This window comes from Dermacentor variabilis, chromosome 11, assembly GCF_050947875.1.
Source record: "Dermacentor variabilis isolate Ectoservices chromosome 11, ASM5094787v1, whole genome shotgun sequence".
NCBI lineage: Eukaryota > Metazoa > Arthropoda > Arachnida > Ixodida > Ixodidae > Dermacentor > Dermacentor variabilis.
In genome coordinates this window covers 69,875,031-70,009,448 of record NC_134578.1, presented here as the reverse complement: position 1 = coordinate 70,009,448, position 134,418 = coordinate 69,875,031, and the positions used below count along the sequence as shown (strand labels likewise).

The 134,418-nt window shown below is 45.7% G+C and overlaps 1 protein-coding gene across 7 annotated transcripts; it reads left to right on the top strand.

The window, feature by feature from the left end:
* Window positions 1-15,558: 15,558 nt before the first annotated feature.
* LOC142563119 (venom metalloproteinase BumaMPs1-like) lies at window positions 15,559-132,045 on the top strand. 7 transcript variants are annotated; one of them, XM_075673656.1, is made up of 16 exons: window positions 15,561-16,006; window positions 19,598-19,690; window positions 22,107-22,252; window positions 27,716-27,876; window positions 32,812-32,904; window positions 34,790-34,913; window positions 38,294-38,350; window positions 40,736-40,869; window positions 44,079-44,150; window positions 64,450-64,610; window positions 66,041-66,090; window positions 70,225-70,333; window positions 89,647-89,790; window positions 108,089-108,224; window positions 112,737-112,937; window positions 131,489-132,045. In XM_075673656.1, exons 3-16 carry the CDS (start codon window positions 22,198-22,200, stop codon window positions 131,576-131,578), a joined length of 1,587 nt encoding a protein of 528 aa, XP_075529771.1. In that variant the 5' UTR covers window positions 15,561-16,006; window positions 19,598-19,690; window positions 22,107-22,197; the 3' UTR covers window positions 131,579-132,045. The 7 variants fall into 7 exon arrangements, with proteins under 7 accessions (XP_075529775.1, XP_075529771.1, XP_075529772.1 ...); XM_075673657.1 differs by lacking the exon at window positions 19,598-19,690 and having other exon boundaries at window positions 22,110-22,252; XM_075673654.1 differs by lacking the exon at window positions 19,598-19,690.
* Window positions 132,046-134,418: the final 2,373 nt, after the last annotated feature.

Below are 134,418 nucleotides of genomic sequence, written 5' to 3'. Positions count from 1 at the left end.
AGTTCCGTTTAGTCCCCTATCAATTACTTTTGCAGAGGTTAATTTCATTTCGCCGATGTTCTTGTTTAATAAATGCACTCCAATGGGAAAGCTCAACTACCTTATCGAATATATATATTTCAGTCATTATCTTAATGTCCTAATACCATTATATTCCCTAAGCTGATTTAAATAAAGTCTTGCTCTAGTAGAACAGTAATTAACTTACTGAAGGGGTTGTTCAACATCAAAAAGAAGCAACATACTTAAGTAACACAATGGGCGCAAACGCAAGCAAGACGCACTTCCAGACAGCAGATGCTTAGGGTTTAGGTGGTGGGAAGTGCTTACCGAATATACAGGAATACCATAGACGTACCACAGGTGTATTTGACTATACCTGGAGAGCCATAATCTTCTAGAGAACAATACACGATATCATTCAAAAAGCTTTGCGAAATTTTCACAGAAATACCGCGATATAATGACAATTACACGTCCATATTGTCAAAAGCGCTTGCCCCATTGAGATTATGTCTGACGGTTGTTGCATCGTTGAGACAACATACCAGATATTAACAAATGAACCATGTGAATGAGTACTAGCGATAGGAATCCAAATGTTGCGGCAGTTGCTTTGAAGCTTGTGGCCTCTGTCTGCAGCAGTATAACTATACTAGTTATAGTTCAAAGAAAATACAAATTCTATGTCATAACTAAATACTACGATGTCACCAAAGTACCCCGCGCTTGATAAACACCGTTTCAGCGCCAAGTAGATGTTCCGCATTATTTAGTAGGTCGACCATATTAGTTGAGGTACGAGTTCTTCGTTAAAATTTGTAAGGCGTCTGTTGTCATATAGCGCCATTTTGACTTTCTAGCTCATAAACAATTCCTCTTGCTCCTACAGTGCGCTGGATGTGCTTTATTTTCCTTTACAGTGCAGGTCAAATTTATTATTAACAGAGATCATTGACGCTGCCAAATTAACAACAGGTGATGACAGCGTACCAGTTTCTCGGCAATTTGGAGGCTTGCTGTTTATAGTATGAATACGAAACGCCTTTACGGCTGCCAATTTTATGGTAGCTGCAGGCTTCAGATGAATCACGCAAACAAATTCCAGCAGAAGCGTTAGGCCCAACCCTAAGCTTTTTCAATCGGAATTGTTCGGTGAGATGTTGGAATGTTTGCGCAAAAAAAAAAGAAGATACGAATGTCAACAGTCATTGCGATGGCGAGGCAGCAACGTTCGAATTGAAGGGTAACTGATTCCTGTCAAGGTAACTCATTCGAAATCACTGCAGGAGACTGCGCATTACCAGTAGCGAGGGGAAAGCTGACTGTTAAAAGCCAGGGATAAGTATCCTTGTAGGAAAGAGATACTTTCACCATTCCAAAATATTGATGTTCATATTGAAACGGATGAAGTGAATAAGTGAATAGGAAAATTGGGGAATAATTCAGTGTGTAGTTTAAGAAGATAGCGCAAACTGAATGGTGTTGAGCTTCTGCTGCTGGTTGTAAAAAAAAGAGAGATAACTGAATTTCCCAGGACTCGCCTGTTCAAAAGCCATGTTAAAAGTGATGAAATTAAATTTCTTGCGTGCGCCCGCAGATTTTCAAAAGCAGCGTAGCGTCCGCCGCGGGCTCTGCTGGCATGAAGAGACGTTCTCGCTTGTTCTCGTGGGTCCCCGAGAGCAAATTTTTGGAAAAACTTTTGCGAAAGACATGACTCCGTCTTCCAGTTTGACTTCGTGGCGGCTGATATCGGCAAGACAGTTTCAGAAGCCGGCATATGGCCGCGCTGAGTAGCGCGCTACCGGCTCCTGCGCGTGCAAGTCGGCAATCCCCTTTTCCGCTTTTGCAACCGGCGCACTATTGCCGTGTCATGAGCACGCGTTTCGAGTCCTTTGACCTTGCGCTCTGCGTATCTAGGTGGTTGCGGACACCCGCGTAGGTGAAGGACCTGTTCTAGTGTCCCGAGGCCAGCGGTGGTATAAGCAGTAGGAGAAGTCATAGACATGTTCAGCTACGCCAAATTTCAGGACGTGTGCACGTTCAGTACTTCGAGTTTTGTAAACCTGCCAAAACTGTACGTACATGGTCCGGCAATCGAATACCGTGAGAGCGTGTATGAGCCGAAGGATGTGATCGATGTTGGTTCCCGTATAGTTCCCGTGCTTTCCGACCTACCTTTGAATGTGGGAGACAGAAAACTTGCCGTCTTGTTTAACATAACTACCTGTTTTAGATATGTTGACAATTATTTGTTGTGCATTGAAGATAACCAAAACGAATCAGTTAGCGTAGGCGCTGTTCACAGCGCGTTCAAGAAAGCGTCCGAAGGTCTATAGTTCACATACCAGGCTCGTACCGAAGGTCAATTGCGATAACTTTACATAAACTTATCATTCAATGTGCCCACATGTGCTGTTGCTATAAAAGTAGAGGCAAGAAAGAAATCCGGAGAAATGACTCTTGCCATTCTAGAATAAAAAAATAGATTCAATGCCCTTCCGTTAGAGGCCCAACGCCTTACTGCAGTAGCTCGGCGCCATGTACACCCCTTAGAACGTAGCCGCTGGATGGGCTGGTGCTCTTCTCTCGAACCTTCGTCGTCCAATGCCTCTATTTTCCGCCCCTTCCGCGTAATGGAACGTGGCCGTCACCCTCGAGAACTCGAAGCCTGTGCCCTGTTAGCATCGGGCCAGACACCAGCAGTATTTCCAGGAACTGTCGCCCAGACCTTTCTTCCGGCCTTGCACACAGCACCGCTTCCTTTCGTTGTTTAAAACTGCCTTCGTGCGGACGCAGGCACGCCGCCTACGCTCTTCGACATCGAGGGTATACAAGGTGTCTTCGCTATGGTGGCATGTTTAGCGGCAGTAGACCTGTTGAAGCTATGCAAGGCACCAGGACCAGATGTCATACCGTATGAACTTTATAAAAACACGCAACGCAAGGTTGTCGAAGTGCTGTTGGGGGCCATAAACGAAGCTTGGGCTACAGGAGTAGACCCCGATTTTTGTCGGCATGCAGAAGTGGCCCTATTCCTGAACTCGGAAAGCCCCAAGATAATGTCGCCAATATGTGCCAATCGCACGAACCTCGACGTTAGGCAAGCTGATGGAGCGTATGTTTGCGACACATGGTGGCCCGAGCGGTAGTCATGGTATCATCCTCGCCAAATCGGATTCCATGCTCATCTAGCGCAGAGGATGGCTTTGCGTACCTATCTTCTATGGTTCTCATCGGAAGGTGCTCCCGAAGAATTCGCACCATTCTGGCAATGGATAATCGTAGAGCGTATGACCATGTGAGTCACGAAGAAATTGTCGGAATTCTCCATTGGCTTCCGCAGACTACACGCACATCTTGTGGGACTGCATTAAATATCCAGAAGACGCTAACTCAAGAACACTCCCACCGCGGCTCGAGGCAGCCGCGAAGAGCTACGACCGAGACGATCAGCTCTGGGCCGTCCAGCAGCTCCTCGAGGCGCTCGAAAGGCACGGACCCAGCGAGCCGGCAACGGCGAGCGGAGACCCGCGCCGAGTAACGGCACCTTCGAGGATGTCGTAGGCCCTCGTCGGGGCGCGCGAGCGCCCACCTGCAGGCATAAATAAAGTTTCTCCAATCCAATCCAATCCAATCCATTGGCTTCAGTTCCCTAACCGTGTCTGAACATTCGTCGAAGCCTTCCTGTGCGCTCGCACCTTCTCCATTCGCCTCGCTGGCGAAGCAGCAGGTCAGTTCATCCCACCTCGGAGTGTCCCACAAGGATCTGCGCGCGCACCAGTCCTTTTCAGTATTGCTCTCCTTCCACTGGCTTGGAAGGTAGCGAGGATGCATAACGCGCAGTACATATTGTACGCAGATGACATCACTGTCTGCTCAGTTGATCCTGATATCTGCCACCCAGAACAAGCGCTCCAAGAGGCCCTAAACGTGAAGAACAACTGGCGTACCCAGATAGGGCTTGAAATTTCCAAGGACAAGACGAAGTACATGTCAGTAGCGAACAAGTATGGGCGCCGTCTACTGGCACTCCGGCCTCTTCAGTTACCTCGGGATCAGCAACCACTACACGAGGCTTCAACTCTCCGTGTACTTGGCCTTGAAATGGATTCCTCCCGATCTGGGGACCATGGTTCAAGAATGCAAAGCAACAAGCCGCAGAATCTATACAGTCGATACGTCGGATTGAGAAGAAATCTGGCGGAGTGAGCACCAACATGGCTCGCCTTCTTGTCCATTCTGTATTGCAATTACGACTCGTCCACAGAGCCCAGTTTCGTTATCTCACGAAGGCACAATGGGCTCGCCTTGAGGGCATTAATAACGAAGCCATGCTGACCATAACGGGACTACCACGTCTCACTCCGTTGCCAACCCTACAGGCCAAGTCGCAACTCAACGCTATCGACGAACTCGTGCACCAAGGTCGAGGCGTGCGCAATCTGAAACCATCAAATTTCTGCTCGGCTGCTTCACTGGCCCGGCACATGGGACACGAGATAGACAATCCAGCATATACGAGACCCGATGTAGCTGCGCGGAAGAGGGTACAATTAACTGACAAAGCCTCTCAGTCGTCTGTATAGCCCCGTTCCTCGCCAGGCGAATGCCCAAGTTTCCCGCCTTCGTCACGCCGATGATAAACAAGACGATGCGACTCTTGCAGCATACATTGATGCCAGTGTTAGTGGCACCATGATTCACACAGCTCTCGTGTGTCCATTGATACCAGGCGCAGGCCAGACGTGCTCGTATATTGCTGATCCTGCACCACCGGCCTATCTTGCCGAGCTTGCTGCCATACGAGACGGCTTGGCCGCGTTGCTACCTACTGTTCAAGCTGCTCGATACTCTCCACTCATCATTCGCGCAAACTCTACTCAAGCCATCCACGACATACGTAGGGTATCTCTGTCCACTCTATTCTCAGATAGCATTCACCGTTTTGCTACCGCTACGAATATCCTCATACGCGTCTAGTAGGTTCCTCGAGCAGCCCTGCCGGGTCTCCTTGAAGCAAATACGGCAACCCACCCACAGATTACGACACACCCACTTCCACATTTTCCTGAAGACGCCTGTGGACGACTGATCCAGGTAAAGGAAAACCTCCGACGTACCACACGATCTCTTATACCTCCGTGTGGGTCCGACTTCCCTGGTGGGTGAACCCGCCGAGAAGAGGTTACGTTAAGGAGGCTACGTGTCCGGGTCGCGCTCACCTCGTCTGTGACCGCTCTCTGGCCAGAACAGTACCATGGTCCTTAGGGCTCATCGTGCCCATTTTGTAACACAGAAATCCTAGATGTGACAGTGCCACACCTAATATGGACGCGCCTAGCAATTCATCTAAGCCGTCTCCGCCACCTCCGGGCAACAGGCCTTCGGCCTGGCCACCCACCCAGCCTTGAACGCTGGATTCATGGTCCACATCATCGTTCACATCTAGATTTTTTGCACGAGTCTGTTCGTTCACTTTTAACATCCTTTGTATTATGTCTTAGAGCGAACTTTCGAATTAAAACAAGAATCATGCCACCATGCTGTGCGGGAGTGCATTCATTTGCAAGTAAGCCGCTTAAGAAATAGTTTTACTCGAAAAGTATGGGGGTACAAATCTGTGAAAACATGTTGCCCGAAATTAGAGCCAGCAGCAAAAGGCAAAATGCACCTAAAGAAAAAAATTGAAAAACGCGTGGTGTTGCCTTACATGCATGGATTGTCACTTAGAATAAAAAGGACAGCCCAATCGCCATGACGTTCAAGTACTGTTCTCCGCTGCGCAAAAACTAAAAGGCATGTGCAAGAGGGTGAGCGCAGGATCCGAAGAAGGGAAAACAAGTGCTACATTCTGTCAGGCTAAGCACGCGAAAAATTGTGTGGAATACACTAGTTCACTGGTTTACCAATCCCACTAGATTGCGGGAAAGTGTACATTGGGCAAACCGGACGCTGTCTAAACGAGAGGTTACGGGAGCACAAAGACACGTGCCAGCACCTCAGAGTGCCTAGCAACTTGGCTGCGCACTGCAAACAGTGCAAATGCTCTCCACTACTACAAAGCACCACAGTGATTTGCACATCACAAACAAAAACGGAGCGAGAAACATTGGAAGTACTTGCGATAGCAAAAGAAATACAGAAGTGCATAAGCAGTCTGTCCATCATGCTTATCGAAGCTGAGGTCACCTTGTCACATCTTTTTATATCCCCTCCCACCACCTCACCTTGTATATAAGCGTGTTCTTTAAGACTAATAAACAAGTTGGAAGTTTGCGCCACGTAGGTCCACATCTTGTTCCTTATGTTCATCAGTGTAACACTAAGCGAAATACAATCATGACCGAACTTCTTATTGCAATTTCATGCAAACAAATACCTTCTCTAGCTGCTTATCCCTGAATGATTAGTCAATGCTCCAATGTGTTTAGGATTGGAGTCAACGAGAGCCCGTTAGGATTATTTCCCGCTCAGTCACGTATGTGCGTGGGTTAATTCAGGGGCAGAAAAACCTGACTAATCTTTATTTTCTTCCTGTTCATAGGTGTTATATGATACGTGTACAAACTTAGCCCAGTGTCATGGAAGACCCCGATCGGGCAGAGACGTAAAACATAGAGAACGTGAGAGGTGTTATGGGTAATAAGCGCAAAAATTTAAAGGTTTGATTTTTTCCAGTTCTTCAGGCATCCAAGGAAGAACATATCTTATTTTCCTAGTGTCCTGAGGAAACGCACTGAGAGTCGACATGGAAAGATGGGGCATATTGCAGACAATGCCTCCTCTAAAAAAAAGAAAACTGTGGCTCGGACGTCGCTAGCTTTGCCATTGGAGGTATGCGATGCGCTTTGCGACAGGGCGCCATCTGGTGGTGCTCGCGGCCGTACCGCTGTTTGTACCTCTCGAACCGGCTGCAGCCGGAGTGACGCTGCAGTAGGCATCGTTTCTAACTCGTCTACAGCATCGCATCCCTAGGGCGTTGGAGATACCATTGCTCAACGCTGACATTCCTTTCCGCGTACGTTCGACCACGCGTGCTGTTTTTTCGCCGCCGCCGAATAGTTTCGTCAGAAGCTCCCTTATCGGCACAAATAAAGGCTTCGGTTTTCCCGAGTCACCTCCTCTCTTTCCCTGCTGACAAACACCGTCACTTCAACAAGACAATATATAGCATGAAGGTCGTCCACTGAAGCAAAGGTCACGACGGGCAAGGGCGGGCGTACGTCGTCTGCTCGAATTACCACAGGGTCACGACGCGCCGCGACTGCCGCAGATGTGTTGCAAGCGTTCGCCGCTAGAGGCTCTATACTCCGGAATTTCCATACACAGCAGTTAACGCCATGGAAACCAGAGAGACTTCTTGCAATGGCTTCCTTAGCACTTGGATACAGTTCGATGTTTTTTTTTACCACAACTCTCGCGAACTGTTATCTATATATACACTCTGTATTCAATGAAACAAGCTTTAATTCTTCGAAACAAACACACTGTGGTATACGACTGCTAATGCGTTGTTTCAGATCATTTTGTATTTTTGTTGTTCGTTTCGGGCTTTTTATTTGCAACCCATCGCGAGGAGCCTGACGTGCCTGCTCGCGCGAGTGAAAATTGTTGACGCGCAGCGAAGCATAGATGGAATGAGCGCCATGACAACTTTTCTTGGAGCGAACTTCTTGCGTAGCTTCCATAGCGTTAACTGCTATGAATAGAATGGAGTATGGTGACTGTACCAATTGGAAAGGGAGAAAACGGAAAGGGTAGGGCAAGGCTTTTGCGGCCCACGTCCCAGGCACAGTTGTTTTAGAGTAGGCATTGTTATAAATGATGCAGGATCCTTTCCTTACCTAGCTTTTTTAGGCCATTTCCTCCCCCAATTTTTTATTCTTGCGTATAAAGTTTTAAAAAAAGCTCTTGTAACCCATTTGCACAAATGACGGTGAATGTAGTCTTGACCTGTGGCCAAAGTTTAATGTTTTTACTTAATTATGAACTTCCCTATATAGAAAGGATTACGTTATGGACGCTTGCATCAACACGAGACGTAGAACGGCCTTATGAATTTCTTGCAGGGAAATCAGCGCTTTGGGACACTTGGTACGTTTCGATTTGCCCACCTCGAAAGGCTAAACAGGCGCAATTAGTAGTGATTTGGCGTATTCGCAATCTTCTGCACTTAAAAAAGTATTGATATTAGAAGTATTAAGGCAATGAAAGCAGATAAATTGTAATAAACGCCGTCGCAAGGACGCCTGAAGCCGCAGGCACGTAGACCAGGCAAGTGCGCGTACTTTCCACCAGTTCCATGGGGGCGGAGCGATCGCAACGCCAGAGTTTCCGCCAGTAATTATTGAAGGAAACTCTATGACGGCGGCGACCAGGCATGCGGCGAGTGGGTCAACCGATACCAGATACGGAAACAAAGTTCTGGTGTGGGCTTCAGACCCACTGCGCATGCGCTACTTCGCCTGCTCCGCCTACGCGGGAGAACGCCCTCCGCGCGAGTCGTGCGTTCCGGAGTTCACGCTTTCTTTCTGAACAATGAGCGATACAACAGGTGCAAACATTTCACCTGCCGCTGCTGTTAAACGAGCTGCGCCATCGGAGGCGCAGCGCCGCTGCCCAGAAGACCCTGTCGTTCAGAATTCAAATATTTGCCGCGATATATCGCGCATTCAAAGCACCTAGACAGCTACGCTCAACATTCACATTGGGGAGCAACGTAGTCATCGGTGAAATTTTTTTTATAATCTATGGGAGCCATTAGAGATTGTACTGCGCAACTTTCTCAATTTCTGGACGTATTCACATATGGCCATGACAAGGACGTTGTTCGTTACAAAATATCGCTTCCTAAAGCCAGCCTGTTCTCTTCGTTGATTGAAGCCAATTTCTGCCTTGATTATACAGGAAATAACAGTGATAAATATTTTATACAATACTGAAAGCCTCAGGTAATTGGTCGATGATTCTTACATTATTTTACGCCTCTTTTCTTATGAAATGTTATGTTGTGGATGACAACAAAATGAAGCTTGGCGTGTGATCATAAAAAAATCTGTATGCACGTGACAAGTCTATAGAAAGCGTATGGCCATAAGTCTATAGACTGTCTATAGACTAGTCTCAAGAAATGTCTATAAGCAGTCTATAGACATTTCTCCATAGGGAGTCTATGGATATTTATCTATAGGCATTCTATAGACTTCAGCCTACGAAAGTAGAACATTATAAGCCTCTATACTTTTGTCTGTAGACGTTCTGCCGATATTTGTCTACAAACGTCTTTTCAATAATCTATAGAAAGTCCATAGACCCAGAATTTTTATGGAGTTGTCCATAAAAATGTGACCATAAGTCAATAGGCCGTCTATAGACTTTCTATAGACAGTCTATAGACCCACAGTTTTTATAGACTAGTCTATAAAAAGTGTATGGCCATAAGTCTATTGACTCTCTATAGAGTAGTATAAAGAAATGTCCACGGACAGTCTATAGACTTGATAGACAAATGTCTATAGACTTTCTATAAAATTTTTTTTAAGGGTTTCACCCTGTGAAGGTGATAGACCAGTGAAGCTGTTATGGTGGTTCACAATATGTTCGTGTGGAGTTTTGTGATTTCTATCTATGATACCAAAATGCCCCTTGGTCACGTTATCAGGTGCACACTACGTGACGCACTACGTCATAGATGCACAGAGCTATCATCGCTCTTTTACGACGTCGCCTTAAAGAGGCAGGTGTTGACCGCGACGCAGCTGTGGGACACAATGCCGTTTAGGCGCAGGTGGCCGTTAATCCGAGCCTCCTCAGTGGCTATGGTGTTGGGCTGCTGAGCACGAGGTCGCGGGATCGAATCCCGGCCACGGCGGCCGCATTTCGATGGGGGCGAAAACACCCGTGTACTTAGATTTAGGTGCACGTTAAATAACCCCAGGTGGTCGAAATTTCCGGAGTCCTCCACTACGGCGTGCCTCATAATCAGAAAGTGGTTTTGGCACGTAAAACCCCATAATTTCATTTTTTAACCCGAGCCTCGACGCGAGCGACGATATGCAGAGCGGCGCGCAGTCCAGAGGAGTGCATAATGAAAACAAGTTCGCCCGTAATTTGTGATTAAGCATACTTGCATGGTAATTAGGTGAATGAAACTTGGAAGGACTAGAGTTTTGTTATATTGGAAAAGCATGGGGCTGTGTTGCCCATGTATTGACAGCAGACGGGAATTTCACAATATTTACAACTTCAGTGTGAACTACGTAGTTGCGAAAAATAACTGAAACTCGGCGTAATGCTATAGTGGCGTCAGCGGCAGGTTATCATATAATTTGTTTCGGGACTTTTTCAATAAAACATGGGTTATAGCCGTTTTTTGTAAACAAACTCCTTCGTTATATACCCATGTGTTCACAGCAGGCGGGTATTGTGTAATGTTTACAACTTCACTGTGAACTAATTAAGATATAATAATGAAACTCGGCGTAATAATAGAGTCGTGTTAGCACCGTATTTCGACATAATGTTTTTCAAGAAACCTACATTAGATTCAGAGCAACAGAGCACTCGCGAGAAAGTTCGCCTTGTCGCAAGGCGTTTTGTGTTCGCCGCCCCGATTTTTCCGGAGGGTAGTCATAGACAGCTGCCCTGTCATATGGATTACTTGATGTTCACGAACTCGCGGGGCACAGCACAAAAAAAATAAAATATTCAAATATTTCGTTTATACGTTGTGCAACTCTTCCTCACTAATGCCGATAAACCGACAGCAGAAATGATCACCACCAGGTTTGAAAAGATGGCAGATAGAAAGGACAACGAACACTAACGGCAATACGTGGCAGCGGGCAAAAGATGTCATGCTTCAGAAGAAGTAGGTTTGACTACGTACACATTTAAAAGCGCCGAAAGAAGGGTACATGACCTAGGAAGAGCTTCGAAAGCGTCAGAAATACGTTGTTTCTTAAACGGTGAAAGGTTCTCTTGAAGGAAGCCGCCACAAAGATCCCGAAGCCAGTCTTGACGAAAGCAAACCTCAACACAGGATAAAAGTGGGGCAGTCATGAAATGGCACTGCAGTGCTTGAGGTTCTCTTGAACGAGTGATTGTGCTGCGGGGGTGCCTTGGAACTCGAGGTGTAACGCGCAAGGAGCACCAAACTACAATCCACCAGCAAATGCCAATCCATTTCGTAATCTTCGCTGAATATCCTCCGGCATCCCCTGGGTTACGTGACGTACATCGACGAAGCTGTATGTGCTGAGCGCTTCAACTCGACGTTATGTGTAAAGTGGAGACCATAGCTATTTTACGCTTGATGCAGGCCTTGTGACTCACCACCGTTGTGCATAGGTGAGCTACATGAACAACGTAACACTCGGGGAAAATGGGTAGTAAAGAGACGTCACCTACTATGAGTCATGGCAGGGCTTAGTGACGTGGGTTGCTCCGCAGTGGATGTGATTTTGCATATTGTGATACCTTTGTTGCTGTAGTTTTGTGGATTGAGTTCAAGCGCTATTATGTCGCCTAATTACACTTGCCATCGTGTTACGGTTCTCTCGTGATCTGTTTGGCTGTATAACAGCATTGACAGAATTCACCAAACTAATTTTGCATTCGTATAGGGAGACAAGTATCCTGTATGAGTGCCGGCCTGCCGCGGTTAGTCTAAGACAGTTTCGAAGTTGCGATAACATCACTGATTTCTTCAGAATGTGCAGTAAAGCCTGGATTCTTTATTCGATTACACAACGTTTCTATGACAAGGTTATCGGCGCCAGAAATGGGGCGGGGCATTTCCGCAGTGGAGTTTCTTGGCGGTGTGAACATGTTTCCCCTAATAAAGTAAGTTTCAAAATACCAAAAAAATATTTCTTTCCTAACATTCCTGTTCCCATAGTAAGACAGTTGTTCATATGATACGTTTCATAAAGTAGCGTATTAAAATTTAGAGGATAATTTGAGGTTTACCAAGGAAACTTCAGCATGAATTATGGAGCGCACAATGTGCGGTGCGGGGAAAAATGTATCGCGACCATTAATACACAAAAAGGCAGCGCTGTTGATTAGAGCATAAATATCTAGAGGTACCAGATATTCTTGTCGACTTAAAGAAAAAATATATTTTGCAGGCTACGTGAAGCGTAGGGCAGACAACTTGTACTCTGATGAATGGGGCTATACCGTAATAGCGTGAGAATCCACTGCTATTTCGTTTCAGCAGGCTACCCTCCTCGTGATAAAACGAGTTTGGGCCATGCCCGCTTCACCTGTATAATGTGAAAGTCACGAAAGCTACAAATATGATATATGATGCGTGTACACTGAAAATGCATGATTACGCAAAAAAAGAAAAATCGCAGTTCCGCCCTAAAGGCGAAGCACTGATTGCTATAGCAGGATAATAGATAGCTGTTAGTAGTAAACATGGTAGTTTTATAGGCTGTATAAACTTGCAGACATTCGCCGAATAACTTAATTAACAATGATAGAATTGTAAGCGTTACTCAAGGAGGACGTAGAAAGAAATTGACGCAGAGACAGCGCTGCTTTTGTGTGTCTGCTTCATCTACGTGCTTTTTCAGTCACACTTACATCTTCTATCATGAATCCAAATCAACTAGCGGGTGAGCGTGGTTCAACTAATTTAACTAGCACTGTGTCACGCGCGCACAGGCAGACTTGAACACATCTCACTCGATGAGCGCGGAAACTGGATGTGAATATTCTGGAGCGAGGAACCGCGCCAGCAGCAAGCGAATTGGCCTTCGTGCATGTCTCGCTTCAGCGCCAACAAAATGTCGAAAGCAGAGCGCATACAAAGCTACCGGCACTACGCGCACTCTGAAAACATCGCAGACCGCTTTGAAGATGAGGCCCGCGCGGGCGAGCAAATTATCCACGTCGCAGGTTGCCTTCAAGACACATGAGCACCAGCAACGCCTCGCTATGGCGTCGGCTATTCGCGTGGACTACAGCTATTCGCGCCGTAGTAGATGCTGTGACTATCTCCAATGCATATGGAGCGGCGGGCGAGGAGGACAACGAGGGACCGTAGCAGACGCCGTAGAAGAACACCCCTCCTCTCTCGCTTCACCCCCCTGCCGCGCGCGCCACAGGAGAGGGCATGCATGCGGGCCGCATTTCTCGCTTGCGCGTGAGAGTTTAGTTTGAACCGCGTTCGCCGGCTCACCCGCACACGCTTTCACTCATGCGGAACCTCACGGCGACGGCGACGACAGAAAGGCGCCTGGAGTGTCCATATAATTGCTGTCGCAATAGAAGAAAAAAATTGTTGCGGATCCCCTCTCACCGTAGCTGTTGATGGTTTACCCGTTTTTTGCGAAAATTGAGTCCGCAAAAATAGTCGGAGCATCCTTTTCATGCGATCCCCGTTAGCTATTACAGCTTTACAGGACATAGAGACAATGCCGCAGCTGAAAACTTGTGCATCATGCTGGATTACTAAAAACAGTGATCGCTCTGTTGAGCTAAACCATTGCTCTCGGGCGCGAATGTAACCTAGGCATACCGTATCATGCTTCGGATGGGTGCGAACGATGCCGGCGGCTTAGGCAAATTTTATTACGCTTGGCGCTTAGATGTTTTGGGGCTTTTAGGTGAACAGGAGCGTTTGTTATGTTTAATTTCCTACGCCTAGCAATCAGAGAGCGAGAAGCGTTTTCAATTTACACTGACCCAAAGTCTCCGTAGTGGTTTCCCGACAGCTTCTTATGAAAGGACGTCGCGTAAATTTTTTGATGAACCAGTTAAAACATCGCCAACTTGTTCCGCAGCACACAACGACAACATATTAAAGAAGGGCGACGCCGGTTCAAGCGAGCCAGAGCAGAGGAAAGTCTCGTGGCGCACCTTTTCCTCGTCGCCCTCAGAAAAGGCTTCTAACGCTGGCGTACGCGTACACTAGACTTACGATAAACGTATCCCAACACGCATTCCGCCATGTTGTCCTGCAGTGTTTTTCCAAACTCGAGAGGGAGGAACCAAGTTGTAACGGATTCAGAGAACATCTTGTTCTTCACAGAGCTGCAAGCTAAGTCGATCGTCATATGCCACATGCTCTCGTTGATGATATAAGCCGGCGTTGCAGCGATAGCGGTAGTGAGCTCTGATCTGTTCGTGTGGCCACATAAGACGCTTACCTTTCTTGCAAAGAGCCGTCTTCGCAAGGTAAGACATTATAGCGGCCTCGCACTGCGGTTACTACGGTTGGTCTGAACCAGGTGCCCAGTTTCATTCTGATACGAATATATCAGCGTGTCTTCAGGAATCTCTCGCAGGTGTTTTCTTACGGCGATAGAGATGGTATTTTGGTACATGAACATAGGATATCGGGACATCCGGGGACTCTATGACCTCTCACTGCTGTTGTGGTCTTGGTGTGATGTACATGATGGCAGAAAGAAATTATTGTAGGCTTTCATACAAACTCCACAACAAGACTAAGCAACAAAAGTTCAAAGCCTGCGGTGGCACAGTTTGTATCAATGCACTTGTACCCGCCCCCCTCGGCCCCCTCTTATTCGCTCACATATCAACCCTGTCAAACAAGGTTAATGGATTTGACTCAGGTACAAAAGAAGTGCAACTGTGGAACACAATTTCTCTGCCATAGCGCTAAATGTGAAACGGTGCCTATGCTGTTCACAGACAGTTATGAATGCGGTTATTAGACAAAAGAAAATTTGTTATGCTACTTAATTTTCAATTGTATGTGCAAAACAGCGCTAAAACAGACAATGACTGAAGAAAATTCGCATTAACGTTGCCAAACGACACAAATTTTCCTGGTATATTATTCAGCCTCTAGCGCTGGCGCTATGTCGCCGCCGGTTTATTTATCTTTTGATCGATGGCCACCGTCTTGAAGGCTGAAATGCAGCGAGCTGAATGCCTCAAAAATCTGCTTTGTCTAGAAGCGAAATCGTTCTACTAAGGCAAATAACCGTGAAGGCCTAACGAAACACACATGGCAAGACGTCCTATATGAACACGGTGAAAGGGAGTAGCAAAGTTCCAAAATGTCGAAAATACCACGCTCTGTAGCATGCCTGGCTTGGTTACTAGTGATTTTAGAAACGCGCACAGAATTTCTTCCTCCGTCTACTAGAAGGCTGAAACGCAGCGAGGTGGATGACTGGACAATCTGCTTTCTCTTGAGGCCGAAGCATTATAGCTACGCAAATCAACCGTTAAGGCGTATCGAAACACATATGGCAAGACGTCATACATAGACAGTGAGAACGGCGAACGGCAGTAGCAAAGTTCGAATATGCCGAAAATGTCACGCTCAGTAGCATGTCTGGCTCGGTTAGTAGCGGTTTCAAAAACGCGCAGAGAATTTCTCCCTCCGTCTACTAGAAGGTTGAAACGCAGACAGGTGGATGACCGGACAATCTGCTGCGCTTGAGGCCGAAGCATTATAGCCACGCCAATTAACTGTTAAGGCGTACCGAAATACATATGGCAAGACGTCATAAGTGAACAGCGAGAACGGCGAACGGCAGTAGCAAAGTTCAACTGTGTCGAAAATGTCGCGCTCCGTAGCAAGTCTGGCTCAGTTGAATGCGGCTTTAAAAACACGGAGAGAATTGCAGGTGGCCTGTGGAAAATATCGTTATTATCAGTGACACGTATGGTCGATATGTGGCAAACTTCGCTCATCAAAAGAGACATTTCAAGTACCACGAAACAGCAAGTAGGTGCCACCACAGTCAGCAGAAGAGAGATATGATGACGGCAAATCCATAGAATGGTTGCAAGTGTCGAAACAATAAGAGGGCTTTATAACGCGTGCGACAAGCGGTCGGATTTGGAGTCCGACGCACCAGAACGCTAGCGGAAACAGAGTCGTTTTGCCGTGCCGAAGCACTGAATAAGACGTCCAGCGTACGACAAGCCTTGAAGGTTTTCATCGACCTACTCGTCCGACAACGGCAGCGCCGTTTAGCAGCAGCCAGTGACAGCGAACCAGGCTTTTCAGGTACTACTGCGTTCTCTCCACCTAGGTGGCACCACCGCGCAGTTCCTCGCCACATAATATTTAATGCTATAGCGTTAAGGGCACCGTGCCCCGAAAGATCCGATGTCGGCGTTGTACGTCGCATCGCGAACGATTCCTAACCACATCTTCGCAGGCACTCCACGTGGCGCAAGGCGTTACTCAACTAATTGAATTCCTCAAAGGAATGTACGTCAGGAAAATCGTCAAGTATGACCTAAACACGGCCTACAGACATTTAATTGAACCGTAATTTAATTTGAAGATACCAGAAACATAATCTTGTTATGCGGAAACTCAGACACAAACTCTTTTTCCGAGTGTCGTGGCCCGCTCGGTTCCTTGCAACAGCACCATGGTGCTAGGCACCGCGCATCCTCAAGAAAGCTTACGTTGCCGGGAAGCATGACAAGCAGTCAGAGATTGTTGAAACCTAAACTTCTTGCTTAGCTTCCACAGCGTGTACTGCTTTGTATGGAAGGGATTATATGTAAGTCGACGGCTCGTAGTTTTGTGCGCGCTGTGTGTTCCCAGCGCTCGCTTTTCGTTGAAGCGATAGACAGCACCATTATCACTTCACTCGCTGCTTGCTGCTGCCGCGTTTCTTACGCCAGCATTTTGACAGCGAGTGTCCGCAGTCATCGAGTGGGATGTGTCCAGGTTTTCCGTGCGCGCTGGCACCATGCTTATTAATTTAGTGAGCGAGCTAATGTTGAGAACTTGATATGGCCAAGAAAGGTATTATCCTAATTTCTTATAGGTTTTAGCTAATTTGTTATCGCAATGGATGCTTCGTCGTTCGGGCGAAACTGGCTCTTTATTTTTTTCTTACTGGCTACAATTAGTTTCGTGCAAGAAATATTTGCCAATTCAATAAAAGCATCTTGAACGTGCGCCTGTTCACAAATGCGGCGCCTAGTACACACGTAATAAGCTACTGGCATGATCAGCAGCCTCGATGCAAGGGAATTACGCACGTAGGCAGCAGAGACCGACCGTCTTAGCGAGGCTGCTTGATTGGCTTGTACGTTTGCCCTACGCACCGAAAGTGTCGAGTAAACAAATCGCATTTAATTACGGGCGGCCTAAGTACAGTGTTAATCGAGTTGGCCAAACTACGCCTTCTTCCACAAGCTCGGGCTGGACCGAGAGCGCCGTCAGCCACGGCCTCCGCCGAGATAGGCCTGCGGGGCCCATCGCTGGCTGTGAGCGGAGCCGTCAGTTGACCTCGAGCCGTTGTCCAGTGTTTTCTTGCTGGCCAAGCGAAGCAACAGTGACAGAGTTGTTTATATTGCACTTCTCGATGAGGATGTGAAGTCCTCCCTGCGTACAAGCTGACACACAGAAACAGTGCAGAACTTACGCGCCTGTCGCTCGTTTGGTGGGACACGTGGGTTTATGCTGGAAATGTAAGAAATTCATCCCCGCAACTTTTTAAGCTTTCTCGAAATGCAGCTATCTCTCTAAAGTGTATAGCTTTATTAGGTTGTTTCGGTCGTTTTCGTGGCTATTTGGTGGCGGTCGCGCTAGGGCAGAAGGTAGGAGAGGAAACGCACGAGTACAATGGCGCGTCCTTGCAGGCAACAGATTGCGTCTAGGCGCAGCGTAGCCCTAATGGAGAGGCTGCTGTCGCACGTGAGCTCTCGCGCAATCTAGTTTTGAGGGAGGGCGAGAAGGATAAGGGGATGACTGCCACTTGTTGGCTGACTCGGCTTGCAAAAGAGAGGGAAGGCAGCGAAGGAACGGGTGCGATGTCTCTGGCAAGCGAGTTGCGGGGAGGGGCAAGAGGCAGGAGGGGTTACTGCCTCGTATGAGCTCTCGCGCAGTTGAGAGAGATATATTCTTGCTTGAGGTGTGAAAGGTGGGGCTAATTGCAGCACGCTAACTGAGTCTCAATATGGGACGCCTCAACCACACTGCACAAGGGGGAAGGGAGAGAGGTGTTGTGGAGACGGCCGGTAAGTAAGAGGAGAGGGAACTGTCACTCTCTCGTTAGTCGCGCGAAGGCGCCGAGGAAAAGGGCGCGTGCTGTCCTGCAGCCAAGTTGCGGAGAAAGCTTGGGAGGAGGAGGAACGACCGGGACGCGTCAGCTTTCGTGCAGCCGAAGGGCCAGGATTTCTGGTAAGGCAGTGACTTCCACTTGCTTGCTCGTTCATTTGTTCGTTAGCACTATTCGCTCACACTGAAAATCAGCGTAGATGGCTTTTGCCTAAGTTTCATTTACCATGTTATCTGTTAAAAAAAAGCAATTGTATCTCCACCAATATATAATAATCTTAACTCTAACCTTTGATAGTCCGTAGGCGCCCCGGCGGACATGCGCAAAAGTTATTCATACAATGTTGAAGCAATTTAGTAATGTATATAAAATTATACTTTGTATAGCCGACTTCATTACAGTTAATCAAGACAAATGATATCAAGGTGAGAAGTGTAGAAATAAAAAGAAAATGCCGAACTGTATGAATACCTGCTCGTTAAGTACCATCTTCGCGCACGAAAATCTCGAAAATGAAAGTGCGGACAAATAATAGCGCCCTGCGATTTTTTATTATGTATCACAATAAAGAGTTCGACGGAAACCCGTCCGGCGAGGAAGGACTATAGTGCAATGAAACAAACACTCACCAAGATGTTAAGTGTAATAAATGGAAGCTTGACGTTTCGGGGCCCTCACGGGTCTTTTTATCAAGATGAAAGGAAATTCGGTGGCTGTTTATAAATATAGGTGAAATGTACAGTGCAGGTGCGTAGGTTTCGGGCAGATTGCCACATGTCCTATTTATCGCATGCTGCGTTGTCTGATTGTGCCGCGATTCTAGCATTAGCCCTGCCGGCATTCTCTTATCTGTGGCGATTATTATTGCCGAGTGTCGGTACATGCAATCGCCTGTGCTCTTGTGGTGTTCCGATAAAGCATTGGAAACTGAGTTTCCCTTGATAACATCGTATAGATGCTGCTTTATACATTTTTTTAAATTACCACTTCGCCGACACAGGTTACATCACATCCTTTCCAAGAAATTTCATTCGCGACACCCGGATACCTTGATCTCTCCAAGGGGTCTTTTACGCGCGTGAGTTGAGACCGTAACTTGCTGGAAGAGACATGCGCAAACCAAAGATCGTGGTCACAGAACTGTCTTGCCAACGCCTCGCTGAAACCGCGCGTGAACGGGATGGCCGTATGCTTGCGTGTCCTTGTAATCGCTTGGTGATTCGGCGCTGAGGCACGACGTTCCTGCTCCCTCAGCATTTGCGGAGGGTATCCGATTCTAGACAGGTGCTCCTGCACCAACATCTGGTCTCCTCTGTGACTTGTAGGACTCGAACATAGATGGAAAGCGCGATGAAACAGTGAACGAGGGACAAGAGCCAATGTTTCTACTTTCATTGGGATCAAGAGACCCGGATGTGCCCCGAAACGTCATTTTCATTTGATACACTTTTCCTCTTGGCGAGTGTTCGTTTTGTTTCACTAAGTATGTCTCATGAAGGTGGTATGGTTAGGAATGTTGTTTTAAGGGAAGCAGTATTATGTCTTCTCCATACACCTTATAATTCTACGCATAGGATGGCAAAACCTCAAGGAAACGGTAATTCTCCTATTGAAACAAACCGACAGCTTTAGTCACAGTCGCCGCCTGGCTGATCAAGAAGAAGTTTGTAAGTGGGAGATATTTGTTTCTTATAGATTAAAAGAGTAACATGAGTACTATAGCTGGTTTTATATACGACAATTTTTCATAGTCCGTGAATTTCTTACCAGCTATTCATATCATTCAAGTGCTATTTACCTTAGTGTTTCTATTTTACCAATTTTTTTCATTAACCTTAGATAGCTTTTTTACTGTTTAGCGTCCTAATGTTTTTATATAGTGATAATTGAAATTGCAGACTAATGGCGCAGCAATTTCGCAGGATCTTAACAATATTAATAAAGAAATTGCTCGAAAAGCGAATTCTTACAATGCAATTTATAAATCAGTGTTCACAACGCTTAGGGTGGTATTCGTTTTAGAGTGAGTACACTTCTTGGGGAAACCCCAGCACTTCTTCTAAGACGTCGTGCTTCCTTAAGAACACAGTAATTAGGCTCAGAAGCAGATAAAAAAGCCTGGTTCGGACTGCATGTATGTGAAACAGGCGAGGTGCCCCCGGCAGTGCGCCCATTTAATAATGCTGCTGTGCAAATTCTGGAGAAAGAAGAATTGATTACCTGGTTTCGTTCGGCCATCAATGGGAACTGCACTCATAAACACTCCTTTAGGCACCATACAGTAGCACAGAGAAGGTACTCCATTTATTTATTTATTTGCAATACTGCTAGTGTCAGTGAGACCAAAACAGGGGGGCACAGTTTTGGAAAAAGAAACAAACAGGTCATTATACATGGTACAGGAAACGAAAGAAAGAAAACAGAAAAAGCTTCCTTAACTACTGTAGAAATCACCAACGACGATGTGAAGTGCAATACTTTTGGTTCGTACAATATGGCCATACCAATATAACAATATAATTGGTAAAACAATATCATAATATACTATTATCCTCAAGCCCTCAAGTAGCGATTATTATTCATCTTGAAGGCAAGCAACTACATCTTAGTAAGGTGAGCTTTAATCAATTGCATAGATCTGTGCGAATAAAAAAAAACGAAGGAAGAAGAGTTATTGGCGAATGAAATGTGCTGGACATGGCATTGTACATTACATGCTTATTGGTAAAACGCAACCTACCAAAGAAAGGAAGAACTACAGTGTCACTAATTCCACTGAAGGTTCAATTCGTGGTTGCTTCAAAGCGTAGTAAATTGAAACGGCCTATTGAGCATACGGCAAGGCTAAGCCACGGCATAACCTCAAAACCAAGGTTTGCTCAAAAGATCCAAGGCTCCGTTGAGCCAGTGACAAGCTGCATGTTTGTCCCGGCTAGATGTAACTTTTGGCAGTCATGTGCAGCTACAACCTGCAGTTTCTTGAAAAATGGCGCCAAAATAACATCAGGATCGGAAGAAATCGCTCAGGGCGAGCTCTTCTTATCTAGGGTATCTACGTAGCTGTTTATTGTATTGTGGAAGCCTGACTCTTTTCCTAATACTACGTGGCCTGCGACTCAACTTTTGTACGCCAAATGTTGTAATAACACCTCCCCGTTTGTTTGAGATTGTGAAATTGGTTGATGAATTACCGAAGGAAACAATGCCGCCTCCGAAGATGCGCAGCTACTATTTCCACTTGAACACACCTCCCCGTTCGTTTGAGACTGTAAAATTGCTTGATGAATTACCGAAGGAAACAATGCCGCCTCCGAAGATGCGCAGCTACTATTTCCACTTGAACTTGCTGACAGAAATACCTGTTATGTCATCGCAATGTTACCGGTACAATTATATTTGTTCGTACTACGGTGAAGAAATTTCAAATGCGTTGTAATGTCATGGTAGTCAAACTATCATCGCCGCGTATCCCTTAAAGCATATTGACGCTAAGCGATCGTTTTTGTGTGTAACCATTTCTATCTGCGTCTTTCCCCGTCCCATTCCCCTACAGTCACTACAGGACCAATCTATAGGACCGAGACACAAATTTCCTAACTTTCTAGTATCACAAAACAAATGATTTAAGAAGTAGGTCGAAAACTGAATCTGCATTTGTTAAAAGATAATCGTAACCGCTCCACCAGCTTCCATAAAAGGTTGGCTGGTAGTATGTTGCATACATAGTGCTGGCCTCCATTATACATGAAATACTTATGAAATTCTGTTTCTCGTCAGTCACCCCTGCATTCCTTTTTCTGTAATCTCAAATAAATTAATGGCGTTCGTCAAAACATAATTTTTAGCTCTGCGTACAAATGTTTCAAGTTTGCACCACTTCAACTTAAATTGCCTGTGCTTTATTCACACACAACTTCAGCTATTTTCTTGAGCAAATGGTGGAACTTTTGTCGTTTTGTTTATGGACATTGTGATTTCTTTGTTCAAGATAAGCTCATTCTATTTGACTGGAGTCACAGGACTAGAGCAATATATATTGCGTTATGCATTGAGTTGCCAAACTTTTCTCTTTTTTGTGTTTAGCAGCAGCGAATAACTGGAGTCTGGACATTTAATTTTTACGGCTTTCAACTTCAATTCTTGAAAGCACAATACAGGGAGAGTCACAGCAACAATGACTGCAGCCTGTTGTGTGTTTCTGCTTTTCTGCATTATTAAGCCTTGCGCAAGTAAGTATCTACGTATTTTTAGTGAAAATACACGCCGAGGTAACCCAGTTACCTTTCCAGCGGCAAACCAGCTTCTAATTTTCAACTTGCTGCATGTTGCATCGTACATCGCTTGTAGGGGTCTGAAATGAGCTGTAGTCTCCTTCCGCCTCGTCCCACAGAGCCCATATATTTTCCTTCAGCGTCAAACCAGACCATTTCCTTTGACTTCAAGGAAATTTAGCGAGTCCGCGAAATAAGGATCACCGACTTCTGAAGGCGTTCGTGTGACCATCTTGAAAAGCAATAGTCTAAACGCATGCGGTTCGGCTGCGCTGTTGCGCAGTGCGCAGAAAAGCTTAACGCCATGAAAGGGCAGTATCTGCATGCCATCGAGTAAGCATTTGTACAACTATGACCTAATACACATGAAGCACGATGCACATAAAGAAAGAGCTGAATTTCCGCTTGAACTTCGTCTGGGAAAACATTGTTCTTTCCCACATTATACGATGAACATTTTGCCATTCCATGCAAATCTCGCAGTTGTAAATCACGCAATGTATTTTATAAGAGACAGTCGGGATATTCAAAGAAAAACGAGGTTGGTCAACAGTATTTGGGAAGCTAAGCTAACTTCCGCCAAGCTCGAAGAAACACCCCGTGAGCATGACGAGAATTCAGCTTAGTATTGTTCATTTTGTTGAATGCAGCTCCGTTCTAGCGCACTTATGACTCCCAATGTAGGCTGCCTAGTGAACGCTCACGACATGGGGCTGCAACGCAGCCAGCAAATCCCTATTAATTCGAGGTCTGAGCAATTCCTGAAACAAATATAAAAAATAACGACCGGGCTAATGCTTGCCAAACTACGACGTGATTTTCAGGCATGCCGCAGTGGGGCACTCCGGTAAAATTTTGTCGGACTGCCGTGCTTTAACCTGCAGCAAATGCCTGGTACGCAGATCTTTTTAGCTTTTCGCCCTCATTGAAGTGCGGCTGCTGCAGTCAAAATTTCGTCACGCACCTTGGGTGTAGCTGCGAAATTCCGAAGCCACTACTCTACAGCGGCTAGCGGTTGCTTACACAATTTCGCATCCCTTGCCGTACGAGCTGTCACATTGGCGTAATGATACCCGCGAAGGATATTTTTGGTTGATCTCTTTTTGTTCATCACTGAGGTGCGATGTCTATTACGCCGCTGCTGGCAGTGGTCACCGCGCTACACTGTAAAAACGTTTACGCCATTAAAGGGGTTTTCTATTTATAGAGGACGACAATGGAGCTCTAACTAGACGTGCAATGACAAAAGAGGGTTTCAGATTTCTGTCCCCGTAAAACTCTTTTGTCGGATAGTTCTGTGCGCCTAAGGTTTTCAGAGTGATTGCATAGCATTCAACTATGTCTTTATCATCGCACGCCTTGTTAGAGCTCCGTAGTCCGCCTCTATAAATTTTCATAAGGCCCTAACGAGGAGGGTGTTACCAATGCGATAAGAGAACGCCCTTAATAGTGTAAACGGTTTCCCGGCGTAACGTTATGATAAGCCTGATATTTGCCAAGGCCTTGCTCCAGCTGCACATTCACTAGTTCTATCCCATGAAGAGTGACGTCATGTAGCCTGCGCCTATTCTTGGAAATCTATGGGAACAGCTTTATTATATAATTTAAAACTTCGCCTTTCAACGACACTGCCATTTTTATTTCTGTCATTGTCATCAGCGTCTTCATTACGTCGACACTGATTCCTTTACTAAGCAGATATCACATTTTGACGGCTAAGTTATATACAAGTTGGGCAACGTTGTGAGATAAGTGATCGTCTGCCTCTATTTCGTTTCATTCCTTACGCGCACAAATGTCGGGAAGGAGGGATAAAATCTCGTAGTTTTCATGCAAGAGAATTAAAAATTTTCGCACTCTGGTTTTATCAAGAGACTGGTCATGTCTACTTTAAAACCAAGGTACAACTGCCGCATACGAGTAGTTTTCTTCATTAACTGATCACGTGCTACGACCAAGCGTTTTCATTAAGTTTGTGCAATCAGAGGAGCCTGAAAATATGAAAACATTGGATAAATGCTGCTTTGTTAGGAATCATAGCAAGAAAATGAAACATGTACCACTTGTTTGTAAAATGCAGGAGTGTACAACTGTTTGCTGATTTCGAATCATACAGAAATAACGTTGCAACTTTATGAAAGCAAGGAAAATTTAAGCAATATGAACGGTTATTTGCTAAAAAAATAACCCCACGAAAGTTTGGAATGGAGTTAGAAATCTAAGTTCTACGAAAAGAAAGAACAGAGAGATACACATAAAGGCAGCCATTGGCTTTATGGCACACACAGGAGCAGCAGCTGCTTTGAATGAATATTTCGTTTTCAGTACCAAGCCACCCGGCAGGGGGAACCAATGACCCCACCTATCGTGAACAAATTCAGTCATACTAACTCAGCGACACTGACATTCGTTACACCTGCTGAAGTTGTGCAACTACAGCTTCAAGAAAACGAAAACAACGTCTATGCTGGGTGCTGATAAATCACTAGCAATAAAACATATTGCGGATATAATTGCATCTATGATAGTTCACAACATAAAATGTTTGGAAGCGATACCTTTCCATGACTTCAAAATAAAATAGCACGATTGTTATCTATCTACAAAGAAGGTGGTAAACATTTATATGAGAAATTACCTGCCAATAACTGTCTTACCTGTTCTCTCAAAGGTGTTCGAAAGCGCCCTGAATGTTAGATTACAATTGTTTTAACAAATATAACATAATAAATGACATGCACTATGGTTTCAAAGAAGCAAAGGTTGTGAAACACTTCTTAATGTCCAACATGAAGTAATAACAAATATTGAAAATAGATTGTATACAGTACGCCTATTTCTAGACTTCAGGAAAACCTTTGATTCAGTTTGTCCCAATTAATTATTAGAAAATAGGAACAGCATGACGCATGGGTATCGTATTGGAGCTTTTATGACATTACTTAACCAATAATACTCAATAAGTGAGTATAAATACCGATGTTTCATATTATGTACAGATCATAAGGGGTGTTCCACGGGGAAATATACTTCGAATTCTTTTGTTTATTATACATAATAATGACTGTGTGCCATTCCCGAGGCTACTGATTTAGTTATGTATGCAGACAATAATAAAATATTCTTCAAAGCTGCAACTATTGCAGAACTCGAATTGAAGGTTAACAATTACCTGAAGGAATTCTCTTCCTGGTTAAAACAGAATAAACTACAATTGAAATAGTTCCAAAACAAGATATATATTATTTGCTGCTACAAATAAACCACGTGACTATTACGCAGCTGTTCTTTTTCAAGAGAGAATGATAGAGCAGGTCAATATCAAAAATTTATCGGAGTGGGGCTGCAAGAAGATTGGACCTGAAACACGCCCATCGGCAAAATTGCTAAGGAACTAAGCAGACTGTTGGTTACTTATGCAAACAGACTACCTTCGTACATCCATGGTTGAAAAATCGATGGTACTATGAATTTTTAAATCTTGATTAACCTATTGCATATTGATTTTGGGGTACTATTTTGCAAAAAATATAATGAAATGATAATACTGCAAAAAGTGCTTTCGAAGTATACGATGGCCTTTCACAAAGTTTAAAACCAAACCATTTTTTATAAAACATTCTATGCTGAAGGAAAACCAGGTGTATTACAAGTTGATGCACTACATTAAGTAAAACGAATCACAGTATGTCCTGCATCTACCCAGCAACCTGGACTACAGCTTTCGGCAATATAATATTAGAACACTTAAAACAAGAACCAATCACGGACAGGAGCTAGTCAGTTACCAAGTACCTTCAGTAGCAAATGGCCTACGTGATTTTGAGGATGCAATTCTGGAAGGTTCAAATAAATCATGCAAAACTTTTCTCATTGCAAACAATATTAAGTTTGTCTGATTAGAACCCTAGCATAAATCATCAGTGTTTTGTTTCTTGTAGTTTGAAACAAAATGTATCTTAAGTGTATTCTCTCTGATTTTATATTTGTTGTAGACAAGTTCTTTGTTGTTACGAAAATCGTATGCTGTATCACGACCCTCCGGTTGATTTCGTTATGTCTGTACGATTCTTGTGCTGCCTACGGCCTGCATGCCTAACTGTTGTAGGAGCAGAAGCCTTGGTCAGGCCACATGGCCTTTAGCGTCTACTTCCATTCTGTTGTAAATAGGAGAAACTCATTCATTCATTCATCCAGCTGCACCTATTTCGGTCTCAAGTAGATTATGAGCTACCGCCTTCGTTCTACAATCCACAGTGTACATCCACTGTCATAATTTTTTTCCATTGATCGTACGGTAATTTCTGGCATCCTAAAATTCTGTGTTGTACAACGAGTTGGGGATTTATGGTTTGGCGCTAGCAGTACACAGTAAATTAGGTGTGTACTTTTAAATTTAAGTACGTTGATTAAATTTCATTCTCGACATCAGACTACCGGCTATATGTACATGGCAGATTTTTATTACCGTATACTTTTTTGTAATCATCGGGTCATCTAGAGCAAATTGGCCTACACCTATTTATTATTGCGCGGTTACAATAAACTGAACGACTAAGTAGAGCTCTTGTTGTCCAGCCGAATTGCTGAAGATTACAGTACTCTTTTGCACAGATACTTCTAAGGCAGGGTCCTACATCCCCGGCTGCAATCCTTTGTCATTTATGGGAAGTCATCTCTTGCTGATGATCAGCATATAGCATATAACGAGCTTTACGTAGCGCATTTTCACACAGTGAATGAAATGAGTAGAGAGAGCCTGTCTATAGCTGGTTGTTCATTCATGAAATGGTAACGTATTTATATAAGCTACGCCAATATGGTGGTACATGACTTCGAATCGCCATTGAATACTGTTTGTCATCCGGTATCTTGGAGCATAAAACAATAATGTTTTAAAAGTCTTTAATATAAGCCCTCGTGCATATACACATAATATTTTAAGTGGTTATGTCCCTGGTATTACATTTATAATTTGTATTTTAGACGAAATATCATAACTAAATGCTCGGATCGATACGTTCAACTTTCACTCTATATGACTACTAACGTCAAGACTCATATCTTGTACTGTGTTACGCAATAGAGTGATTAATTGCGCAATTTTACTAATTTTACTATTGGTGCAAATATAGCGGAAACCTATGCTAAATGCTTGTAGCTTATCGAAAAAGTCGACACACGTGGTTACTCCCGGACATTCCTCACAATGTGCACCAAATAGAGAATTGATATTATGTTATTTTACTTTACTCTAAGAAAGCTTCCTTGGAATTTTCTCTACACAAATTTCTTGACAACGTTTGCACTATTCCTTACAGCGGATTTATAAAAATGTAAATTAGAAAACAATAATTTACAGGAGCGAAGTTAACATAAGTTGAACAAGGGCCACTTAAAAATTGTTCATTTTATTTTCAGACCTTCATGTGTTCCCAAAGCTTCTGGAGAGCAGGTCAGAGGATGGTCGTCTCATCTTGCAGGTTCATCCTGGTCTCACACTCACACTTGAAAAAAGCTCTATACTAGCAGACGATTTGCATTTTGTAGTTTTATCAAGCGAAGACACTCACAAATCTATTGTAAGTACACTAATATAATCACGTTGTAGTAACGGGCAAAAACACAGTGCCGAAACTTTGAATTACGAAACTAACTTTTTATTGGGCGAACCCGTACGCACAGCTGCAAGTGACAGTTGAAGCACAACGATAGCAGCGATCGAAAGTTCCACAAGCGGCACCACTAGTTGTAAAGAGCGCATTTAGGGGTACCTGCGAACGGCCAATGTTACTGAGGATCAGATGGTAGACCACTTCTTCAGCCTTTTAGGACCGCAACCCTGCGCGCTCCAAAAGTCGCCTACAGCTCCACATATACCGTCCGCGGAACCGCTTGAAAGCCGGCGCGAATAGCTTCGCAAAAATTTGTCCTCAGAATGCTCGCTCATAGAGAAGCAAGCTAAATTTCATCGTGCAGTGCAAAATGAGCATGAAACGATACTGCAATGCGCGGCAGAGCTACGGCCACTAGTGCAATAGTGCGAGTTTGGTGCGCTTCTGGAGAATACGCTTCGAGAGTGGCATATGTGCGGTTTGCACAGGGTCGACGTTCAAAAAACTCGTTTCCTAAACACAAGTACCCAGCGTTTTAACGGCCCGTTGAACGCGCTAAAGCATTCCAAGCCGTGCTCACTAAGGCTATAGATACTCATTTAAAATCTACATGACAGCTCTGGGTGCATCAGACGCCAAGTATCGGAAGAACGGTGAAATGCTTCCGCTGTGGTTCCAGTCATGTCGCCAGCGACTGCCAGCATGTCAATGCAACCTGTCTCTTCTGCAACAAGAGAGGCCAAATTGAGACAGCCTGCCTGAAAGGACACGGTCAATTGCAGCCGAAGCGAAAACTAAGAGACCAGCACGTGCGAGTGCTGAAACCACCAGAATTTTCCGTGCAAAGCGTTATTGGCAAAGAAACAAACAGGAACTGCCATCATGCTCAGCTTGGGTTTTGAGCGTGTGTTTTTGTTGATGGAGCTTGACACGGAAACTGCAGTGTCGGTCATACCGGCGAATAAGTTTCGCTTGCTTTCTTTCAGCAGCAGCCCTGAGTAAAACGAAGTTGACACTCATGACTGAGACAAAGCAAGCTGTTAAACCATGAGGTGTTTCTTTGTTACATTCGAACACCACATTTGGAGCCAGGAATTGCCGCTTTACTTGATTTCTCAGAATGGTCGGTCGGGCGCTTCTCGGGCGCAACTGGCTTCAGTAAATACGCCTTGACTGGAAACAGTTTCGCGGTCGGCAGCAGCTGCAGGGTGAACCAGCACACAACATTGAACGACTTCCCGAGCTGGATAAGTTTATGTACCGTTACAAGGACCTCTTAGGAAATGGAGTAGGAACAATTTAAGGTGTGGAATGAACCCTTGTTTTTAGGGATGGCACAACTCTAAAGTTCTCAAAGCTCGAAGAGTTCCACTTTCTCTCAAAGTACCTCTTGAAGAAGAATCTTCAAGACAAGAACGCATGTATATATTGACACCAGTAACTAGGAGAGAAAACGCACTTCCGGTCTCACCTGTTTTGATGTGATGCATGTACATGTGACGCGATTACAAGCTTACAATGAGCTCAGTACTAGATGCAGAAGAGTACGCACTACGCAAAACTGAAATTAATTGAATGCTGGTACCTTATGTGCCAAAGCCACGATTTGATTATAAGGCACGCCATAGTGAGCAATTCCAGAATAATTTTGACAACCAGGGGACCCTTAACTTGCCCCCAATGCATGGTACAGGGGCGTTTTTGCTTTTCGCCCCCGTCGAAATGCGGCCGCCGTGGCCGTGATCTGACCTCGTGACTTGGCGCTTAGCAGTGAAGCACCATAGCCTCTAAGCCACCATGGCGGGTCGTTACCGAAGGCTGATAAGTTGTTTGTGGCCCTCACTTGCGGAAAGCATTTTTTATAATACGAGCGCAACAGCAACGAGCGCGACAGCGGCACTTATGCTATGAATCGTGTAGCCTTCGGTATTGAACCAGCGCCCAGAATATTTCCAAAAATTATGGACATTTATGTTGAAGGGTCTCAGTTTCGTGTTTCGCTACACTGACGGCCTTCTGATTACTGACCGCTCGCTCAAAAGAAGAACATTTGCAGAACCTTGACATATATCTCTAAAAAGCATGCCTGAATGTGGCATTCATGTGAAGGCGCCCAAATTGGGTTTTTTTGGGGGACAAGCTTTCCTCTTTGGACCTTTTAATTAACAGGCACGGCGACACCTCAATGGACGAAAAACTGGCTGCGATAGCCAAAGCGCCGGCACCTGCCGATAAGCCCCAACTTCAGTCGCTACTAGCTCTTGTCAACTACCACGAGAACCTCACTCCAAACTTGTGCAATGTTCTTGCGCTGTTGAACAGACCCCTACAAAAAGACGTTGCGTGAGTTTGGAGTGCAGCTTACGACAATGCCTTTCACCACATCCAGCAGCTGCTTTCGTGAGCCACTATTCTGACTCTCTACGACCCAAGCTTTCCACTGCAACTGTCTTGAGATGCGTATGCTTACCTGGTAAGTGTAGTTTTGGCGCACGTTCTTCCTGAAGGACATATAAGGCCAGTAGCCTATGCCTACCCACATTGAGTCTTGCTAAGCAAGGCTATGGTTAATTAGAAAAAGAAAGCTCTCCTGTTTGGAGTGGAAAAATTCCAGTTCTACGTGTACGGAAGACACTTCGTTTCACCCCGCGCATCACACGTTCCTGGCTACATTTTTTCCATAACTGGCATACCGACAACTGTCACCGCCAGAATGTAAAACTGGGGAGATGGATAGTGCATAGAGTGACTCAGCATACGAGTATTCTGTTAGGCTGGCGACACAATATCCATGACACCAGTCATGCTTAGTGGCCATGTTCAGTCACAGGCTTAGTAACTATGATGTTGGGCTGCTAAGCAGGAGGTCGTGATCGAATTCCGGGCATGGGGACCAGATTTAGATCCAGGTTAAATGTAAAAACACCCGTGTATAAAGATTTAGGTGCACGTTAAAGAACCCCAGTTGGTACAAATTTCCGGTCTCCCACTTGGTCGTGCCTCATAATAAGATCGTGGTTTTGGCATGTAAAACCCTATAATTTAGTTTTGTTTAATGTCCGAGATGGCGTCACACCTCTTTTTTCGCTGTTTTTCTTCAAGTATGTAGAACCAACTTGCCCACGTCAAGCTCCTGCAGCAATTTCTCCTTTAGTACTGAGAGGACAAACGGGGTATAAACTACCACTATAAAAGATCCAACCTTTAAAAGAAGGTTAGCTGCTTTCATTCTAAAGAAAACCGTAATGGGATCGATGTAACGAAAAGTGCCGCTTACTGACACAGTGAACTAGAAGTATGTAACACGCCCGTGAGGATCTGCGTTTTGGTTGTACTACTTATTGAACTCAAAACCACAAATAACTAAGAAAGCAAACCGTACTCTTTCGTTTCGGCTTTAATTAGTAATATACATATACTGACAGCCTGCTAGAACGTTTTAGTTTTAGTCATACTCGTCTACCTCATCACAAAATTTGTTGTCAAGAATTATGTATAAGAACTTTGCTGATGTTGGAGTTTACGTGAAGGAAAGCGTGATTAAGTGTTTAGTTAAATGTTTTCAACTGGCCACAATTCGTACAATCTGGTTGAATGTTATCTCTGTAGCGTGGAATCTTATTTAATGCTTATGTTTGTCCACCCAAAACGTCGCCGATTTAGTTTCGTGTGATTTCCCTGGTTGTACACTATGCCACTTACAAGTTCAGGAATCAGGAAGATGTAAAGTATGGGACATGTGCGCGATGACGTGACGATGACGAAGGCGTCGGTGCTTCTTGAGGGAAGCATGGGGTTGACAAAGGGACACCCCAAAAGTACGAACTGTATCAAGCAACATTTAAAAGTTTTGCAGCTCTTGTGTCGCGATCATATATACACATGGTATATTTAACCTACAACACGAACACGCTTAGTGGTCAATACCGAAGGTCTAAATCAAAGAAAATAAAGTAAATCAAGGATTACACCAATTACAGATGATTATTCTAAAGCGAGGTCAGTGTGCCTTGGAGATGCCTGTGAGCCGATATATGTGCACGATTTATGTAGGAATTCTTTGTTTTTCTTAGACGCAGGAGAGGCACACTTTCTGCGCTAGTTTGTCGGTCAGCATACAAAGATTAAACGAGGCCATTCGCTGGTAGCTGTACTTTGGCGCCCGCGTGACCTTCGCCTAAAACACCGATTGACGATTCGTGCTACTAAGTGTGAACTAGCTGCTTGTATTAACGTAGACATCTTGGGCCACTCTAAATTTGCCTGAACAGACAACTTGCCGTTGACTGTAAACAGGCTTAGTGGACAGCTCAAGGGACGTGGTGTGTGTCCATGGCCATTTACATAACCAACAACTTTCTTGCTTTGTATGTGCAACTGCGTATGTACTCATCCTTAGCCAATCCCCAAGAATTATTTTGCTGCTGTTACTCAAGCGTTATGAAATACCAAATACATTTATATGTGTGTCTCATTTCTTTATGCGCACACCTCTCATGAATGTTATTTACCCTACAAGAATTTTTCTCGTGAAAGAGACAGCTAACATCTACAGGCGATGGGGCTATCGTAGTGTACGTCACACCCTACACCTGTTCTCTCGCTGACCAAACAATTATATATTGCGCGGCTTTGTGTCCATCTGCACTTGTGTGGCATGTTTTCTCATCTTTAAGCTGCGCCTGCAAAGTTGCTCGAGCAATGGAAGCCTTGAATAGGTGTTGTGTTTAGATTACTTATAATTATGCTTTCTGACTATCTTTGCGTTTCAATGCACAAATGCCATACTGCGTTTCATTTTCTTCCGTAACAAATACCCGCCCGTTTCATCTACCAGGCCATATTATTAAAGTGATAACTTAAAGGTAAATGGTGTTTCTGCTTTATTTTGTTTTCCATAAGCTAAATGGAAAAGAACTGGAAAGAAACTTGTATCACGATACCACGCATATGTCATCTCTTATTGTGGACCGGATACAAAGCGGTGTGCAAGTGGTAAGATTCGTAAATCCAAGTTCTACGACTGCTTCTAAAAACCTTACGACTATATTTTTGTGCAATAGCAGCTAACAATTAGCCGTTAGTGCATTTACACTAGATTACCAATATTATATCCAGTAAATTCTTGAGTAATGCACTGAAAGTATGTATCAGATAATTGCAATATGTCCCATCTAACCGTTATTACTTATGAGCTCGTCTTTCCTTGTGGGATTTGGGAGGTCATTCTGAGCTGATACCTCATCGGAAATTAGCGGTTGCGTTTTATTCTCAAGCAATTATAGAAGTAGGCATATAGTTTCATTTTTGAAGGAATATTGGCGAGAAAGAAAGAGAGCGAGAACTCCACAGAAACAGAAAGAAGCACGAAAACACAAATGCGCTTTGTATGTGGATATGGCTTTTGATTTTTGGTGTCTAGATCGAGATTCCATATTCTTTCTTATGTACTACCAATGTCACCAAACTGGCATTTTGGAAAGTAATATGGCCATGGCATGCGTATATGTATAGGAAATCAAGGCTTCAGTATAGTGTTGTTGTTCTTGAGCTTAATCAAGACGCGACAGTTTCCTTCCGTTTTCTACACAACTGGTCTCATCAAAATGAAACCGTAGTCTAGAAACAATTCTTGACAACTTCTATGTGTTGTCGGGTCTCGCGTGTGCCCCTATATGCCCACAACGCCACAGCAGTTCTCTTGGTGCCACAATCAACGGTCGACCGCTTGTGTACAGCCGGCAATCGAAGAAGCCATGTGCGCAGCAATCTCTTCTGAACCTATTATGCTATATTTTCAAATAGTTGCGCTCTTCCACTCAAATTACTGTGGCGTGCTTTTATTTCTCCCCGCTGACCTAACGATATCCGCGCGTCGCACAAATTCCTAGGGTTACCGGCTTACACGTTCTGGGCCTAATTTTTAAAAATTTACAAACTCAACCGTAGAAAAATCATGAGAAACTATGAAAAACACAGATTGGTTAATGTGGAAGTCAGTATTCTCATAAACAAGTGCATTGTTTTTGTTTAGTGCAAACACTAGCTTTCAGATTGGCAACTTCTATATTTCGCGCCCCTCGCTAAAGTGGCCCACGTGCATAATTGACTTTTTCAATCCAATTTTAAGTACAGTTCCCAGTACCACTTCTACTGGCGTTCATTTGTTAACAAATGTTCATGTTATTTCCGCAATTTATCTGCCACAGTTTGAATCCTCTAAGATGTGGAGCCCTAGTGCAGGCACCCACGTGTGAGACGCGAACGCAAAAAGTACTTTTGAATTTGACAATAAATGCTGCCTCAGCAAAAATAAATGCACACAGGCAACATGTGTTTCTTATTAATCAATGTTGCCTTGAACGATCTCTGCTCAGGCGACTGATATTGTGCTTGCTCAGTTTAGTGAACAAGTGAGTGGTTGGATAAGCTTGTGTAAAGAACTATTTGCTAAGGCAAAGGTTTTTCATTGCCCATTATTCGCCGATAGTCGACGAGGGAAACAAGGACAATCCTGCGTCGACACTTTAACCTCTTCCGTACTCTAGAATGCATAGCGCTTTGCGTAAGCCGCCGTGAACAAGGGCGGGGGGGGGGGGGGGCATGCCGGAGCTCTTTTAGCCTTGTCAATTACATTTGCAGTGCAATAACATAAATATTCGTTGCAGCGGGTACACCGCCTCTAGCATAATACCGTAGATTGTATACGGCTCATGGCATAAATAGTTAATGTGTACCGATATTAGATTTCATGTACGATAAACAGACAAGAATAATAACCGCTATCCACCACTTGAATCGAATTGTCATGATGGTTTGTGCCTTTATTTATGTGTGGCTGAGCTTGAGGTAACGTTGTATACTATATTACAAATTTCAGCGAGGAATTCTCAATAATGACCTGAGGATCGCTCCTCTCGAGGTGGCAAGTCGGTCCAGCAATGGGGAGACTCCGCATGAAATCAGGACAATTAAAGAAAGCCTGACACCAATCACCAATGAAAGTAAGACATTAGTTCTTTCACAGATTGTCTGTGTTAGCTTGATATTTATTTATACCGTATTTTGGGAATTTCTAGTTACCTTTGTGAAGTTCGGGAATGAAACGCACAAACTCTGCAGATTTGGAAGAAACATATCAATGCATATGTAAAAAAACATTCTTCACAATATCACGGAAACGCTGCGGGGAAACACTCATATAGGACTTATTGTGAAATTCCTCCGAATGCTAAAGCAAATTGTTTATTTATTTATTTCATGTACCCTCAGGGCCATTGGCAATAACTGCCAATGGCCCTGTTAATTTAGGCTAGAGTACAAGTGAACATTGGAAATTGCAAAGCATTCAATCACCAACTGAACTGAAAGGGCTGAGTTATTACTTATGTTTGCGTCATGCATGCTGATGTCTAAAATATAATAAACTCTTGAGAAAACCCGCCGTGATTGCTCAGTGGCTATGGTGTTTGGCTGCTGAGCACGAAGTGACGTGATCGAATCTCGGCCACTGCGGCAGCATTTCGATGGGGGCGAAATGCGATAACACGCATGTACTTAGATTTAGGAGCATGTTAAAGAACACCAGCTGGTCGAAATTTCCGGAGTCCTCCACTACGTCGTACCTCATAATCAGAAAGTGGTTTTGGGACGTAAAACCCTATATTTTAATTGAATGGAAACCCTTGAGGAAGGGTGCGTAATTTTAGATATTTATAAATCACCTAGCTCTCAGCCATACATCAGTGAGCCGAGATTTTGAATACCCTTAGTTTAACTATTTAGCATATATGCCTGAATATCCATCTTTAAGTTAATCTTTCGTTTATTGCACACTGTGTACGAGAAATGAACGGTAGGCTACGTCGCAGAACGACCGTAGTTAGAATAGAATAAGTGGTTTCAGCACATACGCTCTTCCAAAATATTGCAAGTGTGCTGCATTCGCCAGTTTAAGCTTTTCTTAGGAAGGAAACTTTTGCAGCATGTCCTCGGCTCGAGTATTAATTCAGTAAACATGACCAGGCCTCTCGCAATATACCTCTGTCGCCAATTATAATGATCTCTGGATCTTATATGATTCCGTACGGAACATGACTTTTCCAGTGGGAGAAAGAGTAGCGCCAGAAGTGGTACTGAAATTTGAAGCTTACTCCGTTTCCCAATACGACAGAATTAAAGTGAACAAGATTCTGCTTTGTACCATTCCTAACGGCGCTGTGGTTTTAGTTTGGGTTGCCACAGACTACAAACGCACACAATTTCCTGCTGTATTGCTCAACTTAACCTACAATGTGTAATTCCGCACATGCGTGGGTTTCTTTCTTTTTTTTTGTTACTTCATCAGTTAAGGTTGCTCATCATAATCAGCTTTGCGCGCATTAAACGCAACAATGTTAGAACCCAGGGGCCGTGTGCATGACCCTCACGCATGTTGTTTATCGTTGTGGCAACCGACGGCACGTCATTAGTGTTGGTAGAACTGTACTGCTCTTCGACACAGCGACCACTTGGGATGGGGCATTTATGCTGTGGTGCCGAAGACATACGCACACTTTATCGACAAGCCTATGCAAGGGGAGGCTGAGCAGCCAGCCCCACCCCGCGCATTTCGCGCAGTGCAATCTAGGCAAGTTCTTGTGGGCTAACACAAACACAGGCACTGACGAGGGTGGGGGGCGGGGCCATTCCCGCTGCGGTGTGGGAGACCTATGTACAATTTACGCAATCGAGCAAGTATACATATATAGTGAGAGACCTGACAGAAAGACAACGCGGGAATAAGAGTCTACAGCATGTCCTATGTTTCCTATGTTAGTGGCTCGGGGTGCCATTAATGTGTTCCCATAGCATGCCATTGCAACGGAGCAGATGCACCTAGGCGTCCAAAATTCAAGCAGGACTACAATGTAGCGTTCCTTTACGTTTTGGGTGGTAAAAGTAGCTCAGTACGAGGCGATGTTTGTCAAGCAGTCCTGCCAATAGCTGCCGGGAAGAGGCGTACTGGCAAATGTGCGTGTGGTCTGATCATAAGTTCTGCCTGGGGCTGCACTACTTGAGTGTTAAAACTAAGCGAAATTAGCGAGACCCCAGAGCTACGACACCGATAATAGTGTGACCAAAGTCTAGTTCCTGCGCGAGCGGCCGTGGATGAGCGTCAAGAGGCGATATTCAGCTTATTTAGGAAGTACGTAATTCTATCCAAAATTTGAAACGCATAATTTCGCTTACTTTAGCCTGTTGAGTAAACTGTTTCAGTAAATATACACAGTAATAGTAGGATAAAGCAGACTGATGTAAATACTCTTCTTCGTTGATACGAGCTGTCGGGCAATATTAGCCGCGTACGGAAATCTGATAGATGACAAAATATGGCAGCCCGACAAGAGTGAGGAGAACGCTTCGGTCGGAAAGTCACTGTTTATAAATCAGACTTCGCGCTACGTGTGCGATCTCCACGCGCCGCACCTGACTGCAAAATTGGGCTGATATACACACATCAGCCTATCCTAACCGCAAAATGGAACAAGTTTGTTTCGCTTCCAAACGCCTTACCAAGCGTGGAGTAGCAGGCCAGAGGCACTTCACTAAGACCGACCTGTCCGCCTTTCTCCCATTAAAATTCCTCTCCTTCCCTGCATCAAGCTCGAGCGGTTGCTTAAGCAGTTGCAAGTTTTATTTATATTACAAATCAGGGACACGAGAAGTTGTTTAACATTATGGGGAGGCACTGTAGCAATATTTCCTGCTATATTTATTGTAGTATAACCTTATTTTTGAGGAATAAAATTTGGCTCCCTTCATTTGTTAAAGTTGCGCTGTCTGAGGGTGCAGACCTTGAACGACATGGCTTCCTCGTCCTCCTCTTTCTGTAATTTTGCTTCTCACCACAGCCTTTGTTAAAAGGACTAAATATTAGTGCTGGGGTATGGATAAACTGCAAAACGTGGCCTCAAAGAATCGCATCACCGGGTGATTCAACCGCATTTACCATGCGCATTAGTCTCTGCTGTGGCATGGCCAAGGTGGCAGTGAAGCACTCAAGAAAAACTGAGTGGCTCAGAAGTGGAATACCCTTACGAAACTCTGTCTGCCCAGTGATTCATTCTTTCTTTTTCAATGCTGATTATTAGGCTTCTTGCAAAAAAAATGTAATTGATTTGTTCGTAACCGCAAGACGTCGGCTACCAGGGTGAACCGCAAGATGACTAGGCAAATGAGCGCTTCACACCAACTACCGCTATAAATAACCTATTGTACATGGGAAAGGAATCAGTATATGTCGTCAAAAACAATGCAGCTCGCTCTCACTAGATGAACTATATGTACAATTCATATCGATAACACAGGGATTCACAGGAAATTTCACTCTATTTACTTCTAGGTAGTAAGCAAGCTGCTGAAGATCCCTACCAGCAGCACTGCGATCCTATAGACATTGGTGAGCGTCGTTTCATTTTCACAGTGTGACATCTTAATTATAACTACACATATGTCTGTAACTGCGCTACATCAGAAGTAACTATTTGTTTGCAGTCACGTTTTTCTGCAAAAGAAAAATTGATAACTATAGTAAAAGAGGGCATTGCAAAATTGCCATTCTTGTGAAAATAAGGGTATATGAGCTTTACAAAAAAAAATTTTACCTAAAGGTATGCTTTACAATACACCGTAACAACGTGAAATGAATAATGAGAATAATTGAGAGTGAACTTTGAGCGAGTTGTTTGACACGCTCTGTGCTGGAACCACGATAGAAGACGAAGAGGGTTAGGGGGAAAATGGAGGACGAATAAGGTTAAATGGCGAACGACACCCATCTCACTGAGATTGTGTCTTCTACAGCCGTTATAGTTACGAACGCTACATTTGGACGCAGCCGACGGTTTTTGAAGACCAGACATGTGGGTGACGTCTTCCGTAGACCAGGCGTCATCGGAGTCTCTTGCTGTCACCCGATGCCAAGCGCTCGGTGTGCAAGTGACGGACCTTCCTCGCGAAGTTAGTTCTACCGGGCTCATCAACGGGGCACAATTTGAGAATCTCCAAACTGGTAAATCCCTACGACGTGCACTCCCTAGGTGTTTTTCTTGGGCTAGCAGGGCACTTCAGGGCGTTCATCAAACACCATCAAACACTTCGAATATCACCATTCGACGTGCTTTTCATGTCTAATGGTTTGGAGGGATCTCGGCGAGAACCGGACTAGCCACAGGCCGACCGACCGACTCAAGTGGGAGCACGGAATAACTGGCGGAGGGAGCTTCGCTGTGGACCAAATATTCGAGAAACTGTACCAAACTGAGCAGCACATACATCAAACACAGCAACACTGTTTATTTTAACTTTCACACCCTGCGAAAGCACTAGAGGTCTGTTTTTCACCACCGCACGAGATCTACTAAAGTTTGGCAAACTATTCACTACATCCATGGCAATAACTTCGCTACATGCCTGCACCCTTTTCTTAAATGCTTCAGTATATTGGAGCATATTACTTCTGTAGTCTGCGTTATACCACAAACGCGTTTCTGTATTCTGACGTGGCTCTGGCAACGCCATGATCGGAATGTACGCTGAATACGCCTCGCTAGGTCGGCCTTACTGGCTCCTCCTTGATTAAGATACGATACCAGCCGTGATGTCAGCTTTCATCACTACGGCCGTGCAAACCACTAGGTGATTTCAGTAAGAGCCGGTAAAACGCGCCTTGGCAACAAGAAAATTAAGGATTATTAGGTAAAATAAACCTCGCAATGAAACGGTTGTCTAATCGACAGGGTGATGCGCATGGTAACTTTTATAATGCTGTAATGTTCAATAATTCCTTACCAGAGGAAATCGGGAGCTCCAACGCAGGTTGCATTACTTGCTGCTCTATGTCTTAGATTTGGTAGCTACCACGTCGTCGCACAGTGTCATTATTCACAACCCAAGAACGAACACATAACTCTACCATGAGCTTCTCTTTAAAATCAAGTATACCTTTTAAAACATATAGCGCAGTCTCTAAATGTTACTGCAACTCCATCAAAAGCCATCCCGGCCACGGCGGCCGCATTTCGATGGGGGCGAAATGCGAAAACACCCCTGTACTTAGATTTAGGTGCACGTTAAAGAACCCCAGCTGGTCAAAATTTTCGGAGTCCTCCATTACGGCGTGCCTCTTAATCAGAAACTGGTTGTGACACGTAAAACCCCATAATTAATTAATTAAATCAAAAGCCCGCTTCCGCAACTGATTTTTATTGTAAGTACAAATTTACGATTTCATTGCCATGAGCCATCCGGAAGCGTTCCAACTTCAGCTGTTCAGGTTTTAGGTTATTATGGGCTCTTTCTTTTAGGCCGGCGATGTCGAGAAAGATGACGTATTTTTATAGATGCGGATGTTATTAGAAACGGCAATGCCTAAAACAAACAGAATATTTGGCAGTAATAACCAGGTTTGTTAGAGAGGTCAGAAGTGTGAGGTAAATAACGAGTTCTGGAACCTAGATAATTTACGTGTAAGTGTACTACAAGGTGTTTTCTAATTTCGCAGTTTCTTGTTGTGGAAACAAGGGTAACATAGTTTCAAACAATGAACATGACTCATGAACGCAATCAATATCAGTATAGTACTGATGGTAGGATGCTGTTAAATACTAAAATAATTACCTGAAAGCAAACATTACAGTTTGTTCAAAAAGTAATGCCCCATTATTGGCAATATACTAAATATACTTAACAATTATCGCGCAAAGTCTACATGGGAATGAAAATAATTAACCTAGAAATCGCAATTTTGTTAGTGCCACATGTAACCTATAGTCAATTTTTGCAGAAAAGAGAGGAGTCGAACATGAAATGCCTGATGTATTTCTTGTGGAAGTGTGCCTCGTGGTTAGCATTAACTATACGAGAGCGTTTACCACAACAGAGGACCTTCTCCATTACCTGCTTGCCATGATGAATGGGGTGAGTTTCCTTGGCGGCACATGTGAAACCGGTGCGTGCTAGTGCAATATTTAGAGATACAAAATACAGCCGAACATAACTAGTTGTAAGTGAATGGGCACAGAATCCTTAGAAACGCGCAACCAAGAGCACAAAGGTTGCCTGTACAGAGTTGCATGTACAGCAAACAGAGTCTCAAGAAATAGCAATATAAGAAGTGTGTAGAAATAAACCTACATGAAAGAGAAAAGAAGAATGTTAGCGAAACTCTTATGCAGAATCACGTTAATCACGTGTACTGCTTTCCTCGAAGGAACGATTTATGTTATCTGACAGACTTATGGATAGCTGGTTTACCCGTGCCTCTTGTTAATAACCACCTGCACATCTTCGATGGAGTAATGCACTGCAATTCATTAACACAGGAATCACCGTACACGCACAATCATAAGTGCATCACAAAAACGTACGAAAGAAGCCACTGTGTCAGCAACCCATACGGAGCTCTAAAGGTGCACGAAATGGCCTTTTTTTGGAGGAAGTATACGGGGCAACCAAATATGACTATCAACGCAGCCCCCCCCCCCACACACACATATATATATATATATATATATATAGTAAAGCGCAACTGTTAGCCTCTAGTTGGTTGGGATGTACGAGGCGTGTCTCGTATGTTCCAGTTACGTTCCAACACTATCATGTCCGCAGGTTGTGTGTAGGTCGTACTTCACAGATGTTCTTACGCCTGTTACTCGTAGATGCAATTCGTGGAAAAAGTCGCACTTTCGCCCGAAAGGCGAAGCATCGATTGCGATAGCAAATTAGACAGCTATCCGAAATGAGGACAGTAGTTTTCATGGCCGTTTAAACTAGGAAGCATTCGCTTACTAAGTGAGTTCACAAGCGTAGTGCCAGCGCGCACCAACAAACACGAACACGTCACACTAGTCGAACGCGGACACTCGGTGTCGAAAAGCGGGTGTGAGCAAGCGCGACAGCAGCAGCGACCGAAGGGACCTTCGTGCTGTCTATGGCTTCTACGCAAATGCGGCGAGAACGCAACGCGCACAAAGGTATGAGTCGCCTGCGGATCCCTTTCCAGGTACGGTGCGCTCGACGGCGCGCGGCCGTGCAAAAGTACGCGCTTGTTGGCGGAGCCGAAGCCGTGCTCCCCCCTCCCTTCCGCGCTGATTTGGCGCTGCACGCGGAGCCGCCATGGACACTTCCGCTTGCGCCCCGTCGCGAATTGCTGCAGGAGCCCTGCAGGAGGATTGCTGCAGTTGCTGCAAGAGCCGAACACAGCCCTTGTTCCCTCCACTTCTATCCACCCCACGTTATGAAAGACTGCGCGTTTCCTCACTGCTTTCTTTCTTCGCGCACGCCACATTGAGCCACGATCGTCGGCTACCCTCACGTGCTTTCATTCGGACATGCGTGCACAGGTGTCATCGCCCTAGGTCTTTATACGAAACATCACAGCGACGACGACACCGATGGTAAAAGTGCGGCTGGAGGGTCCATATAAGTTCTCTCGCAGTTATAACGAACTTGCGCTAGGCGAAGGACCTACAAGATATGGTTGTGTGCTGTACTAACGGTACCACCACCTAGATGCCACTGGAACTCAGACATATCTCGAACGGCAGCTAGAAAAGCGCTTTATCGTTTAGTTTCTGCATGCCTGATTTATGTTTTCTCGTATATTCGAATTCCGATACTATCATGTTAGCAGGTTTTGTGTAGGTCGTACATTACGCATTTTCTTGCGCAAATACCTTTTAAACATTGACTTAGTTCAACAAGGCAATTGCGTTTGTCGGACGGCTTAGAAGAAAGGGGATGTGCGCTGCAGTTCCGCACACGTGGGTGCACGCGTGACGTTCGTCGCATTTCGTAGTCGCACTTGTCCAGCATGCGGATCAGCTTCGCTCTACATCCACTTTACAGGACGGAATGGAGGCGGATTTTTAATATCTACTGGCAATTCTTGGACATCTGAAATGTTTCTCTCCTCTTGTTAAATATGGTGTAAATATACCGTCCCTAGAACAGTTTTGATTCAGTTTCAAGGCGGCGCTCACCCTTGCATTGGTAATGCGTTTGGCTGCTGTTTGCGCAGCTTACTAAGAAAAAATAACACGCAGCCCAATCTATCTTCCTGCACGGAAGGCAGGGCTCGAATACCTTGTATTTATTCTTCACCTCCAAAGTTATATTTGATCCTGTTGATCAATTTGCTCTGCTCACAATAAATCAACATGAACTGTTTTTTTTTCACACTAATTATTTAAGTCAAGCACTGTACATGAAAGAATGTCGCCAGAGAATGCATAGTAGAACGCGGTGCGCAAAGTTTATCTTCGGGATGTTCGTCCGAATTCATCACTTCAGCTGTATTTAAGTACCATTTTAGTAACTATTACACTATAACTACAAGGCACCCTCAACGTGCCTGTATGAAGACGTTTGTTACTTTAACTGCACAAAGTACGAACGATGGTACACGAATAAAAGTATTCGTGGTTAGCAAATACCAGATCGAACTAAAGCAAATCATGACATAACTAGGACACCGAAAGGAGTAGTTAAGGAGCGTTACAATCCGCAGGTGGCGCATTCTAATAAAATTACAAGCAGGTAAATGCTTCGTGCAAACGCCGCTAAGGTGCGGCTGAGAAACGTCTTCAAGAAACAAAGGTTAAAATGATTAGGCAACTGGCAATCATTTATCAATAGTTTGCTTGCTGTGCACCAACTCAACACGCCTTCAGGCAATCTTTTTTATTCTGGGTAATTCTACTCACTGATAAATTTTTTTTGTCGTAGCCAGTTAGCCATATCTGTTTTCAAACACTCCCGAAAACGTTGTTAGTGTAATATCAACGTTTATAATCTCTGACGCAATTTAAAATAAAAGTATACATATCTATCTACGTAAACCACTGGAAAGCCTGCATGCTAAACAAAGTTCAATGTCTGAGGTCATCACAGCTATCCGATCTAAATAAGTAAGCTCATGACGTGATCGTCACATTTTCATTAGCCACTTCGCGATGTCTAAATGTATGAGAGCTTATGGCTGCGAATAAATATTACGTAGGAACCTTCAAAAATTGGCACATTTTAAAGCGACCTTGAGCTGGCGTCTCAGTTCTCACGCATTCAGTATTTCAAATTATGTATGAACGCTAATTATAGTTGACTTATCGATCTTGGTCTTGTTCCAGATGGCGTTGCGATATAGCGATTTTGAATGTCCCAAAATAAAGTTTCAACTCAACAAAGTTTTCAAGGTTGCGGTAAGCAATTTTTTTGTACATTACAAATACATCACCCCACCGTTTCTCTGTTGCGCAGTCGTCTATATGAGCCATTTAAACGCCTTTCAATTTGGTGGTGGCGTAGAGGTAGAACACCCGCCTCGCGTGCAGGAGGTCCGTGGTTCGAATCCCGGTACCGCGCAATTTTCCACCGGATTAAAAAAATCGGCGTGTTGATAAAATTGCATAAACACGCCTGGAGTGTGGCCTGATCGCAGTGACCAGAACCGGTAACGCACTCCCTCACCAGAGCAGGATTGGCCACCCTGGTGCAGTACTTGGCCACAACCTCCTATATGAACACAACAATCAAACCCCGGCTCTCGGTCCCCCGCAGATGCGAAGCAACTGACCCCAGCGGCGGTCAGACCTGCGACGCAGCAGAGGGTGCTAAGAATCCCTGGCTCCGGACAGGCCGCCATTGGGATATGAACCTGGAAACGTTTAACGCTAGAACGTTATCTAGTGAGGCGAGTCTAGCAGTGCTATTGGAGGAATTAGAGGGCAGTAAATGGGACATAATAGGGCTCAGCGAAGTTAGGAGGCCAAAAGAAGCACATACAGTGCTAAAAAGCGGGCACGTCCTGTGCTACCGGGGCTTAGCGGAGAGACGAGAACTACGAGTTGGATTACTGATTAATAAGAATATAGGTTGTAACACACAGGAATTCTATAGCATTAACGAGGGCGTGGCAGGTCTTGTTGTGAAACTTAATAAGAGGTACAAAATGAAGGTTGTACAGGTCTACGCCTCTACATCCAGTCATGATGACCAGGAAGTTGAAAGCTTCTATGAAGACGTGGAATCGGCGGTGGGTAAAGTAAAAAAAAACGTACACTATACTGATGCGCGACTTCAATGCCAAGGTAGGCAAGAAGCAGGCTGGAGACAAGGCGGTGGGGGAATATGGCATAGGCACTAGGAATAGCAGGGGAGAGTTATTAGTAGTGTTTGTGGAACAGAATATGTGGATAGTAAATACCTTCTTCCGCAAGCGGGATAGCCGAAAGTGGACGTGGAGGAGCCCGAACGGAGAGTCTAGAAATGAAATAGACTTCATACTCTGCGCTAACCCTGTCATCATACAAGATGTGGACGTGCTCAGCAGGATGTGCTGCAGTGACCATAGGATGGTAAGAACTAGAATTAGCCTAGACCTGAGGAGGGAACGGAAGAAACTGGTACATAAGAAGCCGACAAATGAGTTAGCGGTAAGGGGGTAAATATAGGAATTCTAGATTAAGCTACAGAACAGGTATTCGGCTTTAACTCAGGATGAGGACCTTAGTGTTGAAGCAATGAACGACAATCTTGTGGGCATCATTAAGGAGTGCGCAATAGAAGTCGGTAGTGACTCCATTATACAGGATACCAGTAAGCTATCGCAGGAGAGGAAAGATCTGATGAAGAAACGCCAATGTATGAAAGCCTATAACCCTACATCTAGAATACAACTGGCAGAACTTTGGAAGTTAATCAACAAGCGTAAGACAGCTGACATAAGGAAGTATTATATGGATAGAATTGAGCATGCTCTCAGCAACGGAGGATGCCTAAAAGCAGTGAAGAAGAAACTAGGAATGGCCAGAATCAGATGTATGCGTTAAGAGACAAAGCCGGCAATATGATTACTAATATGGATGAGATAGTTCAAGTGGCTGAGGAGTTCTCTAGAGTTTTATACAGTACCAGTGGCACCCACGACGATAATGGAAGAGACAATAGTCTAGAGAAATTCGAAATCCCCCAGGTAACGCCGGAAGAAGTAAAGAAAGCCTTGGGAGCTATGCAAAGGGGGAAGGCAGCTGGGGAGGATCAGGTAACAGCAGATTTGTTGAAGGATGGTGGGCAGATTTCTCTAGAGAAACTGGCCACCCTGTATACGCAATGCCTCATGACTTCGAGCGTACCGGAATCTTGGAAAAACGCTAGCATAATCCTAATCCATATGAAAGGGGACGCCAAAGACTTGAAAAATTATCGATCGACCAGCTTACTGTCCGTTCCCTACAAAGTACTTACTAAGGTAATTGCAAATAGAATCAGGAACAGCTTAGACTTCCGTCAACCAAAGGACCAGGCAGGATTCCGTAAAGGCTATATTCACACTATCAATCAGGTGATAGAAAAATGTGCGGAATATAGCCAACCTTTATATATAGCTTTCATTGATTACGAGAAAGCGTTTGATTCAGTCGAAACTTCAGCAGTCATGTAGGCATTGCGGAATCAGGGTGTAGATGAGCCGTATGTAAAAATACTGAAAGATATCTAGAGTGGCTCGACAGCCACCGTATTCCTCCATAAAGAAAGCAACAAAATCCCAATAAAGAAAGGCGTCAGACAGGTAGTTACGATCTCTCCATTGCTATTCACAGCGTGTTTACAGGAGGTATTCAGAGACCTGGATTGGGAAGAATTCGGGATAAGAGTTAATGGAGATTACCTTAGTAACTTGCGATTCCGTGATGATATTGCCTTGCTTAGTAACTCAGGGGACCAAGTGCAATGCATGCTCACTGACCTGCAGAGGCAAAGCCGAAGGGGGGGTCTAAACATTAATCTGCAGAAAACTAAAGCAATGTTTAACAGTTTTGGAAGAGAACAGTAATTTACAATAGGTAGTGAGGCACTGGAAGTGGTAAGGGGATACATCTACTTAGGGCAGGTAGTGACCACGGATCCGGATCATGAGACTGAAATAACCAGAAGAATAAGAATGGGCTGGGGTGCATTTGGCCGACATTCTGAGTTCATGAAGAGCAGTATGCCATTATCCCTCAATAGAAAAGTTTATGACAGCTGTGTCTTACCAGTGCTCACTACGGGGCAGAAGCCTGGAAGCTCACGTAAAGGGTTCTACTTAAATGGAGGACGACAGAACGAACTATGGGAAGAAGAATGATAGGTGTAACGTTAAGGGGTAAGAAAAGAGCAGATTGGGTGAGGGAACAAACACGAGTTAACATCTTAATTGAAATCAAGAAAAAGAAAGGGGGCATGGGCAGGACACGTAATGAGGAGGGAAGATAACCGATGGTCATTAAGAGTTACGTAATGGATTCTAAGGGAAGGGAAGCGTAGCAAAGGGCGGCAGGAAGTTGGGTGGGCGGATTAGATTAAGAAGTATGCAGAGACAACAATGGCCACAATTAGTACAAGACCGGGGTAAATGGAGAAGTATGGGAGAGGCCTTTGCCCTGCAGTGGGGGTAACCAGGCTGATGATGATGATGAATTCTACCCATTTCTACGGACGTGTTCGGATGAAATGACACTAATCTTGAGTGTAAGTACAAAAGCGAGCACCTGAAAATTAGAAGATAAAATTAGAGTTATATTTTATTCTACAAGTATTAGCATAAAGCAATAGGAGACCATGACTAATAGAATAAACATGATTTACAGTAGGAAAGCATGGAGAAGACGGGGAATGCGGGAGATGGAAATTGACCTAGTTCACATTTTAGGCTCCTGCATTTACCTTGTTCACGTTTTGCTAATAGGGAAACATGGTATTTCCTAGGTAGGAGCCCCGGTAACCACGAGGACACATACATTTATAGAAAGTTTTCTTGTCAAAACATTTGGCCGAGCCTGATAATTGTCTCGTTCAACCATTGTTGATCACTTGAGCTCTCGGTTCTAAAAATTCCTGCCTAAATTTATTTGGCCCCGCAGAGGTGTCTGCGTCAGCAGGCGTTTGGCGTGTTGCGACACCACGTACCCGAGCACACGAGTGTTGGGCCCTCCCGCATGTAGCCGTGCGCGGCTTAGCTGTGTCTGGGGAAAGGGGGATCCTGGAGGTTGAGCCGAGGCAGGTTGTTTGGGCGTTTAAGGCCCCCCGGCGGAGGCAGCACACCTCTTTGGCATCTACTTCACATAGAAGTCACCTCCGGACTGACCCACCTGGGGGAAATCGGCAATCGCCTTTTCCTGTCCCCCTCTTCAATCTTTTTCTTTCCTTCGACTATTTCATCTTTCCTGTCTCCTATTTACTTCAGTTCATTTCTACGTTTCCGGGCGGCTAGGGTTAACCATGTGGGCGTGGCCTTCCTTGGTCATGGTTATATGGTTATTGCAGTTATGTATGGCTAGTGGATTTTAAAACACTCCCGTGTTGGGCTCTATGGTGGGTGGCCAGCTTAGCTGCCGAACGTATATGTAATTTCGTGGATAGTACCCCGTCTTCAGCAAAACCTGATCGGAGGCCGAAAAGGCACCGGACCGAGGTAATGAATTTCAATAAACCTAGCGATAGCTTCACAAAATTTTTTGTCATCACATCTGAAGCTGAACAAAAAATTCAAGACATGTCCCCCATCCTCATCGCCAAAGCACTTAACGAGTGTATTGGTGAGAACTACAACGCCAAGAAAATGAATCCTGGAGACCTCTTGCTCGAAGTTATGACGGCTGAGCATAGCAGGCAGATTAAGAAACTTGAGAAGATTGGCGAGAACAGTGTGTCTGTCTCGCCACATCGGACACTGAACTATGCGAAGGGTGTGATTTCAGACACAGAGCTTCTTAAGTGCACAGACGAGGAAATCGAAGCAGCCTTGAGAGGTCAGGGTGTTCTAGCTGCAAGAAGAATAAAATTTCGAAGAAATGGCAGTGACATTCCGACCAAGCACATTGCGCTGACCTTCAACTCCATAACGCTTTCAAGTGCCGTGAAGGCCGCTTAGCTGTACCTTAGAGTAAGACCTTATCTGCCGAATCCCCGCCGGTGCTTTCGGTGTGAGCAATATGGGCACGGATCCCAATCGTGTCGTGGAAGAGCAACATGTGCTACATGCAGTCAACCAGACGATGGTGATGAAACATGCAGAAACGAACTGTGCTGCGCAAACTGCGCGGGTCATCACGCGGTATTTTCCAGATCTTGGGCTCAGTTGAAAAAAGAAAAAGAAGTGATTCTATTGAAGGTACGGGAGAACATATTATACATTCAAGCCAAAAAGAGAATCGCATTTGCCGATAGAGGTACTTACGCATAGGCTGTGCACAGAGGGCATGCGCCGCCGATGGTGTCAGTAGGAACACAGGTGGAGCTGCTGGACAAGGTGTCAGCTCTCCGGCTCTCCTCACCCAGTGAAAGAACAGACGCTCGTCGCAAGGCTCTCCCAAGAGGCCCAGAGGCTTCTGCTGAGGCAGACGGCAGCCAGCACGCGGTAGAGGCCACGAAGGTCTCAACGCCGGTGCTGAAGGACCGCTTTCTTTCCAAGAAGACGGCAACTTCACCAAGCATCATGAACGATGAACGCCCAAAGGGCGATGATATGATGGAAGTATGTCCGCCGGACACGAATAAAGCAAAAGAGCCTACATCTGGTAGGCAGAACAAAAAGTCGGGTATTCCCCCTGGAAAACTTAAAGGTGGTAGACTTCTGGTCATTCCCCTGCCAAGGAGACGTGACCTCAAAAGCATTTTAGCAAGCTTTTTGCTAATATACATATATCATCTTTGTGACTTACGTAAAATTTCTTCGCGAAGTACCTGATAATCCACGTAATCAAATATGGCTAATATTGTGCAATGGAACTGCCGTGGTTTAAGAACTAATTTGATGACATTTACTATCTTTTCGAGGATGCTGAGGCTTCTGTTATGTGTTTGCAAGAAACTCATCGGAAAGGTTGCCATAAACAACCTCTGCGTCGATATAGCATCTATCGCAAAGATAGGGAACAGGCATCAGTCGCATCAGAAGGAGTCGCTATAGTGGTTGCTCAAGGAGTCCCAGTACGCGAAGGGAAGCTTAACACCATCTTAGAAGCTGTTGCTGTAAAGGTTCAGATAGAAAAAAACAATAACAGTATGCTCCCTGTACTTACCACCAGGTAAGAATATCACAAGCAAAGAATTAGAAAATCTCGTAAAAGAACTTCCACAACCTTTCCTTTTATTGGGTGATTTTAATGCTCATAATAACATCTGGGGCCGTAGCCACACTGACGCAAGGGGGAAAATAGTTAAATTTTTAGACAACTGCAATGTGCACCTTTTTAATGATGGAAACCAACGTATTTTATTGCTAAATCACAATCTACTTCAAGCATTGACCTCTCCTGTGGCAAGCCATCACTTGCTGGGTTTTTTACGTGAAACGTGAGGGAAAACCCACGTGGCAGCGACCACTACCCTATAATACTCAAGCCGATCGACGCGTCTCAAACCATGCCAGCACGAAGACAGAGATGGAAGCTGGGTAAAGCAGACTGGTCTCTTTTTTTAGAAAGCTCCGAAATAAGGATTGATGATGTCATCGTACTAAATATTGACGACTTTTGTGATGCGATAACGAAACAAATTTTAGATGCAGCTGAGAACACCATACCAACTTCACAAGGGAAGCTTCCACGTAGACTAAAACCGTGGTGGAATGATGCGTGTGATAAAGCTCGTAGGAAACAAAACTGTGCATGGTCTCGACTAAACAGGTACCCAACATTGGAAAATTTATTTTTTCGAAGGGAAAGACGGAGAGCAAAAAGAACATCATGGGTGAAATGTGTGAGCTCGATAAACAGTCACACAACAAGTAAATTAGTCTGGGAGAAAGTGAGAAAAATTGACGATATTCATACAGAATACACGCTCCCTATATTTGACAAGGAAACGGATCTTAAAGGGCAAGAAAATATAGTTGGCGAGCACTTAGCTGGAATTTTGAGTGACGCTCACTACTCTCCAGAGTTTCTTAAGATAAAGGCCACTGCAGAAAAGAAAGATCATCGGATATCACTGTACAGTACTGAGCCATATAACTGCCCTTTTACAAAAACTGCACTCTTAGATGCGATATATTTAGGGAAGAGCCATTCAGCAGGTACGGACAACATACACTACGAAATGCTGCGACACCTACACATGAACACGCACGACACAATCCTTCACCTCTTCAACAGGTTGTGGGCGGAAGGCTATTTTCCAAAATCATGGAAGAAGGCGATAGTTCTACCACTTCCAAAACCTGGAAAGGAACGCTCTGACCCTAACAGTTATCGTCCCATTGCCTTAACCAGTTGTTTAGGAAAAACATTCGAAAGAATGGTTAATAAATGGATTGTACACCTTTTGGAAAGTAACGGGTCACTGCATCAGTACCAGTGTGTCTTTAGAGCCAATCGCAGCACAATCGACCAATTAGTCCGGTTAGAAACAAATATCCGTGAATCTTTCGTCCAAAGGCAACATTGCATCTCCGTTTTCTTTGACTTATCAAAAGCGTATGATACGACCTGGAGACATGGAATTTTAGTGGACTTGCACAGACACGGAATTAAAGGGCACATGCTTGGTATAATCAGAAGCTATCTGGAGGACCAAACTTTTCAGGTTATCTTTGGCCCAACTCTCTCCAACTGTTTTTTGCAGAAGAATGGAGTACCGCAAGGCGGAGTATTGAGCGTTACACTATTTTTAGTGAAGCTCAATTCGATAAACCCGCCATGGTTGCTCAGTGGCTATGGTGTTGGGCTGCTGAACACGAGGTCGCAGGATCGAATCCCGGCCACGGCGGTCGAATTTCGATGGGGGCGAAATGCGAAAACACCGTGTGCTTAGATTTAGGTGCACGTTAAAGAACCCCAGGTGGACGAAATTTCCGGAGTCCTCCACTACGTCGTGCCTTATAATCAGAAAGTGGTTTTGGCACTTAAAACGCCATAATTCCATAATGTATTCATTATATGTCGATGACATTCAACTTTGTTTCTCTTCTTGTAACATAGCTACTTGCGAACGCCAACTCCAGATGGGTGTAAACTCTGTAGTGCGATGGGCAAGCGAAAATGGTTTTCAATTTTGCGCAGAAAAAACAATATGCGTACCTTTCAGTCAATACGGAAGGCTCACGCCATACCCAACATTACATATTAAAGGACAGCAAATCCCAGTAAAGAATGAATACAAATTTCTTGGTATAATCTTTGACAAGAAACTGAACTTCAAAGCGCAGATCGCTTATGCAAAACTGAAATCTCTCAAATCTATAAATTTAATAAAATTCCTATCCCATCGATCATGAGATTCAGACAGAATATGTTTCCTTCGCATATACAATGCAGTTGTCCGGTCACAATTAGACTACGGATGTATTGTGTACGGCTCAGCTCGAAAGTCGGCATTAGAGGCTCTTGATCCGGTGCATCACCTTGGACTACGTCTGTGTTGCGGTGCGTTTGGTACGTCTCCCATACAAAGCTTGTATGCTGAAAACAACCAGTTGTCTTTGGAACACAGAAGACTATTTATTGGAAACATGTACATAATGAGAGTACTGTCCTGTTCAACGCATCCTTGTAGACTACTATTTAAAAGACCGTACTTTCAAATGCATTTTAGCAACAAGCTGGCCATCATTCCTTCCTTTTTTATCAGGTACCAAAAGCTGAATGCGGACCTATGTTACGACGTAAGAAATAAATTCATGCATGATGAACATTCTTTTGCTCCTTGGGAGATGAAACATGCGCAATGCGACTTTAGCTTAACAAAAACAGAAAACAATTTTCACCAAGAGAAACGTTACTAAGTGAATATTTAGAAATAGAATCATAATATAATTTTTGCATGAAATATTTTACAGATATATCAAAAAGCAATGGGAATGTAGGCGCTGCAGTGACATCAAATCAATTTGAAAAACAAACGAGGCTTCCAAGTCAGGCTACTGTCTTTACTGCAGAACTTCATGCCATTTCGTTAGCTCTTGAAGACATCCTGAAAAGAGCAAATAATCAATCTGTTATATTTAGCGACTCCTTGAGCTCTCTTCAAGCTCTCGCATCTAGGTTACCATCTAGAAATAATCTACTGAAGAAAATGAAAAATCAATACACAACATATCACAAGAGAGCGTTGAATGTCACTTTCTGCTGGATTCCTAGTCATGTAGGAATTCCTGGTAATGAAAGAGCAGATTTTATGGCAGCCCTTACGAAAGATTTGCAGCTACATGATGTTGGCCTACCTCGGAAAGATTATAAAGCCACTTTAAAAATAGCAGTTGAGAAACACTGGCAGAAAGTATGGGATCAAGAAAAACTTAACAAGCTTCATTGCATAAAACCTATTTTACGAGAATGGCAGAGTTGTCGCCACAAAGATTTTACAAGGTTATTTTATGTCGCTTAAGAATTGGTCACACAAGGCTAACACATAGTTAGTTAATTAAGAACAAATCACAACCAACATGCCAACAGTACGGTGAAAATTTAAACGTGCTACACATTTTAATAACATGTCATGGCTTAGAAAAATGGAGGGAAGGATATTTTAAGATTTTTTACGAAAAAAGAATCCCTATCCATCCTATGTTCTTATTGAGCGATGAACCACTGGTCCCATATGAAGATACCTTTAAGTTTTTAAAAGCCACAGGAATCCTACAAGAACTGTAGCACATTTAATGTTTTATATTTTTACTTGGCCATTTACACCATTTTACAGCATTCAAACAAATAGGCTAATACGAAAGACACGTGCTTGGCGCATTAGAGTCTGTATGGCTGCTGTGCCACAAAAATCGCAAATCATCATAAAATTTATTTGGCCTCCAAATAGCTAGCGGTATTGCAAAGAGACAAGCGTGTGTAGTTTAGCGAGTTTCCCTCTAGATACACCATGTCGTAGATTTATCTTGTGGTCAACGTTTGCTTTGGACTGATAGCAGTGTTTAACGGAATGTCGACGTTGTTTATCGGATTTCTCTTTTCCACGATGACTTCGTGGCGACCAAAGACAACGGGATGATCACCATCTTTTTGGCTATGAAGGGACAGAAGAGGGTCTGTTTGTACCATGCGCAATGATTAGGTCCTGTTACACTAATCCGCACTGCCCATGGCGCACTCAATGGCGAGCTGGTAATCCATACGCAGAAGCTATTCAGTTTATGTGCTATGCTGTGAGTGGAAATTGGGTAGGCTAACGCTGCCCTTTGCCTCTTCACGGCAAGTCGTCCTCTTCCACAGCTGACTCTGTTGTTTAAAAATATATCATGACCAGCAATGACTCAAGCGTCCTCGTCATCCACAGTTGGCTTCGTTGCCGCTCATCATTCCAGAATAGAATTTCACTTATGTTGTCTAACGGGGAAGCCGCGTTGATGGGGGTATGACCCATTCATTATCTTACGTGACGGACACATTAAATAACAGAGACAGACAGACAGACAAAGAACTTTAATAACAAGGTCCTGAGAAGCTTTGCCCTAGGGCAGAGCTGCGGGCCGCTCCCACGTGGGGACGGGTAGGCCGAGCCTTACCACCGCATCGTGGGCTCTCTGGACCACCCAAGTTTGAGGTGCATACTCTGAGCTCCGGATGGCAGAGCTCCATTCTTGTTCTTTGATGCCATTGGGTCCCTGTAACGAGGGGCATCGCCAGAGCATGTGTGCCAAATTGCTAACAGCCCCACAGTCGGGGCAAGTAGAGCTGAAAGCCTCTGGAGTGATTGTGTGAAAAAGGGCCAGGTTTGGATAGCACTGTGTCTGAAGCATGCGTAAAGTGGACGCCAGAGGTCTAGCCAGTTTGCAGTGAGGGGGAGGATAAGTCCTCCTACCCAGGTGATAGTGCGTAGTAATTTCGCTGAAAGTAGTGAGAGTGTCCCGAAACTCGAGAACACCGGAGTCTGAGCTCAATCTTGCTCCCGCGCGGTGGGTTAGTGCGCGCGCTTGGGAGTGGGCAATGTCATTAAGATTGGGAAACGAGTCAAGCTGGGGGTCGAGGTGAGCCGGAAACCACCTGATGGTGTGCGGAGAGATTATCTTGTTCTTGAGAATCTTGTGAGCCTCCTCGGCGATGGATCCTGAAGCGAAAGCCCTGACCGCCGACCTCGAATCAGTGAAGATTTGTGATCTGCTGTTGCCTAGGAGTGCTATAGCAACTGCGACCTGCTCTGCTCTGGTTGGTGTTGAGCACTTCAGGGAAGCCGCATTCACTATCTGTCCGTTGTGATCAACGAGGGCAATGGCGAAGTTAGACGACTGTCCATATTGGGCTGCGTCGACAAAACATGCCGAGTAGGGATCGTCTTTGGTACGCTTGAGGAGGGCGAGGGCTCATGCCCTGCGTCTGCCTACGTTGTGTTGAGGATGAACATTACGGGGAAACGGTGCAACTCGTATGTTGTTCCTTTGATTTTCTGAAATTTCATATTTCCGCTCTTTCATGAGGATAGGGTTGATCCCAAGAACTGCCAGGATCTTCTTTCCAGCTGGGGTAGAGGATAGACGGGCCAGTTGGGCTGACTCCTGGGCCTCGATTATCTCGTCCAATGTGTTGTGCACTCCTAGTTGCATAAGGAGGTCCGTGCTCGCCCGTAACGGAATGCCTAGTACTTTTTTGATACTTTTTCTGATGAGCGTGTTTAATCGTTTTTTCTCGGAGTTATACCAGTTGTGCATGGCTGCCACATAAACTATATGACTCATGAGGAAGGCGTGAAACAATCGGAGGAGGTTGTCTTCCTTTAAGCCTCCACGCCTATTCGAGACTCTGTTGATGAGTCTCATCATGCTCTCAGTCTTGGCTGTGAGCTTGTTGAGCGTAGTATTATTACTGCCATTAGATTCGATGAACATGCCAAGGACCCGAATGGTGTTACTCTGGGGATGGTACAGCCGCTTTTAGTGTGGAGTTTGATGTTTATTTCAGACAACGGTTTCCAGCCTCTAGGTTTGGGACCTCTCCTGACTGGCCTGTAGAGGAGGAGCTCAGACTTGCTCGGGGAGCATCTAAGCCCCGTATTTTCTAGGTACATCTCTGTTTGATCTACAGCCTCCTGTAAGCCTAGCTCAACAGTTCCTTCGCTTCCTCCGGTGCACCAGATTGTGATGTCATCCGCGTAGAGCGTATGATTGATCCCTTCTATGTTGGAGAGCCTTTCCGATAATTTCTTCATGGCGATGTTAAAAAGCAGTGGTGAGACTACCGCTCCTTGTGGTGTGCCTCTGGGGCCCAAACTGAAATTGTCGGACTTGAGGTCACCGATTTTGAGCGTAGCCTTGCGATCCCGGAGGAACGAGCTTATGTATCTGTGGAAGGCGTCTCCCAAATTGAGCTCTGAGATGGAGTTCAGCATGTGAGCATGGGATACATTGTCAAAGGCTTTCTCCAGGTCTAAGCCTAGTATGCCTCTTATATCTCTTGTGGTGTTGTTAATGATTTGACATTTGATGAGTTTCATGACGTCTTGCGTTGACAGGGCCGGACGGAAGCCGATCATGTTGTACGGAAACAGTCCTTGTTTCTCGATGTGCTTAGAAATTCAATTGTGTATGACATGTTCCGCTACTTTCCCCACGCAGGACGTGAGGGAAATGGGTCTGAGGTTTGAGAGACTCGGGGGCCTTCCAGGCTTTGGAATGAGCATGACCGAGGCCATTTTCCAGGACTCCGGGACAACCCCTCGTTCCCATATTCCATTAATCTCCTCTGTCAACCATTCTATAGAGCAGTCGTCCAGGTTTCTGAGGGCACGGTTGGGGATGCCATGAGGACCAGGGGCAGACCTGCCATTTAGATTCTGGAGAGCTTCCCTTACTTCGCATGCCTTGAAGGAGTTATCTAGCTCGGGGCAAGATGAGCCTTTGTACGGGGGATAGTCTTCGTCACTCGAGTTGCCCAGTGGCAGATACTTGTGAGCTAGTCTGTCGAGTACGGTCTGCAATGTCTCTGATTGCGATGCCTGGTGCAGAACCTTCGCTATCACTTGTCTTTGGTTTGACTTGGTATTGGTATCATCGAGCAGATGCTTGAGTAGGTTTCATTTAGCTCCAACTCTCATCTGGCCATCTACGGAATTGCAGACCTCATCCCACTGTTGTCTGCTCAAGGTTTGGCAGTGATCTTCTATAGTTTTGTGGAGCTCCGCGATCTTTTTTCGGAGCTTTGGGTTGAGTTTCTGCCCTGTCCATCGTTTCAACAGTGACGATTTAGCTTCTAGAAGATGAGCGAGGCGGCTATCCATCCTGTCCACCTCCAGTAGAGTCTGGATTTTCTTTGTCGCCGCACTGATATCCTCCTTTAACTGTTCAGCCCACTGCTCCAGGCTAAGTGCTGAGTCATGCGTTTGTGCTCGCTGTTCCCGAATCTTGCGAAAGTAATCCCAATCTGTAATAATGAACTCTTTGAAGTCCCCGCTTCTCACGTTGACGGAGGTGGCCAGGATATTGTGATCACTTCTAAGGTCAACTTGGAGGTCGGACCAAGATGCCGATTCCACATTCCGTATGAAAAAGAGATCGGGTGTGGTATCCCTGGAGCAGGAGTTGCCGATCCTGATCGGAAAAGCCAGATCTGTTATAAGTGTGAAGTTATAGACTGTAGTTTGCCATAGGTCAACGCCCTTGCGGTTAGCTTGTTGGTACCCCCATGCTTGATGCGGAGCGTTGAAGTCTCCGGCCACCAGGAGTGGAAATGTCTTGGCCTTGCTTGTAGCCCTGTGGATAATTGCCGCGAATCTTTGCCTGAGGTCTTTGGGTGTACTGTATATGTTAAGTATAAATATACTTGTCTTGAATGGTCCGCTGGGAATGATTTCAACAAGCGAGTGTTCAACCTTATTGGATTCAAGAGTCAGATCGTGGGCTATGAACGCACATTTGTTCGTGACTAATGTGCTGATTCCCCTCTTCCCATCAACATATTGGGTATGCGATTTATAGCCTGGTAGGGTGACCTTATCCGTGAAAGTTTCTTGTAATAAGAATACATGTGGCTTTTCCGAGTGGGTCCGAATGAACTGTTGGAGGACGTTCCTTTTACGATGGAATCCCCTACAGTTCCACTGCCAGATGTTAATTACCCTGTGATGTGCCGCCATGGTGGGACGTAGTAGATAGCTTGTATTATAAAATGCTGCGGAGCGCAGCCGATGCCGACCTTTCAGTGTCGGTGTTATTCACTTTTTCCAACGGTGTAACTGAAGCCATTGTAGAAACGTGGCGTTCCAGATTATCGCATCTGATTCCTAGTGCTCTGCCCGCCTCCGCAAGTTTGTCAATAACAATTTGAACTTATTCGAGGGATTCATCAATTTTATCTATCGTTTTTTTTCAATTTCGAACACTGGCGCTCTTGTCTGAGGCATGAACTGCCAGCGCCCTCTTTTTGGGTAGACCATTGGCAGTCGGTTCCGCTACGGGGATCTCCATGGGCGTTTCTACTGCAGGGGCCTGACTAGGTTGAACTGCCTCTCGCTTGCTGCCTTTTTTAGTTCTGCAATTTCTGCTTTGAGCTGCTCCATTGCGTATTTTAACGAAGCGTTTTCTCTTTCTAATTGTGCAATCCTGTCGTGCTCTGGCGATTGACCCCCCGTTACCTTTTTCGGTGATTCCTTGACCCGGTCAGCCCATGTGGTACCACGATGAGCAGGCTCCTGGATCTGAACTGCAGGCGCCCTGGAACGAGAGTGGCCTCTGGAGCGGGAGCGGGTCCCGGGGGCCTTGCGGCCTCTGGAAGACGAGCGTTCCGTCGAGCGACCCCTAGAAGGGGCACGGTACTGGTGGCCGCTATCCTCGCCCCCGGGGTCTCGGGATCGGCTCCTGGATCTGTGCGAGCTGCTGAGGGCCGGCTTGAGAGGCATTGGCGACCCAGTTGGTTGTTTGGATTGGTAGCGGTTGCGTCGTTCTCTTCACCGTTGTCTAACTACAAACGGAATTTGGAACCTTTGCTTGCAGGTTCTGTCAGCCGTGGGATGAGGGCCTCCGCATAGGGTGCACTTCGGTGTACATTCGTGCTTATCGTCCGGGTTGCTCGCACCACAGCCACGGCAGATGGCATTTTCAGGGGCTGCGCAAACGTCAGCTCTATGACCAAGCTTTCCACATGCATAGCAAACGTCAGTTTGTCTGCGATAGACTGAGCATTTGATCAAACTGGGACCGCATTTTACGTCGTCCGGGACTTTGAGTCCATCAAATAGGATGACTACCGTGCTTGTGTTCTTGATTCGTCTCACCTCGAGGGCGCTTGGATTCTTGGGTTGAATAATGAGGCGTTTGAGCTCCTCTCGATCGATGGTGGGATCAATGTCACGAATAACTCCCTTGCATAAGTTTTCGGGGGCTGCGATATATGTACTAACTTCGTAGCTTGCTTGTCCAATGAGTATAGCTTTCACATCGGCGTAGGCCATGGCGTTGCGTTTTGATGGCGTGCTTGCCACCAATATGTTTTGAACCATGTTCGGACATATAATATCCTCCGCCGTATCCGCTTCCGTAAGTCTAGCAGTGGTAGTGAGGGCTTGGGCAACTCTGAAGTGGCCCATCTTCTTGAGGTCCAGTCCTCCACGGGGACGGATTATAATTCGAACATGTTCTTTCGGCAGGCAAGGCAATCTCGAAGCAGTCATTAGCCGTGTCTTGACACTCGCCATAGCCTGGCTTTTATTCCCGCCACGTCGAATGTCGGTGACTCGGCCGCCCTGCCCGAGCGGGTCCTGGATGATGGGTTTTCGCTTGTGTAATGCCGTGGTCCACCCAGCGCTTTCATTGACTTCGTCGGGAGAGATATCCTCACCCTCAACGGTGATTTGCATAGCTGCAGACATCGTGGCTTGAGCGTGCGGAACCGCGCTGAGCCCGCCGAGCCTCTGCCAGGCAGAGGTCGCACAGAAAAATCCTCGAGCGATTGGGAAAATGTCCACCCACCGTTGAAAACTTGGTATCGGCAAAATCCCTGCAACTTTAGCCGTCGATTGGTACCGACATCTTCAAGATTGAAGCAAGTTCTCGACCTTAATCATGTAGACAAGCAGGAGAAGCAGATATTGACGCACTCTCCCGTTTCTTCTTCTTCCAGTCCAAATAACAGAGGGACACGCGAATGTGTGTGCGTACCTATGACGCCTTGATGACCACACATTAGGAGAATAAATATGTTTGTAGCTTTATTAAATATACTGGGTCACCTCTGTATCATTTGCTAAACAGCTTCGCTAGTCATCCACCTTCACAGAGCGGAATTGGTTGGTAACAACTTTATTTAGAGTCCTGCAGAGCTTTCACCAATGGGGCCTTAGGGCTCCCACGTGGGGACGTCGAGGTGTTGCCTCGCCGCCGTGTCGCGGGCCTGCTAGACGGCCCAGAGTTGGGAATAGCACTGCATTTTTTTTCTTAAGGACAGTCCTGATATATTTTGCTGTAGTAGCAAAATTTCTTACACAAATTGCTGTTTATATGTTGTTGTGCCCTTCTAGAAATTATTTCAAATGGTGTTTTGTAGTTTGAAGAAGACAAGTCCACTTGTCGACACGTTGGCTGCAGCTTTCAGCTTGTTCTCCTTTTGCCCATCGTCTTGAATTTCCATCCACCGCCTTCCCCCTGTTTTCCTTTTGTAGTTTAGAAATTTAAACCAAACCGTATAATTACGTATGTAAGTTGCTCAATCCGTAAGTACATGCACTAATAGTATCATTGTTGTGTCCACATCGCGAACGTGCGGCCGTGCTTTCATTTCAAGAGACAGCCGACACTTGCTTTCTTTTATATATTTCTGCCTTACTTACCTCGCAGACTCGTAGCTGCTTGCGAGAGAAACCAATCGCTTCTCCCATTCGGTCTCTGGAAGTGACCTAGCGACGACGCTCCGAAGTGTCTGGTGGTGCTTCCCGGGCCTGGCGGACGACAACGTGGACAGAAACTGCCGTTCAAAATACGTCGGCAGTCAGACTAGGCCCACCAGCCCTAGACACAGATCCACTTTTTGCGGGCTTAAAAATTGAACATATTGTGTGGTGTTCATCTCAATTTTTGACATTCTGAGTGTAATTAACATTTGTTTTAAATGTTCAACGGCGATCCAACCCCTGTAATGATGGATAGCAGAAGCTTTGGAGCGTCAAGTGCATTCTGCGAGGCCAGCATAATCATTATCCGCGTCATCAGTATACTTATCATTCACTTTGAGAAAAAAAAAACGATCGTCCGGACATTTACAACGCACCCTTGCATCTGCTCACTTTATCCTATAGCTGCAATTTCTATTTCATCATATCACGAAAATCTCGGCTGTCTTCTACGGCAGGTTATGGTATGTGTATAAGGTAAGAACATCGGAAAACCTAAGTGACACTTCCTTTCGTCTCACTTTCCTTTTGCCCAACATGGTTGATTGCTCTCGTGAACCACGCTCGTACTCTCGCTCTAGGCGCTTGGAATACTAAATTCTTATTGAGTTGCCAGTTTCTGCCGCTCCTTCTATTATCTCTTTCAGAGACACGATAGCCAACGTCCACCAGCGAGACAGGTAATAAGGGGTGCTGTGCACGCCGTTTACAGGGCGGCTGACCCATGGCCGTTGTTCATTGAGTGACAGATGGCCGTGTCACTGGCATCGTGTGCAGCACCTTTTTATTCTCACATCTACACCGTCGCCGCTAACACACCTTCGCACGTTGCCGCACCCACCCGCCTTACGTCCGCACCCTTTTAGAAGAACCCCACCTATATATACGGTGACGAGGAAAACACTTGTAGCCTTGAAGAAAAGTCAAATTCTCGAAACGTAGGCTGCCGCTTTCAGCTGGTTCTCGTTTTGCTGATCGTCTTGAACTTTTATCTACCGCTTTCCACCTGCTTTCCCTGCCCAGGTGACAACGCTCGTGGGCTACAGTGACAACATAGCCAGAAAAAGGTTATCATAGGCTGCATTCAGCGGCTGCAGCTTGGCTCCAGAAGTACGCGAGCAGAAAGTCGTATGTGGGTGGGCGAGCCCCACAAAAAAGCGGAAATTTTGTCCATGTACGGGCAAAAGTTCTTCAGGCCTAATTATCAATAACCGCATGGAACGCTCCACAGAACCTTTCTTGCATCAGGGCTGACAGTACAAGCACGCACAGAATATCAGCTTATTGACCGCTCCGTCCACGGTATTAGTGAATCATAACACTCAAGCAAGCCGCAATGAGAGCAGGAGTGAAGAGCACGTATTTATGCATTTGACAGTGCCTACAGTGCTTCCATATGGCCGCCGGTAACTGACCGAGCTCTGGCCATCCCTTCGTTACTGAACAATGAACTCTACCATTGTAATGTTAGTTACCATGTGTACACAATCCTTCATTACTCTATTGTTTTTCATTCGCTATTATTCCTTTAGATTTATAATGTATATTTATATATTTTCGTCCGTACTTCATTGTTTTTTTTTATTTGTATGTCACGAGAAACTAACCTTTCTGTTCCAGCAGTTCATGATGCTTGTTTCACTTTTGATGTTCACGTGCCAAACCTACAATCTGATTGGGAGACACGTGATACTGGAGTGCTTCGGAATGGTTTTAATCGCCGGCTGTTCTTCAACGTGCGCCACAATCTAAATATACGAGCGTTTTTGCATTTAGCCCGCATTTAAATGCGGCCACCACTGCCTGAATCAGCAGTGCTACGCCAAAGCCACTAATATACCATGGTTTCCCGCAAATTTTTTGCCATATTTAGCCTAATATCTTGCCACTAATTCTCTTCTCGAAGCAGCAAGTGGCAGAACATTCATGTTTAATTGTTGAGGCACCCAGCCCTCGTAATTTCAAGACTGGCTCTAGGAGGAAACGCTTAAGCACCAACAAATGACTCTGGGTTGATGTGTGCTTCCCATTCCACTTCTAGTGGGGCCCACTGGGTGCTTCTGCCAGATTTTGTGGTCTCACCTACCCCCTCCCCTTTTCTGGATGGTGGTAGCTTCGCCCTTTTCTGCGCTTGTTCCTGGTTCACTCGCGGAACAACGGTACCTTTGAAGAGGTTCGCGTTTAAAAGAACCTCAGTGCTCTTCAACTCTGAGAAGAAGGATAACCACTGAAGCTGTGTATGTGGGCCCCTTAATAGCGAACTGCACCTCCGCTGCGGGTCGGCCTGCCATTGCACTATCTACGGGATCGGCCCATGCATGGGGAGTTCTTAACGACTGCTTCACGTCCGCCGCGATTCGGTGCGGCATTGCACTATCTTCGGGATCAGCTCATGTATGGGGAGTGTTTAACGCCTGCTTCACCTTCGCTGCGGTTCGGTACGGCATTGCACTATCTTCGGTATCGGCCCACGTAGGAGGAGTGTTTAACGCCTGCTTCCCTTCCACAGCGAGTCGGGTCGGCATTGCACTATCTTCCGGATCATCCCACGTAGGAGCAGTGCTCAACGCCTGCTTCACCTCTGCCGTGGGTCAGCCAGGCATTGCACTATCTTCTGGATCGGCCCACGTATGAGGAGTGCTTAACACTTGCGTCACCTCCGCCACGGGCCGGCCCGGCATTTTGCTATCTTCGGGATCGGCCCACGTATGGGGACAGCGACACGAAAATTTCCTTGGACGGTAGAGGTATACAGCTTCGTTGTCATATGGCTTCTCGTGACTAATGCTTCACCTGATGTGTCTTCTGTGTGAATGCTATTGCGCACTGTGAAACTGCGTTTCCTATGCCTAATGTTAACACTCATATAACGCAGGTGGTTAGGTGTTCGTAGGTTATTTGGTATCATTTGCGAAATGTTGCAGCCATGCTATGCCGCCTTCATTGTGTAAATGCATGGTACTCTAAGGTTTTAGAATTATGTGTTTCATGAAGATATCTACTACTGGCATTAGGTTACTATATTTTAGGCATGTTTGGAGTGAGTTTCTTGTTTCACTTTTTAGAATATGGCAACGAAGTACATTTTAGCACTTGCCTGCCGAAGGTGCCCTAGTGCGTGTGTACTGTATGTCTCTGATGAGGTTACGCAGGTATATATTTTTCGGTTTGTCACCACGCTATCGTTGTCAATTCTGTATAAAAGTTCATATTTTGCAACTAGTTCCGCAAGGTGCAGCAACCCTTACCATTAGGGTATAAATAGCTGTCTTGCGCCTAGGACTATAAAACATTCTTGATGGAGGCTGGTGCCCAACTGAAGCGTTGAAATATAGTGCCCCAAGGGCACTCTACAGAAAAGTGCGATACAAGTGAAGTAGTAGTTGTAAAAATGTGCGCAGACAATGCCTACGTTTAAATTATTACGATGCGAAGCTTTCGTGAAGCAGTCAACTAACTTCCATACACCTAAATGCACAAAGTAAACTTGTTCTATTTTCATGCTATGCAACGTGCCATTTTTATTTGTTTATGCAGAGCCTAAAGGGCAACATTTCTTTTGACAATTGATTATATCATACACGCTGAGCAACATAGTGAGGGGGCAGAGAGTAGTTAATTGCCGCAAAATGACGACTGTGTTGGAACCTGCTTCCAATACAACTAACCTGAGCAATCTCGTTGTCATTCAAGGACGAAATACTTTTTGGAAAGGAGGTTTGCTACACATACACCGACATATACGACAACCGCACTGTCTGCGGCTTTGATGCTGAATTGACACTTAACAGGACCACGGATTATGTGAATACATGTGCTACTGAAATTTGCGACATTGTTTATCACTTGACAAGGTATGTGCGCCTTCGAGTAGCCTCTTGCTGTCTTTTTGTCAATTTCAGAAGGTTTCCTTTCTTAGGTATTTATTCTGTGCTGCTTTAGTAGGTTTTATAAGTAAATATGTTGGCTTTCAAACTGTTACAGTGATCCTCTACGCATGACGAACTTTTGAAATCCTAAGATGTCTACAACAGTACACTTTCGCTAGAGCTTCCTACACTTTTATTTTATAGAGCGAATCAGGGGTAAACAAACATCCGTGAGCTCAGGTCTAGTTCAGTGAAGTAACTTGATATTTAAACAGGGCAACAATTATAATATCAAATTGGCAGCCTAACTTTGTAGTGTCTGTGACTTGTAGAAGCCCCCTTCTCTCACCCCGCCCGTCCCCGTAGCCTTGTACACTCGAGTAGTTTTTCCTTTCGGGGAGCTGGATAATGCTGTTTTGTTTGCTTAAGGGGCAGACAGTCTCCTCATTTAAAGCCAGCCGCCATCGACAACCACTCCATGGTACGTCACCCTTCTAATCTGTTGAAACTAATCCGTCCAGGATGACAAAGGCGCTTTTGACGAAAATAGGTCCCCCTATCGAAACGTTGGTCAGCATCTCTGAGGCACGTTATCTCTGCTTAAAAGATCTACAATACCGTAGTCGCATTAGTAATATTTCGAACTATTGCTTTTAAAAAATAAAACATCTCAGAGTGCAAGTTTTGACTTTTATATTGTAGATGCCAGCGCTGTGAATGAAACCTTCATAGTAGCTCTACCGTTTGGCACTCTTCAAGATTTTGGCCACTAGCTCTAGGCAGCTGTGGCTTGGTGCCACCAGATGCGCTGAGGATGGCACACATTTGGGGCGAAAAATGAGTAAAGGAAGCCGGAACAAAGCAACAATATTCAAAAAGTAGAACGGCAGCATTGTTTTGAAGTTGGAAAGCTGTGCTTGGCTAGCGTGTGGGTTCTGTGTTTCCTTGCGCATACTTTAAACTTGTTAGAGTAAGTAAGTAGTGAATATTACGTGAAAAAATATTTGCTTCCACTAAAAATTAGGATGGCTGATTCCAATGCCAAACTTGAATCCAACCTTCTGTGCAGTTCATAGAAGTCTCTCTCCATTTGAATTTTTTTCCCTTCTTAGTTATATCTAGATCACTACAAAGTTAATAAGTTTCGCCCATATTTACTGAAATAAACTAAACCACGGAAGTTGCGATTGTCATGCCTTTAAGATACGTGTATGGGTGAAGTGATTTCCTGTACCTGTTAACTGTTTCGCCGTGATTGTTTGGCTCTTCAGTGGAAACTGCGCATTAAAAAAATTGCTCACTGTTTCCGAGCATCAGCTGAAATTACCTGTCGCTTTTCATCCCAATTAGCGCAATAGATATCTAGAGATTGTATTGTGCTGCAATATATATCGGAAATATATCGTCTTTTCCAGTGAAGACCTTACGTATTACATTAACGGCACTTTTACGGCTGAGATTGATGGTGAGCACGAATAATTTTCTATTCTATTTTTATTACTACCACCTTTAAAATTAGTTCTAACTCGTACTTCTCCCTTCTCCTAATACAGACCTCCACATTGCATCCATCTGAGAAGTACATTGCCATGAGAAAGCCTATATTACGGTGACGGCCGTAAACTTGCTGCCTGCGCTTGACGATGTCTTGTTAAGAGCCTTCGTTAGCCTTTTCACAGAACTTCTTATACTTCCTCTGATTTCTCAAAATTTCCGACATCCTTCCTAATGCAGCTTGCACTAAGCAGGTTGGTACCGCGACAGTGTGACAGAAAGCTATGCAAAAATATCTGCAGCACATTGTAGGAATTCCTACATTCGCCTAATAAATTATTATAGAGAAGCGCACGCTTGATGTACGGAAAAATAATATTATCTGGCGGAGACGATGGAGGTACGCAAGAAAATGGATACCTAAAAATGTACCATTCTTCTTAGGAATGCATCAGAAGGAAGCCTCCAGTTAGAAGAAAGGGAATGGTTACCGCTTAGGTTTCAAAAAACACGTACCCGGGAGGTACATATTCGTTTGCTGATGGATTATACAGAATACGAAGCAAAAATATTCTTGTATGCAGGTACCGATGTGTTAGGAGGCACTACTTTAACTGGGCAGTGTTCACAAAACGTGGTAAACAAGAAGACAACAGGAACACAATACGACACCTAGGGCACTGAACGGCAACGTTCAAGGCTGGTAGGTGAATATGGCTTCAACGTTAATGCAGGGGATCGCAGGGTCGAATGTAGCCGGTGTTGAGAGGATAAAGGCTATCACAGGAAAAAATGTGTATCAACAATATCTTGATTTGCTCGAGTTAGTTCACCTTGACAGTGTTCATAAAACTAGCTAAAGACGAAGACGGCAGGAACACATGCGACAGGGCGGGTGCTCGTAAATGGCCCAGTCGTCTTCGTTTTTAGCGTGTTTTATGAATAGTGACAAGGTGAACGAACTCGGCTAAATCAACGTATTGTTAATTGACCTCCTATATGACGAATTTAATCGAGTACAATGCAGAGATGCTATCGCTAGCAACATATCTATAAACTCGCTAAAAGAGACTCATCGTCCTCAGACTGTGTTAAGTCCTCTTGGTACACCTGCTTTAGCTAGAGTTGTCATTTTTTCCTGCATATGGACTAAACGTCTAATGCGAGAATTTGTTCGCTTTGGATTATGAAAACTTATTTTGGTGCCATTCTTTTGGCGTGCATCTTGTATAGCTACTCTTTATGTTCACACAGTGTTCTTTATAACTAATTAGCAACTATCAACTGCGTTAAACCGCCGGTTTCTATATTGTTTTGTTTTATAACAAGCAGAATAATATCTTATAGAGGTGTATCATTGAGTTATCATATCGTGCTAGTCTTAGTGTTGGATTTTTACGTGTCATTCTTGAAAACATCGAAAATATTCTGACAAAATATGATTTGGTATTCACGTTATCATCAAAACACGGAGTCATTTTCAACCTCCTATACTTCGCTCGTATTTTTGTTACGTTGATCACCATTTATTATGCTGTTCTTTCTTGTGGGGAACACTTCCCGTCTAGATCAAAATCATGTTGAATGCCTTCAAAATGTAGTATTAAAGCTTACGAGCTTCAACTCCTTCCGTTATTATTTTGCACCCATTACCAACAGCTCGGTATTCTACTTCTTATCCATCTATTTCAGCATAAGCTATCCATCACTGTGTTTCGTCCAAATAATTTCGACATAATTATTGACTGAGTGTCTGTTAATCATCTCGGCAATACAAATAACGCTTGATTTTCTTAGAACAATAATCTTCTCTTACAACTGGTATATCCCATTGTGTTAAATTTTTCTTAGTTCTGTTGGCGTTGCGTTTTGGAATTCTATTCCAGGAAACATCAGCCATCACTATCAGCGGAGTTTTTAAAACACATTTAAAAAATAATAATTTCAAACGCTGTCTTATGCGTAAATTCCCTTTACCTGTGTCGGTTTCTTTATCTTGTTTTGGTTAACTCATACACAGTTTCCTTTTTAGTGGTAACTTAAAGATATCATTACTTTTGTATCTCTTTAATTATTACTTTTACATTATCTATTTTTCCTTTATTATTGCTGTAAATTTATTTCGCATTTTACACGTAGTTCTTAAATGCGACGTTTATACAGCGTGTCCTCGCTAAATTTAGCCAGAGTTTAAAAAACAGCTAGTGTTGTTTGCCGTCGTTTGTAGATGCTTAAGCAATTTCTTTCATGCCGCCTAATTAGATAATTTGTATTAATTAATAATTCAGCTTCTGAGATATCCCAATTAGATTAACCGCGTCAATGAGGAAATTGCAGAGGAAGATGAAAAACTGCCGATAGAGTTTTCCATTGCTCAATACATGCTACATAAAAGTGTCTTTGCGAGCATGAAAGAAGCCCGCAAATGCGCGTAAAATTACCGCGCGACTGGCTGCTCAGAGGCACATTGTGTGAATTCGCGGTAATATTTCACGCTTGGAAAAAAACTTTTATGTAGCTCGTATTGAGCAACAGAAAGCTGTATCGGAAGCTTTTGTGTCGCTCTGCAATCTTCTCATTCACATTTTTCATCTAAGTATAACATTTGAGCAGTTCATTGATTATTTAAGACTAATTATTCAGTTAGGCAGAATGAAAAACAATAGTTTTCAGTATGTCCAAATGACGGGAAACAACTTTACCTTTGTTCTGTCAAGCTACGTGGCATTTGAATATTTTTTCATCGCTGGCGAATGTTACCTGAGACACCCTGTACATGTTTTCTATGTTTTTTATTGAGAAACGTCATTACTTTTGTATCTTTGTAATCACAACTTTTTCAAAGCATCTTTTTCAATTATGATCGCTGATAATTTGTTTTGTATTTTTTGCATAATTTCATTTATTTTACGCGCTTCACGTATTTCACTTATTCTTTGGGACAGACTGTTGTGATTTTATTTCTACTCGTGTAAAGCGCAACTTATAATTTTCATCATAACTATATACACACTAACAAAAGCAGGTCCGCCTGACAGTTCTTACTCTGGGTCTCCTTGGTATATGAATACTCATGTCTTTTACTTTTACTTGAAATAATAATAATAAAGATTACTCTGCTCATGTACACTCAACAATTATTAATGACATTTACTTGAGTATGTGTAATGTGGCTAAAGCTTTATTTAATTTCGCCAAATGTAGCCTAATTAGAATGTTGCAACCGTGAATGATACGTTTAAACAGATCTAACAGAAAACTGTATCACCAGCCAAGTACCTGTATCACCTGTATCACCAGCCAATTTATGCTGCTAAGCACGAGGTCGCACGATCGAATCCCGGCCACGACGGCTGCATTTCTATTGTGGCAAAATTGCGCAAACATCCGTGCACTCAGACTTAGGCGCACCGTAAAGACGCCAGATGGTCCAAATTCCCACAGTCCCCCACTGCTGCGTCCCTCATAATCTGATCGTGGTTTTAGCATGTAAAACACCATAATTTAATTTTTGAAATATCTATCCAAGGTAAACTTATTATCTACAGGTAAGAACATTTAGGTTGAGGCAGCCTGACTGGCGTTGTTTCGATGCTCTTAAGCTTCAACAGGTCAATATTTTCCGCTGTCGAAAGCTACGATGTTCCACAAGTAAGAGTAAGCGCAATTTGGACTAAAATCCCTGAACGACGTGCATATTTAATTAGATAATGCGCTAGAGCTGAAGTTGGTGTATCACATTTGTGTGCATTAGGCGTCAGGCACAGCCTTAAGTAAATTTAAACATTTAAGGCATGCTCTTCATCTAAACATGGTGGAATACAGTGGAAAATTTCATGCTTCGTTAATATCTAAGTAATTTATTTCAAAAGTCATTTGGTAGTAATATTTATGAAAATTTATCACAATGAGGATAATTAAGCTCTCATAAAAAGCATAGGTATTCCGGAAAACTCTCGCATGCAGCCTTGGCTTTTGTAGATGTACACGCCTAATTTGGATTCAACCGTAATCACTGCAATTTGGTCGTACTTCTTGTGACACGAGCCTTTGCAGCGAATTCTCCGCGAATTCATAGAAATATTTAATGCAAATTCTCTTGCAGGTCTGGCTGAAAGAGCCGGAGTTTGCTCAAAGGATAAATTTGCTATTGGAGAAGACGTACCACTTACATATAGCGGGCTTCTAACGATGGCACATGAAATTGGACATCTGTAAGCACATCCCTTAAATCCAAAACTTTGTAAAAAGGTTCCCTTTGTTGAAACTTTGCGATGAAAGTTTTTATGTTCAACTTCGCATATTTATTCAACGAAGGATCAATATTATTGCCCCACCTTATGCGGCGCACATATCAGTGAATATTTCTAGCGCATGAATGCATCAAAGATATAGCCACAGCATACTCCTATTGTCAAGCGACAGCAATAAAGCTGGCCCTTACAAACGTTAGACGATGCAAAAGCCTGTGCGATGACGGCGGAAAGAATCTAAATGTGCTATTCAACGTCAAGATATAAAAAGGGTCTAGACAAATAAGCAATTTTTATGATGTGTAAATGTGAGATCATTATTTGTCGCTGAGTGTGTCGTTGAGCTATGTCACTGAGTTGAGCGCTGTGGCGGATCATTGCTGAATTGTTTCCAAGTGTAATATGCTGCTTATGAGGTCGCAAAGCACAAGACGGCAAAGCAGCTGTACTATAATCTGTCAACGGAGATTTATTTGCGGAGTTACCATTAGTGTTTCACACACGCTGCACGGATTGTTCTTTGTCAATCACAAAGTTTTCAGCAAGATTACGCCACTTTTCTGCACTATGACATATACTTTCCCGAGCGGCACCCTGGTCTTGACATATTGACACTGCATTTCTTCGTAAGGTTCGTAGGCGAATTCCACCTCATACTCTGGGGATGATGTGTGGTGTTATATGGCGCTAGGGGGATGTCACAGCCATCGTGCGACGCGTACCTGAAGCGCGTTACATCTTATTTGTCATCGGTGTGATGAGCTCCGGCGATGGCATCTCCGGGTACAAGTTAGTCGACAAAAGTATGGCCTTGTGAAAGGAGTAGTATGCCGATGCCTACATTACTCTGTGCACTTTGTATGACATGTTATCGAACGCGAAGTAGATTTTGGTGCCTCGCGAAGTGGTGATTGTATCTATTGGAGGGGCGAGTCTTCAGTTGAGATCGGCAAGTATCGTGCCTATGAATATTGGCCTTGAACGCACGCCGTAATTGAAGTCTTCTCCTATGACGAGCGTGCACGTGCCGCAGTGTAGAGCCGAAAGCATATTCCTGTAACGAACTATGTCGCGTCTGTTTGATACAGGTTTGACGCCACGTATGCGCACACAAGCAAGAGTCCTGTTTCGACGAACTCCACAGCGCACGTCTCAGTTCGCTTCGAAGCGCTCTCTGAGCTGGACGGGTCATAGTTACAATCCTGTCCTGGCGCATGTGGCGACGCTGGCGGCAAGGTTGTCAGGTTGCTGAGTGACACACATGAACGAGTACCCCATAAGCTGTCTTTTTACATCCAACTCTATCTAGTTCTCCCTGGTATGCGGCTGCTATTGATGTTGGCATCGGCGCCATGCCCTCCATGTATTTGGTTAGAGAACGCATGTTGAGGCATGCGACGAGGCATGCTGCCCGATCTGCCTTGCGCTTCCCTTGCTGCCCGATCCGCTTGTACTGCGCCGTGCACGTGTCGAGCCAATGATAGTTGAGGCTCCTTAACACGTCCATCTGGGTGCTATCGGTTCTATTTTCTATGATAGAACGTGATGTCACCACTCTTCTTTGTAATGAGGAGCCCCTGAACCCTTGTGACCGGCTCAAGGCGACCTAAACAAGCTTCTGTGTGTCATTCATTGCGAACTCCATGACTACCTTGTCGTAGGTACGACCTTGCGAGTTGGAGATCATGATGAAACAGGTCGACACCAGTGAGAACTTTGTTCTCTTCACCTTGATGTGGGACACAGCTTTTCCCTTGAGGTGGTAGCGAAATTTCGCAAGTTCAATTGACACCCATTGCCGTATGATGTCTGGTTGATTGAGCCACAAGTTTGTTGCTTGGTACGCGCGACGAGTCCTTACTCTACACATACTGTAATGATGTTGTCTCGAACATTCCGACGCCCTACGCGAAGCTTGCCGACCGACCCTTTGGCCACTCCATCGGGAACGTCTATGTTGAATCCTGCAGCTTCCGCGAAGAAGATTTGCAAGGGCTCTGGCAGCAGCGTAAACTGCCCCTTCGTTCGGGAGCTGCGTCCGTCCAAGGAAGACATCCATGACGAGGATGACGTCGCGAGTATGAACTGCGGGGAACCTCTACGAGACGGATTGATACATCATCTTAAGATCGTCCAAAACGTTTCTATTATCGGCCATATCGGTGAGATTGAGGAGCACCCCCTTTCTGCAGTCTTGCTGCTGCAGAAGTTGTTGCTTCTCCTCCGCACTTGTGCTGAGGTTTTGTTCATTAGCAATGATGGATTGCCATTGCTCCAGCAGCTCTTCCATTTTCGTGTTGTGCATGTATAGTGCCTTCACACGCATGATGTGTTCGTAGTTTTCACCGAAGTCATCCAAGAATCGGTTTCCATTGAGGATGTCCAGCCTCTTTGAAATGGGTGGAAGAGGAGGACGTGCTCGCGTTTGTAGATCAGTACATCACTTAAAGGGTAACAGTGATATCGAAAAATCACAGTTTTACCTCTTGTAGCCATTCGACTAGAAGAACATTGCGCAAAACTTGGCGTGTGTCATGTTTCTCACCTCTACCGGCCGGTCTCCGTGCTTTTCCTTGGTGGTTTGCTCCCATTTGTCTGTGCTTGATTGATCCATACATTCTTACTCCATATCATGATGTATCTTGCAGACGCACACTCGCTTTGCAGGCCCTGGAAGGTCAACATGAACGACTTCGCGGCTTTTTTCGGACATTCCATGCGGAGGAGGCAGCACGTCGCCTACTGAGTCCACATTTGGACAGTGTTTAGCATATTGGCATTAATCTGCCCAAGAGCTTGACCGTAGGTTCTTTCTACCGAAGGGGTCTCACCCATGACCTTGCGTATCTCTGTGTAGGTTGCACATGCCTTTGCTCGCTCCATTTAATTACTGGACGACGTACTCTGCACACGCGTACACATTGAGTACAACCTGAATGTGCATATTTGACTCGAGAACAGACGCGATCTACGGATTAAAGTACGTCACTTTCGTGTGCTGTGGAGTTCTCTTGAGAATGACCGAAAAATGTGAGATGCCTGAGCAGACGATCTGCAAGTACTACTCCTCGTCCTCGAGGTCGTGGCTTTGCCACAGTTGTTTGATGCTCTCGTAAATGGTGTTCCCCGTAGACACGTGATCGGGTCATCTCGATTCTTCAGTTCCTTCTGTCCTGCACGCTCATCTTCGGTTTCGGCTGGCGTGAGCGGGGTAACTATGTGGCTCTCTTGCATCGGCTAGAACGGCGTATTCAAACGGCATTTCGTGCGACCGTTCTTGAAAAAAGTGTGTGTATGTTCATGCGTCTTACTGCGTGGCCGATGGACAAGCCCAAGTCCGCCGAGGCGAGATGTTCCCGAACTTCAGTGCATCTGAAATTTCTGGCCTGAGTGAAACATGTGGCGCCCGATCCAGCCACAGGGGAATTGACGTGTGTGCACTGCCCCTGTGATGAAATCACATCCCATGTGAGAGAGAGAGAGAAAAGAATGCAAAAGAAAGGCAGGGAGGTTAACCAGAGGCCGTTTTGGTTGGCTACCCTGCACGGGGGGAAGAGTGAAGGGGGATAAAAAGAGAAAGAAAGCGGAAGAGGGAGATAGAGAGAAATAGGGACGATCACGAACAAACCGAGTACACTACAGAGCGGTAGGGGGCGGTGTTCTCACAGTCTATCGTGAAGACCCGCAGACCACATGAACCTTAATAACGCGAGTAAGGCCTTCAGCGTGGATATTCTGTGGGAGTACGACCTAAAACTTTCAGTTCTGATTGCGGACGATTGTTCAACTATATAAAGCACTGTTTTTTGAGCTTCCTTCAGTACAGCCTGCCTGTACTAGGAAATACTTGGACTACCAATATATGCAAGCTTCAGAGTGTGCAAGCACAAGCACTCAGAATTTCTCTCGGTCTCCCCAAAATTATGTCATCGATTGGGACAGTGGCCATTGCCGAAGGCACTCCTTTGACAGTCTATATAGATACAGATCTCCTGAGAGCCCACACCCGACAACTCGGGTTCGCTTACACCATCTTGCTTCCTTGCCAGCAAAGAGGACACGTTGAACTTCTGCTAAAAGTGTTGTAAGATATCAGTCTTACTTGCCAACAGAATTTACGCCTGCTACGCAATTATCAGACCCATTGTGGTGTCTGCACCGGTTGCAAGGGCAATTGACAATACCAGGAATCGGAAAGAATGCTGGATAGCCGTCGCAAACTTTGAAACAAGCAACTTTGGAACACATTCACAGCGTACGCAGATTCCAGCAACATGTCTACACAGATGGTTCGGTAAAACTAAACAGCTCAGCTGCTGCAGTCATCATCCCAGTAAAACCTGAAGAAATCAAATGAAAAACTTCATGTGTGACCACCTCGACGGGTGCTGAAGTTGCGGCACTCGGTGATGCACTTGAATTCACTAATCATGAAGGACTACAACAATGGACAACCTTAGTGACTCTAAGGCAGCCTTTTGAACAACTGACCTCAGAAATTCAACGCATGTACCATCGCAGCCATGACAAAGGACACAACATAATCTTTCGTTGGCTTCCTGGACATTGCAGAATCAGCAGCAATGGCCACGCCGACGAAGCCACCCGATCTGCACAAGAAAGTAGTCAACGTGTCTTGATTCCGCTTTCGCGAACTGACGCTGTGGCTAGGCTGCGGTTGATGTCCCGTGAATTTACTTTGCCTCTGTTGGACTCGAACACTTTCATCGTGTGTCGTTTGCGTTCGTTGTCCCCGGACATACGAATGCACCTACCACCTAGGTTGTTACCACGACGTGAACAGAGCATGCTGTACCATCTGTGGCTAGGCGCTGCATTTACGAACTCATAAGATTTCCTTGTTGGAATGGCCAACAGCCCCACGTGCGCCACATACAATATCGATGAGACGCTCGCACATATTATCTGTGTCTGCCCGCGATATAATGCCCAGAGACAGGTGCTGTGCAGAGTACTGGATCATGCTCTTGAAGTATTCCACAATGTATTATGGAGACAACGCTGAAATGTCGCTGAGGACCTTCATGATGGCGCGTACTTCACGATTGAAGTAGAACGCGCACTGCACAGGATCGTCCGCCACCATCGAGCAGGGTCCGTGAAGCCTTATATGAGAGCCAAGCAGAAATTATTTGACGATACTTATTTAGCCAAATTGCGGCTGTAGCTTCAAATTCAACACACATTCGCAGCGGTCGGCCTTGCTTGGACTGGCCCGGCTTTATCTGCCGGTAGCTCCGCGTCACGGCGCAGCTGCCTGTTGCTGAAGAGGGCGATTGTACTTCACACGTCCGGGGCCTACGAGCAACGAAGGTTGATATCGTTTCCTATGGAGAAAGAGCGAACACATGTGAAAACACACAGGCAAATGCAGCCCACGTGTAAGAAAACGCGTGTCGCTTTGAGAAGTGTCAGGCGGTGGTGGTGGTGGTGGTGTGAGTTCGCAAAAGACTATGAAGGCTTGCATGACAATGAGCGTTCTGGTGGGGGGGAGGCGCTGCATCGCTAACTGACGAAAACATTTCCCGCGTGGATGCATTGGTGAAAGCGGATCGCCATGTACACCCAAGGACATTTCCCGAGAGCTTGACTTTCCGTGGCAAAGGGGGAAGGCAGCTGGGGAGGATCAGGTAACAGCAGATTTGTTGAAGGATGGTGGACAGATTGTTCTAGAGAAACTGGCCACCCTGTATACGCAATGCCTCATGACCTCAAGCGTACCGGAATCTTGGAAGAACGCTAACATAATCCTAATCCATAAGAAAGGAGACGCCAAAGACTTGAAAAATTATAGACCGATCAGCTTACTGTCCGTTGCATACAAAGTATTTACTAAGGTAATTGCAAATGGAATCAGGAACACCTTAGACATCTGTCAACCAAAGGACTAGGCAGGATTCCGTAAAGGCTACTCAACAATAGACCATATTCACACTATCAATCAAGTGATAGAGAAATGCGCAGAATATAACCAACCCTTATATATAGCTTTCATTGATTACGAGAAAGCGTTTGATTCAGTCGAAACCTCAGCAGTCATGGAGGCATTACGGAATCAGGGTGTAGATGAGCCATATGTAAAAATACTGGAAGATATCTATAGCGGCTTCACCGCCACCGTAGTCCTCCATAAAGCAAGCAACAAAATCCCAATAAAGAAAGGCGTCAGGCAGGGAGATACGATATCTCCAATGCTATTCACAGCGTGTTTACAAGAGGTATTCAGAGACCTGGATTGGGAAGAATTGGGGATAAAAGTTAATGGAGAATACCTTAGTAACTTGCGATTCGCTGATGATATTGCCTTGCTTAGTAACTCAGGGGCCCAATTGCAATGCATGCTCACTGACCTGGAGAGGCAAAGCAGAAGAGTGGGTCTAAAAATTAATCTGCAGAAAACTAAAGTAATGCTTAACAGTCTCGGCAGAGAACAGCAATTTACAATAGGCAGCGAGGCACTGGAAGTCGTAAGGGAATACATCTACTTAGGGCAGGTAGTGATGGCGGATCCGGATCATGAGGCGGAAATAATCAGAAGAATAGGAATGGGCTGGGGTGCGTTTGGCAGACATTCCCAAATCATGAACAGCAGGTTGCCATTATCCCTCAAGAGAAAAGTATATAATAGCTGTGTCTTACCAGTACTCACCTACGGGGCAGAAACCTGGAGGCTTACGAAAAGGGTTCTACTCAAATTGAGGACGACACAACGAGCTATGGAAAGAAGAATGATAGGTGTAACGTTAAGGGATAAGAAAAGAGCAGATTGGGTGAGGGAACAAACGCGAGTTAATGACATCTTAGTTAAAATCAAGAAAAAGAAATGGGCATGGGCAGGACATGTAATGAGGAGGGAAGATAACCGATGGTCACGAAGGGTTACGGACTGGATCCCAAGGGAAGGGAAGCGTAGCAGGGGGCGGCAGAAAGTTAGGTGGGCGGATGAGATTAAGAAGTTTGCAGGGACGGCATGGCCACAATTAGTACATGACCGGGGTTGTTGGAGAAGCATGGGAGAGGCCTTTGCCCTGCAGTGGATGCAACCAGGCTGATGATGATGATGATGATGATGATGATGATGATGATGATGATGATGATGACGTTCCGTATACAAGTGTATACGACATCGTGTACGGGTTCATAGGGTACCAGAAGGGTCCATGTCGTTGGGTGCCTAAGCAGTTGCATGACATGATGAAAGGCAAGCGAATGATTACTTCACCGATTCATCTGTGGAGGAGGGTGAAGGTTTGCCGGACTGCATCTTTGATCACGATGAAACAAGGATCCTGCATTTCACGTTGGCACAGACGCAACAGAGCACGGTGTGGAAGCATCGGGGTTCGCCTCTGACAAAAATTACGTTCAGTGCCATTTGTACGGAAGCGATGTTATGGATCGCCGACGACCACTCCTGTTGGGTTTAATGCCAAAAGGTGAAACCATCAATGCCCACTCTTATTGTTCCACAGCGTCACGTCTACTCGCTGCTATCAGGCCGAAACGCCAACGGATTCTTGGTGTGGACAATGCGATTAAGCTCTACGACAATGCGAGGGCATACGTGGTAATCAGAACCACCGACAAGCTCCGGTCATTTCATTGGAAGTGCCTCGGCCACCTACCATACAGTAAGCCAACAGCCCTAGTGATTTGCACGTTTTCGGTCCGCTGAAGAAGTTCCTCGCAGGGCAGCGACTCACGTGCAACGATTAAGCCAATACAGCAGTCCGACAGTCCCCATAGTCAGCCGGACGTATTCTACCGCAGGGGCATCTAAAATTTAGTGCTGCGATGGGCAGATGGTGTACACCAGTTTGCAAACTATGTGGGAAAAATATTGTAAGCTGTGTAGACTGGACCGGAAAGCTCTATTATGGTCCCATGTAGGGACCAACAGGGAGTACTTGGCGGCCGGTTCACGGGATTGCTGCAAGGCCCATTGCTGGTCGGCGAGTAGTAAACTTCTGAGGGACTTCTCCCGCTTGTCCCATGTAGAGACGGGAAGAGCATTTCTACACGGCCACAGTGTGTGTTCGATTGACGGCCTGTCTTCACATGAGGGCCATGTGTCGCTGGAATCCGCGGCGGGACAGAAAACGTGTAATTTGGCGGGGTTTCTGAACATGTGCCTATGTTTTAGGCGTACTGTTAGGGTATGCGGCCTGTTAAGTTTGGGGTGTGGTGGCAAAAAGATGAGTTGCCCCAGGTGGAAGTGTTTCGTGATTTCTCTGTATGTAATGAGCGTGTGCCGGCTGTCCTCCAGCTCGACGAGATAGGGTTGCCCGGGGACGGTTTGGTCCATAAGCGCGCACGATGCATCGTGGGTGATCTTGTTGAGGTTGGGTGGGGCGCCCGCACCCGACCAAGATGGGTGGGGAACCAGATGACAGTGTGATGCTTGAGGGTGTTTGGATCCGCGCTGGGGAGGATGCTTACCACCTGGTTGGAGACGACGCCCCGTTCGAAGGCTTTGATGGCCAGTCTGGAGTCGCTGTAGATCACTGCCCGTTTGCCGTCGAGCATGGTGAGGGCTATGGCTATTTGCTCCGCCACCTCGGGGTCTCGGGTGAGGATCCTGGCGGAATTAACGGTCCGCTGGGTGGATGAGACCGCAATGGCGGCGAAGCCGCAGTTTTTGCGGTAGGCGGTGGCGTCCACGAACGTGACTTCGTCCGCTTTCATGTCTATGCACTGGAGAAGGGCGGTCGGCCCGGCAAGGCGCCTGCCTCTGTTGTGGTAAGGATGTACGTTTCGCGGAATAGGAGCTCGTGATATCGAGATGAAGTCTCGGATCTCGCGTGGAACCGCCGTCAGTTTTGGTGGAACCCGGGTCACCGAGTAGAAGATGCCGAGGTAGCGCATCGTGTGGCAGCCTGCCTTGGTGGTTGTGAGTCGGGGAACGTTCGTTCGCTCTTGAGCCTCGGAGATCTCTTCTATCGCGTTGTGCACACCGAGCTCGAGGAGTTTCTGTGTGGAAGTGGTGATCGGAAAGCCGAGAGCTCGTTTCACTACCTTTCGAATGAGGGCGTTGAGTTTATTGTAGTCGGCGAGTAGCCAGGTATGCGTGGCAGCGACGTAGGTGAAGCGGCAGAGAACAAACGCGTGTACGAGACGCAGCAGGTTGTATTCTTTGAGGCCGTGGTCGCAGTTAGCTACTCTGTATACGATTCATGGGGCGTTTTCCGTCTTGGCCGTGAGCTTCTGCACCGTACGGGTGTTGGTTCCACGGGACTCGATGATCATGCCCAGGACCCTGATGAATTCTACCTTGAGGACGGTACGGCCATCCCTTGCACGAAGTGTGATGTTGCGTTTAGCCGGGGGTTTACACCCTCTGGGCTTGGTGCCCTGGTGTTTGGGCGAGTACAGCAACAGTTCCGACTTGGTGGCGGGCATTTGAGACCAGGACTAGGCGGTTTCGACGGCCCCCTGCATGGCCGGTTCGATAAAGCCATTCGGCCTTGTAGAGCACCAGATGGTTATGTCGTCCGCGTAAATAGCGTGGTCTAGCCCGTCGATCCTCGAGAGTCGTTTGGAGAGCCCGATCATCACGAGTGAAAAGCGTCGGCGAGGGGACTGAACCCTGAGGGGAGCCCCACTGTTCGAGCTCGACTGCTGCCGAAGCAAGGTCTCCTGCGCAAAGGACGGCCTTGCGCAGGGTAATGAAGGAGCGTACAAAGTAAGAGAACCGGACCTCGAGCCCAAGGTCCGTGATCGCCTTCAGGATGGAGGAGTACGCGAAATTTTCAAATGCCTTTTCCAAATCGAGGTCGAGCACGGCACAGGCGTCCTGTATGTTTCCTCTGTCATGAATCTGATGCTTTAGTAGTAACATGGCGTCTTGTGCAGATAACCCGGCTCGGACGCCGATCATGCCGTATGGGAGGACTTTGTGGTCGTGGAGGTATAGACCGAGCCTGTTGAGGACAACGTGTTCGGTTACCTTACCCACGCACGACGTCAGAGAGATGGGGTAGAGGTGATCTAAGGTAGGTCCGCATAGCTTAGATCACCACGCGATCGTCATTCCCGAACCAGGCAAGGCGCCTGGTTCGGGAATGCCTGGCGCCTTGCCTGGTTCGGGCAAGGCGCCAGGCAAGGCGCCTGGTTTGGATATGAAGATCGCGTGGTGATCTAGGCTATACGGGCCTAGCTTAGATCCCCTGTGTTCATCTCGCTGACGTCATGCGTGGGTAAGGTAACCGAACACGTTGTCCTCAATAGGCTCGCTCAATGCCTTGCCTGTTTCGGGAATGAAGATCCCGTAGGCGAGTTTTCACGCGTCAAGTAGCTCGCCTTTCTTCTGCACGTCGCTGATGTGTCGGTGAGGTAAACGACGGAGGGGTCATCCAGGTTGCGCAGGACCTTGTTGGTGATGCTATCGGGACCGGGGGCGGACCTCCTTGGCGGAAAATTCGGTGTGGAGGAGGGTGTTGTCGGGACCAGTGTATTCGGGATGAGGTGTCAACGGACCCATTGATAGCGGGATATATTTCCGTATGAGGGTCTTGGTGACGTCTACTGGTGGTGTGGTCCATTTGACTTGATGGAGTATCTTCGCGAGCGAATGGCACTAGCAGTACCTGTGGTGATGTCGTCGCGCAAATGTTCGATAGAGTTACAGGTCTCGTTCCACTGCTGTTCGGGAAGGGTGTGCCAGGGATCCGCTATGCTCTTGTTTAACTAGGATATGCCTTTGCGGAGCGTGCGATTGAGGCGCTGGCCTTTCCAGCAGGCCAGGATGGACTGTTTGGCCTCGAGTAGGTGGGCGAGGCAACGGTCCATCTTCTCGGTAGCCAGGTTTGTACTGAATGTTTCAGTGGCCTTAGTGATGTCGGCATTGCACTGAGCCGACCACATATCGAGGTTAGGGGCGTCATCGGGAAGGAGTCATTCTGCGTGAGCCTTACGGCAGAGGAACTACGTGTACGACTTGGTCTTCCTGCCGACAGTTGAGAAGTGTACGGCGAGTAGGCAGTGGTCGCTACCGAGTTCTACCGCAAGGTGAGACCAGCGGGCGTCAGCGATGTTCTTCCCAAAGCAGACATCCGGGGTGATGTCTCTTTGCGTGGACGTGCCGGTGCGGGAGGGAAAAGCCCTCTCCGTAATGAGGGTAACGTCCATGTCGTTCGCGTTCTGCCAGAGCTCGTTAGCCTTGAGGGTGTTGTACGCGTAACCCAAGGTGCGGTGCGCGTCATTTGAGTCAGCTGCGATCACTAGTGAGTTGGAGCCGGCGAGGCGGATGGCTTTTTGGAACAGCGTTTGAACCGTTGCTTGTGGTGGCGGGAGCTACTGTATACGTTGAGGATGTACAAACTTCGTCGTCTCATTGTACCATAACATAATCACCTGCCACCTACCTTTCCTTGTATTCCCCACTTCCCCTTTCCCCAGTGAGGAGTAGCAGGCTAGAGACTCGCTCTCCAGGCCGACCTCTCCTCCTTTCTCTCCATTAAAATCTACTCCTCCTCCTCCTCCTCCTCGTCGAGACATGTTGCCAGGGAGAATTTCTACCATAACGTGTTCAATTTCGGGCCTGTCGAGGTTGTGCGTTAGGCAGGAGATCATGTTATAGAGCAGCGTGGCGGTACCGCGTCCTCCTCATAGCCCGGGTAACCACTGGTATCCGGAGAATGTGGTATCCGGTATTACGGTTTCTTGTAACAGGATGACGTGGAATTTAGCTTCATGGCTGCCGAGGTATTGTTGCAGGGAGGTTTTCTTCAAAGAGAAGCTCCTGAAGTTCTACTGTTAGATACGAAACGCGTCATTCCGCCTCGCCAACTTGAATGATATGGAGCACGGCCGCGGCAACCGGCGGGTGGAACAGGGCCGCATGAGGGGGTGGACTGGGCGTAGGTTTACGCTGCGAGACTGGCTTACCCTCGTCGGTGCCAGGAGTGACGACGTGTTCAAGATAGTGTTCTACTAGGCCCAGCCGATTACCGTGGGCCATGAGGGTGGACTGCACGAGGGCCATGTTCTCGCCTGGGAAGCGAACGCTCTCCTCAAACGCGGAGAGTGTGCTCTTACTATCGTCTAATTCGAGCTTTTGATCCGGCTGGTCGCGCGCGACCGCGCGTTTCTTCGGTGCGCTCTCGCCATCGTAGTTAGCAGCGTCTACAGGTTGCGGCATCGACGGGGCGACTGTATTGGAAGGATTGACGGCGGCGGGTGTAGCGGCCCGCGCGCTCTGTCATTTTTCAGTTCAGCGATGGCGGCCGTGAGATTTTGTGTCGTTTACCTGTATGTACCTTATCTTGGCTAGTAAAAATCAGGTGCAAAGAATTTCTGATTCGCCCTCGTGTTTTCGAGAGCTTTCTCCACTTGTATGTCATCGATGTTTAGCCGCTGGAGAAGTTTGAGGACCGCTTCCAGCGCCTCTTAGACAGACGGTCTGCGCACTTTGCATTATGACGTCCTGCTACTTGCAAGGAAATTTCCATTGCCAAGCCCGATGTGACCAAACCGGTGGTGTTAACATAACCGCTGCTCATTCTGCAGTGTCTCAATTTGATTATATGGCTGTGCGGCAAAGTAGCTTGACGTCACGGATCGGAGTGCACCAACCTTGTGCTATGTAAAAAAAATTATGGGGTTTTACGTGTTAAAACTACTTTCTGATTATGACGCACGCCGTAGTGGAGGTCTCTAAAAATTTCGACCACCTGGGTTTCTTTAACGCGCGCCTAAATCTAAGTACACGGGTGTTTCCGCATTTCGCCCCCATCAAAATGCAGCCGCCGTGGCCGGGACTCGATCCCGCGACCTCGTACTCTGCAACCCAACACCATAGCCACTGAGCAACCTCGGCAGGTGCCTGGAGCTATCTAGGAAGCGCCGGCACTTCCCAGTGATCTCATGTGCCGACAATGTCCGGAGCGCTGACGGTTTTCCCAGCTGCCACACCATGGCGAAGGCACGCTGTTTCTTTTTGTGCCAGTAGTACAAGTGTTAGCAATGTCAACCATGAATGCCAAGTCGTGGTTCACCGCTTGCTCCGCAAATAGCGGTTTGTCGAGATGTGCTTGCGGTACTTTCTGTAGCATAGTCGCATATTCTGTCGAGGTTCGGAATATCACGTTCGTGAATGCCCTGGCTCTCAACTGCATCACCCGCATAGCCATGTACACACATGGCGTGGCGTAGATCGTCACTCATGCATTTGCTCGTGGCGATGGTGCCCGTCGCTGCTTTGGCTTCAATTTCAACTCTCTGGCGTGTGCGAAGTGAATCTATGGGAACACTAGTTTGCAAGCGTGGATGTTGTGGACGATGTCGAGATACATTCTGGGCGAGCGCAGCTGCCAAGATCTCACGCTCATGAATCATCATGGTCTCCGGACCCAACGACATTGTCATTGCCATCTGGCATGGATTGTTAAGAGGTGTGACTTCTATGTGAGGGGATCCACCGCTTCTGTTGGTACTGTTTCTACGTAGCAAATTTTGTCAGCCACGCCCCTATCCACCTTTATACCGTAGTACGCACTCCACTACTCGTGAAGTAGTTGAGCCACATGATGAAATTTAGTTTCATGGTCATTCCCCGCTCGTATGCTGTCTTATACATATACCGGCGCTTCATATCTACATTCGCGAGCGCAAAATTGGGGACCACGGAATCAGCAAAAAATTGAAATAGATTCAAGCGCAGCTCCGCACCCTCGAATTGGTTTATTGCATTGTATTGGACAAATAGGCGCGCGTAGGCGTGCGCTCTTGATCTCAACCAGAATTCCCAGGCTGCAAAAAAGAATCACGGCACCTTTGCTTCCACAACTTTTGCTCGCGACTGTACATTTATCGGTCCGTCATTCACTAAGCAATTTGGAAGCAGTGCGACTGTTCTGTCAACGTTCAATGGAACGTTTACTACTGGTCGTTTGATTTTCATGTGACTTTTGGTGGGATAAGCCATCTGCTGATCTGCATAAATTGAACTCGGGGTGCCCCTAACCTTTCATGAATTTCGTTGAGCTTCGGCAGGTACAGCGGTTTCTTCGAGTGGCAGTAGCTGGTGTACTGTGAAAAGTTCGGAATATTCTCCTGCTTTACGCTCCCAAGCACCTCCGGCACAATGCGAAATTCTTGACATCCTCGTTGGCAAACTCATTTGCGAGAACTTCGGGGCATCGTTCTGGAGCACGCGTGACGTCCTCTTTAGATCATAGTCTATCGCAAACGTTGCAAACACTACCCAACGGTTTGCCTACCCATGTTTTGGGGAATTGCTTCGCTGCCACTGTGCACTTGGCGTTCCTGACTTCGTACAGTTCCCGCTGCTGTTGTCTCCGCTGCGCCGCTTCTCACTGCCTCCACTGTCGCCTTGCTTGCTGTGCCACTCTGTTCGCCGTTGATATGCTCGTCGGGGACTTGGAGGTGCACGTTGCCTCTCTGCAGCCGCTGCTTCTCGCCGTGCTGGCTGCGCAGCCACTCGCTCTGCCTTTCGCACTGTTGGTGACTTGGGCGGTGAACTTTGTCTTGCTGAAGCAGCTCGCTTCGCATGTTTCGTTGCGTTGCGTTGCAATGGTCTCGTACTACGTCGGCCGTTAGTTGTGGCCTCCGGCCACACTTTGCTTTCTCGCCTGATGGTGTAGACGCGAGCGATTCATGTTGGGAGGACAAAGTCTCTTTAGCGCCGACAGTGGTGCCAATAGTAAGAGTAGCGCCATCTAATCGCCTGCCAGGCAGAGTCTAAACGCGTGTAATTCATCACTGTCGCCTGTTGCAACAGTGAAACGGTGCAGTGGTGGCGCATTGGTTAGCACACTCGGTTACGGAGTGGTAGCATTGGCACTAGGGCAGAGGATCGAATCGCCATGGTGGTCACATTCTTTTCTCAGATGAATATAGCGTAATTGCGTGTACGGTTTCTTTTATGACACCTCTTCTGCCACATCTTTCTAGTGAGGGTGGGATCAAATCTCAGGTCTCTCCTCCAGACTATACACGAGGTTGGGGTCTCGCAATGAGCCAAGCAATACACTCGGATTAAGACAGAGAAATGTGTCTTATAGCAAAGAAGTGCACCTCATATAGTAATCCTCTCAAAGAGCAGGCATGGTTTAATTTCTTCAAGTCGCTGACGTGGGCAAGTATGTAAGGGTGGGTGGCGATGTTCTGACAATATATTTGTCAGTCGGCGCAACCACGATGGGTCTAGGTGACTTCCTCGCAGTGCAAGCATGAAAGGTGTCGATCTCGCTGTCGTCGTACATCAGTCTTCCACGAAGAGTTGAGTAAACAGTAATAGGGGCGCTTTCTTGTTCTCGGGTTTGACGTTAGAGTACAGGTATCACAATTTATTTTGGATATACGGGGTCTCACAGGAGGCCTCTGAGTGCAACCCACCGCCAGCCCACCCTTCCATTGTCAGGAAAGTGCTTCCTGCCCTACTTGACTTTTTCAGTGACACGCAGCTGAGAGCGCGGCTCTAAGCCCCGCATTGCTTCTTCACCCTTCTTGTTATTTTTTTCGCCTTCTTTTCCTTCTCTCCCTGATCTTTTTGTCCCCACTCCCCTTTCCCTGTGCTGTGCTATTGAGGTGTCCTCCTCTGAGAGACAGTTACGGCACTGCACTTCTCTCTTCCTCTCCTTCAAAAGTCACTACACACACACCTACCGCGGCGTATTTCCTAAGTTGTGTGCTTGTGATGTCGGTACACGTAGTGATGTCGTCAGTTGCGCCACCTAGGATACGCTACCTTTCACGCATGACATGTGGCATAAGTTTCTCGGAGGCTGTCCATGCTAGTGCTGCTGCTGTTCAGTAGTACCCCACGTTGGAGGTGTCTTCTGGATTATGGCTGCATTAGGCGACAGCTAGGCGGATTGCGGACGAGACCGAAAGATTGCTTCTTCATGCCGCACACAATATGGCTTCTTTACCCATCGTCCGTATGAATGAACACTCTGCATTTCCTCTACGAACACTGTGATGTACTTGCTCTGAAAATGTCAGCACGTATGCAATAGGGTCTGGGCGTGTTCCCTTCGGTAAACGCTGGTAAACGTCAGGGACAACTAAGCCTTGTAGAGATGCCTCGACATCTGATCATGCATGCTTGGCCGATATTGTAGTTTGTTGTAAAAAATAAGAACGCAGTCCATTGTGGGCTCTCGCGCATGGTTTGCCGGAGCCGTTAAGACCAAAAATTTCTTCCCAATTTCTGGCCGTTCTGCTAATTGTTGTACGCTGGAACTCCCCCGTAGTGTTCAAGCCATTAATGACGTCTTGCGCAATTCAACAGCGAAACGTCAGTTATACTTGCACCTGGCGGAGGATAGCTACAGATGGCGTATTGCAGCATAAGTTAAAGCTGTCATCGGCATGACTGTGCCGTTTGGCAAAAGATTGGGTGTTGAAGATTTCTGTAAGGAAACAAAGAATGTGATGTTCGAGGGCTAGTAACATGCGCTTTTTCTTCTTATATTCTTCTGGATGCAAAGATAATGGAACCGTTCTCAACAAATCAGATGTCAATAGCAAAGAAACTAGTGGTCCCTAGAGTACGAGAAACTGCGTTAGGCAAAGATTCTCCTGATGAAATTTGCTCCTTGCAAACATGAAGAAAAAGTGATGAGGGTTGGCGGTAGACTGCATAACTTACAACATCCGTCTAGCGATAATATTCTAATTTTTCTTCCAGCCGAGCAAGAATTCATCAAACAGGCAGCCAAAAGAGAGCATGACCCTTTATAGGTATTGGAATTCATGATATTTACTCAATTAGAACAGAGCAGTGGGAGTATTAGAGGTGGACGAATGGCAAAGAAAATATTTGGTTACTCCAACGTGTGCAGAATATTTACACTGATGCCAGTGACTGAACCATATGCCCCTCTACTCAATAAGAGATTAGGAGAATGCTAACCATTTTCGCTGTTAGAATAGACTTCTTTGCTACGTTGTGCTATCGTACAACATTTAGTTCAACAGCATCATATACAGTTATCTTCATTTGAGCTGACCTACGTGTAGTTTACCTCGAACCTCGACTCCTTGCGGCAAACATAGAGACGCAGTCGGTTAGTTAACCGGAAGACGAGCAGTCTGCAAGAGAGTGTATTACCCGCCGTGGTTGCTCCGTGGCTATGGTGTTGGGCTGCTCAGCACGAGGTCGCGGGATCGAACCCCGGCCATGGCGGCCGTATTTCGATGGGTGCTAAATGCGAAAACACCCGTGTACTTATATTTAGGTGCACGTTAAAGAAGGTGGTCACAATTTCCGGAGTCCTCCACTAAGGCGTGCCTCAAATAAGGAAGCGGTTTTGGCACGTAAAACCCCATACTTTAATTAAACTTAAGAGAGTGTATTGTGACAAGTGCATCAGGTTTAAAATAGCTTCGCAAAAGCTGAAAAGAAGTTAGGTGTTTCGAGCAGAACGTGTGCCGTAGTATTTCAGAGAACATCAAAACAAGAGTAAGGTTAACGCTCTCTGGGGGTGAGAAGGTCCTGGGAACGGTTCATACGGACAATCAAGAGAGCCCTGCGAAAGGCTTTCAAGACAATCTTTTATACTACTGTTAACTGCAGACTGCATGTCTTTATAGAAATTTAATTATTGGTCAACGCACGCCCGTGAACAGCATTATTCATGCAACCGGATTAACAGCCACTGACACTGGCTCATTTCATGATCGGCGAACGGATTTTCGCTGTACCTGAAGGCGAGGCTGTTCACTCAGAGCCAAAGCCAACAAAAACAAACAACGAATATAAGGACAATAGAGACATTACGGGTTTGTCTTGGTGCGTTGTGAAAGTGATCGGAGTAAAAACACATTTTGAAGCTGACATCAGCTCAACACGTCAACAGCACTTTTTCAAGTTACCCAAAGTTGAATTGTCATGTCTATTTCACATGCAAAATCTTCAAGGCTTGTGGAACCTAGCTGAAATTTAAGAAACACTTCCAGGCATTGACAACCGTGTTCATCTATGTCTATTCAGAAAGCCAGATGACGAAAACTAAGGTGGAGATATCTGCCTCTTCGAGGCTTCATAGGGTTTCAAATTTAGCAGGCGATTTCTGATGTTGCAAGCTACTTCAGGCCTCTTATACCTTTGTGTATCCAGATTGCCTTTTCGGTGGAGGCAGGGATGTCACTGGAGCTGCGATCTTGGATATTCGGAGCCGTCATGAACATCCGAACTTCAACCACAGGTTGAGCTAAAGTAAACTGATTATAGAAATAAACTGTAGACTTAACGTCTCTATAGCGAACGCTTACATACCAAAACGACATGTATAATGATGGATTTCTCGCCTCCTGGCCGATTTTCTATCTGCCATGTGCATCGTTAATGGTTCTAGAGTGAACGCCTCTACAACAAGTTCGCCTGTAAAACGAAGAAATATACCCGTTTCCGAGGGCTGAATAGTTGGCTGACGTCGATCGCACATAGTGCACCTTCAATTCTCTTCGTGGCCTCCACAAAGTGACCGTGCGCACATGAAGCGGCTATCGAAACCGAAACTAAGAACCGGCGGGATGATGCAGGCACTGCAGTAACTTTTGTTGCCTCTTTTCTCTTTCAGTAACCCCGCCACCACCCTCCTAATTTAAGCAGGCGTGATGTTCTGCTCGAAATTGATGACCTACAACACCGCAGAAGCTATCAAGGACGGCACGGAGGCGAAATTCGGGGAAGGCTGCGTGACAAAGAGCCTCCAGATTAACTGAGAGTTTTCAACAAGAATGCAATGGCGGCATTCGACGCCCTGCAGCTGTACATTGCTTACGTTGCTGAAGAGAAATTTTACTGTAAGCAGTTTATCGTGCGAACCAAAATGTAACCATAGTCAGTACCAATACTATTAAGGGCCGTTTGCTGTTCCCGTATTGAAAGACCATTATTTTACCTAATTACGTTTAACAGCCACCATTCAAATTCCAAGATGTGTTCGTCTTACGCAAGTAACTTCGAGGAGCCCCAAATATCTATGTGTCCGCCTCAAAGCTTGTGCTATGTCTCTCTCATCCTGGAAAGAACAACGACGCTTAATACATTTACGTTACCTGGTGCTCTGAGCACCTAGTTGCCCTCGCCACAAAAACGTCCTAACAAAGTTGAAACGCGAAAAGGAACAACCAAAAATGCAAAAGGAACCCCCTCGGAAACATTTACATATTAGAAATTAGAGATTGATCTCTATGCTATAGTTATTTATTTATTAGTATTGTTCATCTTTAAATCCACGTGGTGTTTTTTTTTCATATGATATATTTTGTTTACTTTTCAGGCTGGGCTCTGACCACGACAGCTGTCCAGGCGCGGAGGATTGCCCTGCTAGTTACGGAAATCTAATGACAAGTGTAAATATACATAGGCAAAATAAATCGAAGCTGTCACAGTGCAGTCAAAAACAAATAGGTGCCTTAGTCAGGTAAGACGTTATCATATTGCAATCGATGTTAACTTTCACTGTATATATAAATTAAGTGTGTGTGTTTGGGAATACTCCCCCGCCCTTCCTCCCAAAAAGTTATCTAGCACCCTATATGCATATTTAATGTATATGTACCATAAAGGTTAAGTGTACAAGGCAGCACGCGCAAGGAAAAGGAGCGGAGAGACCTAGGAAATGTGAGGGAAAAGTAAAGAAGGTTTTCGGAGCGTTTCTCATTTTCAAATAAGAATTTTCCTGAGCTACCCCTGCCGTTCGATTCTTGCCCTATTCCCATTAGTGGGAATCGACATTACACATGCTCACGATCATCATCGTCGGCCTCTTGTGGGCTTATTACGTCATTGCAAAGGCGTAATCGTCGTAAGCACAATCATAAGGCGAAAGCCGTGAGTCCTCGTGGGTCCTCGACATTGCGGGTCACTCCTGCCAAGGAGCGCCATCCTCAGTTCCTTATTCATGAAATACGTTACCCTACCATCACCGCAATGACCTATCGCATCATCCAGGGACAGCATTCAGGCGTCGACGGCGGCTTCAGTGTAGGACAACATCGGCGGTCTTACTCAGGCCATGGTCAAGCTAACAAAACAGCTCCAGCATAGAACATGTCCCTTCACTTCAGCCATCAGTTACGCCATGCTACCGCATCCAATCGGGGCAGTGCTTCGGCGCCCGTTCTGCCTCTGGGCGCCGTACACGCTTCCCTCGGCACGGATGCTCCATCGACTTCCAAGCCAAGTAATACCGCCCACACTTTCTTGGTGGTAAATCACGCACTCATGTGTATCACTACCACTGCAGTGTCTGCGGCTAGTCATTAAGCGTGAGAGAGACCATGCGCTTCTTGCAGTCCTATGCTGACTTCCCGCAGTCCGTTCTCATGGACGTACCGGAGTTTCATAATTTCGCGGATGATGTCCTTTGGGTGATTGAATAATTGACTAAGGTACGAAATCTTGTTTTGTCTTTGCTGATGCTGTGCGGGGACACTGAGCCCAATGCAGGACCGAGCACCCAAGAACTCAATCAGTTACTTGACGGCTAGGAATGCATACAAGAAAGGCTATAGATGCGATAGAATCTATCTTGAAAAGAACTAGAGAGCATCGAAAAAGCTTACAGAGCCCCGAGAGAAGCCTCGTGTGCTTACAAAATCGGAGGCGACGCAATATTCTTATTGTCTTCTGTATTCAAGAAAATGAGAAGGAAACAATAGATGCTCTTGATGACAAGGTCGCCACTGATATTTTTAGAAACAGGTTTGGCGTTAATGTGCACTCAGTAGAAAGAATACACAGAATGGGGTGTCGCCAGTCAAACAAACCTCGCCCTGGGATACTGAAATTGTTCGATAATCATGAAAAAATAGGCGTACTTAAAAACAGCTTCAAACTAAAATGATAGCGCATGTCGGTGCCTGAAGACTTTTCCGCTGCCTCTACGTAACTAAGAAAATAGCTCTGGGATAGTATAGCCAAGCTACGCGAATCGGGAAAGAAAAGTTAAGCTCGTATACGATAAAATTGGAATTGATAACAAATACTTTGAGTTCGATGACGAACTAATGGCAAGAGAGCTAGTTTCGAGAAATCGCGGTAGGTCGAGGCGGAGAGATGAATGACCAAACAAGAGCACAGAGAATTTCACTTGCCGAAATATAAACACTCGCAGCATTGTTAATAAAACTCCTTATTTGGAGAGCACAGTCACCGCGCACAATGCAGAAATCATAGTGCTTACCGAAATACGGTTAAATAGGGATATTAATCACTTTCTATTCTATTCCTAAGTTCTATTCCCACGTTACAGCACCCACAGAATTGAGAGAGATTCGTGCTGTGGTGGAGTTGCGATTATGTTCGAAGACTCGCTTCCGCTACTAAGACTGACTGACACTGTAGAAACTGAATGTGTAATTGTTAAAATCCTCTCAAAAGAATGTGTTTTGATAAACGGAGGATTTTGTAGGCCCCCGAGTTCCGACAAGAACTTCTACGAAAAACTCAATAACTTCTTATTGTCTTATAGAAATCACTCCTGTAATGTAATGCTCGTCGGAGACTTTAATGTTCCTCATGTTGCCTGGACAAAGATTTTCTTTAATCACGCTGAAGATATGATGTACCTCTTCTTGACGTTATGCTGTTTCATGATTTAACGCAACTAGTTAAAGTACCCACTTTTGTTAAATGTATGAGACAATCGGTCTTAGACATATTCTTGGTCAGCCACAGGGTATTGCAGCGTAATGCTGAGGGCTTATCCTTGAGGGCTTATCTATATCCTTGAGGGCTTATCAGACCATAAAATTGTATGCCTCAAAATTTAAATAAATTATATCTGTAAAACAATAAAACGAGAATCGTGCAAGCGATGTTGGTGTACTAGATTTACTAGACAACTCATTTTCACACTTTGTCCCCTACTATGAGCCAGACAGGTATTCAGTTGATCACCCATTCAGTTTATCACCTGTGTAATATTTTAAGAACCTAAGATGCGATAAGATGCATTGACGACTTCATGCCACAAAGCGGATAGTAACTCGGAATATAAACCCCTCGATGACCAAAGAAATATTATGCATGGGACGGAGATTGAAAAAAGGAAAACAAAAATTAAACCGACGTAAAATAGTATCCGCAAGCAATCAGGTTTGCGCACTGAGATTATAGCTGAAAGATTGTATTGCCGGCGCCAAAGCTGACTACCAAAATGTGCAACTAAAAATTTATTTCTTCGTTTCCGGCGAAATTTCAGAGGTGTCTTTCACCAAAGCAAAAATCAGTGCCTAATATCGATATAAACAATGCTGCTCTGACTAACAGCTCAGAAATTGCCGGGGTTCTTAATGAATACGTCTGCTAGCTTTTTACTAGTGATAACGGTACAGACCCTGAGTTTCTTTCATTCCATGAGTTACGCCAATTGACGATGTACTGACGCCAACAGAAGAGGAGGGCGTGTTTTCCCTTTTGCTTAAGCTAGATGATGAGAAATCCAGCAGAATCGACAACATACCGACCGCCTTTTTAGTAAGATACGCAGAATGGTGTCCTAAGCATCTGAGTCTAGTGTATCACAAACGCCTTGCTCGAGCAGAACTTTTCCATGACTGTTGTGACGCCACAATAACTCCCATACCAAAAAAAGCAAGTTCATGCCATCCGCGTACACACCTATAAGTACTGGAGCCCATAACATTCAAGCACATTTCTGTGTTCATAGGCAGTAATCGTTTAGTAGATAGTCGTCAGCATGGTTTCTGACGAGGTTTGTCGACAATCACGCAGCTGCTCGAAATGGTTCACGACCTTGCCATTGGTATAGGCAAACAGAACCAAATTGATATCCTATTCATAGATTTCTATAAGGCATTTGACCGCGTTTCACACCGTAAGCTTCATATCAAACTTAAACCAATGTGGCATCGTTGGTAATCACCTCGCCGATGACGCTGCCCGACGTGCCCAGGCTGGCTCACCGACACTCGTTATACCTTTATCGAGAGTCGACGCTGCAAGAGAGCTTCGTAGTCTCGCTCGTACCATCACGTTAAGTTATTGCCATACACCACAGAACTCTAAGTGTCGTTTATACAGCCTCGACCCATCACTGAAACTTAAATTACCAGCGAATCTTCAACGACATGACACAACACTACTGCGTCGGCTGTGGGTAGGAGTAGCATTCACCAACTCCTACAGCTATTGTATTGGAATGGCGGATTCACCAATGAGCGCTAAGTGCAAGTATGAAGAGACTATCAGTCACCTTCTTTGCCACTGTTTCTGCTTCGATAATCAACGTGAGACTCTCCAGTGTGCCTTGAATAGACTGGATGACAGGCCGTTTACGGAAGCGAAGATCTTGGGAGCCTGGCCCCACAGTTCATTGTCGCAGAAAGCAGTTCGAGCGCTTTTTCACTACCTGAAGGCAACAGACTTGACTGCCCGACTATAGACATCCTACACCTAAGTTCTCTCTCTCTCTCTTTCACTCTCCATTCCCATCCCCACGTGTAGGGTAGCAAACTGTATCCAGTCTAGTTCACCTCCCTGCCCCCCGCAGGGGCGTCTGCGTCAGCAGGCGTTTGGTGTGTTGCGACACCACGTACCCGAGCAAACGAGGGTTGGAACCTCCCGCGTGTAGCCGTGCGTGGCTTAGCCGTGTCCGGGGAAAAGGGGATGCTGGGGGTTGAGCCAATGCCAGGCATTTGGACCTTTACGGCCCCCCGGCGGCGGCAACACACATCTTTGGCCTCCGCTTCACATAGACGGCACCCCCGGACTGACCCACCCGGGGGAAATCGGTAGTTGCCTTTTCCTGTCTCTCTCTCTCTCCCTCCAGCCTTCGTCTTTCTCTGACTTTTCATCTTTCCTGTCTTCTCCTAGCTTCAGCTTACTTTCAATTTTTTTCCAGGCAGCAAGGGTTAACCTTGTGAATAGCCAACCTAGGTTATTTCAAATTTGGTTATAGTGATAACGTACAGCTGGCACTTACAGGACCTGTTTTTTACAGTCCCTGTAGCGTCCCTTTGTAGGGCTCCACGGTGGGTGGCTGGCGTTATTGCCGAAAATTACATTATTCTATGGCTAGTTCCTTCCCTCCCCTCCCAGATCGCCCTCAGAAAAGAGGGCGCACGAAGATGTATTTAAGTTCTTTGGACACCAAAGACCCAACTTCCCACGATTTCACGTCATTCACTCGGAAAACTCAGATACACAAGTACGTGCAATCTCCCCATTTGTAGTATCAAAGTCTTTAACTGAGGCCCTTGGTCCAGGTTACAAGGCGACAAGGATGGCATGTGGAGATCTCCTCTTGGAGCTCCAGGATCTGAAACAATTTGAAAAGTTATCCAGTCTTGTGTCATTTGGGGACGTTCAAGTGACAGTGACTCCGCACCGAACTATGAACACTACCCGCGGCGTTGTCTCAGACGATGACTTGCTTCACCTGACAGACGGAGAGTTCTTGGAGGGCTTTAGTGAGCAGAATGTCGTCAATGTGAGAAGAATAAAGATGAGGCGGGATGGTAAAGAGATTGCAACCAAACACCTAATGCTCACCTTCAATTCAAGTGTCCTACCCGAGTCAATCTGTCAATCTACCCGAGTCTGCGTAAGCAGGCGTTTGGTGTGTTGCGACACCACGTACCCGAGCACACGAGGGTTGGACCCTCCCGCGTGTAGCCGTGCGCGGCTTAGCCGTGTCCGGGGAAAAGGGGATCCTGGGGGTTGAGCAGATGCCGGGTGTTTGGACCGTTAAGGCCCCCCGGCGGAGGCAACACACCTCTTTGGCCTCTGCTTCACGTAGACGGCACCCCCGGACTGACCCACCCGGGGGAAATCGGCAGTCGCCTTTTCCTGTCCTCCTCTCCAATCTTCGTCTTTCTCTCTTGCCTTTTTCATCTTTCCTGTCTTCTCATCACTTCTCCTCACTTCCTAGTTTCCCGGCGGCAAGGGTTAACCTTGTGTAGCTAGCCAGCCTTGGTTATGCTGTATTTGGTTATAGCAGCGATGTACGGCTGGCGTTGGCAGGGTTTCTCTACCAGGAACTTCTGTCACGTCCCCCTGTTGGGCTCCATGGTGGGTGGTCGGCATCGCGGCCGAAAACGCAACATTACTTATGGAACATGCTTTTCCTAAACTACCTGATCGCCCTCAGAAACGGGGGCGCACCGAAGAAGTTTTTCAGTTTTTCGGACGCCAAGTCCACAATTTTCCTCGTTTTCATGTCATCCACGCAGAAAAACCAGCTAAACAAGTGCGAACAATCTCCCCGTTCCTTGTATCTAAGTCTCTTACCGAAGTTTTTGGGCCAGGATATAAGGTGCCGAGGATGGCTAGCGGTGACCTCCTCTTGGAGCTCCGCGACCAGAAGCAATTTGAGAAACTGCCTCAGCTAGTATCATTTGGGGAGACCCAAGTAGTAGTAACCCCGCACCGCACGATGAATACCTCTCGCGGCGTTGCCTCGGACGATGATTTGCTGGAGCTCACTGAGGCTGAGCTCTTGGAGGGCTTCAGTGAACAAAATGTTATAAATGTCAAAAGAATCAAGATGAGGCGAGATGGTAAAGAACTTGCGACCAAACATCTAATACTCACCTTCAATTCAAGTGTCTTGCCCGAGTCAATCGAGGCCGGGTACATCAAGCTCCGTGTAAGACCATACGTGCCAAATCCCCTCCGATGTTTCAAGTGCCAGCGTTTTGGCCACAGTTCGCAGAGCTGCCGAGGCCGCCAAACTTGTGCGAAATGCAGCGCGCACGAACACTCCTCTGAAGCTTGTGAGAATGCTTTCCACTGTGTAAATTGTGATGGCGAGCATGCCGCATACTCGCGGTCATGCCCGTCTTGGAAGAAAGAAAAAGAAATAGTAACAATCAAAGTAAAAGAAAACATATCATTCAAAGAGGCACGCAGGCGGGTTGCATACGTTCCTAAGGCCAGCTTTGCCGAAGTGGCGCGTCAGGGGGCAGCGTCACAACGGCCTCCGGCGGCTGTCCGACCCACAAGCCGTGAGTCGGCAGTTACGCCATCTGCCCCCGCGGCGGTTGCAGCTAGCGCTGCTCCGTCCACCCAGCAGACGGGGCCACCGACCCCGAAGGTGGGCGCAGCCGAGGCTGCCTCACCCTCCCCCGCCCCTTCTAGCGCTGGCAACAGCCGGCGCACCCAAATTCCTCAGGGTGCCCCATCGACCTCCGGGCTCGTGGGCGCAGGGGTCTTGCCCTCCAAGGCGGCACCCTCCCTGACATCTCGCTCGCAAGAGCACGTGTCCGGCGCCTCACTAGAGGCAATGGACACTACACCAACCCTCAAGGCGCACTAAGCGCCTAAGGAGCGGCGAGGCTCCCTCGAACGCTCCAGAAAAAGCAAAACCCCGGTTACAGGGCCTCGAAAGAGCTCTGTAATCTAAGGCATCACTTCCGTTTCCGTAAACACAGCACCAATTTACTTTAAAAATGAATACACAAATAATTCAGTGGAATGTCCGAGGTCTTCTTAGAAACCTTGATGATTTCCAAGAACTCATCCACAAACATAATCCAAAAGTGCTGTGTTTACAGGAAACACACTTAAAATCCAAACACACAAACTTTCTCCGTACGTATGTTACGTTTCGCAAAGATCGCGATGATGCCGTCGCATCATCGGGTGGTGTGGCGATTCTCACTCATAAAAGTATAGCATGTCAACCTTTACAGCTACGAACGCCCCTTGAGGCAGTGGCGGTGCGAGCTGTTCTGCTAAACAAACTCATCACCATTTGCTCCCTTTACATACCCCCGCATTACCAACTGAACAAACATGAATTTCACTCCTTGATCGATCAATTGCCAGAACCTTATGCTGTTCTTGGTGATTTCAATGCGCACAGCTCCCTGTGGGGCGACTCTCGTATAGATGCGCGAGGTCGCCTTGTTGAACAGTTCCTTTTTTCTTCTGGAGCGTGCCTTCTCAATAAGAAAGAACCCACATATTACTCTCTTGCAAACCGATCCTTTTCGTCAATAGATCTTAGTATAGTCTCTCCGTCTGTACTGCCTGAACTTGAATGGGAAGTTACCGATAACCCTTACGGCAGCGACCACTTCCCTATATTGCTAAGATCACCTAACGAAAACTAATATCCACCACACGCTCCTAGGTGGAAGATTGACACAGCAGACTGGGAGAGGTTCCGAAACTTAACTAGTATATCATGGGATGACATGTCTTCTTTAGAAATCGATGCTGCTGTGGAGTACTTCACAGCCTTCGTAATAGATGCCGCATCTAAATGCATACGTGAATTAAGCGGCTCGGCATGCAAACGGCATGTCCCGTGGTGGAACAATGAATGCAGAATCGCACGTAGGAATCAGAACAAAGCGTGGGGGTTGCTGCGCGCTTCGCCCACTGCAGAAAATCTTGTCAACTTTAAAAAAGTAAAATCCCAAGGTAGGAGAACCCGCCGACAGGCCAGAAGAGAAAGCTGGCAAAAGTATCCATTGAGTATTAACTCGTTTAGGGATGAGGCCAAAGCCTGGAACAGAGTTAATAGGATTAGAGGGCGGCAAACATACTCAGTCCCCCTGGTAAACACACAGGGTGATACACTGCATGACCAGGCAGACTCACTTGGCGAATATTTTGAGAGCGTGTCAAGTCCAACAAATTATACACAATCCTTTCTCAAATACAAACAAACAGAAGAACGTAAGCCATTAATAAGAAAAGGTCGAAAGAATGAGCCTTACAACCGTCCTTTTTGTATTGCTGAATTGAGAGCTGCCTTGAGCGCATGCAACAGCTCCGCACCAGGATCTGATAGAATCATGTATGAAATGCTCAAAAACTTACACAATGACACGCAGGTTACACTACTCACACTTTTCAACACCATTTGGGATGCAGGGTACCTTCCAACCGCATGGAAGGAAGCCATTGTGGTCCCTGTGTTGAAACAAGGCAAGGACCCTTCCTCAGTGGCAAGTTACCGCCCGATAGCCCTCACAAGTTGCATTTGTAAGGTGTTTGAAAAAATGATTAACCGGCGACTCATTCATTTCCTTGAACAGAGCAAAATCCTTGATCCCTATCAGTGCGGCTTCCGAGAAGGGCGCTCCACAAATGACCATCTTATACGTGTAGAACCAAATATCCGGGACGCATTTGTACACAAACAATTCTTCTTATCCATATTCCTCGATATGGAGAAGGCGTACGATACGACGTGGCGTTACGGAATCCTAAGAGACTTGTTAGAAATGGGTATCCATGGAAATATGCTTAACCTAATAGAAAGCTATCTGTCCAGTCGTACCTTCCGGGTAAAAGTCGGCAATGTACTTTCACGACCTTTTATGCAAGAAACGGGTGTACCCCAAGGAGGCGTGCTCAGCTGCACACTTTTCATTGTGAAGATGAACACGCTTCGCGCTTCATTACCACCGGCAATCTTTTATTCTGTCTACGTGGACGATATACAAATAGCTTTCAAATCTTGTAACCTCGCAGTCTGCGAGAGGCAGGTACAGCATGGCCTGAACAAAGTCTCAATGTGGGCAGACAATAATGGATTTAAGATCAATCCTAACAAAAGCTCTTGCGTTCTTTTTACAAGAAAGAGAGGACTGATCCCAGATCCTTGCTTAGAACTATTTGGACAACAAATACCCGTAAACAAAGAGCACAAATTTCTAGGTGTTATATTAGACTACAGACTCACTTTCGTCCCCCACATTAAACATGTTAAAGAAAAATGTCTGAAAACAATGAACCTATTGAAACTTCTATCCCATACATCGTGGGGTAGTGACAGGAAGTGCTTAATTAATCTCTATAAGAGCCTGATCCGTTCACGATTAGATTATGGTGTCGTGATCTATCATTCTGCCGCTCCAAGTGCGCTAAAGATGCTAGACCCTGTTCACCATCTAGGTATCCGTTTAGCCACAGGAGCTTTCAGAACGAGTCCCGTACAAAGTTTATATGCAGAATCGAATGAATGGTCACTTCATATCCAGAGAACGTACATCAGCCAAACATATTTTCTGAAAGTCCACTCAAATCCTGAACATCCCTGTTTTAAAACCGTTAATGACATGACATATGCTACACTCTTTAGCAATCGTCCCTCCGTAAGACAGCCTTTCTCGCTGCGTGTGAGGGAGCTTAGTGATGAAATGCATGTCCCACTCCTCGAGTTCCGCCTAATGCCTCCAGCTAAGCTACTACCTCCTTGGGAGTGGCAGATGATACATTGCGACATATCTTTCATGCAGGTTACAAAACACGCTCCAGAGATTGAAATCCAGATGCATTTCCAGGAACTGCAATACAAACACCCCTGCACGGAGTTTTACACAGACGCATCGAAGTCATGCGAGGGTGTGTCATATGCAGCCGTCGGTCCATCCTTCTCGGAATCCGATTTACTGCATCCGGAAACTAGTATCTTCACGGCTGAGGCCTACGCAATATTGTCGACCGTGAAGCATATAAGGAAATCAAAACTCAAAAAGTCAGTTATATATACGGACTCCCTTAGTGTTGTGAAGTCTTTGATGTCGTTCTGTAAGCACAAAAATCCTATAATAATTGAACTCTATTCTGTCTTATGCAAAGCATATGTATCTAACCAGGATGTGGTTATATGCTGGGTGCCTGGCCATAGGGGCATCCAGGGTAACGTTCTAGCGGACCAGATGGCCACATCAATTGCATCACACACTGTTAATTCTACTGCTGCAGTCCCTGTCACAGACCTCAAACCCTTCTTAAGAAGGAAACTGCGAAACTACTGGCAACGATTGTGGGACCTGGAAACAAATAATAAGTTGCATTTAATAAAGCCACAATTAGGTTTCTGGCCTCCTGTAACAAAATCACGCCGGAAAGATGTCCTATTCTGTCGCCTCAGAATAGGACACACATTTGGCACACATAACTTTTTACTCACTGAAAATGATCCTCCAACCTGCGGTAGATGCGGGGAGAGGCTGACCGTCCTCCACGTCCTCCTGGAGTGTCGGGCAGCCGATTCTGAAAGAAGGAAACATTTTTCCCTAGCATACCGGCAGCACATCCCCCTGCATCCCGTAATGCTACTCGGCTCAGAACCTTTATTTGACACCAACACAGTACTAAATTTCCTGAAAGATGTCGTCCTGCATGTTTTTAGCCCCACATGTTCGTAGCGGGTCCTCTCTTCAGAGGACGCCGCTGCGATATCTCTTTAGTATAGCACATGCCTCTAGGCCCTTGTCTTTCAAGGGCTCTGGCGAGGCAGCAGTGCTCCAAGTAATTTTAACATTTTACATATTTTTGATTTTGCATCATTTTTCTACGATGGATTTTAATGTTCATAGTAATCGTCATTAGTCATCGCCATAATTTTATAGCACGTAGATTTTACGCACTTTACAGCGACAATTTTTAGGCCACTTTACAGCCAAGTCACATCTCCATAATACATCGTCAACATCACCACTTGTCATGGCGCTCTTTGGCCAAACCTGGCCCTTGCGCCTTTAAACACTACATATCATCATCATCGAGTCAATCGAGGCCGGGTACATAAAGCTCCGTGTTAGGCCGTACGTGCCAAATCTACTGCGATGTTTCAAATGCCAGCGCTTCAGCCACAGTTCGCAGAGCTGCCGAGGCCGCGAAACTTGTGCGAAATGCAGTGCCCACGAACACACCACTGAAGCTTGTGCGAACGCTTTCCACTGTGTAAACTGTGATGGGGAGCAGGCCGCGTACTCGCGGTCCTGCCCTTTCTGGAAAAAGGAAATTGTTAAGATCAAAGTCAAAGAAAAAATAACTTTCTAGGAGGCACGCAGGCGGGTATCATACCTGCCCAAGAAAACCTTTGCCGATGTGGCGCGTCAGGGGGCCGCGTCAAAACGGCCTCCGGCGGCTGTCCGACCCACGAGCAGTGAGTCGGCAGTTACACCATCTGCCCCCGTGGCGGTTGCAGCTAGCGCTGCTCCGTCAACCGAGAAGGGACCATCGACCCCGAAGGTGGGCGCAGCCGAGGCTGCCTCAACCTCAGAGGTCCCTTCCAGCGCTGGCAATGGCTGTAGCAGCCAAATCCCCCAGGGAGCCCCATCGACCTCCGGGCTGGTGGGCGCAGGGGTCTTGCCCTCGAAGGCGGGACTCTCCCTGGTAACTTCTCGCTCGCAAGAGCACTTATCCGGCGCCTCACAAGAGGCAATGGACACTACACCTATCCTCAAGGGGCGCCAAGCGCCTAAGGAGCGGCGAGGCTCCCTCGAACGCTCCAGAAAGGGCAGAACCCCCGTTACAGGGCCTCGAAAGAGCTCTGTAACCTAAGGCATCACCTCCGTTTCCATTCACATAGCACTTATTTACGTTCAATGTGGATACACAAATTATTCAATGGAACGTTAGAGGTCTTCTTAGGTACCTTGATGACGTGCAAGAGCTTATCCAAAAACACAATCCAAAAGTGCTGTGTCTACAGGAAACACACTTAAAACCACAACGCACAAACTTTCTCCGACCATATGTCAAGTTCCGCGAAGATCGCGATGATGCTGTCGTATCATCAGGCGGTGTTGGCATTTTTATTCATAAAAGTATTTCCTGTCAGCGTTTACAGCTACAAACGCCCCTTGAAGCAGTGGCGGTTCGTGCTGTTCTCCTAAACAAACTTATCACCGTGTGCTCGCTCTACATACCCCCACATTACAATTTAGCTAAACATGAATTTCAGTCCTTCATAGATGCATTGCCAGAACCTTATATTGTTTTTGGCGATTTCAATGCACACAACTACCTGTGGGGCGACCCTCGTATAGATGCGCGAGGACGACTTGTTGAACAATTCCTTATCTCTACTGGTGCGTACATTCTGAATAAGAAAGAACCCGCATATTACTGTGTTGCCAACAAAACCTTTTCTTCAATGGATCTCAGTATAGTTTCCCCATCTATACTGGCCGAACTCGAATGGGAATTACAGCTGACCGGGAGAAATTCCGAACTGTCAGTAGTATTTCATGGGATGACATGTCGTCGTTAGGAATTGATGCTGCTGTGAAATATTTTACAGCCTTCATAATAGATGCCGCAACTAAGTGTATATCACAAGTAAATGGATTGGCATGCAGACGGCGTGTCCCGTGGTAGAACGACGACTGTAGGATCGCTCGTAAGAAACAAAACAAAGCGTGGGGGTTGCTACGCGCCTCCCCCACTGCGGATAATCTTATCAATTTTAAGAAAGTAAAATCCCAAGGCAGGCAAACCCGCCGACAGGCCAGAAGAGAGAGAGTGGGAAGAAGTTTTTATCCGGTATCAACTCCTATGCAGATGAGGCCGAAGCCTGGAACAGGGTTAATAGGATTATAGGGCGGCAAACATATTCACTCACTCTGGTAAACACACAGGACGACACACTGCAAGACCAGGCAGACTCCCTTGTTGAGTATTTTGAGAACGTGTCAAGTTCAACAAATTACTCGCAATCCTTCCTGAAATATAAACAAATAGAAGAATGCAAGCCACTCATCAGAAAATGTCGACAGAATGAGCCTTACAACCGTCTTTTTTAGTATTGCCGCATTGAGAGCTACCTTGAGCGCACGCAAGAGCTCCGCATCAGGATCTGATCGAATCATGCATGAAATGCTTAAAAACTTACACAATGATACGCAAGTTACACTACTCACACTTTTCAACACCATCTGGGATGCAGGGTACCTTCCAACCGCATGGAAGGATACCATTCTGGTCCCTGTTTTGAAACGAGGCAAAGACCCTTCTTCAGTATCAAGTTAACGCGCGATAGCCCTCACAAGTTGCATTTGTAAGGTGTTCGAAAAAATGATAAATCGGCAACTCATTCATTTCCTTGAACAGAGCAATATGCTTGATCCTCATCAGTGCGGCTTCCGCGAAGGGCGCTCCACAACGGATCATCTCGTACTGTTGAGGGAAATATCCGGGATGCATTTATACATAAACAGTTCTTCCTATCAATATTTCTCGATATGGAAAACGCGTACGATACAACGTGGCGTTATGGTATCTTAAGAGACCTGTTAGAAATGGCATCGATGATAATATGCTTAACCTAATAGAAAGCTATCTGTCCACTCGTACCTTGCGGGTAAAAGTCGGCAATGTACCTTCACGTCCTTTTACGCAAGAAACGGGTGTAACCCAAGGAGGCGTGCTCAGCTGCACGCTTTTTATCGTGAAGATGAACACGCTTCCGGCTTCATTACAACCAACCATCTTTTACTCTGTTTACGCGGACGACATTCAAATAGCTTTCAAATCTTGTAACCTCGCAGTATGCGAGAGACAGGTACAGCATGGCCTGAACAAAGTGTCAATGTGCGCAGACAAAAAATGGATTTAAGATCAATCCTAACAAAAGTTCTTGTGTTCTTTTTACAAGAAAGAGAGGCCTGATCCCAGATCCTTGCTTAGAACTATGTGGACAACAGATACCTGTAAACAAAGAACACAAATTTCTAGGTGTCATACTTGACTATAGACTCACTTTCATCCCCCACATTAAACAACTTAAAGAAAAATGTCTGAAAACAATGAACCTAATGAAACTTCTATCCCAGACTACGTGGGGTAGTGACAGGAAGTGTCTAATGAATATCTATAAGAGCCTCATTTGATCACGACTGCAATATGGTGCCGTGATCTATTATTCACCAGCCCCGAGCGCGCTAAAGATGCTAGATCCGGTCCACCATCTAGGAATCCGAGTGGCCACAGGCGCTTTCAGAACGAGTTCCATACAAAATATATATGTAGAATCAAATGAGTGGTCACTTCATCTGCAGAGAACATACATCAGCGAAACGTATTTTCTGAAAGTCCTCTCTAATCCTCAACATCCGTGTTTTAATAGCGTTAACGAGAATACATATGCTACACTCTTTCGTAATCGTCCCTCCGTAAGACAGCCTTTCTCGCTACGTGTGAGGGAGCTTAGTCATGAAATGCATGTCCCACTCCTCGAGCTTCGCCTAATGCATCCAACCAAGTGGCTACCTCCTTGGGAGTGGCAGCTGATACAATGCGATATATCTTTCATGCAAGTTACAAAACACGCTTCAGGCATTGAAATCCAAATGCATTTCCGGGAACACCAGCACAAACCCTCCTGCTCGGAGTTCTACACAGAAGCATTGAAGTCACATGACGGGGTGTCCTATGCAGCCGTCGGTCCATCCTTCTCGGTATCCGACGTACTGCATCCGGAAACTAGTATCTTTACGGCTGAGGCCTACACAATATTGTCGACTGTGAAGCATATAAGGAAATCAAAACTCAATAAATCAGTTATATATACGGACTCCCTAAGTGTTGTGAAATCTTTGATATCGTTCTGTAAGCACAAAAATCCTGTTATAGTTGAACTCTATTCCGTCTTATGTAAAGCATATGTATCTAACCAGCATGTGCAATAGTATTGATGTAGTATGTATTTTGTTGTATTTCATGGTTTCTTCACAGTGATTTCGACGATAGTACTGCTTGCTTGGTTCCCTCCTGAGCGTTGTTTCCTTTTCTATTCTTCGTCTATCTTTTCTTCCTCTTTTCCCTTTTTAGCGTGATAAAGAGTTCCTCACACTTTGTTTGCCCCCGCCTTATGTAATGCCTCCGGGCCTTTAAGGCTTCAATAAATGAAATGAAATGAAATGTGATTATATGCTGGGTGCCTGGCCATAGGGGCATCCAGGGTAAGGCTCTAGTGGACCAGATGGCCACATCAATTTTATTGCATGCAGCGAATCCTACTGCTTCGGTCCCTGTCACAGACCTGAAGCCTTTCTTAAGAAGGAAACTGCGAAACCACTGGCAACGTATATGGGACGCAGAAATAAATAACAAACTGCACGTGATAAAGCCACAGTTAGGTTCTTGGCCCTCCGTAACAAAATCACGGCGTACAGATGTTCTATTCTGTCGCCTCAGAATAGGACACACATTTGGCACGCATAACTATTTACTCACTGAAAATGATCCTCCAACCTGCGGTAGATGCGGGGAGAGGCTGACCGTCCCCCACGTCCTCCTGGAGTGTCGGGAAGCCGAATATGAAAGAAAGAAACATTTTCCCTTAGCATACCAGCAGCACATCCCCCTTCATCCTGTTATGTTACTCGGCCCAGAACCTTTATTTGACACCAACGCAGTCCTAAGTTTTCTCAAAGATGTTGTCTTGCATGTTGTTAGCCCCACATGTTCGTAGCGGGTCCTCTTTTCAGAGGATGCCGCTGTGATAGCTTTTTCGTATAGCATATGCCTCTAGGCCCTTGGGTTTCAAGGGCTCTGGCGAGGCAGCAGTGCTCCAAGTAATAATACCATCCTATATTTTCTATTTTGCATCATTCTTCTACGATGGATTTTATTGTTCATAGTATTCGTCATTAGTCATCGCCATTATTTCATAGCACGTTGATTTTACGCACTTTACAGCGCCAATTTTAGGCCAGTTTACAGCCAAGTCACATCTCCATGATACATCGTCAACATGACCACCTGTCATGGCGCTCTTTTGCCAAACCTGGCCCTTGCGCCATAAAACACCACACATCATCATCATCATCATTATCATCCTCCCTGCCTTTCCTTCTTCCCTTCTTTCTCCCTCTCTCTCTAAATCAAGTCTCAAAAACGACTCTTTATTAGCTTGGATCGACGCATATATAAACTGAAGGCATCAGTGCGTTACGGTTAATATCAGCAATTCGCCTTCAGCGCCGGTTAAATCTTGCATACCGCTGGGATCTATCCTCAGGCCTCTCTTTTTTATGTTTTTATTAACGGTGTCGTCGGCGATCTTCCCGTCAAGATACGGCTTTTCGCTGACGACTGTTTGCTTTGTGAGGAAGCTAACGCCTACAAAGACCAAGTTCTTCTGAGTTACTCCATAGCTAAATTTCAAAATTGATGCTCAACATGGACAATGAACATTAACCCGGAAAAAACCATGGCGATGACTATAGGCCACAAGAAATACCCTTTAAAATTTCAATGCAGCCTGGGCAACTATTGCCTGTCTTTTGTTTCAGAATATACGTACCTTGGCCTTGTCAATACATCTGATTTGCAATGGAATGGACATGTATCATGCATTGAAAAAAAAGGCTTTGAGAAAACTAGGATACTTAAGACCGGCAGTAGCTGAGGCAACCCATGAAATTAAACTTCTTGCCTAGAAAACATATGTAATATTACTACTATAGTACGCGTTGGCTGTCTGGGAGCCGAACATACAAGTTAACATAGGTAAACTTGAATCGGTCCAAAGGAAAGATGTAAGATGTATATTTAATGCCTACGAAGTCGAAACATTGCCAACAGCTCTCTTGGAAAGCGCAAAATTGAAAAATTCAGAACTGTGACGGTATCATAAAAGACTGAAGCTATCCAATCTTATATAAAATAACAAGTTCAAATCGGAAAACAACAAGTACATCAAACCGATCTTGGGCCGCGAAACGCGTTCGTTTCACCCTAAAAAATTACTGATAACCTAAGCCATACATATATACAGGTATTCCTTCTTTGCGACTTGCTGTTTGTTCATAATTACAAGTGTTTAGCTGATACACAGCTGACTTTAAAGTGTTCCGAGCATCAATCAAGACTGTACGATGCTTCGCGCTAGTGCCGCGCAACTGATTCAAATATATATCGGCCTTATCATACTGCTAACCCGATATCATAGAACACATTTATTTTCAACTTCAACGTGTATTCGAGCACTAAGTTAACCTATCTTGTCAGTGGCTCATTGCAAGAAGCTGGTTTGTAATAACGGAGATGTGCATCATTATCATGAGATAAAATCCACCTCCATTCCATGCTAGGAAAGTTGATGTCCAGCGAAACTGTTACCGTCGTTAGGATAGCACAATCGGCGATAGACAGCGTTACACAAACACCACCACCTGAAGCGACATACGTCACGCGTGCACGTGCGCGTGAGCAAGTGCAGCATGCTTATTCATTTGTCGAGGTCCTCCGCCAAGCACGAGTGCAGTACTGAAGCAAATGAATGTTCAAAAACGAAATTCGTCAGAAAAATACGTAAAGTACGACTTAGAAGCTGCAGTTATGCCTGCGGATTGTTATCTGAATACACGAGAAAACATAAATCTGTTACACGGAATCTGAAAGACCAAGCCCTTTTGCAGCTGCTGTTTGATCGGCCGCTTGAGGTCTGTCTGAGTGGCCGAGGTCGCTAGGTAGCGGTAGCGTCAGCGCAGCATATTTCATCATTCTTGTGCGCCCTCCGCCTAGTGCAAGTGTGTTATGGAACTAATGCAATTTCGCAATGTAAAACGCGTAGCAGATACGTAAACTGTGACTTGTACGCAACCTGCGGACCTAATAGCATCAGATTGTAATTCGAATATACTAGAAAATGTAATTCTGTTATGCTGAAACTCACATACGAAGCCCTCGAGCAGCCTTCAGTTTTTATGAGAGCACCACGCGCGCGTACTCGAATAATCCCGGCCAAGTAGAGGCTACCAGCTTTGCTGTAATAGAATTGAACACTTTACGCGAATGGAAAAAAAATCACCTAAACGTGCACTTCCCTATTCGCACATAGCAGCACACAGCTGTATTTCTTGCAAACCCATCACCTTTCTTTGGGCTTGTGAAAAGTATGCGGGACTAACATTTCGCCTTTCTACTGAATATTAATTAAGTAGCTTCAGCGGTGATATAAATATTTGAGAAAATCTTTTTCTTATCTTTTTCTCCAGGCGACTACCGCTACCATGTATAAACGTCAGCACAAGAGCAAACTACACAAATGAAATATATCCCGGAGAGAACATCACTTACGAAGAGCTCTGTCAATTGATGCATCCAGGAGTAGGAGACCTAAATGTCTCCACAGTAAGTATGATGTTATACGGAGTGATCATTTTTAATGTTTCGCGAATTTTTAAATATTGCCTGTTGGAAATACGATAATGGTAGTCCTTGTACGGATTATTCATAAAGGCAGGCATTACTTGCCCAAGAAAGCGAAAGTCCTATTAAACTAATTAAAAGAAATGACAAATTAAATTCTCAATTGAACATATAATGGCACATGGGGTAGTATGCAGAGCGCATGCACTTGGAATAAATACCAGAATGAAACCTGTTTGGCGGTATGCGCCATGGAACTTGCCGCAAAATGCAGTTCCACTTCCTTTGGCACCATAAGCTGTTATGGGTTCATTCCAATAGGCATTGCGGTTGTCAATCTTTCCAGCCACTATTGCCGCCGCTGCGCGTCGCAGTTATTGCCAGGCTTCTGCCCACAATGATGGATTGGCCAAGAAATGCTTGGATTGTCTCTAGGAAGAAAAATAATATCGAGGAGATGTATAAAAAATGCTAGAATGGAAAGCACGTATCACATACCTGAATGAATCAACCATAGGTGACTGTCACCACTCCGTTTGAAAGGGGATGCCAATAAATAATAACAATAATAATAAGAAGAACAATAGTAATCATTCTCATCATTAGCACTGTATCATGCCACTGGCCACGCGTAGTGAGAGACGCACCGCGTAGCCTCGATACGTGCGCACTATACGTTGCAGTTGCACATTATTACACCAGGTGGCACACCATGTAGTATTTGCACAGGTAGGGATTTAAGGGAGTCTGCGTTACCATCAGGTATGTGGCTCGTAACCACTATGGAAAATTGGCCCTGAAATCACTGAATTGTCTTGAGGAAGAAAAAGAACGTTAAGGAGATATATACGAAAAATTCAGAGCCCTTCCTCAATGTTATTATGGAAGTCCAGCGAAGCAGTATTAGTCAATAGCTTCATTAGGTTCTATATGCTGGTTATGCTATATTGGTTGAATAAAGGCACAAACACAAAAGATCGTTGTTTATTTCGTCTTTCTTTATTATTCTTATTGTGTTCTTTTTATTTATTCGGGTGTTTTATATTTCACATTTTTTTCTTTAGGATTTTCGCTTTTTTACTGGCTCTTTTTTTACTTCTTACATATATATTGAAGTTTTGACAGGCCTCATCATAGTCTAGCGTTTGGGTAGCAGTGTTCATCACTCAGACGCAATGTATTTGTCAACAGCATAACTTCGTTGTTTGTCTTGTCTTTTACAGCGAAGCTGTAAATAGCTAGCTCATTCGTCCGTCCATCTGTCGCCTGTACGATGAAAACTCCTCCGCCGCAATCTCATACCCATTCGCGAAAGAAAAAATGAGATGGACAGACGCGCTTTTGGCTGCGTCAGAAGTGACGTCGTTGCTCTCCGTCACCGCCGAGCGCGCGCAGCAGTTTGTCTCCTGCCCGAAATGGGTAGGCCATGCGTCATACGTACATCATAGGAGCAGGTAGCTTTTCACTACCAACGCCGCGGGCAGAACCGGGAACGAGCTCGTCTGCGCCCAGCCAGGGCACAAGATCTGGCTCATGCAGCCAAGCGGAAGCAGCAACTGCGTACCGAGGACCCGGCAGCATACCAAGCGGTCGTTTAATGAACCATCGGGATTAACCCAGTAATAAACACCGCGGCCGCACGTTTCAGCTTCGCTGGTTAACCATCTGTACGGTGCGCTTGGGCGGTGATTTTCTTACAATTTTGTACTCATTAATTGTCAATTTTTTATTTTTATTTTTTCAGTCTTTAGTTCCTTTTTATACATTTTGTTTTTACCTTTCATTTTTTATTTTTTACTTTATGTATTGATGTTTCGATTGATGTTTCGGGTAATTGCATGAGCTCGTCACAGGTGCCCGAGCTCACAATGTGTTGTTAATTATAGACCTTTTCTGCACTATCACCAGCATTGGCCCAAATGATGATTTGTTTTTGTCAACATCTAGTGGGGGGGGGGGCGTGTCTGTTTCCGGATCCTAGCCCTGGACAGATAGACAGCTTGGCTGTAAAATGCGAGAATGAAAAACATGTATAGCCTGCCTCATCAGATGAAGCAGGCTAGGTGACCGTTTGTCATCGCCTCGTTTCAAAGGGGATGCCAAAAACCATCAGCAGCAGAATTATCAGAATCGAATCGTGCCACTTGTCACGCGATACGGCATGCGCGCCGTGTGGCCTAGATACCTGCAGACTTCGGATTTCCGTTGCATTGTATTCTACCAGATCTCCCGACAAGTTGCAGTTGAGTGTGGCACTTGCGTGTTGGATGAAGCTATACCTAGTTGGCTAGGTGACTACTTGTCACCGCCGTGCATCAAAGGGGATGGCAGTAAGCCACCACCACCACCACCACCACCACCATTATCATCATCATCATCAGCATTATTATTATTATTATTATTATTATTATTATTATTATTATTATTATTATTATTATTATTATTATTATTATTATTATTATTATTATTATTATCATCATCATCATCGTAATCAACAGCATCGTATCATTCCACGGGCCACGGGATGTGACCTGTGCGCTGCGTCGTCTCGGATCCTGTGTTTACTCTTCGGTAGACGTTATGGCGCCTCCTCGCAAGGTTCGAGTCGCTGCTGAAGAAGCGGATCGTAGAGCTACGAGCTGCTGCAACCAGGCAACGTCGGGCTGAACACATCACTGTGCAAAGAGCAGCACAAGCTGTAGCTCTCCGTCTACGCCGTCCGGACAGTTCAGTTCGTTCTCGTCAAAACGACGCGAAGAGACTTCGCTGCCAAGACTTTTGTGGGCGTTGTCGAAAATAGAGCTCCTATGCAACCGCTCCTTCACCTTACGCTGTGTCTGTGCTGGGTGTGCCGAGCAAGTTTGTGACTTATTAAAAATGCACTTTGAAATGTATTGAAGCGAAAAAGTAACTAGAAGGCCCACGTATTTTGTCTCACAATTTGAGAAAGAATATCTCGGACCTGGTGTCATCCTGGAGCTTCGGTTTAAGTGCATACGCTTTGCAATCTCCCCGGCTCCAATTCTTAATTGGCACCTTTTTCTTTAATCTAACTATAAGGACAAAAATTAGTGAATTTTTTTACTTTGTTGAAGATGTGTTTTGATGGCTCGTGCTGTTCATGCCCGCCACTTCGAATAATCCATTTTAAGGATAAGAATTATCCTTATTGCCACACGCGACTGGTCACTGCGTAGGACACATCATTGTTGTTTATTATGGCCGCGGTGCGAGGACATTCACTGTAAAAATGTAATCATGTAAGGTTGTCTTGTTTTCCTATTTTCTTCGATACAGCAATGTCGAGCTGTTGCTTACTGCAGATAGTATTCTACTTCCCATTTGAGCATCAGTTAAGAGAAACCTAAGACAAAACACAATTTAAGTGCTTTTATAGCAGATCCATGGAATTGAATGCTTGATGTGAGCTAGTTTGATTTATTTATTTACTACATACTGTAGTCCTAAGACCCAGCAAAGGGGATGAAAAAATGAACAGAGTGAACGAAACTGAACAAGTTATACAAACGCATATTGCAAGCATTACCACTCAGAAAACCATAGACTAGCAAACATGAATAAAATACGTTCAAGGGAAAAATGCCAGAAGTCTGTTCAATCACTTTTTTGCGCACGAAGAAAAAGCAATCAAAAGTTAGTTGTGAGTGGTTAAATTATAAGCAAGCGTATGGCGTTGTCAACAATGAAGTTTATCCGAAATTATGCAGGTGATTTTCGTAGTCAGGAACGCCACCTTCTAAAAGAAACATTTGGTTGGCAGTGTGTTTCATTCGCTGATGATTTGCGGGAGGGGGGGAAATGAGTGTTTTACTAGGTTAGTACGCGCGGAGTTTGATGACAGGCCGTGATTGTGACTATGTCTGGTCTGCCAAGAAAAAGGTATAGAAATATATTTATGAGTGTGGAGCAAGAAGGATATGAAGCTTTGTTTACATGGTCATGTTTACGTGGCATTCACTTAGGTTACAAAGAAACTGGCGTTAAAATATTACCAATATTAAGAATATTCGTAACAATACATGGCCAGCTAGTGTTTAATACATGTTCTGCCAAGCTAGGCACATATCACTTGTGAGTGGACCCACAGATCAGCGCAGGCAAGCCTACAGAAAGTTTACCGAAAATGCCAAAAGAAAGAACTAGCATGAGATGTACGTATTTCGCATTAGGAAACAAAGGAAACTCATCAGGAAGCAATTTCAAGGCTTCAAGAGTTAACGGTAACAAAGTTTAAAGAAAAATGATACCAGAAATATCTTAAGCTACAATACTGGAAAAGCAAGAGACCTCGATGAGTCAGCGCAATAATTCTAGCTTTGATCCTATTTTTCATTCGATAATTCTGAAACACCTGCGACATATTTTGGAACACTAAACCCACTAAAAATAAGGGGCTGTTCAGTATCCAGGGAATTCTGTGATTTTTCATAGTAACCTGGGGGGCATTACTCATTCTTTTTCTCTCTTGAACAGGATAATCTGAAGGATTGTTTTATTAAGTGCGGCTGGAATGATACACTCAGCGCGAATTATCAAGACAGTTCTTATGCTTCAGAAACTCAACCTACAGATGTTACAGAAGTAACTGAAGAATATTACGAATCTAGTGAAGAAGGAAATTTAGTTTATGCATATCACGACCTACTAGACGGAATGCCATGCGGTGAAAACAAGGTATGTTGCGGCCTGTTTAACTTGCTTTTTGAAGAATCTCAATGATGTTATATGGACGGATATAGCAATATAACATATTGTTAAGTTTACTAGTGTAAATAAAAGCTATGACGCCGGTTTCACATTATACATAAGTTTGTAATATTCCATTATTGCGATTCAATCTTCACTCCATGGAATGGACAACATGTAGCAATTTCGCTTTATGCCCACGGCAGAGGGACTTCCCAAAATGCAATCTTTGAGTGAATACTATTCTTCCTAAATAGGCAAATGCTGAAATCAGAGAAACTTTGCACACACTTCTCATATGTCCACCCTCTGAACTGTCGCGCCTCTGTCGGCCTTCGTAATATAATTCCAAATAATTAATTTAAGGCAGAAGTAAGTGGTTTGAAACATTACTCCCATATATCTGCCGTGCTGTCCATACGATGCATGAAGAAGCGAAGGTGACAATGTCCTGTCTTCGTAATGGACCGTAATGTAGTACCCTTTATTCTTTGACAAAGTACTTTTACATTCGAAAAACAATCACAAACATTGCTGGCTTAGTTTACAGCATATTTATTTATTTGACTTGGTGCAATTGCATATTTGCCAGATAAGGCGCTGCGTTCTGAATTCCCCCAAACAGAAGTACTGTGGTCCCAAACAGACTCAACGCATATGCGCTTTGGTCAACCACGGACATTAAAACATGAAGATTTCTTCAAACTTATTCAAAAGGAGTTTAAGCCGTCACAATCTTAGCGATGAAGCAGCACACACAGTCGCAAAAAGCTGCGACAAACACAAGAAGTGATCGGAACAACAATGCGGAACCCAGCTATGCGGCGTAATGGAAAGCCAAACCATGTGGGGATTTACAAATCCTAAAAAAAGTCATAAATGCGACAAATAACAAGGTACGAACCCCCATGAAAGCAGCAATGATACAATACGCAAAAATAACCCGCGACAGTAGCATAAACAGAAGCAATAAATGCGCTAAAAGTATAGTCCGATGAAAAGTAGGAGAGCAGTTGGAACACGTAAATTTATCTGCGGCGTTAGAGTCGCGAGAGTCCGAACGGGAAAGCGGCGGGCTGCTGTTTCCTCGCTGGGGTGTTCGCTGCCGAAAACACTGCTGCACTCGCTTCGCACTGAATTCTGCCTCGTCACTTCACCACTACTTCGGCTGATTCACGCTGAAAGTCTACGCAGTCAATAGTTCGAATTAAATTAATCCGCTCGCCGGTGCCACCCGGCCACTCTCTCTCCCCACTGTGCGCCGACTATCGTGTGAGAAACCAGTCGCGGTACTGAGAGGGACAAATGGGAGAGCTTATTTCCCTCTGGACACGCAAGCGGCCCGGAGGCTGCTTGCCGGTCGTAGAGATAGCAACGCCCAGCGGTGTACGTGCATTGAAACTACAACAATCCACAGCAAATTCACCTCATTCTCTTTCACTCCAAAACCCAGTTTTAGGCGCATTGTATGAAAAGTGCGAGCACCACAAAAATATTTACAAAGCCCCGTTTTTTACCATTGTCCCATATAAGCATGTTTGCTTCTATTGTGCCCACGCCAGCCAACTATTCGAGATGACCTCCCCATGGTGATTATGATGTTCACTTTGATACTAGGGCACATGGCCGCAACAGGGATTATCCAAGAAGCCAGCGTTACATATTGTAGCTCGAGCCTTCGTAGATAACCGAGCACTCATCACACCGGCTGTGGAAGGCTATCGTGAACTATTCAGTTATCGTGAACTACCACAGATAGATTCGCTCGCGATATACACCCGAAGGAGGGGGAGGCAGAAAATTAGGTGAGCGGATGAGATTAAGAAGTTTGCAGGGACGACATAGCCACAATTAGCACATGACCAAGGTAGTAGGAGAAGGGTGGGAGAGGCCTTTGCCCTGCAGTGGGCGTAACCAGGCTACTGATGATGATGATGATGATGATGATGATGATGATGATGATCGAAATCAAAAGACAGAGGACGCAGGTGCCTGACACAGGCTTCAGACAGGCAACCACGAACCAACACATAGTACATCGCGTACAACCCGCAGCCTACAGGGACGAATGCCCGTGCTGTGGGGTCACGCCAACGTTATAGCACATTAAGTGCACGCTACACAACATGGAACACCACGAGGGAGCAATGGGAGGCACTGCTGTCCAGCTCGGCTCTCGACGACAAGCTCAAGCTGATCCCGAGAGCTGAGGAGATGACAAGAGCTAGCGGAGCGCCGGACTAGGGCTCTCGAGCATTAGTGGTTATTGTGATTATTCTTTAATAAAGTTTATCTATCTAGCCCAACGCCAACTACGTCTATTTAAATATCGTCGCACGTTGACGATTATTATTATTTTCATACTATGATACACACCCACAACGGGGGACGTGACTAGAAGCGGTCAGTAGATATAAAATAAATACGAGGAAATGAAGAATCACAAGCCATTAAACGAGTTGTGACATTGCCTAGGACAGATTTGCCATAGCACATGTGCATGCGCCAGGTAACATTAGGATGAAGAAGGAAGAATGAAATGACTAAAGTTTAAGCATTTCATGAAGCTCGTCATGAAAGCAGCGCTTCACATATATTACAAAATGAGCGTTCGATCTACCATCATATTTTGTACTGTCCTCACCCTCTCACTTATTTTCGTTAGATTCCAAGTTGCCGCCTCTTATGCTCACCACGTGAAGCACGCAAAAGCGAAAATGAGGTGAACGAATGGTGAAACAAAAGATTTACAATGTAGACTGTGTGCAAAATTCCACTTGCATGGTGTAACACTCGGTGTAACTAACACAGCTTCGCTGTTCGACCATCTTCACGGACTGGAAGTTGCGGTGATTTTTTTATGCCGCTATTAATTTTCTTCTCATGATCCGGATGAGAGGTGACTAATTATTGTAGATGTATAGTTTCATTTAGCTAACATAAAGTATTCATGTAATTACCTGTGATTGACAGCTGAATTGTACTTAGTGCACTAGTTACTTAGCTAGAGATATTACGGTAAGTCGTAATGCAGTTCCGACTGATTAAAAATGTATTTTATGATTTTTAATACATTATCTTTACGGCACATACTGCAATTTCTGAATTACCCAAAGAGTTATCATGACACATTTATTTGGAAAGCCTTCTGAGGATCCCATGGGCTTTCAAATATTGACCGTGAATTATATTTCCAATTGATAACGCACTATTGATGATGATGCACTATTGTTCCAATTAAGTTTTTATCAAAACACCATCTCCGGCATTGAAGCACGAAAGTTACTGGAACGTCGAGGTATTTCCTGGAAAACGTGTGCCTACCTTTCCTTTGTTTAACGGTAATTTTCCGCTCTTTACCTCAAGATTTAATGTAGCCGCAATGCCCTAGAGATAGGTTGGTTGTGGTTTGCCAATGTCTCAATTACATTGTGGGGAGATGCATGTAATCAATTGTTTAATACCTTTTTCTAATGTCAACCTGTTTTCTGAGTGAATGAAGTGAAGTGTTGCCGCGATTGTACTGGAAGTTACCGTGGCGAATATATTCGGAAATACCGAAAGTAAGCTGATAGATCTGTGATGACTCAATATGTTATAGAGTTATAGCCGATATTCTGTCATTAACAGAAAGAAATGGAGCTGGGCATGTCATGAATTGCATAGGTTAGATAACTGGTGGACCATTATGGTTACAGATGGGTGCTAAGAGAAGGGAAGCACAGTAGAGGACGGCAGAAGACTCGGTGGGGCGATGCAATTAAGAAGTTTGGAGGCACTTGTTGGAATCCATTGGAGCAGTAAAGGGATAAGTGGTGATCGGAGGGAGAGCCCTACGTCCTGCAGTGGACATAAAATGGGCTGATGATGATGATGATAAAAGTGCAGCGAGCTTTAACCTTTCTCAATGCTTATTCAGCGTGCTCGTAGGAATGTTCTATTTCATCACTCTGACATGAAGTTTGAGCGTGTAGCACCTTTATTAATATCCTTTCGAGAATTACTACAATGGCTGCTACCATTGTAGTGCTACTGAAGAGTTCTAAAATATTACCCCGCTACAGGCTTACAGTGAGAAATCCTGCACCTGTTCTATCTCATGTCAGCACGATGGTAATATATTATGAGTGGGATTAGGTCTACCTTCTCGCACCCTTATTAGCAATGAGCAAAATTATTATGCTTATTTATGTGAGAGAATAAGGCAACACAAACATTGCAGATTTAAAAATTTATAGGTCTGTTTTAAGAATAAAAATTAAGCATTTACGTATGGATGCGCAATGTGGTTATCCTAAGCTAATGGCGTGAAGCAAGGGGTTTACATAGTGAAGGTTATTGCAGTTCGAAAAGACAACGAGGCGATTCCTGTATCTGAAAGTAAAATATTTCGGTGATGCTATCTGATAGAAGCGAAAACAATTGTTTATACAATTTTGTGGGAAGACGTTTGCGCTTGAGTGGGGTGTAACATGCTGCAAGCTGCCCTGAAAATAGGAACCAGGAATTCATATGGCAGGACATGAGGTCCCAATGCTAAATCATTGTAATGACACTTACGATATCTATTACATGAAAAAAATGTGGTAATGCTTAAACACTCGTCTAAGGACAAAGGAACAAAAAAAGCCACACTAAAGCAATCCTGATACAATAGAGTGAGTAAGTGAAACAACGTTATTCAGTCCACAATAGGCGCGCGTAGAGCCAACGTCACTTGGCTATGGCCACTCGGGGACCACCAGATCAAACCGGACGGCCCTCTCGCGTGCCCTCTGGACTGCCAGGATTTGAGAGGTCTGGTCCCCGGCCTTAATAAGCTTGATCATTTTCTCTTGCGTAAAAGGGGTACTGGAAGAGGCGCAGCCCCACAAGATATGCTCGCAGTCCGTATAACCACCAAACAGAGGGAAGTCCGGGCTTGGGAACCGTTTGGGTTACATTGTGCCCAGTGCCGGGGAGCTCGGGTAAGTGATTGTTTGTAGAAGTCTGAGAGTGACTGCCTGGGCCCTACACAGCGAGGAGTGCGGCATAGGCAGGAGTCTTATTGAGAAATAATTATGCTTGCAGATCTCGTTGTACGAACAGAGAGACTCGGGTCGCCCACGAGAGAACGCGTTACTCGGTGCACGGTCAATCAAACCTCGTATGGTCGAGTGCGCCTGCTCGTTGGGATTGAGCGAGGCACCCTCAATGATTTGAAGGTGGGAAGGGAGCCAGGCCAGTGAGTGATGCTGGAGGTCTTTACCAATTGGGTGATACGTAGGGCCTCGGGAGCCACCATTCCCCTCTGAAGGGTCCTGAAAGTGGCCTTGAAATCTGAATAAATCGTGCCTTGTACACCGTTCGTCAATGCATGAGCAATTGCAACCTGCTCTGCAACGCTGGAACTAGAAGTTCGGATGGTATCACAGCTGATTACTTTGGAATCACAGTCGATGAGCACTGAGGAGAAGGCTTCTTCTTGAGCGTACGAGGCAGTGTCTACACATCATGTTCGATCCTTGTCCAAGCGGCCACTGGCGAGCAGAGCTTTACCCCAAGCTCGTCTCGTTCCTTCGTTGTAGATGGGATGCATATTGCGTGGTATCCGGTATATGGAAATTTTATATCTGATGTTGTTGGGCAGCTTCACAGCGTCAGGACCGACGACCGTGGGGTTACGTCCCAGCATGCCAACTATGGTTCGGCCCACTGGGGTACCAGAGAGTCTGATAAACTGAGAAAGCTCTTGGGCTTCAACGATTTCTTTGAACGTGTTGCGGATTCCCAACTGGAGGAGGTATGTGTGCGTTCCGACGGGAAGGCCGACGACAAGCTTGAAGACATCTGATTAGGGCATTGACCTTGTTGCGCTCCGACATGACCCAGTTGTGCATAGCCACCGAATAAGCGAGGTGGCATAGCACGAATGCGTGGGTAATTCTGATCAGGTTGTCTTCCAGGATTCCGCGGTTACTGTTGGTGATTGTTCGTTTCAGACCGAGGGCGCTTTCGGTGTTTCAAGAAATGCGTTTGAGGGCGGCTGCATTGGCCCCGTTAGACTCGATAATATTCCCAGGACCCTGATAGCGTCCACCCGGGGAACTGGGGAGCCATTACCGGTAAATAACGTAATGCGGTTCTCCGTTGCTGGCGTCCAGGACCGGTGCTGGCTTCCAGGACCTTCTTCATGTACTGTAAGAGCTCGAATTGAGCGGACGATCACCTCAACCCAGTGGAGATAAGATCCCGCTCCGTCACATCCGTGGCCTCTTGCAAAGCACCGTCCACCTGACCCTCACTTCCGCTGGGGCGCCAGATGGTGATGTCGTCCGCGTAGATCGTGTGGTTAATGTTCGGGATATTGTTCAAGGCCTTCGACAGGTTGATCATGCAGATGTTGCATACCTAATACAAATAGAAAAGAAGATTTGGCAAGAAACGGTAGCCCAAACCTTATTTTCATGTAACCAGAATAAACTGTTTCCAATCAAAGTGAATACTCAATAAAAACGTGTGACTACAACGCTAGTATGCCTAATATGCACAATGTAACTCAAAACGTAAATGCAAACTTAAATATCCAAATGATTCGAGGTAGTGTGATGATCACGTGAAATTTATAATTGCATATGTCATGAATTTCTCTGATGTCACACGTATAGTGTGACATCGGAGTTTGTTTAAATGGTTAAAATGGTGGTTTAGTCTTAACGTCATAGAGTAAAAGACTTGAATGCTCACATAATAAAATTGAGCTGTTTGAATGCCGTAATTATGTTTAATTAAGTTGTTTAGCAATGAAGGACTTCTTATATTGTGAGGAAAATTCTGGTTTATGCGGATGAACTGAAGAAGATAGTGGATAATAAATATGTGATAAGGAAATATTGTAACGTGGATTGAGGACGGAATCTTACAAAATAGACGCTTATGTTTAATGGCGGGCCCGGAGAAGGACGTTCAGCTCACGCGCTTCATCGTCTTTCATGGCGCCAACGTTTGCGCGCGCCGTCACGCGGTGCGGGAGCCCCACATCATTGTGTCAATTGCCCCTCCCCCCCCATGCGAAAAGCGACCGTCTCGGTCGCGTCAAAAAGTTCATTCGGCGACAAGAAATGGAGCTCCTTTGGTGTATCTCGGCGTTCACGTACGCGCATAGTAGGATTTCATGCGCAGTACATGAACAACTTCCGCGCGAGGATGACGACGGAGCGAACCGGGGTCAGAGCTGCAAGGGACGACTTCGTGTGGAGCAACTTTTCCGAGAGTCCACAGCGACGGATGGGCGTCCAGACCCGCACGATGGCGCCCGTATTGTAATCGACGTCGCGTCGACCCTGGTTGTAGCGAAGGGTGTCGGTATGCTGTTGGCTCCGGATACGATGCTGAGCAAGCTGGCGTGCTTCTTCGGCTCTTTGTACTAATTCTTCAGCGTGTTCGTTGAGCGGGCTATTATCCATCGGAGGTGGCATGGCGTCGAGTGTTGACGTGACGTTGCGCCCGTATACAAGTTCGGATGGCGTAAACTGTGTAGTCTCTTGTACAGCAGTGTTATACGCGAAGGCTACATAGGGTCAAATCTCGTCCCACATCTTGTGCCCTAGGTCGATATACATGGAGAGCATATCAGCCAGCTTTCCGTTCAGAAGTTCAGTTAATCCATTGGTTTGAGGGTGATACGCAGCGCTCTTGCGGTGAGAGCAATGCGTCAGCTGTAGAACGTCCTCCATAAGTTCGGCTGTAAATGCTGCGCCGCGGTCAGTGATGAGAACAGACGGTGCACCATGTCGTAGGACGTTGTGGCGTACAAAGAACTTGGCCACTTCATGCGAATCCGCTTGCGGAATAGCTTCAGTTTCGGCGTACCCGGTTAAGTAGTCGGTAGCGATGACTATCCATTTGTTGCGCGAAGAGGTCACTGGGAATGACCCAAGTATATTCATTTCTATTTGTTGGAACGGTGCTTGAGGAGGGTCCACAGGATGGAGAAAGCCAGCTGGTTTAACTGGTGGTTTCTTGTGGCGCCGACAATCACAGCACGTCTTGACGCACCGGTTCACAGAAGAAAAAAGCAAGGGCCAGTAATAATTCTGGCGTATCCTTGCTAATGTCTTAACGAATCCCAGGTGTCCCGCACATGGCTCATCATGGCAGGCTTGCAAAATGTCTTGGCGCAGCGGCGACGGCACGAAAAGGAGGTACGTATTTGGACCGCTTCCGCAGTTTTTCTTGTAAATGACGTTGTTGTGCAAAGAGTACGATGATACGCCACGCACGAGCGACCGAGGTAATACACCTTCAGCTCCTTGAAGGTGCTCGATCAGCGGCAGGAGCTCAGAGTCAGCGCAATGGTGCCCAGCCATCTTTATGGCGTCGATAACGCCGACAAATGGCCAGCCATGGTCAAGGTCCGAGGACGTCGTAGAGAGTGGTGCGCGTGACAAGCAGTCGGCGTCACTGTGCTTCCTTCCAGATCGGTAGACAACTGTAATGTCGCACTCATGTAACCACAGGCTCTAACGGGCTAGTCTGCCTGAAGGATCTTTGAGGTTGGCAAGCCAGCACAGGGCATGGTGATTGCTGACAGCCTTAAAGGGTCTACCCTTCAAGTAGGGTCGGAATTTAAGAATTGCCCACACAACCGCTAAGCCTTCTTTTTCAGTGGTTGAGTAGTTTTCTCAGCCTTGGTGACACTGCGGCTCGCATAAGCAATGGGGCATTCCGCACCAGCTTGCCACTGCACAAGAACTGCGCCGAGACCCGTATTGCTGGCGTGAGTATGAATTTCAGTATCAGCGTCTTCGTCGAAATGAGCAAGTATTGGGGCCGCTTGCAAGCGCTTGCGCAATTCATTGAACGACTGCTGCTGCTCGTCCGACCAAATGAAAGGCACATGGTCGCGTGTGAGCCGTGTCAGAGGCTCAGCAATTCAGCAAATGCGCACAAAGCAAGCAAGCGTTGGACCGCCTTCTTGTCTGTGGGTGGCGAAAACTCGGCTACAGCAGCTAATTTGTCGGGATTTGGTCGGACGCCTTTAGCACCAACGACATGGCCAAGAAATCTGAGCTCTTGGAACCCCAAGTAGCACTTTCAGGCTTGATGGTGAGGCCGGCAGTACGGATCGCCGCGAGGACACTCTCGAGTCGTGCGAGATGTTCGTTAAACGTGCTCGAGAACACGACGACGTAGTCCAAGTATATCAGGCAGGTTTGCCATTTGAGTTAAGCAAGCACGGTATCCATCATCCGCTGAAAGGTGGCAGGTGCTGAACACAGACCGAAGGGGAGAACTTTGAACTCATAAAGCCCGTCGGGATCCTGCGGGTTGAGCCGACGCTGGGTGTTTGGACCTTTAAGGCCCCCCAGAGGAGGCAACACCCCTCTTCGGCCTCGGCTTCACATAGACGGCACCCTCGGGCTGACCCACCCGGGGGAAATCGGCAGTCGCCTTTTCCTGTCCTCCTCTCCAATCTTCGTCTTTCTCTCCCACTTTTGCATCTTTCCTGTCTTCTCTTCACTTCTTTTGCTTCCGTATTTCCTGGCGGCAAGGGTTAACCGTGTGTAATGTACCCAATCTTGGGTATATACATTAGGTTATAGTGGCTGTGTACTGCTGGCGCTGGCAGGCTGCATTTATACAGAATCTTGTCGCGTCCCCGTGTTGGGCTTCATGGTGGGTGGCTGGCACAGCTGCCGAAATTTCAGTAATTTCTATGGCTTTTAGCTCATTCCCCAAGCTACCTGATCGACCTCTTTTGAAAAGAGGCCGCACCGATGAACCCTTCAACTTTTTCGCCAAAAGCAAAGATATTTTCCCACATTTTCACGTGATCCATACCGAAACGAACCAAAGGACTGTAAGAACGCTTTCTCCATTTGTTGTTGCGAAGTGCCTCACTGACACACTGGGCCCTGGATACAAAATTACTCAAATGGCCAGTGGCGACCTTCTCCTTGAAGTTCGTGACAAAACACAACACGACAAATTGACAAATCTTGTTTCATTTGGTGAAACCCCAATTTCAATAACCCCTCACCGTTCCCTCAACAGCACAAGAGGTGTAGTTTCAGAGCAGGACCTCCTAGAACTGACTGAGGCAGAGCTCCTAGAGGGCTAGAAGGAGCAGCATGTCACTAATGTGCAACGAATCAAAATCCGCCGAGATGACAAGGAAATACCCACAAAACACCTGATCCTTACCTTTTGCACCAGCACTCTCCCTGAAAGCATCGAAACAGGCTATATGAAAATTACTGTTAGACCGTACATACCAAATCCACGACGGTGTTTCAAATGCCAAAGCTTCGGCCACGGCTCTCAGAGCTGCCGAGCCCGTACCACCTGTGCAAAGTGCGCGTCCCATGACCACCCTGCGGACAACTGCAACGACCCACTTCACTGTGCAAACTGTGACGGTGAACACGCCGCCTATTCTCGCTCCTTTCCTTCATGGAAGGAGGAAAAAGAAATCATAACACTTAAAGTAAAAGAAAATATCTCATTCAAAGAAGCGCGCAAGCATCTTTCTATTGTACAGGGACCTACATTTTCCGAAGTGGCACGACCGGCGGCACGGCCACAACGGTATTCGGCGGCTGATAGGACCACCCAGAGTACTCGGACCGGCGGCATCGCCACTCGCCCCCACTGCGGGACCAGCTAGTGCTGGCCTGCCGCCCAGCAAGATCCAGCAGCCCTCAGGGTCTGCTGTCTCTAGTTCTTTAAGGGCCTCTGCAAGCGTAGAGAAGCCCGAAACACCCGCGAGCGGACACCGCGAGCGGACATCCAACGCCTCGGTGGAGGCGATGGATACATCACAAAGTGCGTCGGCGTCCCAGACGCCGAAGGCTCGGCGCAGTTCTCAGGAGCGCGCCAAAAAGGACAAAACCCGCATCACAGGGCCTGGAAAGAGCCCTGTGGGCTAAAGTAGCTTCTCTCTCCTAAACACGCAGCACATATCAATAACAACATGGATACACCAATATTACATTGGAACGTTAGAGGTCTCCTCCACAACCTCGACGACGTCAAAGAACTCGTACATAAATATAATCCCAAGGTGCTGTGTGCACAAGAAACACATCTAAAACCAACACAGTCAGCCTTTCTGATGCAATTCGCCATTTTTCGGAAGGACCGTAACGATGCCAACACCTCTTCCGGCGGTGTACCAATAATAGCTGATAAGTCCGTTGCATGCCGTGCTCTGGAACTTCAGACACCTCTTGAGGCAGTTGCAGTTCGGGCCTTATTGTTTGGAAAACTAATTAGCATTTGTTCTATCTACATACCGCCTAACTTTCGGCTCCATCGAACAGAACTCGAGGGATTAATAGATGCCTTGCCAGACCCGTACATACTGGTTGGGGATTTCAATGCACACAATACTCTTTGGGGGGATACCCGATGCGATGCAAGAGGTCGAATAATAGAACAAATCCTGTTTTCTTCAGGCGCCTGCGTGCTAAATAAGAAACAACGAACATTTTACAGTCTTGCACATAACACATACAGTTACATAGACTTAAGCATAGTATCCCCGACCTTAGTACCCCGTTTAGATTGGAAAGCTATTCAGAACCCTTATGGTAGTGACCATTTTCCTGTGATCCTCCAATCTACAAAAGAACATGATCCTCTCCCATACGCCCCTCGATGGAAGATTGCAACTGCAGACTGGGAAAAATTTAGAACTCTTACGTATATACCTCAAAACGCTCTTAACGATTTTAATATAAACGACGCTGTTGCTTATTTTACCGCTTTTATGATTGACGCCGCATTGGAGTGCATCCCACAAACAAACGGGACCCCGAAGAAAAGGCGAGTGCCCTGGTGGAACGAGGATTGCAGCAATGCAAGGAAAAAACAGAATAAAGCCTGGGGCATGCTGCGCTTGTTAACTTCAAGCACATAAAGTCCCAAGGAAGACGAACACGGCGCACGGCTAAAAGGGAAAGCTGGGAAAAATACATCTCTGGTATTAACTCCTACAAACAAGAAGGAAAAGTATGGAGTCGGTTGAAAAAATTAGTAGGCCAACAACTTTACCTCCTGTCTTTGGTCGATGTCCAAGGCAATAACCTTGAAGACCAGGCTAACGCCCTTGGACAGCATTTCGAACATGTGTCCAGCGCCGCACATTATTCGGAGCTTTTCCACAAACTAAAAGAATCTGCAGAAAGCAAGCCGTTCCATAGAAAGTGTCGAGAAAACGAACCTTACAACAGTCCCTTCAGTGTTATGGAATTCTGAGCATCATTAAACACTTGTCAAAGCTCTGCTCCCCGTGCCGACCGTATTATGTATGAGATGATAAAGCATCTGGACTCTAGCGCTCAAATGGCTCTGCTGTCCCTCTTTAACACTATTTGGGCAACGGGGTTCCTTCCACTAGCATGGAGAGAAGCCATCGTAGTACCTATTCTAAAACATAGGTAAAGATGCATCCTCAGTGGAAAGTTACCGTCCCATTGCTTTAACAAGTTGTCTTTGCAAATTTTATGAAGAAATTATAAACCGCAGGCTCTTACATTTCCTTGAAGAAAACAAACTGCTCGATCCTTATCAGTGCGGCTTTAGAGAAGGCCGTTCTACAACAGACAGCCTTGTTCGCATAGAAGCAAACATCAGCGAAGCTTTTATACACAAACAGTTTTTTCTGTCTGTCTTCCTGGACATGGAAAAAGCTTATGATACAACGTGGCGGTTTGGAATATTACGAGATCTTTCAGAAATTGGTATCCGCGGGAATATGCTCAACATAATAGAAAGCTACTTAACAAATCGCACGTTCCGCGTTAGAGTTGGGAATGCTCTGTCCAGACCATATACACAGGAAACTGGGGTGCCGCAGGGAGGCGTACTCAGCTGTACGCTTTTCATCATAAAAATGAACTCCTTACGTTCAGCAATACCACCCGGCGTGTTCTACTCCCTATATGTAGATGATATACAGATCGGTTTCAAGTCGTGTAACCTCGCAATCTGTGAACGACACATCCAGATTGGACTGAACAAAGTGTCTAAATGGGCCAGAGAAAATGGCTTTAAGATCAATCCCAATAAAAGCTCATGTGTGTTATTCACACGAAAGAGAGGACTGACCGCAGATTCCAATATAGACTTAAATGGACAGCGCATACCTGCAAACACAGACCACAAATTTCTGGGCATTATTCTGGATAACAAATTAACTTTCGGTCCGCACCTAAGATATCTTAAGCACAAATGCCTAAAAACAATGAACATTTTAAAAATCTTGTCGCATGCAACATGGGGCAGTGACAGGAAATGCCTCATGAATGTCTAATAAAGCCTTATACGTACACGCCTAGACTATGGAGCCGTGGTTTACCAGTCTGCCACCCCAAGCGCCTTAAAGATTCTTGACCCTATTCATCACTTAGGTATCCGCCTGGCTACCGGTGCCTTCAGGACGAGTCCTGTAGAGAGTCTCTACGTTGAAGCCAACGAGTGGTCGCTTCATCTTCAGAGGTCGTACTGCAGTTTCCTTTACTTTCTGAAAGTTAACGCGAACCGCGACCATCCCTGTTACGAAACCATAAACAACCTTACATCTGCAACGCTGTTTGATAATCGACCTGCAGCTAGAGAACCATTTTCTCTGCGCGTTAGGAAACTTTCTGAGGAAATGGAAGTTCCGGCTCTTGAGCAAAACCTTATGGCCCCAGCAAAGCCACTGCCGCCGTGGCAGTGGCAGCACATAGAATGCGATACGTCCTTCATACAGGTTACAAAACACGCTCCAGAGGCACACATAAGAATGCATTTCTTAGAACTCCAGCACAAGTACCCGTACACAGAATTTTACACTGATGCTTCGAAGGCGCACGCTGGCTTTTCCTATGCAGCTGTCGGCCCATCGTTCTCCGAATCCAACGTTATGCACCCGGAAACGAGCATCTTCACCGCAGAGGCTTACGAATACTGTCTGCTGTCCAACAAATCAAGAAAACAAAGCTACAGAAAGCCATTGTATTTACAGACTCCCTATCTGCCGTAAAATCTCTGATATCACTAAAGAACCTCAAGAATCCCATACTCATTAATCTATATTCACTCCTCCGCAAATTATATTCGTGTAATAAATAGGTCATAGTATGTTGGGTGCCTGGGCACAGGGGCATCGAGGGCAACACGCTCCCGGATGAAATTGCCAAATCCATTACAAAAAAAGCTGGCAACCCTTCCATAGGTATCGTACCTTCAGACCTAAAGCTATTTTTGCGCAAAAAACTTGGAAGGCATTGGCAACAGATGTGGGATACCAAAACTTCCAATAAACTCCATTTAATTAAGCCGCACTTAGGAAATTACGCACCAATAACAAAAACAAGGTGAACTGAAGTCATTTTCTGTCGCCTTAGGATAGGCCATACCTATGGCACGCACTCTTATCTATTGACCGGTAGCGAAGTTCCAATCTGTTGTAAATGTGGGGAAACACTGACCGTCCTCCATGTTTTGCTGGAGTGTCGGGAAGCGGAATCTCAAAGAAAAAAGCACTTCCCTCTAGCGTACCGACAGCAGATCCCTTTACACCCATGTATGTTCCTTGGTGCTGACCCGCTTTTTAACCCAAAAACAGTTTTTAACTTTTTACAGGATGTTGACGCATTACAAATACTAGGCCCACAAGTTTCGTAGCACGGCCTCTAATGAGAGGCTCCTGCTGCGAAAGCAGCGCTTTGTATAGCACTTGCTTCTGGGCCCTTTCAGTTAAGGACCTTGTTGAGGCAGTAGTGCTACTGACATATACGCATTTTTAGTACCTCACACCTTCATGGTATAACTTTTAGGTTAACAGCACACCTCACAAGCCATTGTCATTATGTTAACATGTTTATACCCTGCTTCTTGTCTTACGCCTCTATACAGCCACACTATCTCGTCATAGACAGCCGCCATACCCTTTGTTGTTTCTTTTCTCACCGAGTACATAACACCATTGCTTGGCGCTCTTTGGCCACGACTGGCCCTTGCGCCACAATACCCTATACATCATCATCATAAAGCCCGTCAGGTGTCACAAACGCTGGTTTTTCACGATCCTGTTCATCGACTTCGATTTGCCAATACCCTGATTTAAGATCCAACGAAGAAAAAAAATTGGCACATTGTAGACGATCTAATGCGTCGTCGATGCGTGGCAACGCATAAACATCGCGCTTGGTGACACGGTTCAACTTTCTATAATCTACATAGAAGCGTAGTGTGTTGTCTTTCTTTCTGACTAACACTACAGGGGAGACCCACGGGCCTGTGGACGGCTGGATCACGTCGTCTTGGGGCATCTGTTTCACCTGATGCTTGATCGCTTCCCTTTCCACTGGAGACACTCTGTAAGGATGCTGACGAACAGGACGTGTGGACTCGTCCGTTATAATGCGGTGCTTTGTGATGGACGTGCGCCGTACTTTGGACGACGTTGAAAAAACAGTCCGAAAATTCATTCACGAGACTCAGTAGGCGGTCTTTCTGATGGTCTGGCAGAGCAGCGTTAACATGCATCCATTCTTTTAGGCTGGGTAATTCAGATTCCTGAGACGATGCGATTTCCAATGTGGCAATGTCAGCAACATCAACGATTTCGCCAAGAAAAGCGATTGTTGTTCCTCATGCCACATCCAGATATTCTTTGCTAAAATTTGTTAGCAAGACGACTGAACATTTGTTGCGCACCTGAAGAAGCCCTCTGGCTATGTAAATGTGGCGCTCAAAAAGCCGAGGGATGTTTGCCTCCGCAATTCCTTCCGCGTCGTCCTCCATGTCGCATCGGACAAGGGCAAGCACGCTGCTCTTGGGTGGCAACGTGACGTGATCGTCAGCTGCGCGAAGCGCGATGTCACGGTCATTGCCATTGTTCTTCGCTATGGCTTGCGTAGTAGCGAAGCTGACTCTAGACTCTTGCTAGTCGATTATGGCACCGTTCGCCTGAAGGAAATCGATGCCGTGTATAAGACCCTTCGAACATTAAGGAAGAATGACAAAGTCGTCGGTGTACGTTAAGCCCCGAATGCCAACTCGTGCCATGCACCGGCCCATTGGAGTTATGAGGTGCCCTCCTGCAGTACGAATCTGAGTCCCGGTCCATTGCGTCGAAACTTTGTTCAGGATACGCGCGAAATTCTGGCTTATAACAGACGCGTCCGCACCCGTGTCGATTAATGCCGTGACTTCGTGGTCATCTATGGTAACTGGTACGTCGCAAGAAACTGACACCGAACTTCACTGCTTTCTCTGCGTCTCAATTACGCCATATCGCAGTCGTCTTAGTGGAGGATCTTCAGCGTTCGCAACGTCAGCGACCTCCCCTCCACAGGTCGCTGGACTCAGTTTTCCCGGGAGGCAGGGCTGGGTGAGCGACGCCTTGTTGTGCTCGGCATGAAGATGGGGTTGGAAGACCTGTTTCGGGCGGGTGACGGTGATCGGTGGACACGGAATCGTGGGGCAAAGAAGGTCCTGGCGTCCGCGAGGTAGGCTTCAGTCTCCAGGGGGCGTTCACCATTGCGCGGGCACGGCGCATTCAGTGAAAATCCACGGAGCCCAGCTCGGTGGTAGGGACACGCCCTGTAGAGGTGATCGGCTTCACCACAGTGAAAACACAAGAGCCTCCGGTCTGCAGCGCGCCATACGTCGCTCTTGCGGGGTGGTCGTGTTTCAGACATGAATGGCGTGCGGCGAGTCCTGAAGTCGCCAGTTGCTTGTTAAACGGCGCGCACACCATGAAAGTCCGGGACGTCGCGCACATCGTAAAAAGTCGGGGTCAACGAACTCCTCGCAGCTTCCGCATACCACATGCGAGGCTGTGGCTACCGTACCTCGTGCTGTGGTGTCTCGCTTCGCTCCGGGACTTGTACTGCCTGCCTGATTTCCTCCCGCACGACCTCAGCCAGAGCGAGTCGCGGTACCTATACTGGAGCCACCTGAAGCTTTTGAAGCTCTTCTCGGACAACAAGCCTAGTGAGCTCCCGCAAGGCGTCGGTATGTCCAAGGGCATAGCTGGAGGGTCATGCGATAGGGTCGACACGTCGCGGTTGTACTGCCTTTTCTATGGATATGGCTTACGCGAGAAACGGTCTTTGGTGGGTTGCGTATTAGTCCACCGAATAACTCTTGCTTGACGCCGTGCATCAAATTCCTGAGCTTCTTTTCTTCCGGCACGGATGGATCCGCGCGTCCGAGAAGTCGGCACATATCTTCCACAAACATTGCGACGCATTCGTTCGGCCGCTGCACTCTCGCCTGAATTGCAGATTCAGCTCGGTCCTTGAGATCAAGGCTGGCGCATGTGCTGATTAGCTGCCGTCGGAATTCGTCCCATGGAATTCGCCTCACGGTTCTCAAACAATGTCCGCGCATAGTCCTCGAGGGCAAAGTAGGCGTTGCGTAGCTTGCGCTTTGGAGTCCAGCCGTTGAATTCTGCGACACGCTCAAAGACGTCGAGCCAGTCCTCAACATCTTCGAATGTGTCACCATGGAAGGATATGGGTATTCGCGGCTGGTTAAGGACGTCCTCGGTCGGTGCGGTTGAGGAAGAAGACGGAACTGAGGTACTCATCCTTATGGCTCGGTTGGGTAGAGGCTCGTGCTCAGGTGGCAGTCCTTGAAGTCAACGGCTTGTCCGTATGCGAACTGGAGTCAGCTCAACCGGACTTCGTACTGGGCTTGTAGGCGGTGTTCGATCTGGGAGTGTTAGCATGTACCCCGCACCTTCATCAGAAAATGTGACTTAGATTGAAGACGCAGTCTTACAAAATAGACGCTTCTGTTTAATCGTGGGCCCCGGTGAAGAGCGTGCGCAGCTCAGGCGCTTCATCTTCTTTCATGGCGCCGACCTTTGCGCGCGCCGTTACGCGGTGCGGGAGCCCCACATCATTCTGTCAATGTGCTGGTTTTCTTTAAATATGTAGCTTATCTTTAAAAATGTAGCTAGATAGGAGAGTCGCAAGGATTCCGCGGAATCGCTAAAATAGCTTACTTTTCAATTCGTTGAAAGAGAACCAGATGGGCTTCGTCATTTAGTATGAAAAAAGTGAAGCAACTGTTTAAAGGGGTTTCATTGAACGCCCGATGATTGGTGAATGGTGAATCGCCGATGATTGGTAAATGAGGTTTGTTGTAAGAACTAATGCCATATTTTAATAAGAATCTTGGTTGTATAGGTTATCTCATTACAAAAGAGCATGATGTACCAGGTAAAGTTTTGAAAACTGTCAAGCTCGATACTGAAGAAAGTACCCGGTTAAGCTGTGGTATGCGTTTGAAATAATAAAAAGGGTTTGCATGAAACAGATCAGGCGATCAGGCGAAAATCAGGAACTTACTCTCCTAAATCCTATATTTCTTACGAATATCTTCCTTAGCTCTATTGTGGTTCAGTAGACGTGGATTTCTAATAGAACATATAATTAGGTACTGGCATACATTTGTAACTACATATAATTGCTAGTACCCTTTGTTCATTAAACTTTAGTAGTAACAATGTTAATAGTAAAAAATACCAGTAATTTTTACTTCTTCTTTCACAGACATGTAACAGAGGCCTGTGCGGCAATCACAACTGGAATGAGATAAAGCGGGATCATCGCACTTTCCGCACGTTTCCGAAAATTTTGTGAACTGTGCTGCCTTAACGCCACGATTGTAATACTTGTGGCCAAAATCTTTAAACATACAATTTCCTATTGCAAAGAATCTATCTGAACTGTATTCTACGAGAGGCGGTCAATTGATACGCGAGCACAACCTGCTCGTAGATACATAAACAAAATGTATAAACTTCAATATTTTTAGCCAAAAAGAAAGGACAGGTGTGAGGTAGGATAAGAGAGCGTAGATGTTTCTATCACCGATGATGCTACTGGGAGTGTGCGATGTGTTTACCTTGTAGGTGAAGCGCGTATAAGCAAAAAGAAAAAGATAGAGGCGGTGGAGTCAACTTGACTATAGTTCGCGAACAGCTAAGATAATTGTACCTTCCGGTTAGAAAAAAAAACAGAAAGGCTCAACCGATCTTCGATACAAAGTAACAAAGATCCACATATACGGTGGTTTAAATGATTAAATAAATAAAATTGATTAAATTCCTCCATTATGTGTCTGCTCATCTTCATTCATGTTTGCTGTTCACTCATTTTGTATGCTATTTGTGTCTATTTGTTTCTTTCTATTGGTTTCTCTCTTTGGCATGGACATTAGGTAGACACGAATTTTTTTGACCAAGAAGCTAGGTGGGTTTATTACGAAGATAGGACAGTGTATAATGCATTGTGATTAACATTGGACTATATTACCGCTAAATCCGATTGCACCACTAATTTAATCTACTCAGCGGATTATTCTTGCCCCTTGTCTCAGTGAGGCCTAAATTATGATGGCTCTTACGACTCGCCACGACGTAGAAGGATGGCAGTTTGGGCTAGATGGTATTCCACAGTCTACTTAGAGTGAAAGTGCAAAGGTGCGAAATTCGACGCATAGAAGGTGGGCTAGCGAAAGGGCAGTTTTCTTACTTCCCTTTTAACCACCGGTGCTCCAGCAAATGTGTCCAAAATTACTGTAAACATCAAGCTTTTGCTAGCCCAGCTGAAAAACCACCAGTAGATTTTGTTCGTGACACTGCCTCTACATCATAGTATTTGGCGATGCTGAAAGAAGCGCGAGAAATATTAAAAGGTAATTTCTGCTAGTCATTGTTCTTAATCAATCAAAATAATTAATGAGTTGGGTAATAAACAACGAGCACTAAGAAGCTGCTCGAATATCCGAGAGCGTCATCAGCTGGCCCGCCGTTTTTTAATAGTGAAATGGTTGGACTAGTTGGTATATTGGAAATACGGAAAATATATGCAGCGTATTGCGAATATCAAAATGAACGGAACAACAATAAGATTAACCGACAATTACGATAGTCCCTAATGAGAATTTCGCGCTCAGCTGTTTAGGTGCTTTGAATTCGTGATATCTCGTAATATTTTATAGGTTCTGCTCTCGATATATATATATATATATATATATATATATATATATATATATATATATATATATATATATATATATATATATATATATATATATATAGCCGCAAACAGAACCGGTAACGAGCTCCTCTGCGCCGTGTAGATGCTACAGCACGTGCACAAGAACAGGCTTGTGACGCCGACGGCAAGCAAGAACTGCATACCCAGGATCCAACAGCATACGAAGCCTTCATTTAATGAACCGTCGGGATTAATCCCGTGATAAACACCGGGGCCGCACCTTTGAGCTTCGCTGCTTAGCCATCTGCGCGGAGTGATTGATGGTGATTTTTCGTTAAATAAACGTATCTTCAGCAACAGTGTGTCACTACCAGACACGGGCACCTTCACGACGGCGTGCCCTCACGATGCTCTCTGGTCGCTTAGCTGCAGAACAGCTCGTAATTGCCGACCATGTGTTGGGCCACAACCTTGAACTGGGAATCCTACATGAATTTACCAGGTCTTAGGTAACCTTAATGTAGAGGTCACCAAGAAGGAACCGTTAGACCGGTGTACGTAGGAGAACTACCGTCTCCTTAAGAGTACGGACCCGGACTGCTACCTATCGCTAGACATTGCGCACCTTACAGCGGCACTGCATGGCATAACTATTTGCTCTAAAACATCTCATCTTATCCTCTCAGCAGCATTCTTCTCTCAGCAAGCATGATACATCTCCTTAATTCTTCGGACGCCGAGAGCTACAGGTGATAATGAACACACAGCTGCAGGTGATGAGGCTGTGCTAGTGTGAGCTGCTATTGCTGCTACATCCCAATAAAATGAGCCTTTCGCCAGTTAGATTCCGACGCTGTGTTTGTTTCTTTATCATGATGACCCCTAGGCACAACGCACTGAAAAAAAATGCAAGGGCAACTATTCTTATATCATGCAAAAAATATATTTTTGACGACGTGGCACACATGCATTTTCCTCAATAAAGTTATGTTTGCGGAAAATGCCCTGTGTTTATTCAGGCAGTTTTTTTTTCACTTCCTAATTCCACTTTAGACAACTTTAGATGCGGCAAATTTAGCTAACTTGAGAATGTGTCGCTGCTTTTTAGCTAGTCCTAGTAGATAATTTTGGTCCTGGTCAGGTGTCATAAGGTGCAGTGCACATTAGTTTACTTCCGATGCTTCAGAGAAGCTCCGTCTCTAGAAAATCAACTGTCTGAAGGTTCCATTAGCTAATATTGGCACAGCCAACTCTAATAGAGAGAGCGCCGTCTTTGTCTCAAAATGCGTCGAGAAACTAAGACGCTGTCACGATAATGCTATTTTTATGTTGTAGTCAGCACAGAATTGGAGGACCTCTTTTTCACTGTTCACATTAGAGAGCTCTATATTAGGGGACACAGGCAGCATGCATAGTTAAGAACCCAATGTCTGCTCGGGTTTCGCTTGGACCCAAGTGGCGTGCATAAAGAAAAAGAA

Bases quoted from the DNA above. Each gene is read 5' to 3' on its own strand.
- LOC142563119 (XM_075673657.1), top strand. From the start codon at position 22,198: ATGACTGCAGCCTGTTGTGTGTTTCTGCTTTTCTGCATTATTAAGCCT. The intron at 64,611-66,040 runs GTATGTGCGCCT...CGTCTTTTCCAG, and splicing joins ATTGTTTATCACTTGACAAG to TGAAGACCTTACGTATTACA. The intron at 70,334-89,646 runs GTAAGCACATCC...TTTACTTTTCAG, and splicing joins GCACATGAAATTGGACATCT to GCTGGGCTCTGACCACGACA.